The following is a 107596-nucleotide window of genomic DNA, read 5'->3' on the forward strand; positions in this document are numbered from 1 at the left end:
TGACTGAAAAACAATAAAACAATAAATAATTTAAAAAAAAATCTAATTGATTGCTATGGGTAACTAGACCAAGATAAACTATCTGCCTTTTAATACATTACCTTATATGTTTTAATTCATTTTTATAGTGCATATAAAATGCCATGGTAATGATGAAAACATTTCTTTTAAGGGAGTCCTTGGGGCAGATTCACTAAAGGCCGAGTGACTAACGTTAAAAATTCGCCAGTGTGACGTCATTTCGTTACTTCGCTGATTTACTAATGGGCGCAGCTGTAACTTCGCTAGTGAAGGAGATAGACTCTAGCAGTTATTCCCTCCCTTACACCTGGTTAAGTTGCACTCCGGCGAAGGGACGTAATGACACAAATTCACTAATATTCAGATTTTTCTGAACGTTACCTCTTGCGCCAGACTTGCCTTTGCCACATCAGACCAGGCGAAGTGCAATAGATAGGACTTCCTCAAAAAATAGTTGAAAATTTTTCTAAATCCCAAAAACGCTGGCGACTTTTCATTTTCCAGGGCGATAGGCTGCAAAAGAGTGTACATTTTTTCTGGGGCACCTGGATTCCCCCCTACATTTCCTAACATATAGGAAAGTGTTGCAATGTGAGCAAAGCGGACGCCAACGCAAATTTGGCGCTTAGTGAATCTGCCCCCTTAAATCATACTGAGACATTACCATTGTCAATTATTTTTACCTCCAAAATATTGTTCTCAACTCCTCTTTATAGAATCCCTGTTACACGGTTATAAAATAGTTCCATTATGATCATAGTGTCTGACCATATTGGGATAGTTGGCAAATAGATGTCAGTTTTTGTTCATTGCTTGTTACTCAGTACTTTCAAAGAGCAGTTACTGATAGTGCCTCTTAAACGCCTTTTAACTATGATTCCCGTATTTTACCAATTTCACTTCTTGATAAATCTGTTCAGCTAGCTTAATCTTGCTTTTGCTATTAACTGTATTGGCTGTTATACTTACAATGGCTGAATCACTTGGAAGGAAGTGAAGTGTGAAGTTCTGAAGAATCTTGAGGAAAACAATCTTGGTTCTATAAGAACTCCTGTCTTTAATCTTTCTGCTGTGTTAAATTCTCACTAATGATTAAAGCCGTAATGCATAGGCTCACATGTAGATCACAAATTGGATGCCACATTATGCTGCATTACCCTGTTCTAATGGAATTTGTTACTAAAGGACAATGAAAAGGAAAGTTGATGCTCAGCATAGTGAAAAAAACCCTATCAGAACCGGTTATCTTAAAACAGAAGGGAAAACTTTGTTGGCAGGGCTTAGCAATCTTGATCAGTCTTTCTATCCTGTAACAAGCTGCTTTTTAAAATTGCTGCACTGCATGCTCACCCGTTCCATAGCTGCTATGGGATTTGGTTCTGTACAACTGCAGGTTGTTGAACATGGAAGAGCAATGCAATAGAAAGGAACAGACAAGCTGTAAAAATGAAATAGTTGAGCACTGATATTCACATTCTTAATCAACATGGCAGGGAGACTGTCAACCAGGCCCATCGACGTTAATGACATGGCGATCAGCCAATTGCTGATATCCATGTCGTCAGTCATGCCCCTGACATCCTCTGCCCAACCCCCTTACATCACTGGTCCGCCCATTCAAGACGTCATCCGCCCGTGCCTTTTCCCCAATAGGAAAAGGTAGCAACCATTATGCCGGGAATCAAACTTTTAAAACAGTTTTTGGACCTCAAGCTCAGCATCCCTAGTAAATAAAATACATTTCATAATACAAAATTATTCAGACAATTCTAACAGAGGGACACCCTCTGTGGCTGGAGGCCCAAGTCAAACACTCTGTCTGCTCTGCCTTAAAACTGGCCCTGTGAAGAGCATTTACATGAATATTTATTTTTTTTGAGGAAAAAGAACCTAATGGTTTGTAAAAACCAAAGCAGACTGAGTTAAAATATTAAGTTGTACAGATCAGAAATGTAATCATGGGAGACAAGCTGTGAGAAATTTTCAATCACTGTGGGGCTGCATCAATTTAAAGTCGTGTTGCATTAAAGAGAGAAATGTCTGGGAGAGTCTCCCAGTTGTCACTTAAGATTAGATTTGTTGTCGTTATCAGGATGCACATTATGTAGGCCTTCTCACATTTAAAAAAATATTGCCTAATGCAGCGACATGAGATATAAAGTAGCAAGGAACTCTGGTTTTTTTTTTGGTCTGTCTGACTGCTCCATATAGTCAATACATTTCAATACATTTACCTGAAAAGCTTAAAATACATCTGAGGGAGAAAACTATTAACACATAACCATTAACAAACACCCCTGGATGTGTTTAATAGACAGTGTCTTCTATCTGTGTGCTGTTTTGTTTTTTTGTTTTTTTAATTTCATTGCTCCCTAGCTAGGTTACATACATCCCGTTTGCATTCAATCCCGAGTCAATGAAGCATAACACAAATAATTTATACAATCTATTTATACAAGCAAAGGCATTTCACTTTTAGCATCACATGCAAGTAGTGTTACCCACCACCATCCCCTGAGAAAATAATTAAGCTTGGGTGATGTGACTGTTTTATTGGAAGCTGTTTTAAAATTTTATGGCATATTAGAAGAACAAAAAAAAAAAAAAACAGCTGAGCTGATCAACCATCAATGTTGCACATTAAATAATAGCTTTTCTTTTCTATTATACAGGTGCTACTAAAGCCTTTGATCACTGGAGTAAAGTCATAGAGCTGCCTCTATTTTTCCCAGGAATAAGGCCACTTGGCGGCACATATGACCAATAGATTAAATTTTCAATAGATTTCATAATGACCTCCCAAACTCAAGTCATATGTGAAACATCTATGTACAGTAATATTCAGCCAGCAATTTACACCTCCACATTTAACATTGTATTTTAATGTTGCAAATTACTTAAATTAAATGTCAGCATTATGAATTGCATTGATTCTGATAGGAGAGGATTGTAATAGAAAGATTAGTAATAAAAGTAGCAGTAGCAAAATGTATTGCCTTCCAGAGCATCTGTTTTAGATGGGGTCAGTGACCCCCATCTGAAAGCTGGAAAGAGTCAGAAGAAGAAGGCAAACAAAATCAAAAACTATAAAAAATAAATAATCAAGACCACTTGAAAAGTGGTCAACAAAAGCATTGGAAGGACCCATGAAGTAATAATAATAAAGTATCTTGTTAGCTGGAGAAAAACAGACGCACAGGGTCAGTTGAATTAAAAAATATTTTAATGTGTGTAAAGTGAAGGTTTAGCAAATTAGCAAAACAGGCACGACGGTAAAAGAGTAGATGCTCAAGCCTTTTGCTACTAAAACCATGCAATAGTTCCCAAATGTATGTATGGGACCGCTTATTCAGAATGCTCAGGACCTGGTATTTTCCAAATTACGAATCTTTCCGTAATTTGGATCTCCTTACCTTAAGTCTACTAGAAAATCATTTAAACATTCAATAAACCCAATAGGCTGGATTTGCTACCAACAAGGATTACTTATATCTTAGTTTGGATCAAGTACAAGGTACTATTTCCTGATTAGAGATGGGCAAATTTCTTCGCCAAGAAAGAATTCACAGCAAATTCCCGCGATAAATTTGCAAAACCGCATCGTAAAAAAAATAGAACGCCGGCATCAAAAATGAGACGCTGGCGCCATTTTGTGAATTTTTCGCGGGAAAAATTCGCCCATCACTATTCCGGATTACTGAGAAAAAAGGAAATCATTTGGATTATTTCTATAAAATGAAGTCTATGGGACATGGCCTTTTCGTAATTCAAAGCTTTTTGTATAACAGGTTTTCAGACAACAGACCCCATACCTTTACTACAGTCAGTCACTTTCTGCCATGCAAGATATGTTCCTCAAACTAAGGGCACATATGCTAGATCAGCCAATACATATACAGAATACTGGGTATTTTTCCTCAGCTTCAATAACTGGTCAGAGACCTTCTGAATGAAGTTCCCCTTCATGGCAAAAATAGTATACATACATTTTGCACTAATAAAATCTAATAAGGATAGGATACATATAGTTTGCACTAATAAATCAAATAAGTATAGAATTAGGGATGCACCGAATCCAGGATTCTGTTCGGAATTCAGCCTTTTTCAGCAGGATTAAGGCGAATCCTTCTGCCAAGCCGAACCAAATCCGAATCCTAATTTGCATATGCAAATTAGGGGCGGGGAGGGAAATCTCGTGACTTTTTGTCACAAAAAAAATATTTTCCCCTTCCTACCCCTAATTTGCACATGTAAATTAGGATTCGGATTCGGTTTGGTATTCGGCCAAATCCTTCGCAAAAGAAAATAGAAATAGTGGATTTGGTGCATCCTTATATAGAATACATACACACACTAATAAATCTAATAAGGATAGGATACGTATAGTTAAGATTAATTAGTTAAATTATATTAGTTTATTAATAAATCTAATAAATGTAAAATTCATACACTTTGCACTAATAGATTTAATAAGGATAGGATACATATAGTTAGCACTAATAAATCTAATAAGTATAGGATACACACACTTTGCACGGATAGATCTAATGAGCAAATAATATATATGCTTTCCACCGATAAATCTAATAATGATGCAATACATAAATTTTGCACTAATAAACCTAATGAGTATTTTTCAACAGAAAACATTATAAGTTCCATTAAAACCTTAAAAGCACACACCAGATGCTTTAGGCATGTATTAATAAAGAACAATAGCACAAAACTGACAGAAGTAAAGATATAGCCATGTGCATTACAGTGCATGAAGAAATGAAAACAAGCAGATATGTAGAATTAGTTGGAGCTTTACTTTCGCTATGTCTTATTCAGATTAATTAGTTCAATTATATTTTGAGTGCGTGACTAATGTATCATTTTAGTTTTAATCATTTCAATTGAAAAAATATTAAACTTTTGAAGGAAGATAATCTGAATTTTAATTATGCTAACAATACCGTTATAAAAGGCTTCTTTCATTTGATTTTAATTGAACTACAGTATGCTTTTTAACTTTTTTTTTTTTTTTTGCATAAAACAGAGTGAAAGAAGTGCAAACAGTCTTATGCTGAGTAGTAATGGAAGTTTTCTGAACAAATGCCTATTTCTTTCTACCTATTCTGCCCCTTCAAGAAGCTCACTTGTAAAGGCTTTGGCCTGCAATGAAGTGAAGTCTAACTTTCACCCATTGATAAAACAAAAGGAGGCCCATTAACAACTCAACCTATTAAAAATTAAAATAACTATATACTGTATATATACATGTGTGTGTGTGTGTGTGTGTTGCTCAAGTGCTCAAATAAGTAAAGAAAAGATACACATTTGAATATTGTTTAACATGGCCATACATAAGTATGCCAGTTTGGCCCAAGAGCAAATGGTTTTTACACCTGTAATCCCAATAGAGCTCAGGTCTGCTAAAACAGTTGATCTAATCTGTCGATATTTCTCTGTACTGCCCATTAGCCAAATAAATGCTTAAAGCTGGCCATAGACGCAAAGATCTGATCGTAAGGATCGAGGATTCGTACGATTTTCGGACAGTGTGTGGAGAGTCCCGACATTTTTCGTCCGGCGAAGATCGGTCGTTTGGTCGATTTCTTTCGGCTGCCGATAATATCTCTGCATGTATTGACGATCGTACGATTTTCAGTGGGAGACTGTCACTAGCTTTTGTCAGACATAACTTTCGTACGATTGCTGTCAGGGGCAGAACATCGGCTGATCTGTTCTTTTCTACTTTATTTGGTCGGAATGGTTAGCGGCAGGTCGGGAGATGGGGAAGTGCGATCGTTCGATGATTAGTACAATCAGATCTTTGCATCTATGGGCAGCCTAAGAGCACTTAGGATATCCATGTTTGTTATCAAACCATACATATTTTTCAATACATCAAACAATGCTTTGACTGGTGTTTGACAGTTTTCAGCTATTCACATGCTTTGGGGCCAGAATATAATGAAATAATAGTGTTAAACACAAGAGGATTGTGGAGATCTTGTAAATATTAGGGACCATACAAATATTTTGACATGCCACATACAGCCCAGAGGACGCTAGGTGTACAGCTACAAATGTGTAAAAAAAATTTTAAAATTTACATCCATATACAGAAGCACTCCTAAAATAGGGTATAATTCAGCAGTGCAATGTATTGTTATATGACCCCAGAGCAAGATTATTGGGTCCCCGAAACTTTGACTGACACCTGCAATATATGTTTATGTAAACTATCTTGTTCCTAAAGTCCCACTGGGCCCCTATAGTTCCCAGACCACCCAGCAGTTATAAGGTAACACCTTTATTGTTACATCCCTAGTTGATCATAAAAACACTGGTACTACACACTTGTGCTCTTGGGGGGCCCCAGACATATAACTTGTACAGGATCCTAAGATTTCTGATGGTAGCTTTGCCTAAACCTGGTAGAGTACTGTATAAAATAGAAAGCAAATAAAAGGTATGGGACCTATTATCCAGAATGCTCAGGATCTGGGGTTTTCTACATAAGGGATCTTTACGTACTTTGGATCAACATACTTTCAGGGGAATGTAATAAAAGTCGCAAAGAGCAAAACAATTCGCACCAATAAGACTAAAAATCCACATCTCGCAATGTAATATTGTTCCTTAAACGGTTATTGCATTGCGAATTTTAATTGCGCACTGCGAATTTTAATTGAGCATTGCGAATTTTAATTGCGCACTCATAAGAAGTGCTTGAAGGTGTCGTAATCTTTTGGAGCAAACATAACGACTTTTTCAGTAAGAAGTTTTATTACATTGACTGCGCATTGGCGCAAACTATAAAATTCGCAAACGGTCTTTCACTGTCGGAAGTGGTCGCTAAACAGTTTCCGGGCTCGCAAAAGCTATATTAAATTCGCACAAAGCAAAATTTGTTCGCGCAAAGGCATAACTTTTCGCATTGCGAATAGTTTTTCCGTTAGCGATTTTTATTACATTCCCCCGTTTAAGTCTATTTAAAAATCACTTAAACATTAAATACATCCAATAGGATTGGTTTGCCTTCAATAAGGATTAAGGCATAGCGGACTGGCAGGCAATATTTGTTTGACAGCTGATTTTTAACCGAGTTTTGCTATGAAACTATGAAGCCTTAAATTTTAATAAGAATTTGGATTACATGTTTAATTTTTAAAGTACCTTTAGTATACAAGTTTTTATGCCTGGGTGATAGGTCCACTTTAAAAGCAAGTAAAAAGTAATGTTGAAATATTACAGAGAAAAAGAAAATAACATTTAAAAATGTCAATTATTTGCTTACAATGAAGTCTATAGGAGAAGGCCTTTCAGTAATTTGGAGCTTTCTGGATAATGGGTTTCCGGATAACGGATCTTATATCTGTAGTCCTAAAATGTCAGACCATTCTGGCTGGATAAAGCAAGCTTAGAGCCATATTACTACTAATGTAAACCAGCATAGTGGTTATAAGGTAATAACAATATCTTTTGGACTATCCAGACAGCTGGTTCTACCAAGGTAAGATGAAATACTGAGTAGTTTTTAGACCGTGACCTCGAAGTCCTGATTATCATAAAAGATGAGAGAAGGCTTGTTAGGCGTAACCAAAAAAGTATTTAAAACTCAGCAATTCTGAGGCATTGGTGTAATAATTTTCACTGTTTTCAATGTTATAGTACTAAATACAAGAAATAAACTTATGCTTCCAATGACTAAAGACATTTATCTGTAGCAAATCACTGGAGATACAAATAATTTGAGAGCATCATAACCAGTAAAAAACCAGCATGTGGCCAGCCAAATAGGGATATAAATGACCTCTCCATAGCAGGTCCTACGCTCTTGTTTTCATCATAGTCTATACAGAGAAATGCCATGGTACTAAGCACAGTTCTGCAGGAAAGAGTTATAATCACTGTTTTATTAAATGGTATGAGGTATGGATGTACCATAGTGGTGAACAATTAAAGATTACACATTTTGTGTAAGAAAATTAAAGCTTCTTGATAAAACTTGATTTAACAAAGTAATTTTATTAATTGAGTGGTTCATTTTTAAGGGATTTCTTATTCTAAAGGCAGAATTGGGTTAATTATCAAAACTAATTTGATGAACACAAAGAATTTTTCTTCCAAAAATACCTGAGATTTAAAGATCTATATTTAATCTATATTTAATATTTAAAAGGAACAATCAGGTGGAAGTTAAAAGTCAAATTTTTCATTCCCCTCTTAAAAACCAGCAGTTTCGACTGCAATAAGCTGCTTTTTATGCTTAAGCTATCCTACTAATAGTCAGCAGAGCTTTTCAGAGCTGTATCTAAAATATCAAAGCCCCAAATCTGTTTAAATGCTAGAAATGCCTCTAGTTATTTCATCCTTATCACTAAAGAAAATGAATTGTAGATATTATTTAAAAAGTCGTTTAATAATGAACATCATCTAAACCCTCTACCTCAGATGTCTTTAAATAATTTAGCTTTTAAAGAACGCTTAGCGGTAAATGTATAAAATTTTACCAGTTCAATAGATTAACTGCAAAAAGAAATTAACACAGCCTTAGGAAATGGAGATAAAATTTATATTGAAAACATTTTGATGGGCAATTTTTTTACAGTTTTATCTGGAAAGAACCAACATTTTAAATGAGCCTTTAACAGCAACCAAGATGATTGATCATTAGTCTATTTTCTGTGAAGCTATGAATATAATTTGATTGTATAAGAATATAATATGCAAAGGCATAGACCTTGACTACCCCACCTTTAAAAAAAATCCCAGATCATTTCATTAGATAGAGCTGTTTATGTTTACTAACATCTTGTTTGATAGATATCTGATTTTACTAGTCCCATTGCACGAAAAGACTGGAAATTAAAAGTTTGTAGGCCTGTGTTGTACAAATAAACATTCTCTGTGTGAATGTCAATACACATCGACAACTGTGTGATAGAGCACATTAAAAATTCTCTGCAATATTGAATGTCTGCATCTGAAGCTCCCTTGTTAAATGCAGTGTATTTCAATTAACATCTCTTCAATATATAATTTAATTTTTCTTTCATCTTGATCCTCAGCCCAGCATGAAATGAGCAGTACTGGGATAAATGTACTTTGAATATTGTAGTAAGCTTTCATAAACAAACCTATCAGCCTGGTAATGATTTCTGTCAAAATGTGACAACATGGTTAAAAGTTTATACTGGGTAAAGGTTTAATGTTTTACAACTACCACTTACCACACACTCTCAGACTGAATAGACAGATGATAGATAGATAGATGTACTTTTTATTAAAAACCTTATTTTTATGTTTATTTTACAATTGCTATTTTCAATACAAAAATATGTTAAATTACTTTTACAGTGACCAAATGACCATTTATGAATTTTCCCTTTATAAGGATTGGTCTGAGAAATGCTTAATTCAAATCGTATTGCTCATAAAGAGTAGCATCTGTCTGGATAAACCATTAACATTGTTGACATATTTTGATAGCAAGATGAATTTCCTTTAAATGGCAGTAATGGCTTAGCCAGCCATTGAAGGCTGGATTTCACCAATGGCACACACAGGAACATAGGTCAGCAGCAGAGTAGGGCACACACAGAGGGAGCATAGGGCAGACAGAGCAAGGCTCACACAAGGCGCATAGGACAGGCAGAGTATGGAACACACAAGGAACATAGGGCAGGCAGAGCAGGGCACACACAGGGAGCATAGGGCAGGCAGAGTATGGCACACACAAGCAGCATAGGACAGGCAGAGCAGGGCACACAAAGGGAGCATAGGACAGGCAGGGCAGGGCACACACAGGGAGCATAGGACAGACAGAGTATGGCACACACAGGGAGCATAGGGCAGGCAGAGTATGACACACACAGGGAGCATAGAGCAGACAGTGTATGTATGGAAAACACAGGGAGCATAGAGCAGACAGTGTATGGCACACACAGAGGGAGCATAGGGCAGGCAGAGTATGGCACACACAGGGAGCATAGGGCAGGCAGAATATGACACACACAGGGAGCATCGAGCAGACAGTGTATGTATGGCACACACTGGGAGCATAGAACAGGCAGAGTATGACACACACAGGGAGCATAGAGCAGACAGTGTATGGCACACACAGGGAGCATAGAGCAGACAGTGTATGGCACACACAGGGAGCATAGAGCAGGCAGAGTATGGTACATACAAGGAACATAGGGCAGGCAGAGTATGACATACACTGGGAACACAGGGCAGGCAGAGTATAGCACAGAAACTGCAGAACCAGCTCTCTATAGGTTGCTGAATTAAGCTTGTCTGAGTTATATTATTTTCACCCTTTGATGAAATCTTATAGACGTGAATAGAGAGATGTGCATGAAGCATTCAGTCAATGTTATTTCAAAGAAAGAATCCAATTAGCTGTTCTTGCTTATTGATTAAGCAGTTGTCCATCCATAAGCAGCATCATGTATTGTTTTCCTTACGGACAATTATAAAACAAGATATACATTGCTGTTGTAGTCTCAAATTATAAGCACATTATGATCCACTCTACATTAACTCACTCTAATGTGATTTTCTTTAAAAAAAAAAAAAAATAATTACTCAAATACAAATCCCCATATCTATGTCCGGAAAATAATGTACCACTGAGTAAAAGGAGTACAATCTGCGTAGTCAGCTAAGAGAAATTAGTGCATCCCTGTACATCTGTGGAGTATGCCCCTAAACAATACCACTCAAAAGCTTTGAACACTTGTATTTTTATATAGTTTATTACAGTTTAAGCACTCATCAGTGCCTCATACTGTACATAATGCTGACAAATATAGAAAATTAAACCACCAACAAAGTTTTAAAAAAGGCTGAATCAAAATCAAACTGGCCAACGTTCCCAATTATTACAGCAGAACAAACTCTGGAGATTAGGACTGAGACTGAAGTTATATGTCTGAACTTTCACTTAAAAACTGCAGCAAAAGTGACAGCAAATGATCTGCACTATCCCAAATCATTTCAAATGGGATTAGGGTCATCACTTACTTTGTTCTTAATCTTCAAATAGTTCAGGGAGAACTTGGAAATATGCTTAGGATCATAATTCTGTTGAGAAAGGGTTGCCCAATAATTCTCATACCAGAGGGTATGGCATGACATTGAAGAATACTCTGGTAGTTGCTTTGATTCAGAATTCCAGAATTTGGGACCTATGCAGGTCCCAAACTTTACTGCCAGCAAAAGACACTCAAACCATAATGCGGTATCTCTTAAAAGCCGCAAGCTAGTGGCGGGGGAGGATCTAGCCCTCAGACTGAAACCAAGGTTCAGCAGACGTTTACTTCAATTAATGCTACTATGCTGAGAGGCATAGGGACCACCGTGTGGGGTTTACCTTGACGTGGTATGGTGGCTTATCAACTTTATGAGCATAACTAAAAACCCCTGTCTTTGTCAACACATGCTATACTGAATTACTTAGACAGGGGCCAAGGGAATGTGCACTGATTAATTTGGCCAAGTCAGTAGCACTTCCATTACACTTTAATACATTTTTACTTAGCCTTAGGAGTGCTCCCACAACCCCCCTTTTGTATAGAAATATGGCCTGTAATATAAGCAGATGCTACAGGGCTGGCTTGTAATATAAGCTGATGCTACAGGGCTGATTATTAAACTCTGATGCTAGTTGCACTGGTTTCTGTGCTGTCATGTATTAATTACTAATCAGCCTTATATTGTGACATTTACACGTGTTCTGTATATTGTGAGTCTGTCCCTAAGCTCAGTTAAGTGGCAGCAGCACAGATCATGTGCAATAAATCAGCAGAAGATGGGGAGCTACTGGGGCATTTTTGGAGGCACATATCTTTACTGCTAAAGGGTCGTGGTTGCCTTGGGCTTGTGCAGAAGCCCAAACATAATGTACAACATTTCTAGCCTAATTTTTAGTTAAGCTTTAGTTCTCCTTTAAGCAGTGAGCATAGAAAGAAATATTTTCCCTGTAATATCTAGGCACAGGTGTATCTCATCATAGGGTTGTAAGAACTGGCATATATATTTAGCAGTCTTAAGGCCTGGTAGGCCTCTTTCACCATCGCATACTGCATGGGGAGTGTACAGGGTTGCCACCTGGCCGGTATTTTACCGGCCTGGCCTGTAAATATTATGGTTGATCCCAATGTTATTAATATGGAAAAAAAATAAATATATAGGAAGGCCGGTATCTTTTTCCAGAAAAGGTGGCAACCCTAGGAGTGAAGGAGCAGAAGACCTGATTTAGCCTCATTGACATTGAAAATTGTTAAACCTTATTAGAAATTTTGTTTGTAAGGGCCAAGGTACAGCAGAAGAATTCCCTGTAATAGTTAAAACCAGACATAAAAAAGATTTTGTTTTGTAAATTTATTTTATCTTGTTGTCTTGAGAGGAGTGCCATGCACTACTCCACGAGACCTCAATCCCACAAGCTAATCCCTCATGAAAAACAAAGGGTTGTAAACCTAGCAATCGTCAGGTCAGTTTTATTTATAAACAAACAGAGCTCTTTATTCATTTCAAATTATAATCCAAAATCGAAAATATATAAAAGACAGTACAAGAGAATTGTGCACACAAAACAATGTTCTTGACCGTGAGTGATAGAATTGTAATATCTTAAAAACATAATGTATGATCTTGTGTGCTTTCTAATTTTATGCATGAAAGGTGTATACAACATCTGAAGGCTCGCTTAGTTTCATTAAGCATTCATCTAAAAGAAAAACTGTGCCTTTGGAATAGTTAGCTGCATCTTTTGTGCCTACTGATTTTGTAATGCGAACAATGAAAATCAGTTCAGTAGAGGCAAAATAGAGGCAATAGCATAATTAAAGTACAGTATCCATACAGTCTCTGCTAATGTTATTATTTGACATTGCAAGGCTGTGCTTTCCCCCTCGAGTCTTTACAGACACAAGGTTCACCCTAATTGGTTCCAAAGCACAGCCCACCAACTACAGTTTTTTCTTATGTCCAGTAATGTTAATTTCCACACGACGGTAAATAGACTTTGCAAACAATACAAACATGGTAATAGGGGGCTAGGTGGGTAATTAATGTAGTTACAATGAAGCTTATTTGCATTTTTTATTCAAAAATGCCTTCTTTAGAAAGCAACTCAGATTCCTCTTTGCTAAAACAGCCTTGGTTAAGGAGCAAAGCAGTAATTATTCTCTTTGGGGGGTTATTTTATTTAACCATTAGGGAATTCAAATGAACAGATAAGCAGAATTATAAAGAGAGTCATGTACAATATTAAACGTACAGTAAACACTTAGTGTTGTATTTACCATAAACCCAGCTCACCTTCCTCATTAATAGAATTTATTATACAGTTGCTCTATGCACAATATAATGGGTAGGAGGTATATTTATAACAAACTAATTTCAGTTTTCTCCTCTAGAATAGTTATTAAAATACAACGATTGGTGGCTGTTTGCGGGTACTGTGAATGTAATGAAAAACACAGAGCTTACAGATCCACATTTTAGTTCTAGGTAAGTAATCATAATATTTAGAATATCACCTGCTTTGTTAAAATAATAAAGACATAATATCACCAGACACTTCTGCCTATCATACAGTATGATTTCTAAAAGGCTCTCTTTGCATTCAAAATTTGATCATGTTTCTTTAACTGCTTGACTGCCATAGATTGTAAACTCTGTCAAGGAACTGTCTGCCTGTACAATAGAGTTAACGTTTCTGGGTTTTCTTTGATATATACTTTTTTTTGTGTGTTGTGGCAAAAAGGCGATACAAACCAGCATGAGTTTCAACAAAGTGCTATATAGCAACATTACATATACAAAGTTAACTTCTTAGGAAGAATACTGCCTGATATGGTTAAAAAAAGAACAGTGTTATGGCAGAAGTAGCGCTATATAAATAAAAATGTACATACTTACAAATGCCATAGCTGGAGGGAACTATTATATTTTGGGTAGCCGAGGATGAGTAGAGTATAACAGTGCTTTATTTGCAGACTCTTGCAGTCATTACACAGCAGTAACTTTCACTTTTAAGCTGACAGTAAGTATGCACAGTATACGTCTGAGCACAATGACAGCTACAGGCCATTTGTATAAACACCACTGGAACCATACATTTTATTAAGGTTCTTGCACAGGGACTTGCACAAAAAATTAGGACAAAAACAAGGTAGCTACAGAAACTGTTTATCCTATTTTTTTCTTGTTAGTAGTTGTTTTCCTATCAGTTGCGTCTCATTACAAATGAAATATGCTATTATATTTTCAGTAGAATCAATGGAGGAGCTGGCACTCTCGTCAAACGGTTCAACCTTGCCTGGGTGCAGTGTCCAAAATTTTTGAAATATTCATCCCACAAAGAAGGTCCGCACTCTCAGGACTTAAATTGAAATCAAAATGTTTTATTAACTAAAAGACTAACGCTTTGGCCTCTCCGACGCCTTTCTCAAAGTGACAACAGGTAATCAAAAAAATGCATTAAAATACCTATGATGGACTTAATTGGCTAATGTCATCATCGTCATCATCACTATGTGTCAAATAGTTAAATTACATATAGAAAATTTGTATTATTACTTAATAAAAATAAATTCAGCAATAACTACATTTATGTTAAAACCCCCCCTAACGGGCGAACAACAAGATTAAAATAATGTATTTTGTAACAATTGTTAGTCTTAATTGTAACTCTGTAATTCACAGCACAAAATGTTACTTATGTTACAAATAGCTACAATTGAGGTATTATCCCGTGTAACATGCCCATTAGCTTTGCCATTAACCCATCAGTGCTATGCCAAAATAATCTGTGAATCTACGTTATTGGGGTCCCAAAATACCCAAAGAACCTAAATTGTATTTACTGTATTATTCTGCCATCCAAGAGCAAATATACAGGCAAGTTCTGCAGCAAGACGTAAACAACTGTAACAAATACAAACTGTTAAGGGAAGGATTAATTATAAGTGAAACAATATCTGAAACATTACAGAACTGCACAGTTGTCAAAAAAATGAATGGTTCCACTCTGACAATCTCAACAGAATGATTATGTGACAATCTGCTTAATAAAATAACTTTAATTAATTAAAGATGCCAAGTTCTTCATTTGTATAATCAAAATAAATCTAAATGAACTGCTCTGGGGTATGTTTGAATATAGGCATGCACTGAATGCAGCTTGCAGACTTTGGACTGATGCTGTACTAAGTCAATGCTATACTGTATATCTTTTCTTTACATAAAGAAAAGAACAAATCTCCTTTATAATTTAGATCCAGGTTTACAGTGGTTTCTAAACAGACCATAAAAATTATAACATTGAAACTGTATAAACAAGCCAAACAGTGTTTTTACTGTAAAACATGAATGTAGTATAAATATTTGTCTTTGCCTTCTCTCGGTATCTATAATGAGAGCGGAAAATTCATGCCATATGTTTAGATCGCAATGTGAAACAGAGAAGATTTTAACAATTCCTCCATGTGGATGTTATTGAAGCTGCAAGAAACCTGGACGTAGCTCCACCTTTGCTGGCAATGATTTTCGCCTGTGGAAATAACTTGAAGTTTAAAACAAACTGTGGCAAGCAGTCCAGTTGTATCTGACAGTTTCATAGTATGGCACACAGCAAGATCTAGTTTGTTTCCTGTTACTGTTTTTTAGTTTCTAGGTTATGTGTGTGCAAATAAATCACTTTCTCTCACCACACCTTGCATCTCATACCCCTTTTCCTTCAGGTTGTCAGCTCTAATATGAAGGGACTTCTTTACCTCATATATCTGACAGTATTTATATGTATTCTGTATACTTGATGTATATTTCATTCTATTGTACAGTGCCAATAAATATGCATTTTATAAATACTTGTTAAAGGGGTTGTATACCTTTCAGCTAACTTTTAATATGATTTAGAGTGATATTTTGAGACAATTTGCAACTGGTTTTTATATTTTTGTATTTGTGGTTTTTTGAGATATGTTTTTTATTCAGCTTCTCTCCAGCAATATGATTGCTAGGGTCCAAATTACCCTAGCAAACATGCACAGATTTAAATAAGAGAATGGAATGTGAATAGGAGACTTGAATAGAAAGATGAGTAATAAAAAGTAGCAAAAATAACAATAGCAGTTTAGCTTTTACATAACATTTGTTTGTTTTAGATGGGGTCAGTGACCCCATTTGAAAGTTGTAAAGAATTAGAAGAAAAAGGCAAATAAATAAAAAAAGAAAATAATGAAGACTGATTGAAAAGATTACACAGTAATTCAAAGTTAACTAAAAAGTGAACCACCCTTTAATAATATTAATATGCAAATTTGCTTTAAAGCACAACTGGCTAGACTAAGGTTTACTTGCTCCCTGCCAAAATAATATATTTTTCTGTGAAACCGACAATGACATTGGACTATTAAAAAAACAAAAGTAAAGGGTCATTATGACTTGTCCTCCCCACCCAACCAAAAATACTAGAGCCCTCCTCTGTTGCTGACCTGAGTATGCAGCATTCAAAATATGCTGGAAGGGGGTACAACGATCACTATGCTGGAGATACTGTTGATATTAGTAATCGAGCCTACCAGGTCCTTGCACTTTGACCCTGCCAAGCACACAGGCTGAACAGCCAGTGAAAAAGCCAAAGGAGAAAGAGAGCAAGAAAAAAAAGCAACAGCTGGTGAAGGGAAGGACATTTTTTTTAACTTATAACGGTTTATCTATTCTCTGTTCTCCCAGACTTTATATAACGATATCACTCAGAATTACGTGATCTGGTTTAGGAGAATATTTCAGTTTCCACAGTGTGTTTCAACATGGAATATAGCGTTATGACAAAAAAATAAAATAATTCAAAAATGTCAAACTTAAATAAATAAATAAATACACTTTGAATGTAGAATGGAAAATTCCAAAAAGTATGTATTTCGCATCTCTTAATTCTTCCTAAAGTATGTAAGATTATACCGGTCACAAGTGTATACAAATAATAATGCCCTGTTTTTCATTAAGCCTTAAAGTCAATTAAGTTGTGTATTGGAACGATCATTCCTACTTTACAAAGTATTGATATTTTCCCTTGGCTGCTTGAGGGCTTTTCCACTACTCAAGATGAGATTTATGTTAGACAATATCTTTGTGATTAAAGCAAATCACAGCTTTACAGTTCTAATTTCCTCTTTTTCGGGGGAATAAGATATCAAACAGCTAGAGATTGCTACTTAACCTGGTCAATGCATTAGGTATCTCTTTTTAGAAAATATAGCAGGTACGTAAAATACATAATTACCTCTTGCGTAACACTTTCCCAAGGCAATAAGGAAAGACAGCCAACATGTCTATGGTGGTTTGGACCCATTTTCAACAAACTATATTCTTAAAGTCCAATTAGGTTAATAATTGGAGCCAAGAACGGACTTGTGGTTGATGGTCTTCCGGGAGGACCTAATGCAGCCTGTGGGCCTTACTTCTGACATATCTGCAGAAACATTCTATATATGTATCATCTTCAATAATAAAATAGAAGGGGGATGGGTGTGCAACAAATTCATTTTTGGCACCACAACAAACAAATGTTTCCTAGTGCAAAACAGCATGAAAATGTAAGTACCCTCACCTCTGTTTATTTGTTATAAGCCTCTCTCTTTGGTTATATTCATGATTACTAACATAAATATTATTCCTAACTCCTTTTCAAAGTTATCCGTGAAATTACATGTTCTGAATTTGAAACATTTGATACACATATGAGATCAATTATCCGGAAACCCATTATTCAGAAAGCTCCAAATTATGGGAAGGCCATCTCCCATAGGCTTCATTTGAATCAAATAATTATTTTTTAAAAATTATTTCCTTTCACTGTAATAAAACCGTACCTTGTACTTGATCCAAACTAAGGTATTATTAATCCTTTAAGAAGGTTAAACAATCCTATAGGGTTTCAATGATTTTTAATAAGACGGACAACCAAATTACTGAAATACCCCTTATCTGGAAAAGCCCAGGTTCCAAGTGTTCTGGATAACAGGTCCCATAAATGTACTTCATTTGTCATTTATATGTTATTTATTTTTCATTGTACAGAGAGAATAGAGCTCTCAAGTGATATACTACCATGGATAATTAGTCTAATTATGCCCCATTCACCTCTTCTTACTTTCCCATCATTATAAAAAAGATATTATGGGACAGATTTGTCACGTTTTGACAACCGGGGAATCCTGAACCTCTTCCTGACAGTCAGGAAACTTTTTAATGAATATGAATTGACACACTTATCAACTAAGATACCTGAGTAATTTTGTCAGAAAAAAAAGTCAAACACCATTCTATTTAATATCTCCCAAGCGATTCAAATTGCATGCCAGAAGATAGGATTCGGTCAATTATTTTCCTCTCTGAAACAAATCCTTCCAACATGAAAAATAAACCACTGAATGCAAAAGCATAGAATGTTTTAACACACAGCAATGTAACATTTACCAATACTTAATACATTGGCTCCATTGATAGTTTACAGTCAGACCACAAAGATCTATTGTGCATTGTTATTTTGCACAAACCATGTTCTTGTATGAGGTTTAATTTCATTGCCTGATTCATACAAAAATCACTGTGGATTCTTTCATACTTCCACTTAACGTAAAAACATACAGATACAGTTTTTAAAGTATTTAAAGTATTTAAACCTTATGTGTATGACATGAAAAACAAGTTGTATGCGTCTATAGCAGAGTTTCAAGCTGTTATGTTCTAATAGATGGAGGATGGAACATAAAATCCATGAGGCCATAGCTCAGTAGTGATAACAGCACCACCTTCCCCTCACAACAATAAAAGAGAATAATGAAACCCATGAGCAGAAGTTTTAACATCTTCTCATACAGTCCAAGGACAATCCTGTCACTAAATACCTTCTACATTTTAAATACATATATAAATGGCCACAAACAAAGTTACATGTATGATACAAATAGAAAGCAATTGAGAAGGTTATTTTAAAATTGGAAGGTCAGCTACTGACATCACAATGCATGCATATTGTGTAGTGGTGCTCAGTTGACTATGGCAAAGCTATTTGTAGGAATGGATTCTTGTTCTGTCCTGTCCTGACCACCATATTACCAGCTATGATGTATGTTTATTTTTATTTGTAAAGCGCTCCTTAAGGGCAAAGCACTGTACAGCAAAACAATAAATTAGTAGTAACAAACAAAGGGTCATTGAAATTAAAATTAACAATAAGTGCATTATTAGAAATACAATTCATATAAATATAAAATATAATTACAATAAAGATTAAGTGCTCAGTGTCAAGGAAACAAAAGGCTAGAGGACCCTGCCCCGTATGGCTTACTATGATAGCTTTTCTTATCGTCAAGCTCATGTATTTTGTCTACCATAACCAGAAATTTGCAAATTCTGCTACAAAGTTGGGAACATTTAAAGTGGCACCTCCTATGTTGCACAGTCACAATCATTGCATGGTGGTGAATGTTTGCTTATCATTTTCCTGACTGACTCTACTGCCGCTGAGGTTTTTTATGATTACCAATAAATACAGATATAATAAGAGCAATCAAACTTACCCAGATGTTGGATTCTTTTAGCAACAGCCCTGAATCCATATTTTTTACATAAAGTATAATGTAAATTTCAGGCATCCTGTAATTAATCAACTAATTCTCTCCTGGCTATACAGAGCAAGTAATCAAAGTTCAGTAATAACTTATTCTTTCTGCTCCAGCACCTGCATTTCATTTGTTTATTTTCTCAGACTCATAAATCTGAAGCACTGTCAAAGTGCCATAATATTAGTGCAATAATCAAAGTTAATTAGCCCCTCTCAATAAACAACAACAAAGTCATTACAAAGATACAGCAAAACCTTTCTTCTGTTTGTCAATGAGCACATGCTGTTTTTTTGTCCCAAAATCTTTAGATATGGCAAATGGTGAAGTTCTTCAGAGCTTTTAAGTAGCAAAAGCCACAAGGCAATCTGCTACCACTTATAGCCGGAGATCTGTGAGAATGTGTTTGTGATACGACAGCCACCTGGTGCCTTCAAGGGACTCTATACATTCTGTCTTGGCAAACACTTACTAACACTTTCTGTGCTGGATGGAAACTCATTCAATACAGTAAAAATCTAACATCCCAACCAAAGGATATCAAATTCCCTTTTCTGCAAGATGTAGGTAAAGAAACGATATCATTCATAAAAGCTTAATGGATGCAAGGTGAATAAATAGCAATGGATGTATTTTCGATTTACCTACAGTGATATACATGTAGATACCACAAGGGTTTACAATAGAAATCAAAGTGGGTGTTTCATTGGCGCATGCTTAATATTCTGATGCATTATATGAAGGAGCAAAGTTATGCTAATCCCTTGTATTAACTTCCAACAAGATTAGTGAGGTTATTTACAATATTTAAGAGTTTCAGTTACTGTGTGTCCATCACATTTCCCTAGCAATGATAGAAGAAGAGAGAGAAAATAACACTCTTTAGATCCGCCTATATGTAGCGGATGTGTCCTGACTTGTAGGGGTTGAAATCGCCCCTACCAATTTTTAGAAGGCTAATTTTGGCCCTTTGTGGCCCAAGCCTTAGGCTGAGGGCACACTAGCATACCCTCCACTCTGCTTTGCCTAATGAATATCATACCTCCCAACTGTTCCGTTTTTAGAGGGACAGCCCCTCTTTTGACAGCTCAACCTGCAGTCCCTCATTTGTACTGGAAAGCCAAGTTTGCCCTGAACAGCCAGAAAAAGAAACAAAGTCTCTAACTTAATTGGCTTTTGGCAGAGAGCCCACAGCTGCTTAAAAGATACTTTTGTAACAATTTCAAGAAATAAGACTCAAGATAACAAGTCCTTTGGGAAAAGTTAGACTCAGAGCTCGAAGGGCAATTCACCTTCATTATCAAAATTGTAATAACTGAAGAAAAATAACACAGGAATATGTTCAACTTTCATAACCTGCCACATTTTGTAAAATTAACATGGTAATTAGGGGGTGTGGCCACTAAAATGTGCGTGGTTAAAAATGCTGCTCTACGCTATGAATGAGGCACTGCATTTAAAAGAACAGTTTCCACTTGTGTGTGGCTTTCATGTTTTTCAGGCTGATTTCCACTTGGCTTTGTGTAGCAGCACACAAGCGGAAACTGTTCTTTTAAATGCAGAAACAAAAAGCACTGATTTCAGCACATTCCCTTCTCTCTGCCTTATAAATATGCATTAGGCAGAGAGAAGCAGAGGGAATGTGCCCTCAGTCTTAGAGATAGAGGTACAGAAGTGGGACAGTGAAACTCACTGCCATTTTGTGTCTTACTCGCAAAGGTGAAAATATTGTATTGCATTTTACCATCATTTTGAAAAAAAAAAACTATTCACACAGTGATGACACATGTAGGAAACCTTAAGTTACGTAAACATGAAAAATACAAGTTTGTATGTTTCAAACCTGTTACATTGGGAATGAGCTACAGAATTGTTCACAATAAGTGAACTATGCAGTCTTTTTTTATATCAGATTCAGTACTTAATATGCAACAAGTTAAAGTTATAATAGGTAGGGTCTTACTGCTTTGCTAAAAAGGCTTGGATAAATATCTGATGGCGGATAACCAGTGTTTATATGTGTTATATGTGTTTATATGTACTTAATTATAACAGACCTAATGCAACAGCAGTATAATCAGTTAAAGGGGACCCGTCACCCAAAAAAATTATTCAAAATCATTAGTCAAGCAAAATAAACTTTAATTAAACTATATAAATTATTTTAATCTTGCTTCCTTCAGTCTGGGATTTCAAAATTATAGCAAGCAGGCAGTAGCCATTTTGTGGACACTGTTATTAAGACAAGCCTGATATCATCTCAGAATCTCGTTTGGGCACCAGAATGGGGGACCCGATGTCCATCCCCATGCCCTGGCTACACAATTAAATGGTAAAGAGAACGGGGGAATGTGTGGAGAGCAGTGACATCTAGGAAGTGCTGAATGGAAAGTGAAAGTAATTGTCTGCCCTGCCTCTATGCCACTGGCATAGAGGAGGGGCAGACAATATTTGATTGACAGTTGAGATTTTTAAATGAGCTTACAACAGCTATGAATGCTTTAATAAAAAATAGAAATTGGATTTCATGTTTAATTTGAAAAGGACTTTTATTATACAGATTTTTGTGTCTGGGTGACAGGTCCACTTTAAGCATGTACCTGTATTATCAGCAAAAGCACCACAAAAATGGAAATCAGCCTCTCTGTCCCACTATTATTTTCGGTTAACTAGAATGCAAAATATACAGGTTTTGATATCTGCAATCCCTTTATGCAGGTTTTCTAAACCTGGGCTCGGATTCAAAATAGGTCCTGCCATTCCTAGTACACAGAGGGCCAAACAGTCCAAAACAGCCCCTAACAGCCCACTTAATAGTCACTTTCAATGGCATCTTACAGAAGCCCCTCTGGCATTTGCCAGAACCCACAGATTGCCAGTCTGGGCCTGCTCAATACTCATGTCTTCTTTGCCATACATTATAAAAACAACAGATAAGTGGAGACTCATGGTCGGTCCATTAGCCCTTTCAGCTAGTAAACAGGCAGTACAGCATAAATCAAAAAGGAACCCAGAATAGTAGAAACTACGTCAGTGCGTTAGTACTTTCATGGCATCTCCATGGAAGTTGCATTCTGTGGTATGTTACCAAATAGAGGCATACGGTTCAAACTCACAATTGCAGTGTTTCCACTGACTTATATTTGGTATTGCTAAAATGATGCCGTTAATATAAATTAATATAAAATCCCCTTCAAAAAGGAATTCATTATACAGAAATATTTAGTATAGACAAGTACACAATAAAAACTGCAATAAAAAGGTGTTGGTGTGCATTCAGTATTTAGAGCGGGATATCATTAATTCCAATTAGGTTAAGCTATGTTAATAAACTTCAATAGTGCAAAACCATGTTAGGAGTTCTAACGCACAATAGTTCTTGTCTCAAAAACACTCAAGAATAAGTCAGCTAACCCAAGGCTATTCTTAATGCACTTGTTTCCTCTGCAAGCTGTCAGGATGTAGTAAATAAAAATTAACTTGCATAGCTGAAAATGAAGGCAAAGTTATGCTTTCCTGATTAAAAGAACATACGTTTTGATTCCAAGTGTAGCAGACTTACCCACTCTTCCAAAATCTTATGCTTGGCTTCATTTGCCTTCTGCAAATTTCTGCAAGCAAGAATCACAAGCGCACCATGTAGGGCCAATGATCTTGAGGTTTCAAATCCTGACAACACAGAAGTGAAAAAGCAGTTATTCGTTTCAATACAGAAATAGACACAGGGTACAGAATAAATCTACAAACCTGTGTCTTAAAACAGATATCATGGTTAGTTCTTTCTGAATGAAAATTTTACAAAACTTTTAGTTTTGCAGAATGTTATTGCCAAATTTCAGTAAAAAGCCTGTCATTCATTTATGCTTCACTGCTTACAAAACAAAGTTTATAAAAAGTGTGTTCCTAAGTTGTTCACTTCATATTGTGGAATTGCATACCCTCGTAATTAGCTTATAGATAAGTAATGGCCTTGCTCACTTTGGCAAGACTTGCATAACCCAGGTTACATTATATTATCGAAACCTTATATAGTAAGGGATTGATAAATGCCCTCCTGAGAATAAGTCAATAAATAAGGACAATAAATAAGACATGGTATTAGAGTATTGGATGCATAAACTACTGTACATATACAAAGATTACGATGTAGGAGCATACAGAAAAAAAAAAAAAAATATATATATATATATATATATATATATTACATATATATTCACATTAATACGATACTAAATTGCAAAAATAACATTAAACATTTAAAAGTGAGATTACTATACATTGTATATGTAATTAAGGTTATTACGCACAGTTTTCATAAGAAAATAAAGAACCAACAAACAAAACAATTCACAGTTTAATTTTTAATATGCAACATAACCAATCAATACATAAGGCCTGTATTTCATACACTTTAGCTCTGTTGCTTATCACAGAAGGTCTTCATTTCATACTCTTCAGCCGTGTTGCTTCTCACAATTCCTTCCTAAAACCATACAGTGTATTTCCTCTCAAGGTGCTGAGATACTCCGAAGGTGTATGCCTTCAGTTGAATTGTATTAATCTACTTAAGTGCTACTGGTTCCCCATTTCTAGCAATAGCTGGAATAAAAAAATAACTTTTGTTCTACTTGGAGCTACCATTTTGCTTGAAGACTGGCAACCAGGCCTGGCAACTTACTCACAATCGCTGTAGCTATTAGAGCTAAAGACAACTGGCATAATAGTGACCAACTGCATAGGACTTACAACATGCATCTTTTAAGGGGACAACTTGAATGCATCCTATTGAGCTTTAATGGTCTCTTACCAAGAAAACGAGCCATTTATCATAATGCAACTGAGGTTACCAGCCAAATAAACTTTCAGGACAATATGTATCACTAAATTTCCCTTTAGACTACAACTGAACCTTCATTATGAGCTTTTACTTTATTCTCCAAAAACACAATTTCCTATGCAACCTATAAAGGCCTAAAAAAGAAACACTACAACCGTTAAACTAAAGAGTAAATCTTGGATCCCCAGATTTTTTAATAAAGTATGTCACAAAATATTCTAAAATTCCCCCAAAAAGCAGCATTTTAAGCAATCAGGTAGCTAGGGTCCGAATTACTCTAGCAGCCATGCACAAATTTGAATAAGAGACTAGAATATGAACATGAGTGGGGCTGAAAAGAAAGAGAATTAATACAATTTAGCAATAACAATACATTTCTAGTCTTACAGAGCATTTGCTTTTTAGAAGGGGTCAGCAACGCCCATTTGAAAGCTGCAAAGAGTCAGAAGAAAAAGGCAAATAACTATTAAAAATGAACAATGAAAGTCAATTGAAAAGTTGCTTAGAATTGACCATTCTATAACATAATAAAATTTACTAATAAAAGAAAACATAATTCTAAGTAAACTTTGCAATATTCATTTATTAAAAATGCTAAGTGCTTTTAAAGTTATTTTTTAAAAACAATTGCTATTGAAAGCAGTATTTGCCTAAATTCTGGTTGTTACTTTTTAAACAATGTTTCAAAAGTCTCAGTTCCCCATAAAAGACAGGTCTGTTACTCAGCTGCCTTGTCTTACATTGCATCAACAGTCTGAACCACCAGGGAAGAGAACAGAAAGGGACAGACAAACACAACTTTTATTAGCATAACATATACCAATAACGTAAAAAACATGGACAATGTGTAATGAATGCAGTACAGGTATGGGACCTGTTATCCAGAATGTTCGGGACATGGAGTTTTCTGGATAAGGGATCTTTCCGTAATTTTGATCTTCATACCTTGTCTTCTAGAAAATCATATAAACATAAAATAAACCCAATAGGCTGGGTTTGGTTCCAATAAGGATTAATTGTATCTTAGTTGGGATGATGTACAAGGTACGGTTTTATTATTACAGAGAAAAAGGAAATTATTTTTAAAAAATTGGATTATTTGGATAAAATGGAGTCTATGGGAGATGGCCTTTCCACAATTCAGAGCTTTCTAAATAGTGGATCCTATACCTGTACCACTAACATACTAAAACATAAGTGCAAGTTCTACAAGTGAGATAAATGAGGGACATGTGAATGGTGTAGAATTTCCCAAACAAAGTACATTTCATTATGGGTGCTAATTATTATAGCTATAATTAAAAAAAGTATATAATATACCCACTATTATATATTATGTGAACTGTAATAAAATATTAATGCAATAGTTAAAATGATTGGAGAAAATCTACAGTAATAGTGTCTAGCTTCTAGTGCAAAAGTCCTGCCTGATGTAGGAGGATCAGGGTACTCTTTCCAGCCTACAGTTGATCCTTGTGTCAGATTTAGCAAAACAGGTGGTAGATGTGGTGTTTATACAAATGGCCTGCGGGTGTCACTGTGCACAGGACTTGTACTTGTGGCCTAATAATGCACAGTCACAGGCAAAATACAGTGCCAAGGAAAGGGATTCCCTGCAAAACTATGCAGCAAATACAAATACAAAATACTGCTTTCGCTGTGGTACAACACACTGCAAATCATGTAAAGTAATGTCATGCAAAACAAGTCTTAGGAGCCGTGAATTAAAGGTTTCTTGGGACATACTAATTGACTTTTGAATTTATTTATGTCCTGCAAAAGTAAGATGTTCATGAAGTCACTACTACAAATGTTACAGTATTAAGTGTGGATAAAGCTGGTACATTTATTCCAGACAAGTTTATATGCACTGTCAGTGTCAGTACTGCTTCGGCTATCAAAGGGCACTCCATTAACCTGATGCTTGATACAGGTTCAGCTGTTTCTATACTACCAAAGCATATTTTCTTGAAATACTTTGCAAAAGATTTGCTTGTTGCACCTGCCTGGAAACTGGTCAGTTACTTAAAGGATCCAATCCCTGTGCTTGGTTGCTTGCCGGTGACTGTACAATTTGAATCAAATACTGCAAAATGTGACTTTTACATTGTGAATAAGGGTACTGCTATGCTTGGAATGATCTCTTTGCTGCATTAAACCAACAATTAATTGATGGTCTCATTACTACAGCACCTGCCACACAGCCAGTGTCTAAAAGTTTACCACAAAGCAACACTTCACTGGGCTGTGCAACTTTGTACACAAAGTTAAGTAATAAAGCACTGTTATACTCTACTCATCCTCGGCTACCCAAAACATAACAGTAGATTTATTTATTCAGTGCTCCACTTAGTCCACCAAAATAAGTGCACAACACTTTTATTCATCATACCCTCACTACAGAGACAGGTACTGTATATAAAGAAATATGGATCCCTACAGAGAATACAAACAGACAATTTAGTGTTGAGTTAGCTGGGATAACTAAATAATTCTAAAAACACAGAGAACTCTACTTAGTTCTCAAAGGTCCTCAAGGGACCTATTCATTGTTGTGTTCTATATACTAACTCAAATAAAAGCATTCAGAAATTAAGTGTGGCTTGCAACACTGATGAAAAAAACATATGTTCTCTATTAAGCAGAAAATGACAGAAATGTATAATTATACAGTTTAATTTACTTAGCAAATATCTGGAATTAGTCTATATAAAATCCACTAAAATGATTTGGAATTATGACAATCTCACACCACAGATTTTGTGCTATGTATTTCTGTTATTAAGATTCGTTAATTGCAGAACAACATATCAAATTACCAGTTACAGAAATAATAATAATAATAATAATAAAAACAGAAAACTAGCAGAAACAATAAAACCGAAATGTAATATTTTAACAATTCTGTATACCTTCTCTATCAGTTTTATAATAGTGGATCTAATGAAGTCAAAATGCTTAGTTAGTTTATAAATTAAGAAGAGAAATCTCTGACATTCTCCAAAAACTGACAAAGAATGCAGCTTAATTAAAGTGCTGGCTTGAAATACAAATGAGGGTTGGAAGTAGTAGTTAGAATGATTTTATTGGCCAAAAAAAAAACGTTACCCAAATCTCACTATATGGCTTATAAAGAAATAGTTTTCATATAAGTCTGTTTGTAAAATGGGGCTAAACGTTATAAACCTTGTGTGCCATCAAGCAGCTGCCCTAGGGCTTACACTTGGACATAACAAGAAAGTCTTAAATGAGCAGCCTGAAACTTAACTGTACAGGCAGTCCTGATGATTCCTATTATGTGGACGTCAGCTTTCATTCAGCTAGTGAATTTGTCAAATCTAAGAAATTGGAATGTAGAGCTTCAGACTGCTAGATGCAGGTTTACATGAATGCACAAACTGGCATGGATGCAGCTGCATCTCTTTTATACCTCTGCAGACTCAAGATGTTGGAAACTTTAACCTGAAAGGGAATCTATACATTTCAGAAATTTTGCACTTCTAAAATTTGTAGAGAAAATCTATATCTAAAGCACCAAACAATTGAATTTCAATAAATAATTAAAAACAGGGATAATCTTAAAGGGGCTGTTCAACTTTAAATTATCTTTTAGTATAATATAATAATATTCTGAGAAAATTTGCAATTGGTTTTAACTTTATTATTTTAAGTTGTTTAGGTTTTTAAGTCCTACTGAAAAGATGCTTAAAGGAGAAACACACCCATAATAAAAAAATAAAAAAAACCCTACCCCCCTAACCTACATAGACCATTCTCCTTCAGGACAGAATTCTGTCGCAGGAATACATAAAAACACATCAGTGCTACTCTAGCATAATTTTGCACTGAAATCTGTTTTGTGTTTCTGTTTTGAGAAAACATATTGTTTTATATTTAACTTGGAACTATGGCATGGGGCTAGAGATGTTGTCAGTTTCCCAGGTGCACACAGTCATGTAACTTGTGCACTGATAAACTTCAGTCACTATTGACTGCAAGTTGGAGTAATATCACCCTCCCCCCAGTAGCTTATAAACAAAGCAATGGGAAGGTAACATAATAGCAGTTCCCCGACACATCTTCTGAGGATTCAGCTGCCTATTAGGAGCTCCATGGGCTCACAGCACTGCTGGTACTGTCCTGAGTTTTAGCAAGTGGGTAAACAGGCTAAAACTTCCTATACTGCCTCCCAATAATTTAGGGTGGCTTCAGGCATTTCCCTGCCAGCGAAAATACACTGTGGAAAAACTGTCCCATGTGTCATTAGCCTCAATTAGCTTGTGCAGTAAAGGACATTTAGATATATACAGACAATATGCACTTCTAAATACTGGTACACTGGATTCTATGACCAAGAATTATACAATGAGGGGGCAAAGTAGTGGCACCCAAATACATTAAATACAATGAGAAGCAGTGGGAAATGTAGCAAAATATACAATAAATACAGTTACAGGCAGTGGGATCTTTAGCCCCAAATACAACAGAGGCAATTATTTCTGACACCCCATACCCTATTACCATTTCTTCCAAAAAGGAGGTTTCCTGAAAGCTGGAGAAAGATTTCAGCTTGTATAGATCTAAATGAAGTCAGAAATTGTCTTTAATGACAATGGTAGAGTGAATTATTTGCAATGTAAACTGCCTAATTTAGAAATAAAAAGTACACCATAAAATCATGTCAGCATCCCTTTAGAAATAGCCATTATATAACACATAAACTAAAAGTTAATTTAAAAGGTGAAGCACCACTTGGACAAGAAAGGGGTTCATGTGACCAAAGTGTTTTAGGCAGTCGGTGCCCTTCTTCTTTGAAAAATCCCACTGCGTCATGTGGTTACCCAACTGCATGGCCATTACAGATTCAGCAGTATAGTTACGCATAGCGACCCACCAGAAGCTTGCTTTAGTTTTACAATTGTACAAGACTACTGAAGCCGAATTTCTCAAATGTTAGTAAATAAGCCCTTATGGGTATCTGACTGCAGAGACCAGGGTCATAGTTATTCAGGGCAGAGTTGAAGGCCATACAATTGTATTTCAATATCAATTATTTATTTTAAACCACCTGCAAGCAATAGGAAACCCATTTATTACATGCTAGCCTGCATTGATTATCTTAACTAGTGCAAAGAAAGGTTCAAATTGACATTACATCATGGATCTCCATTCAACTTTGTGTTTTAGTTGACAAAAAGGCCGCAACATTTTTCTAAAATATAACCTTATAATACACAAGAGCCATGAATATCCTATGACCAGGTGCAGTGCTCTTAACAAATGTCAGCCTTTTGGATATTACTCAAACCTTTCTCAATAAGCATTGAGAAAGCATGTTGTATTTGCCAAAACATTTTGGCTTTGCATTGAATTCATCTTTCAGTGACCCTCATCATTAATCTATGTGAAATTACAAACTAGAGAAAAGTTAATTGATAAAAAAAAAAACAGATACATTTAGACCAACTGCAACTTGCCTTAGAATTCCATACTACTAATTGAATTTGAAGAGGAACTGTCCCCATTAAGTGTAAATATATTTAACTAATGAAAATATAATTAACCAGTTACTATGTAGTCATATCTAGTGCTATTGACTTAGTATGCTTTTTTTCTTTTTGGTTAGAGACATTGGGTCAAAAGGGTAAGTTCAATCAATGTGACGCCGTGCGTTGTATAGCTTAAATACATAAATAAAGATTTTAGAAACTCCTTCTCCTTACAACAAACATGCCAGAGATTTCTTAAAAAAGATTAAGAGATTATTTTTTCACAATTGAATAGCACAGTAATCATCCCTAGCTTCTGGGAATGCAGATGTTTGACTAAAACAGAGTAATGAACACAGTATTCAGATGTGAGCACAAAATGTGTTGAACAAGGCAAGTATTAATTTAATTTTTCAGCTGCTGAAGAACACTTCAGTTTTATTTTTTACTAATTAGACAAAAGCTGCCAAGTATAATACAATATCATTATGAGAAATAATCTGCAATGTAATACAGGATTCTATTAGTTATATTTTCAGTGATAAAACTCAGGACACTAAATACAGCACCATGCGTTCTTTGCTCAGCAACTGACAAGGCACAGGTGAATTAAACCACCAATTTCAGCCTATTCCAATACAGGTATAGGATCCCTTATCCGGAAACCCAATATCCAGAAAGCTCCGAATTACGGAATGGCTCCATTTTATCCAAATAATCCAAATTTTTAAAAATGATTTCCTTTTTCTCTGTAATAATAAAACAGTTGCTTGAATTTGATCCAAACTAAGATATAATTAATCCTTATTGGAAGCAAAACCAGCCTATTGGGTTTATTTAATGTTTAAATGAATTTCTAGTAGATTTAAGGCATGAAGACCCAAATTACAGAAAGATCTGTTATCCGGAAAACCCCAGGTCCCGAGCATTCTGGATAACAGGTCCCATACCTGTATAATCTTTCAATAAGATTTCCTAAATCACTTGACACTAAATAAACGTAGAGATTAAATCTTGTTTAAAAAAAACATATGCACTTTCCCTAATATATGTGCCAGCAGAAGTCCTCACTATTCACTATCTCAGACAGAAGTCCTCACTATTCACTATCTCAGACCTGTTTAGAGGGTTATTTACAAAAACAAATAAATCTCAGTCGCCCAAACTCTCTTCCACGAATTTAACTAATTTGTCAATAATTTTTCTTGAAAAAGTAGCGACAAAACCGAGCATCAATTCGCATTCTGCAATTGAAGCTCCAAAAACTCATCAATCAATTTTCGCAGTGAAAACTCTACTTTTTTGGATTATTGGATGAAAATCCGGACTTTATCATATTATCCAGCGCAGATCACAGTGTCAAGAAACTATTTCAGGGACATGTGCCATTGACTTCTACATGACCTGAACAGTTTTAAGGAGTATTTTCGGATTCAGATTTTTAGCAGCTTTGGGGTACAACAAATGTCTAAAAAATTTTAGACAAAAAAAAAATCAAGTTTTCCCCTTTAAAGCCTTGACCAGATAAATTTGAGGGCCCCTTAAACATCATATATATAATTGCTGCTGCCCTTCACCTCATTGCTCCCTTCACATACTCAATTATTATTACAATTAATTTGGTCTTCTACTAACATTACAAAATAGCAAAGCTTCAATGTACAGAAGTCATAAGTGCTTCACTGAGAAAATCAGCTTTGATTTGGTTGAGTATCTACTTCCTATTTTTCTGTGCCATTTACGATTTTCTGTAACATCTTTGCAAACAGCAAAGTTACATTTTGGCAGTCCAGCCTTTAAATCTGTAAATAATTAAAATGTCAGATTTTTTGTTGTTCTGATATATCAGTACATCTTTCCTCTATGGTATCAGTGTGGGTCATATATCTTCACTGCTGGATGCAAAAGTGGTCTATGGTTTCATTGTCTTTGCCATCAAATAAAGACCTGTGCAAGTTGTCATAACCTCTATATTTTTAAAATTCAGCTGTATATTCAAATCTTCTTACTCAACTCTTTCACTTTCCTAAAGAGTATCCATGCCTTTTTTCATCTTCTGACATAACTGTGGCATCAATGGCATATCAAAGGCTGGTAATTATTATTAACCAACCTTGAATACCTGATCATCCTCCTCCAGATTTAGTTCCTCAGTATATGTTAAGCAACTACTTTACCTGACCACCAGCAAATAACAATAAAATGTTTGTATATAATTAATCTTTTCTGAGCATATTTGTGTGTGTGTGTGTATATATATATATATATATATATATATATATATATATATATATATATATATATATATATATATATATATATATACACACACACACACACACACACGCGCACACACATACATACACACGAGCTATGAATATTCTGTAAATTATATCCTTATAAACAATGCTTATGGATGTCATCTGTAATAATCTGAGTTTAGTGATGTCATGTCTGTCCCATGAGGATATAAGAGATCACCTCCGAGCTCCATTGCCTGTATAAAAACACTCAGTCTTTGGCCTTGTACTTATATATGGTCATTGAACTCCTCAGTATCCTTATATTTTACGAGAGGGGGCATATTCCAATGAATTACAGCACTCAACAGGTCTTGTGCAAACAAAAACAATACATCACTGACTCACTGAAACTTGTGTATTATAATAAATAAAGTACCCCCAGTTGCAAAAAATGAGGATATTAGAAGTTACCTCCTTCGGCCTCGTGTTTTTATACGGTCATGAAACTCCTCAGTAACTTATAATATCCTTATATTTTACAAGAGGGGGTGCTTTATTCACTATATATATATATATATATATATATATATATATATATATATATATATATATATATATACACACACACACACACACACACACACACACACAATCCAGTATTGGCCTGGTGCCCAGCAAAAGAAAAAAATGAATAATGCATCTCATAAATGAGACCAGCACTCAAGGGATTTGATGATGAATTGCAATATATATTTGTATTTCATGTATAACCAATAAATAAGATATATTTAATAATCAGTCACATGACAAGATATATAATTATAAATATATATACACACACACACACATATATATATATATATATACATATGTATGTGTGTGCATTCAAAAACACAAAACAGTTTTGGCAACTCCATAAAGATTATTTTATAACCCGAGATGCATAGCTTAAAGGTGTTCAACAGAAATCCTTTGGTTTTTTGACACTGTACAGTCCTATAAAGACAAACACCAGGATCATTTACTCCAGAGTATTAATGTATGATAATTTAAAATGCTTAAAGCTATTTAAAGGACACAGCAGAACAATATAGGCCACACCAAGCCTACTAAAAGAAACTGTAAATTACAGCAAACTATACTTTTAAATGAATATCCACTGAAACACCGAATGGGAAATGTTGCTTTTATAACTAGCCATTATGATGGTTTATTGCCAACCCATTAACATGAAACGGTGGAATATGAAAGAGCTCAAAGATGTTATTTCACAGGAGGACAGTGAAGATCTACAGAATAGCCAGTGCAGGAACAGATTCTCAAAGGAGTATGTTCTTGAGGCAATAATGTTTTGCAAAACCCTATAATGAATTTCAAGTGACTGGCCTGTAAATCTCAAGAGGCAGGAATGTCCTGAGGCTGGCTGCTGTTCATGCCACAACTGTGGTTCAATGAGTTCTAATCTGACCCCTCCAGTGACAATTTAGCAAAGAAAAATGCAAAGCCTAATTTTCTGGTGCAGCTCTTATGGACACCTCTGTATTTTACATTGGTAGCAAATCAAATGTATACATAACACAAAACACGTAATATGCAATTTGTTACATCCTTTAAGCTCTCCAAGCCATGTAAGAAATCACTAAAATGGAAAAAGGCATAGCATTTAAAATGTCAAGAGTTAAGGAAATGAATTATAGAATAAAAAACCTACTGTTTAAAAGCATTTGCTGCTATGGGGTTCCAGAACTGCAGTAAACTTGGCAACTTGCATTGGTTAGGGGGCAGATCATGGGTGTGATGTTGCATCATGGGTTGTGCCTTTTCAAACTTGAAATATTAAGAGGTACACTACTACTGTAAACTGATAAACTGTATATGAATAGAATGAATGAAATAAAAATGTTTACAAATGCATACGACTAATAAAAACAATTATAATTTTTACAAATGTAAGACTAATACAAACAATGATTCAAAAACACATACAGTAGAATTGAGGATTTCAAATACAATTCACACATGGTCAAAAATAATGTTCCTATTAAACACACATTTCTATGTATAGGTGGGACATTTTGCTGAGGCTATAGCTACAATTCTTTCTCCCTTTATGTATTAAATTAGCACATGTGGCTCTTGGATGCTTCAGCCAGGGACAAGGCCAACCAACATGAATTAAACTGACTAATGTGCATATTCTGTTTCAAATCTGATGTGAAATCCGGCTCCTCCAGCAGCTGGCACTAGTAAATGGAGTGCCTAACACAAGGAACAACATTCATCTTATGTCACTTGCTATATAACTAAAAGGGCTTCCAGAGATTTCCAAAATCCATTTACTTTACTTTGGATAACAACCATAAACCAAGAAGGGTTGAACATGATTCTTTTTTTCAACCTCAGTAGCAAGGTATGTGATTTCTCAAATTCTACAGGCTACAAACAATGTTTTCAGATGTTTTAACCAAGCAGGGTTTCTAACACATACTTATACAGGGGTGAGAAGAAGGTGCAGACAACAGAGCTGCCATCTTCATCAAAGCTGCTTAAGCATCTGCTGCTTTCTGGAGTGATGATTATAAGCAGAATTTGCTACTCGTCTATTAGGAAATATTTGCAATTAATGAATAAATATCAGAAAATATATTGACAGCAGTCACAGCAAAATGTCTTTCCATCAGTCACGTATTCTCTCCTTAAAATTATTTTTGCTAGCGAAAACAATAGCAAAAAAATTTAGAAAAAGAAAAGAAAGTCTTAGACTACATTATTTCTCAAATTGAAATGGACTCCCAGTGATTTAAGAAATACAGCACATCCCATATGAGGGAGAGAACAGCAAATGGTTTAATTTGAAGTTGGCCAAAGTATAAAAGCTGCAGACGATAAAACGTCAGCACCAAGCCAAGAAGCGTTTAGCGCACACTTACACAAATCACTCGAAATCTGATCTGAAGATCCACAGCAGCAGCAAAAGAGACTGCCAGCAACAAAATGAAACGGCATTATCCCGTATTCGTGACAAAGGAGATTAACTCCTTTTCTACTCATAAAGCCAGCAGTCTGTAGGGTTACTAAGCAGATGTATGCTTTAAGAACATTTACCGTACCACTGGCAATCCCTCGCCTGGCTCAACAGCTTTAACTTGAACTCGTGTTTAATCACTGTGATGGGATGATGATGTATTTTTTTCTGGCCGCTAGTGATACTATAGTTTGATGGCTGATATGAACGATCCAGGCTGCAAAGAAATGCCCTGAATTATATTGCTTTAGGTTATATAGACTTTTAGGAGAATGATTTCCTATCGCAGCTGTGTTAAAGAGATGGAAAGAAAAAAGGACAACCAGCAACAAACACTCCGTGAGATTGAATTTGTGCCAAACTTATTGCTTGAGAAGAGATTTAAAAAAAAAAAAAATATAAAAAATAAAGTTTTGTTAATAGATTTATCCATTAACTTTGCAACAAAGGGGCTAAAACAAGAGGTAATTTCTCCAGTACAACTAAATGGGTCTTTGTTAATACTTACTACTGATACAAATATAATAAATTGTGAAATCCTTCAGCCAATATCTCAGTTTTACGTTTTGCTAAGAAAGCATTAGAATCTATACTTTGAATATACACACAGCAATACTAAATAGCAAGAAATGTCTGTTTCATACAACTGTAATGGGATAAAAAAAAAAAAAAACTTAAGAACGCCTGAGAACAAATTGTTGGTGTGTCTATTGAACTTTAGTAACACACAATTTTAGATTGACTGGCAGCATAATATTTAATTAGATGCACAAGCATATTAATAAGCCTTCTATGGACCAAGGAATACTGGGCATTTATAAATATGGGTGAATAGGCCCAAAAGCTTGATATTCAATATAGGCTCACCAGACTAAAGCATGATGAGTCTTTGATGAGTGCATTCAGTCTCTAAGATTTAAGATGGCCATAGACATACAGATTATAGCCTATGCTTGACAAATAATAGTCCACACCAATCTACTGACCAACAACTAACCATTCAGATTAATATAAAGTAGCAAAGAGAACAAGTCAAATGATGCTCCGGCTATTAATTGACAGACAGCAATTGTATGAAAGTTAAGTCTGGCAATCTCCCATTGATATCCCATTGCAATACATGCAAAGACTTTATTGTTAGCCAATATAAATTTTTAAACCTGTCTGATCAACATATTATCATGGTAGAAAATTGTCAGGCCACTCCACATGGTCCAAAAACCATATGATCCTTAGTTTTCTAATGGTATCTTTGCATCCTAGCTTGAGCAAATGTGACTAAACATGACAATATATGATGTAATAAAAGGACTAACAAAGATGATAAATTGTTCCAGTGCAATTAATATCAACTTATCAGCAATTTAGCTTTATTCAGTCCACTACAAGCTACAAAAAAAAAAAAAAAAAAAGCAATCATTCTGACTGGTTGCTTTGAGCAACCTGACTGGTTCAGGTTTACTAGTTTAGCACCTATTTTAAAGATGAGCTGAGCCCAGAATATGAAATCTGTGAGTACTTTTGCAATTTACATTATTTTGGGAAAATCAGTGCAACACTAGAATTAAATCCAGGAAGGGCAAAGAGGGACACTCTGACCTTCAAAGAAAGCTGTTGAGCTAATGGCCTGATAGCAGCCATCTAAACTGCTGATTTTTTTTAGTGAAACCGCTTAAAACAGAAAACAATAAATACAACTATCATGGAGAGCCATTGTTTAGGTGGCCATACATTATAACAACCACTCATTTGGCAACGTTGTTAAAAGAGCCAAAGATGTGCAATATCAGGCTAATAGACACACAGATCCGATCGTACGAATCGAGGGTGTGGCGTGTGCCGACATCGGACGTTTGGTCGATCGGTCAGGTTTGATTTTGACCCGACCGATCCCGCCGGAGTTCATGGCACATCGTAATCTGATCGTTCGGCCATACGGCAGAACAATCGGATTACCCCCGATATAGCCATGCCTGTTAATGGCATATCGGGGAAAGACCCGCTCGTTTGGCAACATCGCCAAACGAGCGGATCTTTGCATCTATGGCCACCTTAATATGATTGTTTGGCCTTGGGTCACATGATGAGATTACAATGGCTGGCATAGGAGTTAGGGTGAAGACAATCCAACACAAATATCAAACCCGTCAAGGTGATTTTTGGCCAGATATCAGGTAGCCCTGTCGGAGGGCAAATAAGTTGTTGACTCGAACCGGCCGCTTAAAAATACTTGTGTGTGGCCACCTTATCTCCATGACAAGGAAACCATAAAAAAGACAATTTCCTATGCATAAGGACCCATTTTAAATAGCCCATATGCATTTATCAAACACTCCAAAAATCTTCCACTAGCACTGTGGCACGTGCACATTTCCCCAAGGCTTGGCATCACATGCAAACATGTACACAAAATCTCCTGCTCATTCTTGCCCTCATGCACAGACAAAAGTGTGTTTTTGCAACTTGGGAGCACAACCTTTAAGGAAAGAGAAATCTTCAGAGGATTACTTCAGGTAAAGTAAAGGGTTTAGGGAAAAATCGTTTACCCAGATTTTAGATTTATGGGTTCCCTTGTCCTTTAAGCCACTACAGCCCTTATAATAGGAGTAAGATGAGGTATCCCCCACCCCCTGTGGATGCATTCCTTCCTCGTCGCCTTCAGGGGGAGTCCTACAGTTCTCTGTGAGGAATGGGCCTGGGTCAGCAGGGCCCTTCATATCCAGTTCAATATGGTCTTCAGAGTCAATTTAAAAACAGGAACACATGCAACATTTCTGTTCCAGAACAGTTAAGTATAAGCTGGTAAACAGTCCATTAATGTTTACTAGTGCCACACTGTGGTCCAATGTGCACATAAGGACAGTGTGCGTTTCCAAATGAATATTGAGCTTAAAGCTTTGATTAAATGAGGAGTGCGATTGAGAAGTGTGACTGAAAACTAAAGTAGAACGATGAGAAGCAAACAAAAGGTTTTTTGAAAATGATGGGGAATGGGAGGCAAATGTCATGACAAGATTGATGACAATGTCATGCGAAGAATATGCTGCTTACACAGAAGAATAAACAAACATTTAAAAAAACAAATTAAATGTATTTAGATTTTCTGAAAAACAGCCCATTTCAGTTTAAAAAATGTGATTAAAAAAAAAGTACACAAAATAATGGTTAATACAAAAAATAATAGATAATTAAAGAACATCAATATGCCATTGAAAAACTGGAAGAGGCTTACGTAAAAAGGATCCAAAGCTATATTGTTTAGATGTGTTTGTCCAAAATGACCAAACTGCACTTGTAGTTTTAGAAACGATTACTGCATTACAACTACCAAGATTGAATGCATGTAATTAACATACATGAGCAGCAATTGTGATCCAACATGTAACATTTAGCAAGCATGGGGTATTAAAGGCACTTTTGCTATAGGCCAATAGGGAAATGAATGTAAACAGCAGTAGGTGTAAATTAAACTCACAATATTACAATTGCTGTTACCCATTTTGCAATGTGTGTGATTTTTGGCAAAGAGTTTAACTGCATAAATTTCACAGCCCAAAGGAGATTCTAGTTAAGCCCTGGTCTTAGGAGTGTGTGAGTTCTGTAAAGCTCAAACAGAGAGGGTCACAAAAAACACAGCAATTGCAGATATGTCGCCAGAGGGTGCAAAGCAGAGAAAATAATTCTAATTCTATCAACTGCTTTCCCATGACCTTCTACGAATGCAAAACACTAGTAAAATAAAATAATAAAAATAATAAAGTCAAATTTCAGCACTAACAAGAATGCTCAGAAATTGCAGGGGGTTACAAGTAATACCCCGGATGGAGGGCAGTAACCAGATTGGGCTATTGAATTATCTACTGCAGCTAGGCAATGGATCTCAGGCTATAAATCATCTCACATACAAACACAGAGGATAAAGGGTTGGAGGCACAGCTGGAGTAAGTCTGTAACACTGTCAAGGGATTCTTTCAGCATCTGTAAATTCCAAGCTCGTGAGCAGTTTACAGTCATCGGCAAAATTGCAAGACATAATTATCCGCCCCGTTAGATCCGTGACTGGTTCCTGTGCTATTTTTATAGGATTAAAAGAAAGAAATTAACTTATTTGCTTGAAAGTCTTCTGCTCACTGTTGAGATCTAATATAATGAACACAGAATGAGAGTTTCAGCATACTGTACAGAAAGAGCTGGTTCCATTTCTCTGACATAAAATATGTACAGAACAACAAGCAAAAAAAAAAAAAAATCATTTATTTACATACCTAGCGAAAATCTGTGTAATTGACCCAAAATAGAAAAAAAAGAAGGAATTAAACCACAGGGCATACTCTCAACAGGGTTGTAAGGAATCAAGGTGTAAGGAAATGTTTTTTTTAATAGCAAGGTTCTATAAGGCTATACTGCCCCCTGGTGCATTCTTTTTGGTATTAAAAATGGTCCATGTCTGGATGCAAAAAACAAAAATCTAAAATTAAAACCCGCAGTGTTTTACAGCCTTTATATTTATTATTTTCCCCCATTACTTAAAAAGATTAGAGGCATGAGATTCAAAATATCACAAACCATGGTATAACAAAAATAAATCCTGGGAAGGAAAAACTGGACATTGTAAATTATACAAAATGTTAACCGAAAGATTAACTACCCCATTAAAGGTACATTATACCATCCCAAAGGATTTTAAGATCATATATACATATATATATATATATATATATATATATATACACAGTATATATAAAGTTATATCTAGACACATGCACACTGTGCTGCTGAGTCTACTAAAGCAGATATTTGCTTAATTGTGTATAACACAAAATAAAAGTGCTACAGATGGAGCTAAGCTGGCAAGGACATCAGAACCTTGCATTCCTCCTGCCCTATGGCTGATGTGCATGCACACCAAGGCAAGTGTCAACATTTCTTTGCCATGAAGAAGTAGAGGTCCACAGCCAATGGGGTTACACATTGAAGCCTTCATACTCAAATATGTTACCATTCCTTCATTGCCCTATCCCAGGGAGGTGATCCTGATTTGACCCATGCCCCCCCCACTCCTCACTTACATATGGAGGGCCTTAACAACTTAGACCTGCAGCAAAAGGTACCTACATCTGAATAGAGATAAAAAGGGTTAATACATTTGCTTGCATAGACACCTTTGTGATTTCTCTCACTCAAAAAAACATTACAGAAATACAGAAAAAAAATCAAGATCTCCAATTTTCATACACTCCAGTCATAAACAGAGTAAGTGTCAAGCCAAAAATATGGTGGCAAAATAAATCTCCCCTGGGTGCTTATTGTTTTTATTCACTGTTGGACAGCTAGCTCATAGCCAATTATTCGTTTTTACTATTAGTTTTTTTCTGGACTGCAGAATTGCCCAAATACTAAAAAAAGAAAATGAATGATGTACTTGTAGTACTACGAAGGCAGTTTTACAAAATCCCAGTTGTGTAAAAATATATTAAAAGGGTTAAGAAAGTGACAAAGCCTCTTCTCAGTATAATAGCCCCCAACATACTTTACCCCAGGATTTAAGCTTGGCAGGGCTGATATCAATATTGTGCCAAGTAGCAAAGCTCTTTGAAAAGCTAAAAGCAACAGACTCCTGAAGGAGCATGCAAAGAAGAGTAGTATTAAGTGTATCTTTGGCAGTGATTAACAGGGACTCCAGTGGCTTGGCATAATGTATATTATTCAAGCAATAGTCAAATTCCACCACCTGCTAGAGCGTTTGTGAAAGAGGGATGAGTTTTTATTAGGAAAGTGAAATTCTCACCACATTTTATTTTTCCTGGACCATCTCCCTCTGTGTGTATTTGTAAGAGTGTCTAGAAAAAACAATTCTGTCTATCAAATATCAGTCTTTCTTACAGTAAAATAAACCAGTGCTAGATACACAAAAATCCACATGGGATTTTGACCACTTCATTCTTTTGCATGGTAATCTATGATCCTATTTTATTCCTGTTAAGAAAAAAAAAACATCATGGGCAATAGGAGCCAGGCTTTATCTAAGCTTGCACAGATGTGATTAAAAATGTGCAAAATGTCGCGAGGACACCTCCAAAATGATCTCCAAATTATATGCCATAATAGTGGAAACTGGTCCCAAACCCTTTGATAAAGCTTTAGCTGCGTGGAAAAGAGATATTCCGAATCTCAGTATTGATCAGTGGGATGAAGTAACAGGGAATCTTTATAGCTTCCTCATTAGTGCCAGGGACAAGCTTATTCAGCATAAATTTATTCTAAGAACTTACCTCACTCCCGACAGGTTATATCGCATGGGGAAACTCCCTGCACCACTATGCAAGCGGTGTGGGGAGCAGGATGGGTCCTACTGGCACATGATTTGGACATGTACAGTCATTAATAGATATTGGGCAGCGGTAACACACCATATCCAGGACATTCTTGACCTTCCTTCCGTCTGTTCCCCTGAGATTTGTTTGCTGGGCCTAGTAGATGACTTTCTTATTGCAACCAGAACAAGAGTTCTAGTTAGATCCCTCCTCTACTATGCTAGGAAAATAATTGTTATGAAGTGGATGGCTCCTTTACCTCCAAAACAGGGTGACTGGGTACAATATGTTAATAACATGCTCCCTTTAATCAAACTGACCTATGAAGCCAGGGGATGTCCTGGGAAGTTTGGGAATATTTGGGACCCTTGGACCGATGTGCACTTGCCAACATTGCCTTGAATTCTGCATGATATTATTCTGTGTGCTTATGGAATGTAATAGTTGCATATGGACTTGCTGTACCTCCCCCCCCCCTTTTTTTTTTCTGTATCCCGCTTTTTTTTTCCTTCGGAAATGTTAATAAAAAGTTACCTATTAAAAAAAAAAAAAATGTGCAAAATGTAACACACTCATACACTGGCAGAAATTTAGAAATACATAAAGTGGACAAAAGCCTCTATACAGAAATTTAGGTTTCACTACACAGATCTGTCCGTACCAACAAGGATCAGGTGGGCTTCCATTGCACGGATTTTGCTTGCCACCAGAAAGCTTAGGACAGGAAGTGTTGTACCAAACATGGTGGCAACTTTACACTTGTGCAGGAGGTACAGGGTGTCCAGGATCTGTTAGTGTAGGACTACACGGGCACAGCGGCTGCATCCGATAGTCGACACCATCCGACATTTGTATATCTTACCTTACTTCCGTCGCATCAGACTTGACACCTGTGTTTTTGCACAGCGTGTCGGATCGCACGGAAAACGTCCGTGTAGTCCTACCCTGAGAGGTTTGAGAAGAGATCTATGTAGATTGGCCTGCACTCCTTTCAATTAATTGGCCAGGTGCAAGTCAAGACCAGAAATCTCTGTTGAATTTCCCCACACATTTATCCAAAACACAACAATGTACTGACATACCCTGGACTTATATATAAAAAAAAAATGAAAAAAAAAAAAAATGAAAAATACAAAAATCTTACTTTTTTGGTCAACGTTTAAACACCACAGAAGGGTGCCAAAAGCACATCACAAATGTGCCAAATACTGTCTTTTATAGTTCCCACTTGATTTGGTCCTAACTCATATACAACTCTCCCCCCATGTTTAAAAACACGAATCAAAGCATATACGTTATATGACACTTAAAGCAATTGTTCGATATAAAAATAAAAATGGCAAATTTTTAGCAACTTTTCAATTGGTCCTAATTATTTTTTTTAATAGTTTATTAATTATTGGCTTTCTTCTTCTGTGCAGCTTTCAAAAGGGGGCCACTGACCCCCATCTAAAAAAACAAATGCTCTGAAAGGCTACAAATGTATTGTTATTGCTACTTTTTATTACGCATTTCACCGGAGAGCTGCTTAATAACTCAATAACCACAAATAAAAAATTAACTCTCTACAGCATACTAAAAATTAATTTAAAGGTGAACAACCCCGTTAAAGTCACTGACTAACTCAGAGTTAGAGAGCTCAAAAGCAGGAAGTTGGGTTCTGTTCGACATCCGCTCACACCAGCCTTAATAGATTACATTTTTGGCTAACTAATTATAAATATTTTTTTTTTATTTTGCACAGCCCATCTAGTTAACCAGGGTCGGACTGAAGCATTGGAGGCCCACGGGGGCTGCAATATGAAGGGGCTCTCCTGGCAGTCACTTGGGGCCCCTCCCTACCTCCAAACTCCCACCAGCACACGTGTAAAAGACGCTCTGTGCACATCCGTTGTACCGTCGTGGCACAACTATGGGCCAGTCTGACCCTGTATTTATCTATATCTATCTATCTATCTATCTATCTATCTATCTATCTATCTATATATATATATATAGTTTTTACACTGAACTGTTCCTTTAAAGTAGAAGGAAAGGTCCCTTAACTTGGGGTGCCAAAAGTTAGGCACTACCAAGTGATCGCATGTACCGTATACTAGAGTATAAGCTGAGTTTTTCAGCACCCAAAATGTGCTGAAAAAGTCTGCCTCGGCTTATACTCGAGTCAGCATTTTAGAAAAGCTGCTATAATATCCGTTAGCACTCTTGTAAAGAAATCCTCACGGCCCGTCTGTTCTTCCTAACCCGCTCACCCACCAATGAAGAAACCGTAGGTGTGTTTAAAGATCGCTGCCCTTTCGCTCTCCCCGCCCCTTTCTCTGTGCGGACAGAGTGTTGCCAGTGTGTGCGGCCCTCGCTGCCTCTCCATGCCCGGCCTCCCCTCTCTCCTTCTACCGCAGATATTATAGCAGCAAAACGATAAAAATAAAACATTATGGGATTACCGTATTATTGTCAATGAAGATGCTGGGCAACACCAAAGACACCTGATCTTCACTAAACTTATTTTGCTTTAGTGCCAGTTGTTCCCCTAGGCTTGTACTCAAGTCAATACATTTTCCCAGTTTTCTTAGGTAAAATTAGGTACCTCGGCTTATACTCGGGTCGGCTTATACTCGAGTATATACGGTACTTACCTGAAACTCCGGGCCGGTGCTCCAATCAGAAGAAAACTGCACCGGAATTCTTCCAGCAAGCACCACAGAGCAATAGTCTTTCGGCTTCTTTTGTCTCTAAATTTCCCAGGGTAGACGCATGGTCAGTAAAGAAAAAAAAATAGACTTTTTCGTTAAAGTTCGGCTTCTCGCGTACTGTGCATGTGCAGCCGCAACAAAAAAGAAGCAGCACCGGTGCTTGCTGGAAGAACCCTACGCCGGTGCAGTTTTCTTCCGAGCAGCAGCCCGGAGTTTCAGGTAAGTACATACAAGTTAGGGTGCCTAACTTTTGGTACCCTCAAGTTAATAGACCTTTCCTTCTCCTTTAAAAAACATTTAAAGGACAAGTAAGTATTTTACTCTTTTGGCTGAACTGTGTCCAGTCTCTCAATCCAATGTTTCACGACACAACTTACTAGCTCTAGCACCTCCTCTATTATGCTGCTTTACCTGTTCAATTACCATGGCTTTCAAGGTGCTAACTGTGAAGACATTTTGAGCAAAGCAAAGCTAATGGATTTTCATTCCCTTTAAGTTCTCCTTAAAGGAAAACTATACCCCCAAAATGAACACTTAAGCAACAGATAGTTCATATCATATTAAGTGGCATATTAAAGAATCTTACCAAACTGGAATATATATTTAAGTAAATATTGCCCTTTTACATCTTTTGCCTTGAGCCACCATTTCGTGATGGTCTGTGTGCTGCCTCAGAGATCACCTGACCAGAAATACTTCAACTCTTAACTGTAACAGAACTCTGTCTGTTAATTGGCTCATGTGACCTAACATACAGTATAGTGAATCCTACGATCCCAGGGGGCGGCGCTTATTTTTTAAAATGGCAATTTTCTATTTATGATTACCCAATGGCACATACTACTAGAAAAGTATATTATTATGAAAATGATTTACATGAAGCAGGGTTTACATATGAGCTGTTTTATGCAATATCTTTTTATAGAGACCTACATTGTTTGGGGAGTATAGTTTTCCTTTAATATACATCGGACATGCCGTCTTAATATGGGATTTGTGTGTTGAGAACTGTTTTTCCTATGTATACTAAAGAACACTGACACTTCAATAAATAAGCACAAAAGTCTGTGTGACTTGTATACCTGCCTTTGTTCAGCCAAAATGGTTAAATACTTATCCTTTAAATGTTTTTTTACATGTCAGATAAGGTATATGCTTTGATAAATGTTCTTAATGTGTTTTGAAACATAGGGTAGGGAAAAGCTGTGCAATGAGTTAGGACCAACCCAAGTGGGAGGTTCCTTTTGAGTTGTTGAACTAAAAAAGGTTTGCTGGCACATTTGTCATGTGCTTTTAGAAGTCACCCCATTGCGGTTTCAAAACTTTGACCAATAAAGTAAGATTTTTGTAGTTTTTTTATACAATAAGTCCAGAGTGCATCACAGAATATTGTTGTGTTTAAGATTTGAGAAGGGGTAATCAATGGAAGAGTTAAAAAAAAAATGGAGGAGGTCATGTTTTCCTTTTAACTACAATAGCTGAATTCAAAGGCTTCCTGGGATTGCTGATCAGTCCCTCACAATGCCGTATAGGAATTCTGGCAAACAAATAAGTGACATTTTAGCATGTCTAGGATGAAAGCTTTGAGTTTTTCCCCACAATATTTGTATGGTTTTAGTCAGACTAAAAATGAAAACGATTCCATTCCATTCTTTTGCTTGTTGCTTTTAAGGTAATTGCATGTCACCTGCTGGACATCTGGGATGATTATGTCTTGCACAATTCCATAATACAAAGAACAACTCAGGGTTCTGTTAGCATTGGCAAGCTATCCAGATCCTCACTCGCCAATCGAATGCCAACGAACTATGCTTGACAACTGGTATAATGTCTCCATAATACAACATAATGTTTAATTTGTTGCCAGACAGAACAGCACCCATGTAACATTAAACATTTCAACCATTCATAAAACATCTCTCCAGAAATCTTAAAGGCTCATAATGTGTTCATTTGGTTAATTTAAATCAGAAATATCAAAATGCAACATTGAATGATGGCTTCTGCTCCATCTTTTTATTCAACTGTTTACGGACGAGTCACAAGCACTTATTTGAGCAAAAGTGGTTAGAGGTTTCAGATCCATGGAAGTCAATCATTTGCACATTCTTTGAAAATCTTCCTTTACAGTGAGTTGATGTTGTGACAGCGGCAAAACTGACAAATCTTGGGAACATTCTCTGTTCAGTCCCGAACTTTCTCTGTATCTAAACCAATATAGAGACAAATAATCACTTCGAATTGTGCTTCCCTTGTTGCTACCCTTCCATCAAGTATGAGCTCTGAATATTAGGCCTGAATCTGTAGGTGTACACTGCAAAGAATATGTTGTAGTAACTTTGTTGGTTTTCTGATAAAATGCCAACACTGTGTAAATGTATATGGAATGGGCAAAATATATAATTTTTGGTTTTAACCAATTATCAAACAAAATCTGAATTCTAATTTCTCAACACAAATTTTTTTTCATGCAGTACAACTTTCCCCTTCCTCCCTTATTTCCAATGCACCGAATTTTTCTGTATCCCTTTGTCCTTGAAATTTTTTAAAACATATTACAATTAACAACCCCAAAACAATATCTGAAAAAGTGAGAATCTGTGCTTAAAGGAATTGTTCAGTATAAAAATAAAAACTGCGTAAACAAAATAAATATGTTTTCAATATAGTTAGCCAAAAATGTAATGTATAAAGGCTGGAGTAACAATGTTTAACATAATGGCCAGAACACTACTTCCTGCTTTGCAGCTCTCTTTGTTTCCACTGATTGGTTACCAGGCAGTAACCAATCAGTGACTTGAGGGGGGGCACATGAGTCTTAAATGTTGCTTTTGAATCTGAGCTGCATGCTAAGGATAAATTGCAAACTCACTGTATAGTTATGTCCAACATGGCCTCCCTTAAAGTCATTGACTTACTTCGATTTAGAGAGCTAAGCTAAAAAGCAGGAAGTTGGGTTCTGTTCTACATCTGCTCACTACAGCCTTTATACATTAAATTTTTAGCTAACTAACTATATTAGAAATATTTTTTTTTTTTTTTTTGCACAACCCATCTATTTACCCAACCTATCTATTTACCCGGACACCCACAACTAATTCTTATGGTGAAACTGCCTACTTACCAGATGAATATGTAAGCCATGACAAACATCATGTAATAGGTGAGTATCTTCCTTTGTCACACATTTGATACTCCTCAAGCTTCAGTATACCATAATCAATCATATAGAGAAAAAGGAGAAATATAGTGCAGATGTTTTATTATATATAAAGTATACCACCCCGTTCTACTTAAAGGACAGTGTAATCAATAGGCAATTCAATAACAATGAGGTAAAGTGGTTCTCGTTAAGTGTAATGTTCACTTATGTTAATGTGGAGGGCACATATGGATTGCAGCATTTCTGCATTCATGCATCATGTTAAATTCTTACAGTGTTGATGATCAGAACAACAGTAAAGTTACTTAAACATATTCTTTTTCTGTGATTCCATTGATTTCTTTTCTATGCCTAGATTGTATTTGAGTTTTAATCAGTAAAGCTGCAGAGAATCATATTATGAGACATATAGGGTGAGCTATGATGGGCAAGGGCCTTTCCGTTTGCTTAATACTGCACATCTTATCGCAGTACATATTTCAACTATGAAATTTATTTTGGGGTGCGATTAGTCTCCAGTTTTCATAGGAAAGCCGTCCTTGGCTCTCTAGCTGCAATATGAAATGGAAAGTCTAGTCCCAAACTTTCCCAATTTCAGAGCAAGATCACCAAAATTGCCAGCAATTCGCCATTTCCCCAAAGCCTCCAAAATAGGAAGACTATTTGCTGTACAGTAGTCTTAAAGGCTTTGAGATACTGCCAATGTATCTCAACATTTCTATCATCATTGTTCCTGTGTTAAAGCTCTATTCTGGCATTTTATGCAATCTTCCATAAATGTTGTTTTTGACAGTACATGATGACGCCATAACAGATAACACGTCTGATATAAGGTCCATTGTGAAGTTGAATGATGTGTAGATAACATGAAATCTGGTTTACCTCTTGGTGGTGGGCAGCATCAGATACCTGCCAATACTCAAGCATCACACCCACTGATATTTTCTCTCTTTTGCCATGTTCTATAGTTGATGTCTAGACTGCATGCTGAATGCTTTCCATGTTTAATGCCCAATATCACCATATCTGGTTGTTTCAAATTGTGGGTTGTAGCTTGGGGTATGAATTTTAGCACATTCTGAAAAGCTTAATTCTTTATGGTAAAATCTCCATGGCAAATTCATGCAGACAAGACTAAATCATCTTTGACTGGAAAAAGGCCCTGTGAAATCTTTCAGCAATCCTTTTAATAGATTTGGCACAAAGAAAAATGGTTTCAGGCTGCTGCACCATGTTTTTTGTTCGCTGCACTTGTTGACGCAAGAAAAGTGATCAGAGTTGAAGTGCAAGTTTGAAAAAGGTACGTGTTTTTGTGCTGGAATTTAAACAGAACAGAAAATATATGCAGATACAGTATTTTGGTCAGGTACTATGACCATTATATTGCTTTTCAAAACACTGCTAGACAGCACCAGCCTGTACATCCATTACATAATGAAATGTTATGGTCAAGGATCTATGCTGTATTTCAAACTTTAAAAGGTGCAAAGATCTGGAGGATCTCCCATAAATCTGTACCCAATTGGGACTGTGGTCTGCGGTGCTTCCTTAAGGAAGCTATATGAGCTAATCGATGTAGGTATCCGACCAACTGACCGGAATGCTTGACTGGCTGCTTTACTAAAGTTCTAATCATTAAGGCAGGATAATCGGAACAGTAGGAAGCCAAGAGGAATTCAGCTCCTCTTCACTTACTCAACTATCAATATACTGCCAGAGAGCAGATAAGATTTCCCACTATGCCCAAAACCACGAATGTATGAAAAATTGTACAATACTTAGTTTCATGATATTTCTGGTATGGTTGGTATATAGCCAGCTTTAAATGGTGGTAAAACGACTATTACATAAACAAAACATTTGAGTTTAAGAATCACTGCATCTAAGTTGTATGTAGAAGTATACACAAGACTTTGGGGGTTATGTAATAAGAGACACTAGGTTGTAGTAACCAGGTGTAGTAACCCATAGCAACCAGTCAGCAGGCAGAATTTACGGTTCACATGTTTAAATGTAAACGTCTTATTGGTTGCTTGGTTACTGCTCCCGTGTAAACATAGTGCCTTTTATTACATATGGCAGTTAGTATTTTGGGCCAAAATCCACTGAGTGGAGACAACAGTTCTGAATGTGAAAAGAAGGCGGCTACTGCCCACTTAGGGGACGGAAATCAGCCTAAGTACTTTAGCAGGCTGATTTCAGCCTCCTTGTGGAACTAGCCCTAGGTAGCAGCAAACTGCACCTGTTATACACTATGTAGGCCAAGAAAAGCATTACTTCAAATTTAAAATTCACAAAACAGATTCTATATTTTTAATGCATAAACACCAATTAACATTTAGAGATAAAGAACTGGATTCCATATCTGCTTTATTATGGAAGCCTTTCTGTAACCTATCAAATATGAAACTCAGATGGTAAACTCCATGGAATTGGTAGCTGCTGCATATGTAGTGGACTGTGTAAAAAATTGTGACAAAAATATAATAAAATGCAATTTTTCAAGAAAAAAGCCCTTCTCTCAATATGACATTCATTCAATATATGATTCAGTACTCTTAGGAAACACACTTACCAATTCCAGTGTTCGCTCCTGTGACTATTGCCACCTTCCCCGACAAATCACAGCCCTGCAGTATATCCATGGCGGTGGTGTTTCCATCATATTTCTGCCTGGTGGTCATCTTTGTGGGTTGATCTTCAACCGTGAAAGCTAGTCTTGGGTCAAGGTATGTAGTCCTCTTGTTCAAGTGACTGACAAATGTAAGAAACAATAACATCCCGTTTGTTCTAAATAGTTTCCCAGCAGAAGGAGTACGAGAGAACAGTACGGATAAAACTACCACAAAAAAATAGCTTGCATGCTTATTTACCTAAAATTTCTTTCATTGAAGAACTTATATAAGGCATTACTATTATTTACACACCAGAGGGAGCTAGAAACGTCATGTTGGTCTTTTTGAATGCTACACAAACTATGTATGAAATTATGGCCAAACAGATACTGCTGTACACTGTGAACATGCTTCAAATAAATATTCTTTAACTCAAGTTTCAGCCCTCACCACGGCCAAAATGTTGAATTGAAATAAGATACCGGTTTGAAGCAAGACCCCAGAGTGCAGCTCTATCCTGAAGAAAGAAAACAAAATTATATATTTTTCTTAAAATCAGCAAGGGAGACAAAAGTCTTACGAAAGATTAAGTACTGTTCAACTTATAATAATTGGAAAGCAAAGATTTTGAGCAACATCACCAATAATCCTTCACTCCACTTTTTACACAGCATGATCAATAGGTGCACTTGCATTCATTAAACTTTTAACTGCCAAGCACACATCTGTTTTGTGCTAGGGGGGAAAGGCTCTAACTGGCAATAACATAAAGAGATATAGGGGCAAATTTACTTACCTCCGAAGTTGCACCAGCGTTGGCTTCACTGCACTTCGCCAGGCAAAGTTTGCCAGGGCGCCACTAATTCACTAAAATCTGAAGTTGCGCCCAGGGAGGCGAAAGGTAGCGAAGTTGCGCTACCGTTAATTTGTCAAGCAAATCGAATTTATGCTAGCGATACCTAATTTGCATACCGCGCCAAGTTAAAGTACAATGGACATATATGTAGCAGCAAATACATTACACTACACAAGCCTGGGAAAGCTTTATAAAATAAAATAGAGTTGTTAATTTGCCCTATACATGTGCCCACTGTATAGTTTAGGTGCCATATGTTAGGAAATGTATGGGGGAAGGAGGGAACCCCCAAAAAAATTTACGATCTTTTTTAGCCTATCACCCTTAAAAAAATAAAAGATGCCAGCGTTTTTTGGGACAGAAAAAATGTGAAATTTTTTTGAAGCAAGCCCCATCTACTCAATTGCACTTCGCCTGGTCTGAGGTGGCGAAGGAAAGTCTGGCGCAAGAGGTAATGTTCAGTAAAATGTTTAAGTTAGTGAATTAGCGTAGTTACGTCCCTTCGGCATAGCGCAACTTTGCCTGGCGTAAGGGTGCAAAGTAGCACTAGAGTAGTTCCACTTAGCTAGCGAATTTACGCCAGCACCCGTTAGTAAATCAGCGAAGTAACAAAATGACATCACGCTGTCGAATTTGCGCTAGCGTTAGCCGCTTCACACTTTACTGAAATTGCCCCATACTCTTTGGCAGCTAGAGGTTCTTCTATGCATCGTTGGCTCTAGCTGCTGGTTCAAAGGCCGAAAAGCAGAAAACCCTCTTGGCAACAAACCATAAGGGCTACACTGTTACTCCATCAACCCAGTTGCTGCAGGACCAACTCCAAAAAGCAAAAAGTGTGTTTGGCGATTTAACAGCCCCCTGCCTGCCCCCACACTTGCTACTGTGCAACTTTGCTCTTGAGACCCTCCAACACTGCTAGAGGTCCTTATGCTCAAAAGCGTACATGCATTTTTACACACACTTAACACAATCAAACAACTTTTCTTTATTATATTTTTATTTATTCATTTTACCATTTCATCTATATCCCTAAAACTTTTTTTGTAGCATGACTTATTTGCTTTTTGTGATTTTCATTGTATTTGTATCCCTGCACTACTGTTTGCTACTAGTAGAATATGATTTTCTTGTGTCTTCCAACTGTTAGAGGGTCTTGCGACACACAAAACACAGCAAACTATTTTCATTTAAGGGTCCCTAAATGCCACATACTTTTGTGCATCTATGCATATTTGGCAACATACTATTCAAATGTTTCCTGGAATTCATATGTAGGATGTTTTAGATTTGTATGCAGAAAATATTTTCAGGTGATTACCAGGATTTACTAAAACCTGTTTATTTTTAGGATGTTCCTGGTACAGGTATGGGATCTGTTACACAGAATGCTTGGGACCTGGGGTTTTCCACATAACAGATCTTTCCATAATTTTGACCGTCATACGTTAAGTATTAAATAAATCCAACAGGTCGATTTTGCTTCCAATAAGAATTTATTACATCTTCGTTTGGATCAAGTACAAAGTACAGTTTTCTTATTAGAGAGAAAAAGGAAATCATTTTTTTTTTTTTTTTAATTTTAATTACTGTATGTGGATAAAATAGAGTCTATGGGAGATGGCCTTTCCGTAATTCGGTACTTTCTGGATAACTGGTTTCAGAATAATAGATCGCATACCTGTATGCAAGAGTTTGTGAAAAATGTTTAAAAAATTATCTGGCAGTTGCACAACTGTAGTGAAAAGTGTAGTGAAAAAGGGTTTCAGCAGTGAAAGGGTTAAAGGAGAACTACACCTTAGAAAACATTATAGCTATAAATACTGTATTTTTATACCAAACCACTCCTATTATAGAATGATCTTTGCCTCCAAAGTTGTCTGCAGTAGATCCCCATCTTCTGAACCTGTTAGGGCATATTATGAGTGCCAGAAACATCACCCATCAGCAAGCTTTGAGCTGCTATTGAGATGCTAAAAGTTAGAGGTTGTCAAAAAGTCATCATAACATTAGCAGAAAGTGAGATTTCATCTGTCAAGAGGCTGATGCTACAGTGATGAATACAGGGATTAATAAGACATAGGCCTTTAAAAACCAACTACTTCATCTCCCTCTGGTGTCAAAATGATGGCAATGCCATATAATTTTAATTTGAATAAATGATTAATCTGACTTTTGGTTAATACTTTTTTTAATATTGTACGTATTGTGGGGAGATTAGCTTTTGAAATGGTAGGCAAGCAGGTTTCTTATGCAAAGGAGAGATAGGGGCATAAAAAATACAGAAAACATTTGACTTTGCCTGTAATTATTAACTCAACGGCATATGGCATCAAAAATAAAGAACAGTCTCACTCATAAAAGCGATAGAAATCTTTCCGACTACTCCAGGGCCTTTCCCAGATACTGGACCAACACACGGCTAGCACTCTGTTACTCACAGTTCAGAGATAACTTTTCTCAGGTCACACAGCCTACTGCCAAGACAGCTTTACTGCTGCACACAGTTACAGGTCCCTTGGCACTCACTTTCTCTCAGACACTGTCTCTTTGTATCAGGCTCCAGAGGCCCCTTGGTCCTCTCCCATGCTTCCTCTCACACACTAGGAACAATCAGGATTGTGTCTCTCTCCCAGACACACAGGAATGACCAGACATCCAAGGAAGAGCCCATAGTTATGGAAGCACACCCATTTTACAGGCAGTAGATGCTCTGCTCTCAGCTGCCACCTAATTACCTGACTGGGAGAGAATATTAACACTATCTGCACTAGGCATCCCTTTCAGCCCATATCATGCATGTTAAATGCACATTTCCTGTACATTTTTAGGTCAGACAGGTGTGTTTCTAAACATACGGTCACAATATATACATACATTCGTTCATTCGTTCCTAAGGTACAGTGGTGATTAAAGGTTTGTGAATAATTTTGAATATCTTTTCAAGATAGATACAGGAAGTCCTCAAGTTACATATACCCGACTTAAATACAACTCATACTTACAAACAGAGGTTATTACAGTAATGTAACGTGGTTTGCTTGGCCTTTATTGGCATTTAGCTTTAATAAACCACCTGCCCCAATCCTCTCTGGTTTGTGTTGTCTACTGCAGAGCACACAAAGGTAAAAATAAATACGATTTTAAGACAAACATCTGTTGCATTCAATATGTAAATCTATATGTTTCAACTTACATACAAATTAAACTTAAAAACAAACCCACAGGCCCTATGTCATACTTAACCAGGGGACTGCCTTCATTTATTGAAGAAAACATTTGAGTGTGACAAAAGCTTATTACTTCTAGAGGTTCATTAAGTGTCAGGTGTTACAATCAACAGGAGGATAATCAGGTGAGAGTGTGGGAGTAATTACAGAAAAACAAGTTACTATCCAAGCCTGATGTTAACAACAAGTTTGTGTTTCATAGCTTGAACAAAGATTTAGGAGGACCTCTGAAAAACAGTAATTGATGCTCACCATTAATTAATGAACAAACATATTTTTGAGTAATTTGTTTAACTGAGTTCTCATGATGTAATTTTAGGACTTGTGTGAAAACAGATAGAGATTTAGGTCATATATATGCATAGATACTGAAAATGTAAAATGTTTTCACAAACTTTCAAGGACCACTGTACGTGACAATAGCCCAAAATATGTGCTGTGTATCAACAGAATATATAAGGTAGGCATTTTTGAAATCACAGATCTTCCCTAGTGGGCTGATACAGAAGTCTAAAATATAAAGTGCTTCCTTTCTAGTCTTGTAGGTTTTTAAGCTTTAGATATACTTTAATTCCCATTTCAGTAGACAATGTTCTCATGTATAGGGGTAAAGTTATAACAAGCTTAACGTTTGCTCCAGATCTACTAACCATAGGTAACTAGACCAATATCTACTAAATGTCTCTACTTGTTAATACAAATGAAGCAAACTTTGTATTAGCCCCTCAGTTATAGCATTAACCTATGCCCAATAATGTGCCTCTGCTCCTGAAATAAAATACCAACAGTCTCATACAGCATAAGTAGATGGGTTCCGTGGCACATCTGCAGATCAGCATTTTACAGTAGTTAGAAATGATAGAACTCACTCAACAAAGTAGATTTGTCCATTTTCATCTGTTTCTTGTTCCCAACCGTAGGGGAGATCTACAAATAAAGGCAGGGGAGAGAATGAAGCGCACAGAGATTTTACATTGTCCATTAGATTCAGCTCAAATTGCAATCCACATTTTTATTGTGATGCAAAAATTGAAGTTGAAGGAACTGCACCCCTATTTTCTAAGGTTTTCTGAGGCACCTTGAGAGTGTAACGTCTGTTATTTTAGGAGAGGGCAGGGAATTCTAGAACACAAAAATGATGTTACCATCAATAATTAAAACAAGTGATATCTAAATGACAAGGTACATAGAACAATGTAGCAGTATGCTCCATTTTTTCACCGATATCAGTAGCATGACACATGTCCCAGATTGCATATACACCTGTACCATCATATTGTATTAATTCACAGATTTCCTGTGCAGAAATGTATTATGCCTGTTGTACACTTAACTTAGTTATTCCCAGCTCTGTTCCTACCAACAAGGGAGTGTGCCATGAAAGTTTCACTGTGAACATAAACTATTTTTGTTCAGTCTTATTTTCTACCCTCTGCTACTATAGCTTTAAAAAAAAAACAAAACAAAAAAAAACAGGTAACTAATTCTAAAGTGGTCTACCACTGTAATGGGGGAAATGTATTCTCATCCTCTGTTACTATTCTATCCATTAAGTTTTGGCAATGTCACCATCAGAATCAAGGGGCTCTGTACCACTTAGTTAGGCATATCCTCCCCCTGAAGGGGCTTCAATTGCTTGTCCACAGCCTGTCTGGGTGTGGCCTTGGCAAACTAGAATAGGCCCCCATAAAAATACATGGTCACATTTCCCCAATCTGCCCAAAACATTATCCACCAAAGACCCACCATTTTACCACAAGCATTGCCTACTTCTTTATCTGTAAATTGTACAATTAAACTTCCCGTCTTTATGATGGTGACCCTGAACCTTGATGAATCTTAAAATACCTACCTCCAGCAATTCTTTTACGCTTTCCAGTTTTTGGATGTTCCCACTGGGTTTTTTCATCAAAGTGGCTATTAGAAGGGAAGAAAATAGAATAAGCAGAACTTAATTTGCAAAGCTTTGAATTTGAATGAAAAATATAACAAACAAATAGTGATCAAACACAAAGCACAAACTTTGGGGGAGCATTGTGTATTGCAACGCAATTGAGCCTGTGCATGCTTCTAGCAACTTTCAGCTACTTGCACTAATGCAACACAGTCCAGTCTGCTCTGATGAGTGGCCGACAACTGCTTGCATGCATGGACATTAAGGAACCCTACATCTATTGACAGCATAGATGTAACAGTATTTCCAGGTTTTCCCCAGCAGGTTGCATCAAATAGTCACTACAACTTGAACCCAGTTTAAAAAAACAGAAGCTATATTGCATTCACTGTGATAAACTGGTCACAAAATGTGGCTCCTGCAGTGATGCTAGAACATACCTCCCAACTTTTGCAATACAGAAAGAGGGACAAAAAGATTTTTTTTGACCATGTCCATTTTATGGCCACACCCCCCCAAACACCACATCCATTTAAAAAAATCTGACAGGTTATGGAAAGTTTGAACACATTTCTGGTGGTTTTATGGTCAGGTTTTATGTGCTATTACAGTTTTGTTAATGAAGGTGAATTGCCCTTTAAGATGCAAGTCGCAGTTTCCCCGAGATCTTAAATAGTTACAATTATTTCTTTGCATATCTTAAATTGTTACAAATGTATCGAAGTGCCACTGCCACCTATTTTGGGAGTGTTCTACCAAAGATTTGGAAACTATCTTTTTCTGGCTGTTCAGTGTAGGAGATCAAAGAGAAAATCTTTTCAGTAATAATCTGGGACTGCAGGTTTAGCTGTCAAAATCGGGACTGTCCTGCGAAAAATGAGACATTTGCAAGGTATGCTAGAATAATGGGAAAGACAAAACCCATTAATGTTTCAGGAGGTTTAAACCCTCCTTTTGTCAGGTTTTCCACCACCCAAAAAAAAAAAAAGTTTGGCAGCTTTTAGGCGCCAACTTTTCTTATTTAAAAAAGCCCACTCGGAAAAAAAAAATCTCTCTCAACTAATGAGATTTTTTTTCCCCAGAAAACCTTGAGTTCCTTAAATCACACTGGGTTTCCTTAAAGGGGTGGTTCACCTTTCAGTTAACTTTTAGTATGTTACAGAATGGCTAATTCTAAGCAACTTTCCAATTGGTCTTAATTTCTTTTTTCTAATAGTTTTATTATTTGCTTTCTTATTCTTTCCAGCTCTCAAATGGGGGACATTGACGGCCATCTAAAAAATAAATGCTCTGTAAGGCAACAAATGTATTGTTATTGCTACTTTTTACTTGTTTTTCTATTCAGGCCACGTCTATTCATATTCCAGTCTCTTATTCAAATCAATGCATGCTTGCTAGAGTAATTTGGACATTAGCAACCAGATTGCAGAAATTGCAAACTGAAGAGCTGCTGAATAAAAACCTAAATAATCTAAAAACCACAGAATAAAAAATTAAAACTAATTGCCAATTGTCTCAGAATATTACCCTCTGCATCATACTAAAAGTTTACACAAAGGTGAACAATCCCTTTAATGATTCAAGCAGACAAGAGGAAAGCCATCCGGCACTTGGGGGCGCCAAATGTTAGGCACTCCTAGTGATTGTATTTACTTACCTGAAACCCTGGCCCTGTGCTCCAATCAGCAAAAAACCCCACCGGCCCGGGGTTATACCAGTGAGCACCACGGAGCGATCCTCTTCGGGCTTAAAATTTTCCGGGACAAACGCTCGTGCAGTTGAACGAAATTGCCAACTTTTTAATTAAAGTTCGGCTTTCAGTTCTACTGAGCAAGCGCAGCCGTGCGAAGAAAGAGGTAGACGGAAGAGAAGCGCTCCGTGGCGCTCACTGCTATCAACCCGGGCTGGTGCAGTTTTCTGCAGATAGGAGCACAGGCCCAGGGTTTCAGGTAAATCAATACAGTCACTTGGGGTGCCTAACATTTGGCACCCCCAAGTGCAGGCTGACTTTCCCACACTTGGAAAGAAAGATGGCAGCAGGGTCAGAATTAGGGGTAGGCAGAAGAGGCGCATGCCTAGGGTGCAAAGTTTGGGTGGCACCAGGCACGTACCTCATAAGCAGCCTACCCACTAAAGAAGGTTAAGCAAGGGCTGCCGCAGACCTGGGCACATGTCCCTCTTTGCAAATGGGCATGCACACGTGTCCCAGTTTGTGTGCGCACCCTGTTTGCATGCAAGGCCGCGATTGCACATGCCCAGCCGCATGGGGTTGCATGGGGCACCTGGGTGGAATTGCCTGGCACTGGATAGCTATAGAGAGATTTATGGTATGGTGCATTTTGCCCAAGTGGAGCTGTTTGGCAACCAGGGTTAATTCCCTTGTCCTTTACATTTTAAAATTATATATATATATATATATATATATATATATATATATATATATATATATATATATTATATTTTTTTTAGTGGTGTTATTGCCATTCCTCTTGTCCATGTTTACAGAATACAGTGGCATAATGGAATGGGGGTGGGGGGCTTGTCTGCTTCCTCAATAAAGTGGGAACGGTGGGTGCTCCCCAATTTTGCATGTGTTGCCACTGCCAGTGATCTGCAACATCATGTCGTCTGCGGGGGGAGACCAGAAAAAAAGCTTTGGCGGGGGGCTGAGGCATTTAACGTTAACTGTCCAATTCGAATAACCCACCAGCACACCCTGGCCTCTCATGTCAAGCTTGGTCCGGTGCTCGGCCAAAGAGGGGATCAGTAACCCCAACAACATACGGTAAGAAGACAATTTACCGGCACTCAGGACGGGCGGGCCGAGCCCTGCGTGTTTATTGAACGGTAACGTTTTGGGGGCGTAGCCTGACGAAGGGGTATGCCCCCGAAACGTTCCACCGGACTGATTTGCAAATGTAGTTGCAACAGACGGCGGTTTTGTTTGTCCCTTTCAGTTCTCTGGTTCCAACTCCTGAAACATTTTAGCAGCAGTCAGTTCTCCTCCCACAGGTCAGTGAATGAGCTACTAGACTCATGGAGGAGTCAGGTGGAGCAGACTAAACAGTACAACGTACAGTGCACTACTTACAATTGCATTTACAAATAACTACTGGGAATGTTTCACTAACGTGCATTGAGTGACATGAGGCAGATTTGGTTACAGAGTCTGTTTGACTCGCGGGCCCCTGGGACAGAATACATAGATCTATATGTTATATGCTGACAACAAGTGCAGCAGCAGTTCATTCACACGTGGAGGCGCAAAGGTTCCGCAGCTCATGTGACAGAGCCAAGTTCCCCGTCTCACTCTCTCCAAACTCATTGTGACTTTCAATTCCCCTACGTACTTTGCGTAGTACACCCATCCATCCTTCGTGCTCCTCTCCTCCCATCCAGGCGGCAGCTCATCCTCACTGTCCGTATCGTCCAAGCCTGCGTATTTGAGGGCTGCCATGGCACTGCGGATGCAATGGTCACGCTGCTAATAATTAACAAAGGAAAACCGGCAGGCAATCAAGTCTACACTATAGGAAAGGGACGAGTCCCAACTTCTAACACTAGAGGTCACTCGAGTCCAACAAACGAAGAGAAAACCGTAACACATACAGCCAAACAGTTACAATTTTTGTTTTCCGCGGGACGGTATTCGCACAACCCGCAGTCAAGAGTCTCAGCTTAAACGTCCCGCAACGCTTTTAATAGCCAGCTCCTCGGTTCTTAGCTGACAGCAAACCCCGACGTCATAAGCTCCGTCTCGCGAGACTATCGTCACAACTACTTGTATATAAGCGCAGTGACGCGGCACGCAGCCGCTTGTTGGGGGAAGTGATAAGTGGGGATTTTAGATTCTAGTGGAACGTTCTAAACAAGATCATAAGCTTCTAGTAACACGCTGTAGTCTATAATGTGTTATGTATAAAATATATATATACATACATACATACACACACACAGTGTCGGACTGGGACCCCAGGGGCCCACCAAAAAAGACCAGGGGCCCACTCTCAGTACTATTTTCTTCCTCTCCTCACTCCACCTCTATTCACCTAGTCTCTTTTCTTTAGTACTATAATCTATTATTCCACCTATTTAGCCACTTTGTTCTCATAGAAATAGGGAATGGCCATGAAATACGTTTTGTGATTAACCAGGTTTAATTCAAGCATATACAATACACGTCCTTTACTGAAATGAGGTGTGTGAGCCTTGGGTATAGTGTGTACCAGAGAATAAAGGAAAGTCTGTTCCATCCAGGGCTGCCATTAGAAATCATGGGGCCCATACAACAAAATTCTTGGGGCCCAGAGCCCCACCCAGATCCCGCCAACTCCACACTACAGTTACATACATCCCAACTGTCCCTTTTTCGGAGGGACAGTCCCTCTTTTCACAGCTCAACCTGCAGTCCCTTATTTGTACTGGAAAGTCCCTATTTTCTCTGCACTGAACTGCCAGAAAAAGAAACAAAGTTTCTCACTTAATTGGCTTTTAGCAGAGAGCCCAGAACAGGTGCAAATGAGATACTTTGTAACAATTTTGAGACACAAAAAAACTGTTTAGATAAGGAGAAATATTTTCAAACTTTCATAACCTGCCAAATTATGTAAAATGAACATGGTAATTAGGGGGTGTGTTCACAGAAAGGGGCGTGGTCAAAAACATTTGCTGTTCTATGTGCGAAAAAAAAAATTGTCCCTCTTTTTACTTCCAAAATGTTGGGAGGTATGCAGTTAAAAGACCACACAGACATCAGTGCTAAAAAAAACCCACACCAGGTCTGGACTGAGAATTAAAATAGGCCCTGGCATTTCAGGTACTCAGAGGCCCAATCAGCCCCCACCATCCCACTAAATACTGACTTTCTATGGCACCTTATAAAAGTTTTTTTTTTTAAAAAAAAAAATTGGTGGTCAGGGTCCCCTTACAAGTTAAAAAAAATAATTGGTGACCAGGGGATTTAAAAATAAAAAACACACACATTGGTGTTTAGTAGGACTGAACTCACTGCTTCAGGACTTCAACTTCGCCTCCTTTCGTGACTTGGGGTCTTTTCGCCGCTTCAGGACTTCACCTTCGGCTGCTTTTGTGACCAGGTCTTTCTGCCTCTTCAGGACTTCAATTTCGGCAGTTTTTGTAACTTCGTTTTTTTTTGTAAACTTCAATTTTGGCTGTTTTCATGACTTTGGGTCTTATCGCCGATTCAGGACTTAAATTTCGGCTGTTTTTGTGACTTCAGGTCTTTTCGCCGCTTCAGGACTTAAATTTCGGCTGTTTTCGTGACTTTGGGTCTTATTGCCGCTTCAGGACTTCAATTTCGGCTGTTTTTGTGACTTCAGGTCTTTTCGTTTAGGACTTAAATTTCAGCTGTTTTTGTGACTTTGGGCCTTTTTGCTGCTTCAGGACTTCAATTTCGGCTGTTTTTGTGACTTCAGGTCTTTTCGCCGCTTCAGGACTTAAATTTCGGCTGTTTTTGTGACTTTGTGTCTTTTCGCCGCTTCAGGACTTAAATTTTGGCTATTTTGTGACTTCAGGTCTTTTCGCTGCTTCAGGACTTCAATTTCGGCTGTGTTCGTGACTTTGGGTCTTTTCGCCACTTCAAGGTTTCAATTTCGGCTGTTTTCTTGATTTTAGGTCTTTTCGCCGCTTCAGGACTATTTCAAAAATTGCAGCACAGCCGGGCCCCCCTTTTTAGCTTGTAGTACCCCCTGTGCCCCCTGGTTCCATCTATATGTGCTTAGTAAACAAAAGGTACTCAGTGGCATAGGTTAGAACTACACTAAAATAAGATCAAGCTATATTGCAGATAAATTAGAGCTGAATGTAGCATCATATTTGACTGGTAATAACTAGAATAAATCAGTTCCAGTGTTTTGCTTTATTGTGTTTCAGGATTTTGAAATGATTATCACTTGTTGCAACACATCTGAACATTTCATCTCATTCACACATTAATACAATGAGAATCTGAAGCCATTAGAGACTTCTAAGTAAAATCAATTTTCTCTTTAATAGTAAAACAATACCTCCCAACTGTCCCGTTTTTCGCAGTCACTCAATCTGCAGTCCCGGATTGTTACTGAAATGTCCCGACTTTCTCTTTTAACTCCTGCGCTGAACAGCCAGAAAAAAGAAACTGAGTTTTTAAAACTGAGGCTTTTGGCAGGGAGCCCAGAATGGCAAGTACACTTTTGTAACAATTTAAGATAAGCAAAGAAACAATTGTAACTAAGATAAGCAGGTCTCTTGGAAAACTGTGACTTACAGTTCAAAAGGCAATTCATCTTCATTAGCAAAACTGTAATACCAAATAAAACCTGACCCTAAAACCCCAGAAATGTGTTCAAACTTTCCATAATCTGCCAAAATTTTGTAAAAAAGATGTGGTATTTAGGGGGTGTGGCCATAAAATGGCTGTGGTCCTAAAAATGTAGCCTTGCTGCATGCCGCAAATCTTTCTGTACCTCTTTCTATTTTCCAAATGTTGGGAGGTACTGAATACCTTGTATTTGATCCAAACTAAGCTACATGAATCCATTTTGGTGACAAAACAATCCTATTGGGCAAGGCAATCTACAAGCATCCGTTCACAATATTTTTTCTTTTGCTAGCAGCTCTACTTTTGTAATGGTTCGCATACAATGCTTTTAGTTGTACTTTTTTCGTGGTGGTTTCAAACAATTCCCACTGCCACCAGAGCCTCAGCTGAGCTCCCAATATGCCAAGTGATGTATTGTCTTCTGTGCTGGCTAGAACTTCAACTTATACCAAAGAGCAGAAATCCACTTTTGTTTTTCTCTGGCAGCAGGTGGCAAATAGCTTCTCTGAATATTTATGCAAAAGGGCAATTTATTTTTGTCTCTGTTTCGAGCACCAACTTTTGCAATGGAACAAAAATAAATGTTCCTTTTTGCCAACAATATCTCCCAAACTGATCAAAAAATTAATCATTTTTGGCAAACTAGGGCCAGTTGAAATTATATTTTTGGTATTTTTCTACTCAGAGGGTCACAGCAATTTTTTTTTATAAGCAAAGGCCACGTGTTTCACAATTTAGGGACAATGGCTAATTGTAGTTTTTGGCCTGTTTTTTTTCACTGTTGCAACAGAGGGTTCCAGTATTTTTGTGCAAACTATGGACTAACTTCACAATTCAGAGACAGGACAAGGGCTAATTTAGGAGAAGGTGAAATTGATCTAATCTTTTACTCTTGGTTTGCTCTAGCAAAAATGCTTTAATACAGTAGCCATAAGGACTAATCAGGTATTTGCTTTCCACTTTCAACCAACTTATTAAAATTAAGTGCTGATTGGTTGCTATGAGTTACTGCAATTAAGCAGTTTGGCCACTTTTAGTAAAAGCAAAGACTGTACAATGTGTGCTCTCCCCTTTTTTTTCCCTTGGACAGAGATTTTATATTTGTATGAGAAAGAAAGTAACTTTCTAAAACTTTATGTGCTTGTAGTCAGTAATGTCCAATAGACCCTTAACAACTGCTTGGTAGCTGCACACACAGTCATTCACTTATAGCGATACCAGGATCTGTCATATGAATTCAAGAAGGAACTTTCAAGCTTAATTGAGAAAGGTTATGCAGATGGGGTACACAGTGACATAATCAAAGATTTGTTAATGCAGGTATGTGATCTGTTATCCAGAAATCTCAAAATGACAGAAAGGCCGTCTCCCATAGACTCCATCTTATATAAATAATTTTCAACTAAAATATATTTAATCTTTATTGGAAGCAAAAACAGCCTATTGGGTTTATTTAATGACTGCATGCTTTTCTGTTTTCTGAACTCCACACAAATATAACTTGAGCTTTTTGAAAAGTAAACATGAAAGTAAACATGTGTAGGGGACAAGAGGAATCCTTCCCCTGTTTTTCTGCCTGTGACATCATCCAGCCCAGGCTGGAGAGTGATCCGATTGGTTGCCACCTGGCCGGGTTTTTACCGGCCTGGCTGATAAAAATGATGGCTGTTTCCAATGTTATTAATAGGAAAAAAATATAAATATATAGGAATATATATATATATTTTTCCAGAAAAGGTGGCAACCCTATGGGCACCCCGGTGCATCCTTGGAAGAGAGGGTGTGCCTGACTTTGGAGCCAAATGTAGGGGGTCTCCCAGAAAGCTGAACAGAGCCAGCATGAGTAAGACTGTCAAGTACAGAGAAGCTGTTAAATCTGTGGAATCTGTGGAGGTACAGATGGAGCCCAGCCTGTTCCCTGCCAAGCTGCTAGATACTCAGAAGGAGAAAGGTGCCACTGGTGAGATTTATCCTGCTGCAGAGCTGCCGGTAATTTCCAGTGTGATTGCCTCTGAGAGCACCCGGTGAGTGAGCCACCAAAGGGAGGATATTGGCAGAGATACAAGCTTGGTTCCCCAACATGAAGACAAGTCTTGTGTATTTACCTGCTATGTAGGAGCTGCTGCTAAATTCCAGAGGTACTTTTGGAAAATGGTAGCGCTACCTGGGGAATAAGAGCTCTGGGGAAGGGACATTTCATTTGAACTGTGTGGTTATTAACCCCTTCCAGAGGATTGGGACTTTGATATTAAAAAGGACTGTGTTGGAGCAACAGTTAAGTACCTAATAGTGATTTAGGTAGTGTCCCACGTGTCCCGTGAGTATGTAAATGCAGGTAGACAACTGGCAAAACAGTTTAAAATTGCTCTATGCAGCATGTAAAAAATATAAGACATCTCAATAGTATAGTTAAACAATGTCTTAAAGGAACAGTAACACCAAAATATGAAAGTGTTTTAAAATAATGAAAACATAATGCACTGTTGTGCTGTATTGTACAACTGGTGTGCTTGCTTCACGAACACTATTATATTTATATAAACTTGTTGCCATGAAACCATGGGGGCAGCCAATGAAAAAGTTGAAAAGGCATAGGATACACAGTAGATAACAGATAAGCTCTGTAGTATACAATGGGATTCTTCAGAATTTACTGTGTATCCTGTGCTAGAATAGCAATGGCTGCCCCCATGGCTACACAGCAACTTGTTTATATAAAACAATAATAGTGTTTCTGAAGCAAACATGTCAGTTTTACCAGTGCAGAGAAACAGTACATTATATTGTCATTCCATTAAAATGCTTTAACGTTTTGGTGTTTCTGTTCCTTCAAGGAACCCCACAAACTTCTGGATGTAGGACCAGAATCTCTCTGACATCTTTGCTCTTTGTCATGTGGTGACCGTTAGTGTTATTTAAATTTTCAAATGCCTTCTATCAGGCCCGGACTGGCAATCTGTGGGTTCTGGCAAATGCCAGAGGGGCTGCTATAAGTTCCCATAGAAAGTCACTATTTAGTGGGCTGGTGAGGGCTGTTTGGGCCTCTATATGGGCTGATGTGTACCTGAAATGCCAGGGCCTATTTTAATTCTCAGTCCGGACCTGCCTTCTATGTTAAGAGGTCATATGCAGCATGCACACTGCATAATAAAAATCAATGTAACAGAGCCCAGTTCAACTCTTTGTTTAAACTGCCTTGGGCTCCTGAGGCTCCAAGACTTGACATACATGCTTGACTGAAATCACATATATTTTTAAGGATTAGAGCCAAGTTAGCTAAACAGTTAAATCTTCGTCTCTTAAGAAATCCCTTCATCCTCAACTATCTGGATGGACTGGTTATGGATTATTGCTATTGTGTTTCAGCACCAACTGAATGTTGCCCTACTGTCTGGGAGGTTAACAACTATTCTTTATCAGTATTTGAATACTACAGATAAGTATATTGAACAAATATTTGCAGCCACAGTCTATGTTTGTTCTTAGGAAAGGACCTCAACTTGAGAATCTTGTTTAAAGAAACACTGTCATCAAAATAAAGAGGGCTCCTGAAATTGCATAAAAATATATTCAGTAATTTGTGATGAAAAAAAAAAAAAAATTGTGAAAATAGGAATTAGCTATTTCATTAGCTGAGGACAATATTCCTTCATGTGCTTCCCCTAACCGTGAAACACTTTATTCATGTCACATTTATTTTTTTGGAAAACTTTACTAAATTCTTCAGGCTGACATTTCTTATAATAAAGGAAAAAGGTCCTAAAATCAGTGCCGTAACTGATTATAGTTGGCTGGTCTCGTTTAATTGTCAAGTGGAAGTAGGAGAGAAAGTGGAAGTTGCCTTTCTGATTACCATTCACTAGTAGTGCTCACTGGGAAATGGATTGGATTGAAAAGGGGAACATATTTTCATTAATAATTATAACTTACTTTCCCTTAATACATAAGGAAGTGAATGAGGAAGTGACGTGGACAGGGGGTGTGGAATTGAAATCACAAGTTATTCCATTATTCATTGGGAAGTTGTGGCTTTGCAGTTTAAATTTTTTTGTTAGATTTATAGTTTATTTTAGATCTTACTCCTTAGAGAAGTATATGAAGGTACAATGTATGTATATGTTGGAAAAACACAATAAATAAAAAGAAAAAAAATTGCTGGTAGTGCTTGGTTACAATAATCTATGAGTTCTTATATGGTTGGTGGAATAAGTAGCTTAAGTGGAAGTTAGCCTGAAGTAGACATTGCAGTGGTAATTTCTGACCATTTTATGCATATGCCACTGGGTAATGCAGAGGGGCAGAATGTCTGCCCATAACTACATCACAACGATAACTGACTGAGTATCTTTAGATAAAAGCTATTACCGTTTATTCTCGTATAAATGGGAGCTAAAAAGCAAATAATATATGTAATGCTCAAGAAACTAAAAATTGTTGGCTAATGCCTACTGTTTCTTGAAGCAGATTCCATGCAGAATCATATGTATACTGCTCCCATAAAAATATAGCTTACATTTTAGTACAGTAGTTTACTTTATCTTTTATTAGTATCCAAATTTAACTAGTAAAGTAAACCAGTTCAAGTCTGTTTTCCATTTTGGGTCATGCATCAACGATAGGAAATTTTACAAGACAGTCTCCATCCATTTATTTGAACACTGCATCTTGGATTTTTTTTCCTTCTGGATTCAGTTGTATGTATTTCATCACATTTATACATATCTTGGATTAAATGTAATTTGATTTCTAAATTCATTTTGAATAAATAACCTAAAAATGTTACATTTAAGACAGCTATTACTGTCTTTTTCTTTTTAATCAAAGTATATCAGAGACTAATAATTATATGTCATTAGAGAAACAAGGGATCCACTTTGGGTGTTGTCAAACTATTTTCTGTTATCTACCATTCATTAGAGAGTATAACATGGTTTTAACATTTACAGAATTGACTTTCAATAATTGCTTGAGCAACCTATTAAATAAAACTACATGAAAGATGTTACATGTTACAAAACATGCAGGTAAAGATGAAAGTTTTCTGTATACAGGAATTCATGTTGGTTCCAGTTAAAATATGACTTCTTAAGTAAGTCCCTGGGCCTGGAAAACCATGCTGGGACAGACCATAGTTCAAACTGACAGCTAGGAACAAGACCATCTTACTAACTTACTGGTCTGGGGAAAGTTGTTTGGTCTGTAATATTTTGTAGTTTACTGGCCAGGGTTGGACTGGTAGTAAAAAACAGCAAAAAACTCAAAAATGTGCAACATTGGTGGCCATACCCCCTCCTACATAGTGTTATCTGTTATTCACTATTTAACCTGTGCCATATAGCCTTTTTTTAAATTTCCGCCATTGCTACACAGCAACTTGTTTATATAAACAATAGTAGTGTTTGTGAAGCAAACAGATCAGTTTTACCAGTGCAGGGTAACAGTACATGATATTTTCATTACTTTAAAACACTTTCATTTTTTGCTGTTACTGTTCCTTTAAATATTAACCACCATGTGCCACTCTATTCAACTATATAGGAAGTGCATGAATTAGGGAGCTTGTGTTACGAATATCTGGGATGTAAGTGTACAATATGCCAATGCTGTAGGGGAAAATAGTGGAAGCCAGAAAGAATTAAAAGGATGTCTACAGATATTTGCTTTGACGGAGTACCTTCAGGCAACAGGAAAGCACCATAAATATATATGTTTACTAAATTAGTTCGCAAATATGCACTTTTCATTTGAGTTATGGAAATCATTGTTCTAATTTTTACTAAAGTCAATAAAAGTAGTTACACACTGAAAGTGTTAAATAGATGTGTTGTCTGTACAGACGTTTCAGCCCATTATTATTAATGAAGACTATTTATGACAGTTTAACTGGTGGCTTTAGAAGGGTTAAATCGTTAAAAAAAAAACCTTACTATCTTGCAATAAAAAACATAAGAATGTCCTTTTACTTCTACAGAAATTACAGAAAGGTGCATTCGGCAATGAAGACTGGGCATACAATGCTCATATGTTCATAGTGTTGTAGCAACCAGCAATGAGAGAGTTAAAGGCAGCAGATGATTTTGCATGAGGATCTTGCAGAAAATTGGCTCACAGAGTAGGGAAGCGCACTCTGTGATTTATGTGTAGCCTGATCCAGACACATAAGCCACGGGAAAAAAATATGTATTCAGAAGCTGATGAAAACCAGCAGCCAATAGGAGGAAGTCAATTGTTAATCGGTGGAATAGAGGTGGAGGTTATCCTTGAAGTGCACGAGTGTTTGAGCCATTGTAGTGCCGTGTGTTTAGAATCAGCTTCTCCTTTCTCTTGACTACATTGTAGTAGGGAGCCTGCATATCATGTAAGCCTGCAGTTTTAGGAAGAAAACAAATTGGATTACTTTTTTCCTTTCTATCGATTTTTGATTATGATTCATTCAGCAGGGTCTCCTGGTTGTAAGGATTTTTCTTTTTTATTGTGTACAATTCAGCAATGCACCATTAGAGTGTGGGAAACACGTGTGCTAAGGTTCCTTTTCCCAATCGTTTCGGGTAAAATGGAGGGGCCAGAAGATCAGGTGAATGGTGCACAAGTGAAATATGAAAGTCTTGCTTTGGATACAGCTCTGAGCACACTGGTGGTCATAATGGTGTACGTGGCAGTAAAGTTAAGCATGGACAGTGTACGACAATGGAGGGCCCGTGTATCAATCCTTGTGGTGGGCGCAGGACCTGTTGGATTGACAGCTGCACTTGTTGCTGTCCGATCTGGAAAGGTGCTGAATTTGACAGTCTTGGATGAACGCTCCAGAGCTGGCTTACTATGCAGACCCCAACAAATCGCATTGGACCCTCGTAGTGTCAGTTTTCTACTTGGCCTTGGTGTAGACTTTGATAACATTGAAGGATGTTGGCACAATGACCACTTTTTTACCAAGATCGGTGTTTTCCAAGAGCATCTTCTAAGTATTCTGGAACAAAGAAAGCAAGCTTTGGACATAAGGATATCTCTGGGAACCAAAGTAAGTGTGTTTTTTCATATAGATTAAATTAATGCAGTTATGCTATGATCACTGCTTTAGATTTTGCTTGCCTACTTATTGAACTGAATGTGCTGCTGGGGCAAATGACTAGTAGAGAGCCCTTTATTAATTTTATCAGGCTTTGACAAAATTTCAGAGGCTGTCAAAGTTAATCTTTAAAGTATTTTATCTTTCTAGTGTTGGGTTCAGATCAGAAAGGGCACAGATTGATTAGTAATCTGGAATCTCTCATTCTTGTATACACATTCACATTCCACAGCAAGGGATAGTGACACATCGTATTGTAAAATGAGTTTTACAGTGCAAACATCTTGTCCCCTCCATAACCCATACTGTGGAGGTAAGTGCTCTTTACCCAGTGCATGCTCGACTGTAACTTGCTGCAATCATTATAGTGTAAACCGTGCAGAGACTTCTGTCGGAGCGATTTGCTTCCCTAGCCCACCATGTATGCAAGCGATTAAGGAAGTATATTTTATAATTCATATTTCCTTATTGATTATGTTTTTCTGTAATCATAAAACAATACCCCAAACCTTATGCTAACTACGTTGCATACATCCATATTGGTAACAAAACAATCCTATTGGGTTTGGTGATCCAATACAGAAAACAACCTCTTATGCAGAAAATCCCATTTTGGACAATAGATAATAGTTGTACAGCAACTAAATGACTACTATAATCTTTGATAAACTAAGTAGATGGAGAAGAGATATCAGGAATAAGACAAAAAGAAGGACCAATGAAGAGTAGATCTAAATTTGCTTCCAACCCCCCCCTAGTTCTATTACCCCCCCCTCCACTCCCCTCCCCCCCTAGTTCTATTACCCCCCCTCCCCTCCCCTCCCCCCATCTCAGATAGCAACAGAATAGAAACACAGAAATATATTTAGAAGCAAAAAAATAAGGCTTCCAAGTCTCCCTAACACAAAAAACAAAAGGGTATAAATTGAAGGAACAGTCTGATGACAAATGCTCCATACTGTATGCAAAACTTGTTATGTGTCTTTATTGTAATACTGTACCCCTCACCCCCTTCTTTTCTCTTCTGTACCCCCATATAACATTGAAAATTCTAAAAAATAAAGACTTACAAAAAAAAATAGATAATAGTTGTAATAGTGCTTACGTGTTTCAAAATATTAATTTATACTTTCAAGAATAGGGAGATACAAAGAACAAAAAACAGTATCTAAAATATATTTTCTATTCTGCTTGTTCATCAGTGAGTGAGTCTGTTTTTTCATGAGGTAATTATTATTGATTATGCCTTTAGCCTCTGAAAGGTTTGTTGCTATCGAAAGTGGCTCAAAAGTATGCAGCTGCAAATTATATTATTAATAAGTTATAGCATGAGTTTTGGATCCTCCACTGTAATATTTGCTCAAAAAATTAGGATATAATCCTATTTTAATTTGCAGTGAAGTTGTGATGTCAGCCATGATAGCCTGTGTATATTTGGTAAAAATGTGAAGGCTCCAAAAAAATTCTACCGATTGCAAAGCACATCTCCTGCTTCCAGACAGCAAAGTATTTGCTATGCTCAATGTGTTGCCTAAGCTGTTTGATCATTTATGTGAACAAAACTCAGAGACAAGTACACATAATAAATGGTGGTACTTACAGACAATTTTGTATAGAAGCGCTTGCAGTAGAACCTTATTATTTAGAGGACTGGAAAAAAATGGCAAAATGTAAAATCAAGGAAATGCATTGTACATTATATATTAGTGGGATCACCAAAAAAATGTGTAAAATGAAGGAAAACCTAAAACTAATTGAGATTTTACTGTAATTCAATAGATATTGAAGACCCCGAAGGAGTGAGGCTTTTGTCTTCCTTCCTTCCTGACATGAAAACCCACTGCTTGATTGCTAGTGAAAGTTGTTTCATAGCAAGCAGATCATTGTGTTGTTCTGCCAAGGTATTTTAGCAGGCACAGAACCATGTCCTGTGAAACTGCCTGTTGATGCTTGTCACTCGAAAATTCTCCAAAGTACATTTGTGAGACGAAAACCTGTGACAAGGGATAAAAGGTTTATTCCATTCACATCAGTTACATTAACATCCCTAAGTTATAAAGCTGACATATATGTCCTTACCCTTACACACCAGGCTGCATGTTATATACAGCAGTGACCATGATCCATCCAAAGCATACGGCTCATTTACGATGCACCACGTATATGTGCAAAGTGCAATAAAAGCTTACAATTCTTTGCACTGCACATTTTTTTAAGGTGGCACTGGGGGTGGCACATAGACCTACACATACCCACCCCCTACCTTGCGTGTCATTCAGAGGCTCAAGGGAGGGAGTGACAGAAGGTACAGCTTGCATTGGGGGCCCTGTCCATGTGGTAGGCAGAATGGACAGGGCTGAGCTGTGCAGAGAGAAGCAAATTTAGACTAGTAAGTAAAAATAGAATCAGACATTTGGGACAGCCACCAATGGCTTAACTAGGGGGCAAAGGGCTTGGGTACAAAAACTGTACCGGGGTTCCCTGTCTGCCCACCAACTGAAAAATGTGTTGCACACCCACTCTAACCTTGCATTCTCTCATAGTGTGTGCAGAGTCTCCAGTGGGCCCTACAGGGGGCGCAGGCCCAGGTGCAGTTGTACGCACTGCTCTCCTGGTAAAGTTGTGGGTTATGGGTTAACCATTTTTGCTAAGCCCAGATCAAACTATTACTGACAGTATCTACTGGGTGATTTTTAATATCTTTAATTTTTTTTTACTCTGACATAACCTGCATTTCAGGTAAATACCTTGATTTTCACATATTCACACTGTAATTGTCATTTAATAGTATACAGCAAAGGTTTAAAAGGGTAAAATACAAAATAAATGTATACTTATATACTTGTAATTAAGATCATACCAGTAACAATTTCACATAAACAACAGCATCTAAGTTGTTTTTGTCATTCTCTCCTCTGAGAAATTGGAAAGGATGCTCCCGCTCATTCGTTTCACATTAAACTTCAGCAGAAAAGGACACCAGGAAATACCAATCTGCTACCCACACATAACAAATGGAATAAGCATCTACAGCACCAACACAAGCAAAGATATGAACTAAGAATGTGTAACAGATTCAAAATATTCAGGAATATTCTAAACTAGTGTAACTGTATGTTACATGCCAGGGCTTGGTTTTATTGTATGGTTTGAATACATGTTTCTACATTTGTAGGTTAACAAATGTAGTATATAAATACTATACACTGCAACCTTTCTGTAAACTGTAAACTAATATTCTCTTTGCATAAGTCATTACTAAACAAGCTGAACTGTAGTTGGGATCGGGTTGTTTAATAATGCTTAGATTACTGCTTCACAGAGCAACAGCCATTTAAATGGTTGGCAAGCATACGCTGGAGCACTAATTGGCACTCTTCAGGGTCATTTATTGCCAGGAAAATTTAGGAAATTACCAAGGAATAAAAGTCTTTTATTTGAAATATAAATCATGTATATTCTTTATGAAATGATAAAAATAATTATGAAATGATTCCAATGTTTATTCTGACTCCAGTGTTTACGCCAGAAGTATATGTTGTACATATTTATAAGCCACAGTACTCCTGTAAATCCATTTGGTATGATTTTTTTAGCTTTGCCTCATTTAGCAAGGTAGGTTTTCAACAAATCCTTTATATGCTTTTGTAGGGTAAGATTACATAGTGTGACCAAAAGTAGCTATGGCCTATACAGCCTTTGCATATTAGTAGGTGTGTGTCTATAGAAAAGGGTTACCATGAAGCCAGAGATTCTTCTCTTGGTTGTGACCCTCCTTTCATTTTGGTTTGTGTACCTAAATATATTGTCAGTTCATTTGTTAATAATTACCAGGTAATGCATAACATACTGCACCAGTCATAACATACTGCATGTAACTAAGAAGATAGTTCTAATTTTTCCAGTTTATTACAGTAAGGAAAGTGTTTTAAAACATTTATTAAAGTTTTTATTGACTTGATCAAGATGTAATTTTGGTAGAATGCATTAAAACTCTATTCTTTACTATAGGATGTAAGAACTTACCAGCACAGCTGAACTCTACCACACAGTTTTTATATTACAATGAATCGGTAGTAACATGGAATGGTTTTTAGCTAATGTGACAAAATTAAGATATAAAATAGACAGAGCAAAGTGGTTCTTATAAACTGCTAAATATGGTTGTAAATTATATGAATTCTACAATAGAGAGGTGTATTGCATTATGCAAGGTACACAGTAGCCATTTAGTAGGAATTTTTGCACGTTTTACTAGCAATAACATTGCTTATGTATAGTTCCAGAATGGACAGATCAAAAAGTACAGAACAGAAAGCTGGGTCTATGTTTTTGTATTAAACTAATTAATCACATAATGCCATGTGGTCTTGAATTAAATAATAGGCTTTTTGTCTTTGAAAAATGCAGAGAGAAGGCAGAGTCAGTTGAAGGTTATGTGCAAGCAATGAGTGCAAACAACATTATGAAATGAGTCTAATTAGAAAGAGTGGGGATATATACAAATGCATGTCCTTGAAAGGAAAACCATTTCATTTTGTGTTTACAGTTAAGGCTATATTTGTGAGATATTTGGAAGGGCTTTAACCAAATAAGGCTTATTACAAATTTCCTCCATTCTCCAATTTATACATAACACATTAATAACCATCACAGACTTGGCATCAAATATATGTAATATGTGCTTTATCACCTTAACCAATCTTTTGGTTAGACACTTTTGATTAACTGAAGAGACTGAAATGTACCATGACATTAGGCAATATCAACCTAACAATAACTGCTAGTCAGACCAGTCTCCCCAGTGGAAAACAATGACTTTATTAAATCATGCCAACAGAATGCCAAACTAATGACTTAATAAACATTTGTATTGCCATGGCAGGCCCAGCCACAAGACAGATATTTAGACGGCTATTATATGTTCAAATTTTAAACAAACACTCTTCTTATACACATAAAGCACAGAGTAAGCATTTGAATTCAGAAGCAGTAAACTCAGTTATAATTAAATAGATAGAGACACCTCTTGTGGGTTTTGGTGAAATTGAAGTTGAACCAGGTTCACTACCAAGCAGATGTTTGCTTTTTAACACTTGGCATTTGAATGCTACAAGCTTATCAGCTCTATGGGTTACTGGACCTGGTAAAAACTCTGAAACTTTCATTATATTACCCCTATATGTCCTTGAATCCAGATAGATCATTGATCAACATGATCCCAATGTTTTTTGGATTGAGAAGACAGAGAGGATTGAATAAAAAAACCGACAGAAATAGACAGTTCCATATATTTCTACAGGGGAAAATAACCTTTTACATAATTTATTAATTAATTTATATAGGTACGGCAGATAAGGGGCAGATTTACTAAAACTCAAATTAATTATTTTGGGAAAAGAAATCCGACCAAACTCCCTCCATGATATTAACTAATTTATCAATCATCAGAGCGTCAAAACGTCACGACAAAATCTTGACGCTCCGAAAAGTTTTTACTCTTTACTCTCTACTTTATCGAGTTTTTGTTGGGAAAACTCAACTTTTTCAGCTTATCGGCTGAAAACCTCTAATTTTTCAGATTATCCAGGGCAGATCACAATGATGAAAAACAACTTCAGGGACATCTGCCATTGACTTCTACATGACCTCAACAGGTTTGAGATGGAGTATTTTCTGATTTTTAGCAGCTTTGGGGTATAATAAAAATTAGCATTTTTATTTTTCCACAGAAAATTTGAGATTCCCCCCTAAAAACCTCAACCATAAAAATTGAGGGTTTTTTTTTTTTCCAAATCTTTGTTTATTGATTTTCAAAAAGTAGGGGGAAAAGGATACAGAAAGAAGAAAAGGGGGGGGGACCAGGGAAGGGTAAATTATTATTGACATATCCAATACAATCAGTACAGGGTAAATAGTAAGTTACATCTCAATATTAGGACCGAGTGAACTTAGGACAAATAAAATGAGAGCAGTAGCCCTTATATAAACCAAAGTATACAATACATGTAGGACGCACTAAAACAAGCCACTAAATGATCCCAGAGAAGTCTATTCGGGGACTCATTATCCAGATCTCCCCAAATGTGTCACCCAGGGCTCCCATACCTTTTTATATTGATCAGTGGTATTATTAAGTAGACTAGTTATTTCCTCCATTTTCCTTGTTTCTTCTGATAAGTTCAGCCACTCTACAACTGAAGGGGAATTTGGCGATTTCCAGTTTTTTGGGATCAAAGCTAATGCTGCTTGAACCAGATATCGAGAGAGCTTATCGGTCATCCAAGTTTGATTGTGGAGATCAATGCCAAACAGTAAGAAGGGTATATCTAGGTGATGCAAATTTGTCCCCGTAATAATACGAATTGTTAAACATACTGTTTCCTAGAAGGAGGTGATGGAAGGGAAAGTAAACCAGATGTGTTTAAAAGAACCTGAGTCCGACTTACACCTCCAACATAATTTAGAGGTACCTGGGAAAAGCCTATGCAATTTCGTCGGTACGTAGTACCATCGGGTAGTAAGCTTGTACAGCATCTCACGAACCCTAACTGCCCTGGAAGATTTATGCAACCTCACTAATATCTGTCTTCTCACTGGCTGAGATAGTACGACCTCCAGTTCCTGTTCCCAGGAATCAAAATAGTTAGGTTGGATTAAGGTTTTGCCCTGCTGCAATATCTTGTACGAAAGTGAAAGCGGACGAGTTGGGAGTTTGTTAGTCTCCAATAAGTTTTCCCACGTAGTAGGGTGATCATCAATTGATTGTATTTCTAGAGTATCTAAGTAATGGTGTAGTTGAGTATAGCACCATTGATCCCTAGGGTGCTTACCCCATATTCTCTGTATCAAAGCTAGGGAGACTATCCTACCGTCTCTGTAAAAATCCATCAACTTGGTTTCCCTGTCACCAAGTAAGCCCCATCTATCAAATGCTTTAGGATCCAAACTAGGAGGGAAATCAGGGTTGAGTAAAAGAGGTTGTTGTTTAGGCAACTGAGACATAAGGTTAGAAGACCGCCTCTGTTTAAACCACACCTCCAGAGTTGCCGATATAGTAGGATGAGAAATGAGGACCTTAGGGATATTAACATTCTGGGCCCATAGTATATTACCAAGGGAATGCCTGTCATAGCTTGTTCAACCTCTGCCCATTTCTTTGTGTTAGTTTTCAGACACCAATGGACCGTTCTGACCAAATGCACTGAGACATAATATAAGTATGGGTCTGGTAGTGCCACTCCGCCTTTGTCCTTAGGCAGGGTAAGGGTATCAAATTTAATTCTCGGAGTCTTATTATCCCAAATAAATTTATTAAACAGCCCTCGTAATTTAGAAAAAAAATGTTTGGGTATTTTTATCAGTAAGGTTTGGAAGTAGTACAAAATTTGCGGCATGATAGACATTTTGATAGCCTGGATTTTTCCAAACCAAGTAAGTCCCAATGTCTTCCAGGAATGTATCTGTTTGGTTAGTTTGGTAAGTAAAGGAGGGAAATTAGTCTGGTACAATAAAGAAAGATCTGAAGTTATCCGCACACCCAAGTATTTTATTCCACCTGTGGGCCAATGAAAGGGAAACTTGTGTTCAATTAGTGTCTTACAGGGGCTGGGTAAGTTAATATTCAGAGCTTCCGATTTGCTGGTATTTACTTTAAAATTTGAAAGTTTCCCAAACCGAGAAAGCAAAATCATAAGATTTGGGAGAGAAATCACAGGCCTAGTTATAAATAACATAAGATCGTCTGCAAAAGCAGCCATTTTATGTTCAGTAGTTCCCACAACCAGCCCTGAGATATCAGTATTGTTTCTTATATTAGCCAACATAGTTTCCATAACCATGACAAATAACACAGGGGAGAGAGGGCATCCTTGTCTTGTGCCATTATGGATGCTAATTGTGGGAGAGAGGGTGCCATTGATGCGGACTCTGGCAGTGGGTTCAGAGTATAAAGCAAATATTCTATTAATCGTAGTAATACTGAATCCAAATCCTATTAACGTCTGATACAGAAACTCCCAGGAAATCCTATCAAATGCCTTTTCGGCGTCAGTCGTTAAAAGCAGGGAAGGGATCTGTTTCATTTTGGCATAATGGATGAGGGAGAATATTTTATAGGTATTGTCTTTTCCCTCCCGTTTCGGGACAAAACCCGATTGATCTGGGTGTATCAAGTGCGCCAACACTGCCTTTAGTCTATTAGCTATAATTTTAGCGAATAGTTTTAGGTCTACATTAATGAGGGAAATAGGCCTATAACTCCCGCAACTCTGCGGGTCTTTCCCTTGTTTATGTATCACTGTTATGTGGGCTTCTTTAGCTTGAGCTGGGAATTGACTGCCACTATCTATCGCGTTGAAATACCTATGCATATAGGGGAGCAATTCAGCAGAGAATACTTTGTAGTATAAAGAATTGTAACCATCCGGACCTGGGCTTTTATTCGTCGGAATGGTTTTTAAAGTCTCCTCTATTTCTGTAACAGTAAAGGGTGCATCAATACGGTGGCATTGGTGTTGCGTTAACTGTGGGAGATTGGCCTCCTGTATAAATTTCTCTATTTCAGACTGCAGAGAGGTGGGTGGAATCGGGTCATGTAATTTATAGAGGGACTGGTAAAACTGATGGAAGCACTGAGATATCTGGGGAGTCGAAAAGAATGTTTTTTGGTCTTTCCCTTTAATGGAAGAGATAAAAGTGCTCGGTTCCAATCTCTTTAAGATATTGGCAAAGTGTTTAGTGCTCTTATCTCCCAAGTCATATGTCCTTTGCTTACATCTAAGGTAGGCCCTATAGGAATAATGGTCTAGGGTAGATTTCAGTAGTAGCCTTTTTCCTTCTAATGCCTTCAGCGTATCAACAGCAATGGTTTGCTTGTGAGATTGTTCTAATATAGCAATCTCTTTCAATAAAGTATGTATAGTTTTCTCTCTTTCCTTCTTAATTTTCGCACATAATGCTATGAGATGACCTCGCAACACGCACTTATGAGTTTCCCACAATATTGCAGGGTTTGTTCCTGGAACATCATTATCCATATAAAAATTGAGGTATAATACATGGGCCCCCTAAGTCTTTTAAAATATTTTAAACATTAAATAAACCCAATAGGATTGTTTTACCTTTAAGGGGTAGTTGTATCTTAGTTGAGATAATGTAAAAGTTAATGTTTTGTTGTTCAGAGAAAAAGAAAATTATTTAAAAAAAAAAAGTAATTATTTGATTAAAATGGCGTCTATGGGAGAAGGCCTTCCTGTATTTCAAAGATTTCTGTATAACAGGTGTCTGAATAATGATCCCATGCCTCTGTTAATATTTATTAGTTTAAACTGTGACTGCTTCATGTTAGGCAACTTGTAATTTTGCTGTGGCCTTCATTTAACTTTAAATATTTGAAATATTAGGTTTTTATAATTCCTGTTTAATGCCAGATATTTTGTGTGCAGCAAGATATACTAGAACATTACTAGAGTACTTTCAGTGCATCTAGTCCTGGTAAATCATTTCAGAAATAAATCAATAAATATGTTGTTTAACAAGTTCTTTGGTGTTCCCATGGGTGTGGATCTTGGCAAGGCATTCACATGCAAGAAAGAGCATAAACATTTATATCCTTTGAATGATTTTTCTATAATAACAACGTACCCTCAGTATCACTTTGATTCCCTTATGAAACATACCTTAGAGCCTCAATTTAGAAAGGTAGTATAAAAAGTGGAGCAGAAATAAAAATCTAATGAAAATGTGGATACCGTATGCAATAAAAAAAAAAAGTCACTTTTTGCTGAAGTTTTCTACCCATCATTTTTGTTCCTGTTGATCTAGAACTTACAGTATATGTAATATGTATATTTAATGTAACACACAGCATATTTAATATATAATAATATAATAAGTAGCATTTAACATATATGTAATATTTTGTATATAACATATTGTGTCTTTATGAGACAGAGCAGATGAAAAGGATAAGGTGTTGATTGGCTAAAGGCCAGTGCTGTCATAAACAGGTGGGGCTGGGTGTGGGATCTCTATCCAGGTAGTAGAAATTGGAGACTCAGCTCATGAGTTTGTCAGAGAGACAGGAAATATCTGCCAATTTTATCACAAATTGTCCCAGTTTGCCAACAGTACTCAGTTTTAGGTAGATGTCTCTGTTCAAACATTTGAACTGGGTTAGCCAGCTATTTCTATAGCTGTTTTTATGAAGTAGCGGTAGCTAGTTGGTATTGTTGATAAAACAGCCAATTTGTTCATTGATGACCTTTGTTTAACAAGGGATATTATAGAGAACATTAATGTTTGCTTTTATTAGTACAGATGGTGGCCACACTATACTCGTTTAGAAACACTTTAATAATCAAATTTGTTAAATCAATATGTTAATATTATGATCACCATTATCACTGTTGGTAATTACCAACAGAGATAATAGTGAGCATAATATTAACATATTGATATCATGATATTAATTTTTAGCCATATAATAAAACGAAAAACAATTATTTTTTGGTGGGGGGTTGTTGAGAACAATCCAAGTTTTTTTTTCCCTACACTATGTTTCTTGTTGCTAGAATTATTATTTCGTAATGTAAGGATTCTTAGAACCAAGATGCTAGAAATATTTTAAAGAGAAGACTATTTTTAGGTGAACAGCAAAGCTATTTGTGCATTAGGCAATTATCGTAACTCTGCAGACAGCTTGGTAAATACATCATCATACCCTTTATTTATGTAGCACGACCAGATTTATGCAGCATTTTCATAACTTGATAAACTTTATAAGCATAAGGTTATTATTTTTTAAGAATATTGTACAAAAATGTTATGCATCTGTTTACAGAAAGAATATTTAATCATTCATTCAGTGTCTGCCCTAGAAGATCTTAACGTTTTATCAGAAGCGCACACATACTTAGTTTCTAAGTGCCTTCATATACACATACTGCTAACATGACAAATAAACAGGTCCAAAGCAAGTTTAGATTTAGTCTGACCAGCTCCTATGTAGCCCAATGTTATTATTGCACACATGGTACACATACTAAAAGCTCAAAGGATGGTAACTGATGTTTTTTCTTTCATCTATTTTGCAGTTTTGAATGGCTCTAGATTATTATTTTAAATACTTTTATACTATATACATTTGGATTGCATGCAAATTTACAAAAGTTCAATTTCATTCTGCATTCTTAGTTCACAGAAGAGTATACAAGGAAGATTCCACAGAGGGAATGGCCCAAGATAATTGTTGTAGCTGATGGCTCTTGTGGAGAATCCAGCTCTCTCCTGGGTGTTTGCTCAGAGTACATTGTGGAGTCCTGTAATGCATATGGCGCCAACGCAGCACTGGAGAGACCAGATCAGAGGCAGGTAATGCAATTATATTTTATTTAAGAAGTTAAATGAATCTGCATTTTATTTATTCAAGAGAGATTTGAATTTCTAATACTGATTTATCGTTCAAAAAGGTGAAGACATAAAAATACCATAATATAGAATCCTCCATTGTATCCCATGTTTTAATAAAATATTTCAGACACATCTTTTGCTCTCCTGAACAAAGTCTGAAAATGAAAGCACATTGGAATAGAGATATTTTTTTGTAATATATACATAATAGTAACATTTTCCTCACATCTAATGACAGGTGCATACCACCCTGGAAATGCCAAGTCCTTCATTCTTCAGCACTACACACCTACCACTTGAGCATCACAGGCACACAGTGACAATCCCCCATTGTCTTTTAGAAGAGTTTTCTCACTGGCTGAGAAGGGGGTAAAAAATAGAAATCACCCTGTTTGCCATTATTCTAAAGGTAATTGTAAGGCGTCCTTGGCGCATCCAAGATGGCGGCGCCCAGAAGAAGCCATGCAGCGTTTTCGCGCAGCGTATTTACGCAGGCGTTTTTGCGCCGTGTATTTACGCTGGCGCATACTTTAGACGCTGGCGTCCAAAAACATGCAAACGCTGGCGCATATTCTGGCGCACGTCCTGTGACGTCATCTAGCGCGTTTTGGCCACCTATTTAAAGTCGCCAGAAGGTTCTCTCAGTGCCCGAGTATAGGTTCTTCTATCCTGAGTTCCTTGGTGCTTACTATTATTGATTCCCTGATCTTTGACCTTGCCTGAAACCTCGACTTTGATATCTTGCTGCCTGGACCGACCTCTGCCTGGAATATTGACCACGTTATCTTGCTGCCTGGACCGACCTGTGCCTGAACTGACGATTCTTCTGCCTAAACCCTTTGTACCACGAACTGTGTTTGCCTAGTTGCTTCCTCCTTGGTCCGCACTCCAAACTGCGCCTTCGGGCCCTGACAGTATACTCGGGCCATGGACCCTTCTGAGGAAGCTTCGGCTCCTCCGGACTTCGGAAGAGCATTCCGTGGACTGGCTATGCGCATGGAATCCTATGAAGCTCAGCAGGTCCTTTTTGGTCAGGCGCTGGAGGCTATCTTAGAAAAATTGTCTATTACTCCTCCAGCTGCCGCAGCTGCTCCTCTTCCAGTGGTCAATGCTTCACCTTCTCATGGTTCAGAGCCTAAGGTTCCAGCTCCTCCACTCTACCATGGTGATCCACAGGCCTGTCGTGGATTTGTAAATCAATGCCAAATCCAGTTCGAGCTTCAGCCTTCACAATATCCTTCCGAGAGGGCTAAAGTGGGGTTCGTAATAACTCGTCTCCAAGGGAAGGCTTTGGAGTGGGCGTCCCCCTTGTGGGAGATGGTGTCGAGCTGTTTCTCCAGTACTTTCGCAAGGTTTTTGATGCACCTGGCCGAGTATCCACTGCTGCTTCCCGCCTGCTGCAGATTCGCCAAGGGAGTCGCAGTGTCAGCGAATATGCCATTGACTTTCGCACTTTAGCAGCAGAGACAAATTGGAATAATGATTCCTACCATGCGGTTTTTTACCAGGGTCTCTCTACTCGCCTAAGGGACGACCTGGTATCCCGGGATCTTCCGGAGCAATTGGAAGACCTCATCACTCTTGCCATCAAAGTTGATACCAGGATGCGCATCTTCTTGAAGGTTCTGCAGTTCCTGTGACCATCTTTACGGACCATAAGAACTTGGAATACATTCAAACCCTTAAACGTCTGAACCCCAGACAGGCTCGTTGGTCCTTGTTCTTTTCTCGTTTTAATTTTGTCATTACTTTCAGACCTGGCTCCAGAAACAAGAAAGCGGATGCCTTATCCAGAAGTTTTTCTCCTGTGGACTCCTCTTTGAAGGACGAAGAACCGATTGTTCCGTCGGCAAAGATCGTGGCTGCTTTGTTTCCTTCTATGGGGTCCCAAATCTTGTCTGCTCAAACCTCTGCACCTGTTGATACTCCTCTAGGTGTGGCCTTTGTTCCCCCGGATCTTCGTCAATCTATTCTTCTTCAATCACACAGTTCCAAGCAAGCTGGCCATCCTGGGATCAAGAAGACTACCGTGTTATTATCCCGTCTTGTTTGGTGGCCATCTCTTCGGAAAGATGTCAAAGAATTTGTGTCTTCTTGTTCCATTTGTGCTGCATCTAAAACCTGCCACACCTCTCCCAAGGGATTACTTTTACCACTACCCATTCCTTCCCAGCCTTGGACACATTTGGCCATGGACTTTATTGTGGACCTCCCTCCCTTCCGTGGTTGTACAGTCATTTGGGTGGTAATTGACAGGTTCAACAAGATGGCTCACTTCATCCCTCTCCGTAAATTACCTTCTGCTTTGGAACTTTCTAATTTTTTCATTCAACACATTTTTCGCCTTCATGGTTTTCCTTTAGAAATCGTGTCTGACAGAGGTTCACAGTTTATTTCCACGTTTTGGAGGTCCTTATGCAAATCACTCAATATTTCGTTAAATTTTTCCTCTGCCTATCATCCTCAGTCCAATGGAGCTTCTGAATGTGTCAATCAAGCTCTTGAACAGTTTCTAAGATGCCATATTTCCTTATGCCAAGATGATTGGGCTGATTTACTTCCTTGGGCCGAATTTGCTCACAACAACTCTCTTCATGCCTCTTCTGACAGATCTCCTTTTTTTGTGTTTATGGGCAACATCCTTTGGCTTTTCCTCAAGATGTCCTCCTTTCCAATGTACCGGCTGCCAACGACCAAGTTTCCCATATGTCCGCCATTTGGAAAGCCACGAAGATCAACCTGGAGAAGAGTTCCTCCAGTCAAAAGTTTCATGCCGATAAGAAGCGTTCACTTCCTCCACAGTATGCTCTTGGTGATAAGGTGTGGCTCTCTACTAAGAACATTCATCTTAAGATTCCATCTGCTAAGATAGGCCCCAGATTCATTGGCCCTTTCCCCATTATTGAACTCATAAACCCTGTGGCCTTTCGTCTTCAGTTAACCCCAGAGATGAAGATTCCAAATGTCTTTCATGTTTCCCTTCTCAAGCCGGCTGCTGTTGGTCATGTTTCTTCTCCGCCAGTTCCTGTATCTGTTGATGGTCATCAGGAGTTTGAAGTGGAAAAAATTTTGGATTCTCGGGTGTCCAGGGGCTCTCTTCAGTATTTGGTGGAATGGAGGGGGTTCTGCCCTGAAGAATGTTCCTGGGTCAAACATTCCGACATTCATGCTCCTCTTCTAATTCAGAGATTCCATAGAAGATTTCCTCTGAAACCCAGCCTTGGTGGTCCGGAGGCCCCCCGTGGAGGAGGGGGTACTGTAAGGTGTCCTCGGCGCATCCAAGATGGTGGCGCCCAGAAGAAGCCATGTGGCCGTCAGACGCCAGCTGGTGTTTTCGCGCAGTGTATTTACGCCGGCGTTTTTGCGCCACGTATTTACGCTGGCGCATACTTTAGACGCTGGCGTCCAAAAACATGCAGACGCTGGTGCATATTCTGGCACACGTCCTGTGACATCATCTAGCGCGTTTTGGCGCGAAAATCCACCTATTTAAAGTCACCAGAAGGTTCTCTCAGTGCCCGAGTATAGGTTCTTATATCCTTTGTTCCTGGGTGCTTACTATTATTGATACCTTGATCTTTGACCTTGCCTGAAACCTCGACTTTGATATCTTGCTGCCTGGACCGACCCCCTGCCTGGAATATCGACCACGTTATCTTGCTGCCTGGACCGACCTTTGCCTGAACTGACGATTCTTCTGCCTAAACCCTTTGTACCACGAACTGTGTTTGCCTAGTTGCTTCCTCCTTGGTCCGCACTCCAAACTGCGCCTTCGGGCCCTGACAGTAATTAGTTTAGTCTGACACACAGCAGCCAAACACAAACTGAATTGAATACTGTAGATTCAATAAGAGTTTGCAGTGTGGATCCATTCTGTTTTATATACAGAGACACTGCTAATGAATACAGCACTCCCTGTGTCTGGCAGCACCGTATTCATAAGGAACAGGTGATGATTTGAGTGTCATTCAGTAGGCAGTAGGGATGGGCGAATTTGACCCGTTTCTTTAGCCAAAAATTTGCCGCCGGCGAAATGTCGCAGACGTCCATTAAAGTCTATGGGAGTAAAAAAAAAAAATTGTTGCGCGGCGAAATTTTTTTTGACACACGTCTTTTTATTTTGTTGCACAACGCCATACAAGTCTATCGGCGGTATTTTTTCAGCAAAACAAGGCGAAAAAATGCGCCCATCCCTAGTAGGCAGCTCTGCACCTTGCACCAGAATTTTATGATGCAGAATGCAGAAAACAAATGGAAGCAACAGTTGGAGAATGAGTAAGTTAGTGTCTTCATGCACTAGCACTCATGTCCATGGTACAGTAATGCCACAGTTGCAATACAGCATCACAAATGAATGTCTGAATGCACTGTTAATAACTTCAAAGGCTATTCTGTGTATGTCTTATGGTATCACGCAACCACCCCATTCTGCCTCTCAATCGACAGCCCATTTACGTGCCCACATACTCCACCAATCATAAACCCCTCCACTGCTCGCATGACACCCCTCCACAACTCACTCCCCTTCAGCTCAAATACTTAATGGGTAAGCATGCATTGAAGAAGTGGTCACCAGAAACCGCTCAAGTTAATATACTGTCCCATAGCCCAGACAATTCTTACAATCCCCTCAACGCTTGTATATGGTCATAGAACTCCCCAGTGACATTTAATAGTTACAGTCTGGGGGGAAAAATATAATCTATATAATACAGGTACACGAAGAATTGAAAGAAATAATATTTCATGACTCATTGAAAGAAACATAAACATTAATTAATAAATAATGCACAACTAATTAAAAAAAATGTATATTAGAAGTATCCTCAGAGTTTCATAACCTGTATAAAAGCACACATTCATTGAATTCATTTGTACCTCTTCTAATATCCATATGTTATACACTTTGTAGTACATTAAACTTAAATGTCATTACAAAATAAACAGAATTATTTATGGACAATGAAGCAGAATTTTTTTCAGGTACAAAAAAGTGTGATTTTTAATTCACATACTTTGCATATGGTTTAGAGCCATATATAAGGTTGCTTGTGTGGACAACCTCATATTTGATGAATGTGTTCCATGCTGTTTCAGTCACTAACTAATGTGCACTGTGAGACTGGTTGAATTGCTAATAATAAACACACCACAGCATGTAATGATGATGTCTATATACCAACAATAAAGCTGCTCTTCTGAATTATCCTTACATTTATACAGAGAAGGAACACAACACACTGGAAGAGGTTGCAAATTAGCTATGTGCCTATAATGAGCATGCTGCGTCCATTTAATACAGCAAATAGTGAATGTCATGTGCCATAACGTATCTGTTACAAGGAAAATAAATGCATCACTGTGGAAAAAATATTCTATATTCAGTGGAAGATAACAGCTGACAGATCCACTACAGGGGAAGTATTAACTCAAGATAACCTATTTAGATGCACAGTGAAGTGCAGGATGAACAGCCAATTCAATTAACTCTGGGCTTGAACAGTGCATGGACACTTTTAATTTTAATTTTGTGTGATGAAGTAGAATTACATTCCAAATTGCCTCAACAATTAAAGAAAAACACTGAATAACAAATATTCTTCTGCATCCAAGTAGATCTTTTTTTCAACAAAGAAGGGAAAAAGTACAAATCCTATTTTTGAACAGTTAGGGGCTGATTTATTGATGTTCATATTTTTTTTTTTTTCATTTCCCCAAATTAAACTTGTTAGTACTAAAAATCATGTATTAGAATAATTAACATAAATAGAAACAACAAAAAATTTATTAAATCTAAAAACCATGAAAAACTCTACAAAACGTCTTCATCTAAAAGATGGTCATGTAGAAGTCGATGGGAGTTGTGCTTTTCCAGTGACAAAATCTTTATTTGCTTTGAGGTTTTCTGTATTTTTTTCTTGTAATTGCACAACATTTTTTGTGATAATGGGCATTTTGAGGTTCTTGTATTGTTATTCAGATTCATTCTGAGTTTTTATCTGTGCTTTTTATATAGTGAATAAAATACCCCCTCTTGTAAAATATAAGGATATTATAAATTACCAAGGAGTTCAATGACCATATAAAAGCACAAGGCCAAAGGCAGAGTGTTTTTATACAGGTCATGGAACTCCAAAGTGACATCTAATATCCTCATATTTTGCCACACGGGGTACTTTATTTATTATAATACACAAGTTTCATTGAGTCATGTGACAGAAATGACAGCACTAAGCTCCTTTTATAACCAATGGCATCACTAAGCACTGTTTAGAAGGATATAATTCATGGCTCATGTGTATTATGTTCTGATATTACCACGTCTTCCCTGAGGAGACATCGTGGAGTACCAGGAAGTAGGGAGCCGAAAGACTGGGTAACCCGAGGTGTAACCAAACACAGTAGTAGGAAGGTCAGAATCTATGATAATGGTGAAAGAATACTTTAATAAACTCAGAATCAGGCCAATGAGTCGAGGCAGACAAACAAAGTCGAGGCACAGGCCAGGAGTCAGAACCAGGGAATCTGAAAGCAGGGCATGGAGGGACATAAGGGTACAGGAACAAGACAGAAACTGGAACAGGACACAAAATCAGAAACAAGGAATCAGAGGGGTCATGAGAGCTTGGAACTTGAACAAGATCAGAAAACACAGGAACCAGAGGCAAGATCATGGCAACAGCTTAATGACCAAGCACTGGGCAAAGGCAGACTTATAAAGGGTTAGGATTGGATAATGAAATACAGACGGGGATAACAAGATGGGCGGAGAGATAAAGTAGAAGACAGGAGTATAACAGGAACAACAAGAATAATAAACAAGATAGCGCTAAGGACCTCCAATGGAATAACATTTAAGTGCAGAGGTTGCTCAACACAGAGTTCAGAGTTTGAAACCCAGCAAGTCCTGACAGATATTTAATCAATAATTAGACATTCATTTTTTTTTAACTGTGAGTTTAGGCGAGGTTGGAAAAACCTTTAAAATGACACTAATTCTTGTAGTCCACAAGCAAAAATAATGGGCCTGGCTCTACTTGTGTTTTTTCCAGTTTCTTTCCTTCTCCAATCCACTGAATAACCGCTATATGTGGCAGTGATCACAACCTAAAAGGAGAGAGCACTAAAATATGTTATGTGCAAATATGTTTTGTGCCTGTATTTGGTGCTTCTGTATAACATAGTATAGCTGCCCTCCAAAACCTCCTTTTTGGTATAGTTCTAGGATTGCATTCTGTCTTCTGCTCACTGCAAATAAAACATAAGAACTATAAGATTTAATCTAAGAATGGATTTTTATCTGCCATGGCGTCTCTTAAACTTATCTCCTGGAATGTCAGGGGTTTAAACTCTAAAATTAAGCGTGGTCTTGTCTTTCAATACCTTAAAAAATATGTCCCGGATGTTGTCATGTTACAAGAAACGCATTTGGTTGGTAGTAGAGTCCTGGCTCTTAAAAAAGCATGGGTCGCCAAGGTATTACATGCCTCATACTCTACTTACTCTCGCGGGGCGGCCATCCTTATAGGTAAATCGGCCAACCTCAGTATTCAGCAAATCTGTACAGACCCACAAGGCAGATATGTACTTATACGATGTCTATGGGACAGCAACGCATACATAATAGCCTGTGTATACCTACCCCCTCCAGCTAATCTAGCCGTTCTGTCTGAAATTTTGGCCAAACTTAGCAACTGGGACCCAGCCCCGCTGATACTAATGGGAGACCTCAACCTAGTTCTGTCCCCTGCTCTAGATAGACATGCTTCAACAGATACAACTGTAAGTCCCCTAGCTGACTGGTGTGCGACTTACAACCTCATAGACCCCTGGAGGCACAAATTCACCAGCCACAAAACATACTCTTGCTACTCTGCTTTTCACAAGGCCGCCTCCAGAATAGACATGGCGCTCATATCCAGACCCCTTTTAGCAGAGGTGGCCGAATCCAAATACCTCCCGGGTGGTATTTCAGACCACGCCCCCTTAATGATTAGCCTATGCTCCCGAGGTGACACTTGCTCCCCACTGTGGAGACTACACCCTAGATGGCTTCAAGTCAAAGAGGTTCGAGATCAAATGATAACTGAACTAGCTCAATTCTGGCCATTGAATGAGGACTCTACATCCTCACCTATTGTCTGGGAGACATCTAAGGCCTTTCTGAGAGGCACCTGTATGTCAGCGATAGCCACTTATAGGAAGAAACTTAACACAAAAACCGTACAGCTAGAAGGGGAAATTGAACTTGCAGAAGGGGAGTTTGCTAGGACCCCCTCACCCCGTAATTTCCAACAGGTATCTCAGGCCCATAGAAACCATCAACTACACTGGATTGATAAAACTAAAAAGAAACTCCTCTACTCAAACCATCTCTTGTTTGAGAAAGGAAACAAGGGGGGGAAGCTATTGGCGTTCCTCTTACGGGAAACCACAGCTCCAGTCCCTATCACGCAGATACGCTCCCCTACAGGGGATCTGTGTGACAACCCTAAGAGCATTAATGACACATTTGCCCAATTCTATCAAACACTCTACCAATCTACACAAAATGAGCACACGTTAGATCCAGGGGAGTACCTTAAAAACGTCCCCCTGGAAAGATTGTCAATACAGGACAGGCAATTTCTGGAAGAACCACTGTCGTTAACTGAAATTAAAGATGCAATATCCCTATTCCCTACTGGGAAAACACCAGGGCTAGATGGCATTCCTATGGAATGGTACAAACTAAATAAGGACTCACTGGCTCCTAGGCTGCTTCATTTGTACCAGACAACTCTGGATATGGGAATTTTACCACCATCTCTTAGAGAAGCCTTAATAGTCCTGATACCCAAAAGGGGGGGGACTCAGCGGATTGTGCTGACTATCGGCCCATCTCACTTCTATCGAATGATGTTAAAATTCTGGCAAAGGTGCTAGCTAACCGACTTACTAAGGTAATATTGTCAGTGGTACATCCTGATCAGTCGGGGTTCATGCCAGGCCGGGCTACTGACATTAACATACGCAGATTATACACTAACCTGGACCTAGCCCGGTTGGGGGGTTATCCTGGGACAGTGGTCTCTCTGGATATCAGGAAGGCATTTGATTCAGTAGAATGGAGATACTTGTGGGAGGTGATGACAGCTATGGGCTTTGGGCCTAAATTTAAACAGTGGGTTCAACTGCTATACACCAGCCCAGTAGCAAGAATTCGAACTAACAAGCTTGTGTCAGGGCCCTTTGCTCTGGAAAGGGGAACGACGCAAGGGTGTCCGCTTTCCCCTTACCTTTTTGTGCTGGCCATAGAACCTCTAGCAACGGTAATCCGAACAAGCCCACAAATCAAGGGTCTGCACTTTGGGGAGGTGGAGGAGCGTATATCCCTCTATGCAGATGATGCATTGGTGTACTTGGCAGACTCAGGGCAATCCATTACGGAACTGCTTAAACTTGTGAATCAATTTGGGGAGGCCTCAGGGCTCCGAGTCAACTGGCAAAAATCCACATACATGGCTCTAAATAAGCCAATACCATCCCCACTCTTACTTAATGTACCTCTAAAACAGGTAGAAGTGTTCAAGTATTTGGGAATTTGGGTCAGTCAGGATCCATACAAATTCAGAGAACTGAATATAGACCCAACTATACGGCAGTTATGCATCAACTTCACGCATTGGGCAGGCCTCCCACTCAATTTATTGGGTCGTATTAATCTTATAAAAATGGTTGTATTGCCCAAATTACTATATCTATTTCATAATTCCCCAATCCCTCTTCCAGCTCATATGTTTGCCAAGCTAGATTCGATGGCTCGCTCCTTCATATGGGCCAATAAACAACCACGCATAAGCCTCAAGACATTAACTGCCCCCAAAAACAAAGGTGGATTATCAATGCCACACTTTTTCCTGTATTGCTTAGCCACACAGCTGGTTTATGTAGCGTGGTGGTTTTCCTCCCCGGCCGACAATGCAGCCTTTTTCATATCAGCGGAGGCAGCTGGATCAATTGAATCTCTTGCTAACGTTCCCCTACGGGGGTCCACTCAAAGGGGGTGCCCCCCTTCTACTATAAGTATGTTGCCGAAGATATGGGAAACGGCCCTCAAGTATGATACAGAGGCACGAAACCTTGTTTCTCCCTTCACACCTATATGGTGTAACCCCCGCATGAGTCATTTTATGTCCATTCCGGACCCAGCACTGTGGGCAAAGTACAAAATTAAATATGTGGGACAACTGTACCAAAACCAAAACTTTAAATCTTACGAAACTTTAGCAACGGAATTTAATCTTCCTAGAAATATGTGGTTCAGATACCTACAGCTCAGACATGCAGCAAATAGCCAGTTCCCTGCTCCTCCCAGGGTATCCCTCTCAACACTTGAGGAAGGGCTCAGGGCACCTGTCAAGAAAGGGCTAACCTCCCGGATCTATTCTATTCTCAACAAGCAAAGGGGAAATCCCTTTGCACATAGCTACACTAAGTGGGTAACTGATATGCCGCAGTTAGACCTAGAAGACTGGGACGACATCACCCACTCATACTTGCCTTCCGTTATTAGTAGTAATGATACACTGATACAGTACCGCACAATACACAGAACTTACCTCACACCGGCGAGGTTGCACTCAATGGGCCTTATGCCAAATAACCTTTGTTTCAAATGTGGAGCCAGTCCGGGCACATTTATACACGCCTTCTGGACCTGTCCGATAATTGATACATTTTGGGCAACGTTCATTGAACAAACTCTAGACCTGCCTAAGGTGCGCTCACCAGAGGCTTGTCTCCTGGGTCTGGTGGAACACATAGAGCCAGACAAGCACAGGCGCTCCCTGTTGAGACTTCTGTACTTCTATGCTAGGAAATCCATTATTTTGGCATGGAAGCTACCTAACCCGCCTACCTTGAAAGGTTGGAAATCTTTGATAAATGAGGCCCTCCCACTCTATAAGCTGACCTATTTGGGTCGAGGCTGTCCAGACAAATTTGACAAAATCTGGGGCCCGTGGGCAGACACTATGGACTCTGCTACAGCACAAAGCAACAGGTAAATTAGCACTCAGGACAGGTATGGCTGAATACACTGGGTAAACTACACGGCCTCTCCCTCCCCCCCCCTATTTGTTGTGTGTTTGTTATAAGTTAAAAGGGTAAAAAAAACGGTTTGTTCATTCATTCACTCTGCCTTGTTGGAATAATGCAAAACTATGGTTCGGTCTCCAGTGTGGAGAAGGAATGTTGTATTGCGCCCATCGGCAAATACCTTGTTGTACAAACAAATAAATAAAACCTTTTAAAAAAAGAATGGATTTTTATACTGTTTTTCTCTTCTTCACTTTTTACTTTTTTTTTTAATCAAAGCTATATCTGTCTTAAATACATGACAAATCCATTCATAATCCATTTACCCCTATGATCAGGGTCGGACTGGGGGGCCCAGGCCCACCAGAGCTGCTGCCTCAGACCCCCTCTCTGGCCCTCAGCTGCATGTGTGAACATGCGTGCAAGCGCATGCACGCACACTGTGTTTTTGCCACAACCTCTTGGTCACAGCAGGAAAAACATCAGAGGTGCAGGATGCGGATCTGTGCTGACGGGGCCCCACTAGAGCCGGGGGCCCATCAGGTTTTTTCCCAGTGTCCCATCGGGCCAGTCCGACCCTGCCTATGATTTATAAATAAATAAACAGATCAGCAGATCCCTAATTAAACTGTTTTTTCATTAATCTTATTTTTGTTCACATGTACAGTAATAACATTTTGTATTCACCAAAGTAGATTAGCAAGTATATTTGCCCTAGAAATTAACCATATGAGCAGAGAATTAGAAGCATTAGTATAAAGTGATAACTATACTTGCTCTAAATGTGCTATTTATAAGGCCATCCTTTGGAGTTTGGAGTTGTTTGCAGCCTTTCTGACATTCAAGTTTTTTCCAGAGAAAAAAAAAATCAAGTTTTTTAAATTCAATTCGAGTTTGAAATGGTCAAATTTTGAGTTCTTATAGGATTTTTTAAAAACTTACATGAATTCGAAATTCGACCTTTGATAAATGTGGCTCCCCAACTTGATTGCTTAATAAATCGGAAAAAACTCAAATGCAGTCCAACTACACTCTATTCCTCTTTTAAAAACTCCCGTTGACTTCTAAATGAACTTTCCAGCTTTAAAGGAAATGCCATATTTTATATATTGAACCTACTGAAACAACGTTCAGCATTTCTATAGTAGAAATTATCCAAGTCACAGGAGCTTCACATCTTGGATTTTGTTAGGAGTGTCTGTGACACACACTTGCTCAGTGTGGTCTGGGCAGCTTTAAGCTAAGCTTAGGGGTTGTCACAAATCATCAAGCACAAAATGATGTTCATTTCTCATATAAGATGATGCTACAGAGGTGATTATTCAATTCTGATGCAATTTTTTCTTGCTTCTGAGCTGACATGTACCAATGAAAATATTTATTTACTAATCAGATGTAATATATCTAACAAGATGGTGCTTCAGTAGAAAATAATTGTGATATTGACGTGGCAATTCAAATTGTATACATTTACAGCCAGGCATTAGTTATTATACTGGTCAAACTGACTGGCCAAATCACACACGGCCACCTTAAAGGAGACCTATTGCTGTTATAGAACAATTCCTCTTTTCCACCAATAGGTTTTCTTTTTAAGTATATTAGTGTACTTCCAAAACTCCAAATCTAACTGTAAAATACTCAATCATAGCTTTGGTCAGCCATACGCTGCAAATTGTTGATCCATGCTTAAATCAGCCAGTTACACCAGGAGAAATCTGTCAGTCACTCACAGCATGAATGTTCTGGTTGCAGTTAGAAAAATGTTGAGGAACTAGTAAATAAATCATTAAAAATATAAATGTCTGTAAATAATAAAAACTAAAAAACAAATAATTGTCTAAGAGATCTATTAACAGTTTAGTGAATTTTTATCATTGCAATGGTTCCCCTTTATGCAAATATTATGTGGAAAAACATTTGGGTAATTTTACTTTTTTTTTTTTACTATTATTGGCCCTTCATAGTTCAGACTATTTTATAGTCTGTTTTTATATTTCCATTTCAATGGAAATATCTCCTGACCATGGAAAGAAATAATTTGTATATATTGAATCATATTCACTCTTTTTTGTTTGTTTAAAATATCATACATTCCAGGTACCAACTCCAGAGATAAGGGCACACAATTTATACTTTGACCTTTCTGCTTATGGGATCGATGTCAATAATGCTGGAAAAGAAACCACCAGTCACCAGTTAGGGATGAAGCCTGGCTTTCACTTGAAAATATATGGAACATTCCGGAATCGATACATGGCTCTGGCATGCCCATCTTCAGATGCCAAAATTGTACGATTTCTACGATACACACCAAATTCCTCAGTAAGTACTGTAGTGTCTTGGATAATGGTCAGTAGCTGGTGTTAGTACATAAATTGTTTTACTGTTACAATGTACATGGATGCTGAGTAGCCTATATTAATTATTTTTCAACAGACAGGATTTGCATATGAAGTCTCCAGTTATATTTGGAAATTTTCCCAACCACCATGTTTATTGTTTGGAAGATTGTGCGCCTGTGCCTTTATATCCACTGCATACATAGTGTTGCTTCAGCTAATTCCTGTTCAGTAGACTGCCAATATTTTTTTCTTTTGGACTTAATTGTCAATATCTCAAGGTGACCTGGTTTGACTTCCCACTTATCACCCAGAAAGATATTTGATCACTGTGTATCTTAAACCTCCAACAAACACTTTAATGATGCTTTTCCTAGTCTTGAATAACTTGATCCTATCTTAGTCATTTGAGTTTTCCTGCATGTTGCATTATTATTATAAGGTCTAAATTGGCCTCAAAGGCAATTGTTGGGGACAGTAAATTTTGCTGCATATTTCACTTTTTTAAGAGTGAATTAAAGGAATTTTCATAATTCTAATCGCAGTCATATAAGGGTAAACAGTTGTTCTGTTTCATGAAATAAGGTGCACTTAAAACAAAAATAGATGCCTCTGAAAGTAGGTAATATACGTGATCTCAAACCGAGATCTGAATTTGTTGTGCATGAATGTCAATTTCTCTTGCATTGCTATTGCTTGCTTTGTTTATTTGACTCATCTCCCCATACTAATAATACCATTAAACAAAAAGCCACAATATAATCCTTGCAAGCCTGCACATAAATCAGAATAATCTAAACCAAACAAACACTTACAGCGTGAGATAAAGTTGTGGAAAGAAACAGACAACATTGTGTAACAGCTTTAATGCTTCTAAACTATGTCCGGGGAAATGCAAAATATATATATAATATCCTTATATGTTACAACAGGGGGTACTTTATTCACTACATAATGTATTGAAAAATATTGAGAATAACAATAGAATAGAATAATAGAAGTCATCTTTAAATCACCCAGGGACGTGTACCTTTATATGATCATATGACTACTTGGTGACTTCCAGTGTCCTTATAATGAAAGGTTATTGATCCTTGCATTTAGTTGTTTGTTGGAAAACCAAGTAATGGAAAAAGACCACAATACTGAATAAGTATTCACATTCATGAAATTCTTGTGGAAGACATTTAGGAAGTTTTTGTTTAAACAACTTGTTATAAAAAACAGAGTGGGAGGACAACTATCAGTAAAAAGTTGCTAAAAATAAATCCAACTTAGGTTTCACGTAGTCAGTAATAAAACTAATACATGCTATGTAAAATGAAGACTTGCATTTATGAGAGAGCAGGTCAAGGGGCATTGTGTAAATGCAAGATATCTTTGTAGGTCCCAATGTTTCCAAAACAGTTCATTTAACAAGCACCCAGCTCTGCTTCCTGTCAAGAACATTAAATACATACAGAGACTGGACTATATTAAGGATAGGAGCTGCATAAAAAAATAATAAATATAATGGAACTATAATACAATTATAGTTTTAATTGGCTGCCTTATCTAAAAACTGGAAAGAGGGAGAAGAATAAAGAAAATAATTTAAAAAAATGTTAGAATTTGCTAAGAATAGGAGACTCTTCAACATAATAAAAGAGAACTTAAATGCAAATTACCCCTTTAATAAAAAAATTTAAAAAAAACTGTAGTGGTATAGCTGATCCAGAGAGGAAGGGCAGAGGCATGGAAAATAGGAGATTTGTGCCATGCAGAGAAAAATGGGTACCGGCACTCAAGGATCAACAATGTTTCAGGGGCATTTACCCTTTTGTCACCTGACAAATGGGTGAAATGCCCCAAAATGCTGTTTAACTTAATGTTGTTAGGGGGACGTCCCCTATTTGCATTGCCTTTGAGTGCCGGTACCCATTTTTCTCTGCATGGCACAAATCCCCTAATCCCCTAGTATGGTAGAAAATCTGTCTTCCTAGGGATCTGTGCACCAGGCAGAAGCATTGTTTGAGAGGCCCGGTTGGACTCGTGGACCATTTGTTACAGTATGGGATTTGTGCTATGTATGGTAGGAAGACAAAGTAAAGGAAGAGGCCAGTTTGGAATCTGCATGAAGCTGTTGTAATATAGATTTCTGTTCTTCTCTCTGAATATTTCTAGCATGTCAGTCTGGATTGTGTCCTGAACAGAGATGTATTAATTAGTGGAACACTAATCTGATGCCATGTTTGTTCCTGACATTTGACCCAATTAAAATTAGATTAAAAATTAGATTGTAAAACTGCTGAAAAGGCCTTTATGCTGCTGTGTATGCACACAGCAGCACAGGGCGGAATTATAATAATGTCACAAATGACAAAATATTCATGCAGCAGACATGTCTGTCCCTTATTCTTAGAATAAGCAAAAAAGGATTCTAATAACAAAGGGTTTTTAGCTACAAGATTACGAAGCAAATGAGATTTTAGAATATGCTAAATCATAAAAGTAAAGTTTAAAATGCATCCTTACACTTCTTGAGAAGTGATGGGTGCATTTTAAACACTTCCCTTATGAATACAGAATCCCTCTCAAGCACCAAGTATAGCTTTACAGATTGTTGCCTAGAAACTAAACAGAGGGAAGAAATTTCCTCTTGGAGATCTCAGGGAGGGGTAGTGGATGCATTACTGAAGCCCCAAGTCATTTGTTTTCCCTGCTCACCATATAGCAAATTGTAACAGTCCTGTGAATTATTTATATATAGTTTATAGTCTATGTTGTAACTGGGGCATTTTCCATTGTCCAGTACCCCTTACCAAACAATTGTGTTTGATTGCATTATTCTAACCACACTGTACTAGTTAAGTTATTGTTGATGGTTTACTGAACCAAGGCAACCTTTTCCTCATTACTATAGCAGTCCTTGGTGTACTTGTGCAATAGGATGATATTATGTCACATACAATGACAGCATCTTCTCTTAATAATCACCTCAACATTTAAAAGAAAATATTAAAGGTTATTAATGAACTAGCCACTAAGGCTAATTTCTAAAGATATAGAAATTAAGGAAAGAAATGGGAGAGGAAACATGTGCCATGCTTAGTGTGCTAAAAGATGCACACACACAATAAATGTGTAATATGCAAATCCAATTTGGTAAAACTGTGAGAGAATAAGAAATTTTGTTACTGTGAGTGATAAGCCATAGCTGGGTTGGTGGGATTTGAGGTGGGTTCAGTGCAGGCTGGTGGTAGAATGACAGTTAATTACTGATTGACCAGCAAAAACATTGCTGTTAAAGGGATACTGTCATGGGAAAAAAAACATTTTTTTCAAAATGAATCAATTAATAGTGCTGCTCCAGCAGAAATCTGCACTGAAATCCATTTCTCAAAAGAGCAAACATATTTTTTTTATATTCAATTTTGAAATCTGACATGGGGCTAGGCATATTGTCAGTTTCCCAGCTGCCCCAAGTCATGTGACTTGTGCTCTGATAAACTTCAATCACTCTTTACTGCTGTACTGCAAGTTGGAGTGATATCACCCCCTGCCTTCCCCCTCCCCCCAGCAGCCAAACAAAAGAACAACGGGAAGGTAACCAGATAACAGCTCCCTAACACAAGATAACAGCTGCCTGGTAGATCTAAGAACAACACTCAATAGTAAAAACGCATGTCCCACTGAGACTCCTTCAATTACATTGAGAAGGAAAAATAGCAGCCTGCCACAAAGCAGTTCTCTCCTAAAGTGCAGGCGCAAGTCACAAGACCAGGGGCAGCTGGAAAATTGACAAAATGTCTAGCACCATGTCAGATTTCAAAATTGAATATAAAAAAATCTGTTTGCTCTTTTGAGAAATGGATTTCAGTGCAGAATTCTGCTGGAGTAGCACTATTAACTGATGCGTTTTGAAAAAAAAACATGTTTTCCCATGACAGGATCCCTTTAAATTTATAATACTGACCTCAGCTGGCTGGTATTTTCTTGGCTAGAGAAAATAACCTTTGTCAAGTCCTCTCTGGATTTATTATTTGTAAATCTGGATAGGCAGTTTAAACCCCGACAGCCCTTTCAAAAACCAGACTGTCTGGGTGAAAACTGGACAGGTGGCAACCCTACTACTGTAGTGCATTTTGTTAAGGATGTTTTGTCATGAACCAGACTTCTAAATACTAAATCACTAAATCAATTCTAAACCATACTAGTAGGACTTGCAGTTCTTAACTATAACATGATTATTGTTTGATGTCAGACATGAATGGTATGTATGGCATGGCAGGAAGTAGAAATCCTCCAAAACTGGCAGTCAGTAAACACTGGTCAGTTCCATTTTATACCTACAAAACAATTACTTTTTCCCTCAGTGTGGAGATAAATGCAAAGAAAGTAGTTTGTTTTCCAGAAGATATTCATTCATTGAAGTACAGTACACTATGGTAACAATCCCAAGGTAAATGTAAGCCATGCTGTGTTTAAAGGTCATTTTCTGCTTCTTGTTAGTGTAATTAATGTCCTCAGCATCGTTACTGCACTTACGAATAGTGGTGAGTCATCAGCTTGAATTACGTCTATTCAGTCACTAACCTGCTTGTTCATTTGGTTACCAGGTTACCTTGGAAAGGAACAGCATTGATTCTATTTTAACACATTTTCTTTCAGGGTATATTAACAAGTATAATACAGGATATTGTAGGTCTGTGCAACTTTATCAGTTACAAATTGATCATCTGATATACTACATGGTTGTGATCAAAGATTACATTTTAATTAATTCTGAACAGACATTTGTTGAAGTACATAAAATGATTAGAAGTCGTTGTGCTGTGTACTGACATAAATCCATCCATCTCCATGAATTGCACTGTGCATGGGTCTTAAAGGACATGTAGAGTCTTAACTTAGTAGGGAATGCATTATACCGATGGGACAGAGGATTGTGTTTTCGCTGTGACAACACATATGACACTAGCCTAGTGTATAGAACTGATTTGTTACTGTGACTTTCTGCTCTGAATTACTTAAAAAATACCAATGATTGAAAATGAGCCCTTATGTCTCAGAACATACTGTAGTTTAATCTATCATATCATGGCCATATTAGGGCATAATCCTCCTGTACTGGACTGAAGCTTCTTTTCATCATTATTTATCAACTGTTTTGGTTCTGCCATCATTTTTCTCCATAAACTGGTCTTTGGTTTTTGATTAAATTAATCCCATTTCCAAATAACAGAAGACCAATTTAAACAATTGACCTTTCTAATAATCCCAGTTAGAAAGTAAAACAAATGCAGAAGCAGAAAAAACAGCTGGAGACAGAGCAAAAATTAAACAATATCCACATGCTGTCCAAACACATGCCATTTTTCAGAGATGGATGTTTCCAAGCGCTTCTAAGCAAAAATATTTCCTGGAAGCCTCCTTAAAGGAACAGTAACACCAAAAAATGAAAGTGTCCTAATGGAAATATAATGTACTATTGTGCTGCACTGGTAAACTTGTGTGTTTGCTTCAGAAACTCAACTATAGTTTATATAAACAAGCTGCTGTGTAGCCATGGGAGCAGCCATTCAAGTGCAGCATACACATTAGATAACAGATAAGCACTGAAGAATCTCATTGTATGTTACAGAGCTTATGTGTTATCTGCTATGTATCGTGTGCCTTTTCTCCTTTTTCCAGCTTGAATGGCTGTCCCCATGGCTACACAGCAGCTTGTTTATATAAACTATAGTTGTGTTTTTGAAGCAAACACACCAGTTTTACCAGTGCAGCACAACTGTACATTATATTTTCATTACTTTAGGACACTTTCATTTTTTGGTGTTACTGTTCCTCTAACCCTCTTTTATAGAGCCCAAATATGCTCATGATCTTCCTGTGTCTACAGGGACATCTGTAAATGGATATATACAAAGAGTCTGTGGGACATTGCTGACTTTCCACTTTACCTCCAAAAAATTCATCATCATGGCACCCACCCCTTGAATTCCTGTGCAATTGCCTGATTTTTACTTTTAAGTGCATATATTAATTACAAAAGAAAAGCTAGCAGGTAACACACTTAGGGACACGTTTATTTATGTGTGAATTTTCACTTTGGAAGTCTCTGCCATACACTTTCATAAATTACATCTCGTCAAACGAACATTGGCGTACTTTCATCAGCAATGATTTGTTGGCTCGAAAATTTCATAACACATTTTCTCTAGCATTACTTCTTTCCTAGCGAAACATCATTAACCTATGCTTATGTCAATTTAAATTCAGTGGGTTTATAAAGGTCATGTATATTTATTAGTGATGTGGCCACTTTTTAGGAAAAATACCCAAGGAAGCAAAATAAAGAAAAAAGAGATCCTCTATTGTCCTAGGCAATGAGCCCACCTTAAAACAAATGCGGCATGAACTTCAAATGTTAAAAAATAGTGTTAATAAGATATGTTTAACAATTACAACTTGTAAACACTTTAAATATGGCAAAACACCAGCATTTTGTCTTTTTTATGACTTTTTTGGAATACAGGATATGATTTCACTGACATAATAATGTCGAGGCTGTAGCTTCATTGTATTATTTCGCAAGTCAGAACCTGGCAAAATAGATTTTGGTGAAAAGGATAACAAATTAAAATTTTCATATTTTGATAAATAAGCGCCTGGAGAAAGCAGTGAAAATTCTCCAGAGTCAGGTTAATTCACTAACAAAGTGTGTTGCTCGTCTTTTAATAAATAAAAAATGCTATTCAATCTTTAATAAGTGTGCCCCTTAGAGAGAATGGTGGCTTATCTTGCGAAATTTTGATGTTACAATCATTAAGACCAATTAAAGTGGGATATTCTAAAAAAGATATTGTGAATAATAGATTTAACCTCCCCTTAAAGGAGAAGGATAGTCCTTTTTATGGGTGTGCCAAAAGTTAGGCACCCCCAAGTGATACCATTTACTTACCTTACACCCTGGGCTCCTATCAGGAGAAAACTGCATCGGCTGGGATTCTTCCAGTGAGCACCATGGAGCGATCATTTTCCTGCTTCTACTCCAGCAGAATTCTGCACTGAAATCCATTTCTCAAAAGAGCAAACAGATTTTTTTATATTCAATTTTGAAATCTGACATGGGGCTAGACATTTTGTCAATTTCCCAGCTGCCACTGGTCATGTGTATTTCAGTGCAGAATTCTGCTGGAGCAGCACTATTAACTGATTCATTTTGAAAAAAAAATTTTTTTTCCCATGACAGTATTCATTTAAGTCTACTAGAAAATAATGCAAACATTAATGGGCTAGTTTTGCTTCCAATAAGGATTCATTATATTTTAGTTCAAGTACAAGATACTGTTTTATTATTACAGCGAAAAAGGAAATCATTTTTTTAAATTTGGATTATTTGAATATTTGGAGTGTATGGGAGACGGCCATTCTGAGCTTTCTGGATAAAGGATTTCTGGATAACGTATCCTATACCTGTACTGTATTTACTTTTATTGTTATAGCATGTATACAGCTGTACACCACATTGCTAAAAGTATCTGGCTGCACAGTTTAAAATGACACTTCCTCAGTTTGAAGAACACTCACTGCTAAGTTCCAAATCGTCTCTCGAAGCAACGTCAAACAAGATCTATTGATTGGGAGTGTGGGGCTTTTAAGGGTGAGTAGCCACCCACAAGTCTAACATCACTATGCTCAATGCCTGTTGTTGGTTGGAAGGGTGTAAAGGTCACTGTCATTGGACTCTGGAGCAGTGGAAATACATCCACTGGAGTGATAAATGGCATTTCACCAATTAGACAAAGCTATAACAGTCTATTTGTATCTGTTCCAGGCAGTATAAAATGCAAATTGCTTCTTGACAGTTGTTTCCTGCTTTCAGATCATGAAGAACATATTTCATGAGTCTTTTAATGCCTACAAAACCGACATAGAGCCAAGAGTGAGTGACTTAACCCTTCCGCACCTGCAGTGCAGCAGAAGACTGGTTGAGATACTGCTGTCCCATAGAAGGGTAACTGCTGCTTTTATTGAAGGAGAAAATATAGCAGTTACTTTAGAAGGGGAAGCTGCTCGTGTTCTCAACTTTGATACAGGTCAGTCACAGTTCATACAGTATTGGTTTTTAATATGATGGTTTATTTTAAATGAATTATACCCAATATCTGTAATGTGTTTGTCTTCTGTTGCTCAGAGGATTGCAGTAAAACCTAAGCAAGCAAGTATTTAACAGAAGGGAATTTATTCCATTATTGCCCTTAATTTTGTTTATGACCTTTAAATTCCTGCTGGTAGAGTTGATGCCAGATTCATGTGTTCTTTGTATTTGTATCGCTGTTTAATTAAATCCTGTAATAAAACTGCATGTAAGATGCTCGAGCTCCCTCTTCTGGCTATATGAGCTACAGTCTTTTTAACTCCCTTTTAAATAAGGAGTTATTTACATTCATATCAAGCTATAAAACATCTCTTGTATTAGTTAGTTGTGGATTTTTTTTAAGTCTGAATTGAAGCCACCATTCACTGCTTGTGAAAGGCTGTTTTTGGCCTGTAAATACACATTTGAGTGTGTCATGTGCTGTAATGCATTATACAAATTACACAATGCAAGCGTTTGGTGGATTAGGGGGATGCTTGGGCATTTCTCTGCTAACTGAAGAAATGGATGTACTGTAAGACTTTTTGGGAAAATGCAGTATTGAATTGTAAATGTAAATATAAAATGCCTGATTGATTGTTAACTGACTGACTTAACAGCAGCCCTTTTTTATAGTTTTGTTGTGGTCACCATGCTAAAAAATGCTACATTCAAATTGTGTGTGGGTCAAGACTTTTGTTTTGCAGGCAAGACCTTAAAAACTATTTCAGGAGTCTCCTTCCATGTTGTGCTATTGTGACAACAACCCTGGCTCTGTCACCCCCATTATTTGCTAGCCTACACCTAGAACCCACCTACAAAAGAGGGTTCAGGGGATAAAGTTGTGTCCTGACCAGGTGTCCCTTCATAGTCAATGGTCTACTTTATAAAGTTAAACCAGTGATCAGAGAGAAATCACCAAATAAAGATGCCTCTAAGTTTGCCCTGGTGTAGTAACTGGGGCAAAGTTGTCTGCTTTATACAGGGGACATGTAAATACCTGCTTGTACAGTATCTGGGCAAACATATTAGGGGACATATATAGTTCCCTGATGCACAATTGCTAAAGCACTAAGGTGCCTCCACCCACCCCTGCCTACCACAGTCATAAATCTATTCAAGGGGGCTAGCCGCAGGACTAAATGCTCCAAAGCTGCAAAGTGCAAAGGCCTGTGGTTATTTGTATAAAGCAGAATGCAGTTTGTAGCCCTTTTTTGCATTTTGCATTTTGCACCTTGTATTCTGTTAGGTAAATTACCCCTACTGTCTTTTATCATATAACCCAAGTGTTTTATGATTTAGAGAACCCCTCTATTTTTTGAGGCACATACTGTAACTGAGTATGAGAGTATACATACTGTAAATGCATTATGGACTTTGTAGGCATATTTGCATGTTTATTAAAAGCTGAAAACAGAGTTTACCACTGCTCTTCAGACTGTCCCAAATATCCAGTGCAGTGAGCTATGGTAAATTCAGTTTTCACTTATTGGAAATGCCACAGTTTGCTAATTCTACTGTTTATGCTTTACAGTTGAGTTTGGGAATGTACAGTGTTTTCTAATTTACATTGAAGAAATATCAGTGCTTAGAATTATTTTTAAATATTTCCTCTCTCCTTCGACGTGGATGTACTGTGCATACAATAAGTAACAGGGAAATAAAAAGACAGTGCCCCCTTATAGAAACCATTTATCTCATCGAATATTCTATTATCTTGCAGGCTGTGGAGTTAACCTTGGGCTTCGGGGTCTCGAATCATCGGAGGAGTTCATTTACAAAGTTGCTACAGCCGTGGACCAGAATGATATATTTGATGCACTAGCAGCTAAAATTAAGCATTCAAAACAAGTTGTACAAGACTTTAGATTCCATGGTCTTTCAGCCACAGTGTTTGAATGAGCATTTTGGACATCCTAATAATATAATGATAACTCCATAAAAGCAAGAATTTCAGTATCAATAAGACAAGATCAATAAGAGATCTTTCCAGGAATTGACTAGATAGGGGATCTTGTTTATCTCAATCCTGAGAGTATTTAAGTCACAAAACTGTTGATGCAAGCCTAGAATAAGTGCAATGGGTACTTACAAAAGGTAAAAGGTAAGATAGTTCTACAGTTACAAATGTATCCTTTCACACAAACCACAGTCCAACCCCAGTGAACATGGAAATGCTAATTCAAGTAAATGTTCAAGTAATCACCATATAGTTTTTCTACCTCAAAACTGTATTAACATATATTGGGTTTATTTTCCCCCCATACCATATATATTAAAGTGATTGGCACGCAAATAAGTCTATGGAACCCTTGCATAGGCTGGATTCCATAAAAATCTATTATGGCTCACATGCCTCCCGGATTCACAGGTGTACTTGGATGTCAGCTCTTTCATATGTTGTCTATAAATCCTTGAAATAAAGCTTCTTCAGGTTTTCCACTGTCTACTTAGCTACCTTATTTCTCGCATTCCTGAATACCACAATAAAATCCTTGAATCACAATCTTTATCACACATATGTGTTAATACATTCTTAAGATACCATAAACTATTCACATAGACATGTTAGGAAATTATTCCATCACTCACACTTGTTAACAGTTTTACGGCTATGATGTGCCTGTGAAGAACAGAAGGTTATGTAGAGCAAAACTGAAACTTGTAACTGCCTTTTATACCTTTCATAAGCTCAGACGATACACATTCATGGCATATATCATATGGAACTCGGTCTACTGCCAAATGTACTGCTAAAAACAACTGCATTTAAACCCAAAAAGTATACAACACAGGTTTTGGTGTATTGGCTTTTCATAGTTTTCGGCAGCTGGTCGATGTGGGTTATCTGTTATCTAATGTGTTAGCGCTGGGACAATAGTGTCTATGGCAGATGGTCAACACCACAGTGTGAGTTAGACCGATCGCTGACGATTTCTTTCTGTGTTTCGTGTACAGGTTTTAGTGGGTAGGCAGGTGTGCTGTGCCAATGAGGCAAAAAGCCACTCCTCGTAACTTTAAGAGCTGAATTTCCATTTTTTAAACTGGAAATTCAGCTGCTCTAGTGCAATAGAGTGCAATTGTGCTCTCTGCACTAGTGTGGTGGACCCCCCTGAACTCCTTGAAAGGTGAGCTCAGGGAATGTATGGGCGGCAGCAGGAGGGTGAGAATCGTAGAGATTTTTTCTTCAGTGGAAATATGCAAGCAGAGAAAACAGCAGTAGCTTTGAAACCTGTGCATTCTGCATCAGAATTTAATGATCAGCCCTAAACTTCAACTTCTATGACATTGATTCTCATTTTTTGCTTGATGATTTGCAAAGACTCCTAAGCTTATCTTCTCAACAGCTGCACAGAGCCCACTGGTCATGTTCATTGTCACTGACACGCCTAACAAAATCCAAGATTTATGTGAATTCTCCCCGAAAACTCTTTCCTCCGAATGCTCCGAAAACATTGTGAAATTGTCCGAAACCTCCGACACAACCAAAAATCAATGGGATGGTTCCATTTGACTTTTATGCAACCTCGACAGGTTTGAGATGCCGTGGTTTTATATTCGGGCTTTTTAGCCCTCAAGGTTTAATAAATTCCGAAAAATGTGTGATTTTTTTTTAAGTCTATTATAACACAAAAAAATCACAAATTTTTCGTATTTCAGGGAATTTCGGTCATTCGGAGCTTAGTAAATAACCCCCTTAGTGTTTTTTTGGGCTTGCTAAGATTGAAATAGAAGCAGACTTTTCCCTTATCAAAGAAGTGTTTTTGTCCATGTATTTTTTTTAATAGATTCTGGCCATCTGTACATTATTGTTCAGTCATCATCATTGAATTGAAAGAAATATTACAAGGCGGATTATATTAGTAAGAAGAGTCACACGTTAGATCAGGAGGAACATAGTTGAGATAACTTCAAAGTCTGTAAAAGTTTGTTTGTGTCCTATACAAAGGGAAATCCGATTCAGGCTTACATCTTACTCTTGTCTGGGTATTGGCAAGAATTGTATCCAGATTCTCTCAGTATTGTAAATGGTACCAATTTATAACATTGCTTAGTTCAGCAATTATTACTTTCTAGCTTGGAACATGGCCTTGCAATGGCTATTGCTAAAATGAAATATACGCTTCATAATACTGAAATAAGACATTTTTAAAATGACCCTTCACTATCCCCCTTCCAATATCTATCTCTCTTCTTCATTTCTTCTTGCAGGAGTCATTAATGATTAACAGTTAGGTCAAATTAAGCCTTTGGAGGCTCCTTTTGCCTAGAAGATGTATTAGAGCTCGCTCTTTAAAATCACCAGAAATTTAGTCTCTCTACTACATGCAGGATTTGTGCCAAACTCAGGTATTTTGTTTGTGCTGGAATCAGTTATTTGAGTTAGCTCATCTGCTAGGAATGGGAGCCCCCCCCCCCTAAAAAAAAAGATACATTAGATCTGTGAATCAAAATCAGACACCTGCATGAAAAGAGAGAATACAGTGAAACAGATGTAGAGACAGAGAGAGAGATAGTGAAGATTAATTTCAGAGAATTATTGTAATTAACAGAACAGAATTATTAACTGATTATATTATTATCTGGAAAATCCATTATCAGAAAGCTCCAAAGTACAGGAAGGCCATCTCCCATAGACTCTTTCAAACAAATAATTTTGATTTTAAATTATTTTTCTCCTTTAATAATAAAACAGTACCTTGTACTTGATACCAGATTTTTTGAATTATCATTTAGTTAACTTAATGTATGTTGTTCATACGTTGCAGAAGGATCACATATCCAGAAAACCCCAGGCATTCTGGATAACAGGTCCAATACCTGCAGTAACTTTTCATTTCATTTTCACAATAGTTCCCCTTCAAGATATTTGGTTGAAGCAATGTACCTATGTGTGAGAATGCCATTGACCAATAAGTTTGTATTAGCTTATGGAGTAGGATACTCCTTTCTTTTTGGTGGCACAGGCAGATGGTTGTGATTAGATTTTTTTTGGTACGTTCCATGTGTAATATGACCTGTATATTACTTACAATTGAAATAATTTATGCCTGTAGGTCCGGAAGAACATAGGGGAGCTTGTAATGCTTCCTACTGTTGCATATATTTTAGTAAGCAAAAGTCTTTCTCTCATGCCCTCCTGGCCTGTAGGAGGATTCATTTGCACATGATTCTGATTCTCGTATAGTCCAGATATTCTCCCTTTTATCATGTTAAGTGAAAGCCATGGCACCATAACTAC

The 107596-nt window shown here is 37.6% G+C and overlaps 2 protein-coding genes across 2 annotated transcripts; one reads left to right on the plus strand and one right to left on the minus strand.

Moving 5' to 3' along the window:
- Positions 1 to 46084: 46084 nt before the first annotated feature.
- On the minus strand, positions 46085 to 59535 carry XB1011895.L (Putative ortholog of fOR IV protein, 1 of 2 L homeolog). The gene is made up of 5 exons (NM_001094611.1): positions 59365 to 59535; positions 55973 to 56037; positions 54990 to 55047; positions 49998 to 50176; positions 46085 to 46466 (listed from the first exon to the last, which is right to left on the minus strand). Exons 1-5 carry the CDS (start codon positions 59469 to 59471, stop codon positions 46444 to 46446), a joined length of 432 nt encoding a protein of 143 aa, NP_001088080.1. The 5' UTR covers positions 59472 to 59535; the 3' UTR covers positions 46085 to 46443.
- Positions 59536 to 67845: 8310 nt separating this feature from the next.
- On the plus strand, positions 67846 to 104793 carry LOC108713504. The gene is made up of 5 exons (XM_018257070.2): positions 67846 to 69351; positions 80596 to 80772; positions 93991 to 94215; positions 102100 to 102313; positions 104078 to 104793. The coding sequence occupies exons 1-5, from the start codon at positions 68758 to 68760 to the stop codon at positions 104254 to 104256; spliced, it is 1389 nt and encodes a 462-aa protein (XP_018112559.2). The 5' UTR covers positions 67846 to 68757; the 3' UTR covers positions 104257 to 104793.
- Positions 104794 to 107596: the final 2803 nt, after the last annotated feature.

This window comes from Xenopus laevis, chromosome 4L (assembly GCF_017654675.1).
Source record: "Xenopus laevis strain J_2021 chromosome 4L, Xenopus_laevis_v10.1, whole genome shotgun sequence".
Lineage (NCBI taxonomy): Eukaryota > Metazoa > Chordata > Amphibia > Anura > Pipidae > Xenopus > Xenopus laevis.

Bases quoted from the DNA above. Each gene is read 5' to 3' on its own strand.
- XB1011895.L (NM_001094611.1), bottom strand. From the start codon at position 59,471: ATGGCAGCCCTCAAATACGCAGGCTTGGACGATACGGACAGTGAGGAT. The intron at 50,177-54,989 runs GTGAGTTCTATC...TACATTTGTCAG, and splicing joins GGACAAATCTACTTTGTTGA to TCACTTGAACAAGAGGACTA. The intron at 46,467-49,997 runs GTAAGTGTGTTT...ATATTGGTTTAG, and splicing joins AGGAGCGAACACTGGAATTG to ATACAGAGAAAGTTCGGGAC.
- LOC108713504 (XM_018257070.2), top strand. From the start codon at position 68,758: ATGATTCATTCAGCAGGGTCTCCTGGTTGTAAGGATTTTTCTTTTTTA. The intron at 69,352-80,595 runs GTAAGTGTGTTT...CTGCATTCTTAG, and splicing joins GGATATCTCTGGGAACCAAA to TTCACAGAAGAGTATACAAG. The intron at 80,773-93,990 runs GTAATGCAATTA...CATACATTCCAG, and splicing joins AGAGACCAGATCAGAGGCAG to GTACCAACTCCAGAGATAAG.